Source organism: Ailuropoda melanoleuca, chromosome 3 (assembly GCF_002007445.2).
Source record: "Ailuropoda melanoleuca isolate Jingjing chromosome 3, ASM200744v2, whole genome shotgun sequence".
Taxonomy (NCBI): Eukaryota; Metazoa; Chordata; class Mammalia; order Carnivora; family Ursidae; genus Ailuropoda; species Ailuropoda melanoleuca.
The window spans coordinates 68,321,896-68,447,357 of NC_048220.1; the positions used below are offsets into that span (position 1 = coordinate 68,321,896).

The window sequence follows — 125,462 nt, forward strand, 5'->3', positions numbered from 1 at the left end:
AAAAACTTTTTGCTAAGTAAAAGAGGCCATAAAATTATATTCTATATGATTCTGTTCATAGGAAATTCTGGGAAAGGTAATACTATAGTAACAAAGTGGATCAGTGGTTGCTTGAGGCTAGGAGGGGATCATCTGCAAAGAGGACATTTTTTAGGGTGATTGGAAATATTTTATTTATTTATTTATATATTTTTTAAGATTTTATTTCTTTATTTGTCAGAGAGAGCACAAGCAGGGGAAGCAGCAGGCAGAGGGAGAAGCAGGCTCCCTGCTGAGCAAGGAGCCCGAAGCAGGACTTGATTCCAGGACCCTGGGATCAGGACCTGAGCCGAAAGCAGATGCTTAACTGACCAAGCCACCCAAGCATCCCTAGAAATATTCTGTAACTTGATTGTGGTGATGGCTCCATGACTACATACGATTATGAAAACTTTTAAAGTAAGTGACTTTTATGTTCAACTCAACCAATAGAAATATAAATTGAAAATATAAAATTGAAAAATAAATTGAAAAAAAGAATTTGAGACTTTGGAATTAATAACACACTGCTAAAGGAATAAGAACCAAATAATAAAGGAAAAGTTAATTATATCTAAAAACCAGCTAATAGTAATTATTGAAATTGAGCACTAAATTTAGCTTTGAGTTTCCTGGTAAATAATACAAAAATGAAAACTTCATGTGCTGTGGACTTTTTATTATATCATAAATGGAAGAGTATTTGGTTGTCTGAAGACTGCACATTTTTTTTTCAATCAGTAAAGAATAATTATTTGTGAGAATCTTCACATCAAAACATTAAATACCATATAGTGGACAATATATTCTAAAGGACTGAAAAAAGTTGAAAATATTCTTTATATGATTGTATGGTTGACTCTTACACTGACCATGAATAAACCATTTTTTTTTTTAGGAGCAAAAATAAAGTACATAGTTTCTTGTTACTCTACCCTTTGGAGCAGCTTTTCAGATGTCAGTAATCTGACCAAGAAGAGTTTATGTGAGATCAAGAACAAAGGAGGTATGTTAAAGTTCATGCAGAGAGACTGAGGTATAATCTATGATGCTTGCAGGTGTTGACATTTTTATAAGAATCGAACACTCTAAACCTAGGGGAACTCACCCCGCCCTGTGTGGAGTTTATCTCTTTAAATGTTTAGACAAGCATTCTGTTGAATTCCTAGTTTTTAAATTACAAGCAGAGAAGACAAATTCCACTGATAAGAATCAATACTTAGAACTTCTTCGATAGAACTTTAATAGGGACCATGTGCAATGTTTTGATTTGAGCTGGTCTGCCACCTGATAAGCCTGCCAAATTATCTTCAAGATGTAACCTCAGGTAATGACATTAGTTGACCTATTGAATTATTTGGTATTTTCCATTTGCATGCTGCTGAAATTTGTATGTGGAAAATGAAGAATTGGGTCCTAGCATACTTGATATTGGATTGTTGCTGACTTCTGAAGCAGATGATCAACAGATTCAGTTACTTTCTGTGACCTTTGGTAATTAGGAAAGGGGAGGGTTCTCACATTCCCACTACCTGTGCCAGGACCCAGTTCAGACTATTTAGGTAAGGGTATGGTTAAAGGGGTGGGGGTGGGGGCTTTGGAAACAGTTATAATAAATCCCTTCAAGGGTTATAGTACGCTCTGTGAAGTGCTCATCCCTGCCTCTTTCAAACACCTCTGCAATGGACTGAATGGTTATGTCTCTGCAAAATTCAGATGTTGAAATCCTAATCCCCAAGGTGATGGTATCAGGAAGCAGGGCCTTTGGGAAGTGATTAGGTCATGAGGGCTTATCCTCTTTTGTGCCTATCTTTAAGAGTGATAATTAATTTCATAGTATTTACAATTTTATAGTAGCTTCTTTGGAGACTTTATTCTAAAAGCTCATGTGAAAATTATTGGTACTAAGAATACTATACAAGAGCATTCTGGCACATAATTACCACTGAATCTAATGGAGAAATCTATTTTTCTACTGTATTTTACTTGTTTGTGATGTGAGTGAGTCTTTCTGGGACTCAGCACAATGATTCTTAAACCTCACCGTGCGCAGTCACCCATAGAGCTTGTTAAAATGTATATTCCTGAGCTCTACCCACAGAGATTCTGATTCATTTGGTTTGATGTGGAGCCCAGCAATCTGCAGTTTAGTAGCTTTTCAGGTGATTCAGATGCAGGTAGTCCACAGACCGTACTTCTATAAACATTGGACTATAGTTGAGCTCCTCATACATCTTTTTTCTATATTTACCCTCATTCATCAATGTTTGCCTGGTGTCTGACGCATGGTAGGTACTCCGTAAGTATTTACTTAATGGCGGAATCTTTTTATTGCATGATGAATAATAAAGAACAGAAATATTGAAAATAGTCACACTTTACATATACGTGTTGCTCAAAATCTAAGAATGCTTTGGAACTAAAGAAGCAAATTGAATAATATTTTTCCATACAGTGATTCATCAGATTCTCTCTGGTCAAACTTATGGTTCAGTGGGCTTCCCACTAAAGCCAGGACTGATTTTTAATGGTCAAACATAAGATTCTACATTCTAATTTCTGATTTACATATATATCAGGGGAAATTGTATCCATATGTCTGATATGTTTATAACTAAACAAGGTGTCTTTTTCCAGAGCTCTAATGCTTGAGTTCTAGCAGGACTTTCCCTCCTACTGTTCTTTTAGTCCTCCCCTCTGTGACACTATCTCTGGTGCCAGGAGCTTAAGTTTGAGAAAAACAGCATTTGTGAAATAGTAACTTCTGAGCCACAATTATGTATTGATGATATAGAGATGACAGTCACAGGGCTCAGATGAAACTTCATTTATTTCTTCAGCTTTGGCTCTTTTTCTGCCAAAGTTTGACTAGTTAGGCATGACAAACAAAGCCAATAGCAGGTAAACTTGGTTTGAAAAGAGAAAGATCAGGAACAAAGATCTGTAGCTGAAAGCGCTCAGAATAGGTGTACTCACCACTGGCCCTGGTCATGGAAGTCTTGTACTGCTCATTTCCACTTGTAGGGATTCTGACTGTCATGCATTGTCTCATTCAGATGACCCCTCTTCCGGAAAGATTTTTTTTTTTTTCCCATCTGCATCTAGTAGAACCTCTATTTCATAGTTATTTCTGTGAATCTTCTATCTTTTCCATCAAACTGCTAGCATTCTGAGGGCAAGGTAACTGAACTGAATAAGGACTCCATAAAAATGTGAATGAGCTGCTTGCAAAGGGCCCATGTTTTCTTGCTATGAATGGAAGGACTGGGGCAAATATGCTAAAATGTACTAAGGGCTTTTGAGAGAGTTTTTGCTGGAGAGTCGGGGGGAAGGAAGGTTAAGAATCTTAAAAATAGGGGAGTAGAGAACTTCTGGAAATTGGTGGTGTACCCATTTAATGGAATACTAAACGACAACAGAGAGAAGGATCTTTGCAAGGGGTATAAATGAGGCAATGGTTCATTCACTTTTCCGTTTTAAAAACAACTTGGTGAGATGTATTTTACATATCATTAAATCCATCCATTTCAATTGTACAATTCAATGATTATTAGTAACTTTACTGAGCAGTGCAACCATAACCATAAATTAGTTTTAGAGCATTTTCATTTTCCCAACGAGATCCCTTTTGACCATTTATATAGTTATTCCCATTAATACTCCCAAGCCCACGCAACTACCAATCTGTTTTATGTCTATAAATTTGCCTTTTTTGGGCACTTCATATAAATAGAAGCATGCAATATGTGGTATCCTGTGTCTGGCTTCTTTCTCTTTGCATAATGTTTTTGAGGTTTATGTGTGATGTAGCATGTGTTGGTAGTTCTTCCTTTTTATTGTCAAATAATATTCCATTATATGGATGTACCACACTTAGTATATCCATTTACTGGTTCATTGACATTCAAGTCATTTCCAGTTTGGGACTATTATCAACATTTCTCTATTCTGCAATGAAAATTTCCATACCAGTCATGGTATAGACACATGTTTAAATCTTTCTTATGTCTATATCTAGGAGTAGAATTGCTGGGTCATTTGGTAGTTTTATGTTTAGTTTTTTGAGAAACTTCAGAACTGTTTTTCAAAGTGTCTGCACCATTTTATATTCTCAGTAGCAATGTATGAGGGGTCCCATTTCTTCACATCCTCACCAGCATTTATAATTATCTGCATTATTTCTTACAACCATTCTAATGGGTGTGAAATGGTATCTCATTCCTATTTTAATTTACATTTTCCTAATGACTACAAATGTTGAACATCTTTTCCTGACTTTATTAGCCATTAACCATTTGCATATCTACGTTATAATGAAATAACAACTCATATATTTTACCCATTTTTAAATTGGGCTGTCTTTTGGGGCTCCTGGATGGCTCAGTTGGTTAAGCGTCCAGCTCTTGGTTTCGGCTCAGATCATGATCTAGAGGTCATGAGATTGAGCCCAGCGTAGGGCTCCATGATGAAAGTGGAGTCTGCTTGAAATTCTCTCTCTCCTCTCCCTCTGCCCTTCCCCCACTCCACTTGCATGTACACACTCTCTCTCTTAAAAAAATTTTTGGGTTGTCTTTTTATTATTGAGTTGTAAGAGTTATTTGTATAATTTTGGATATAAATTCTTCATTAGATATGTGTTTTGTAAATATTTTCTCATAGTTTGTTCCTTGTCTTTTTTATTTTCTTAAAGCTGTCTTTTGTAGTGCAGAAATTTTAAAGTTTGTTAATGTCCAATTTGTTAATTTTTTCTTTTATGGAATGTGCTTTTGGTGTCATATCTAAAAAAGTTTTCCCTTACTTAAGGTCTCAGAGATTTCCTCCTATATTTTTTTCTATTTAGCTCTTACATTAAGTCTTACAGACTTAAGTCTGTGATTCATTTGAGTTAAAGGTCTAAGTTCATCATTGGGCATGTGGATATCTTCTTGTCCTTACTTGTCTTATAAACTGACCTCTATTGAGTGCTTGGCTTTAGGGTAGGCCCTTGTGATACAAAAATGAATAATATGATTTTCAATTCCAAGTATAATCTAGGGAGGAATATAACATAACCAAAGAGTATAGAGCAGAGGAACACAACAACTCAAGATCTGGTGAGCTCAACAAAAATGACTCTGAGGTAAAATCACGGAAGTGGCTTCAGTGTTCTCAGGGAAAAGACGTGTACGTATTAGCCCAGTCTAGTGTAACGATTCCAGCTTCTTTGGTCTCTTAACACACTAGTTTGTCACCATCTGTTTTAAGGTATATCCCCTTCAAAATTTATGATTAATGAAGAGTTCGAATACAGATGTGTTTGCTAATTATTTTTTTAAAAAGCACTTGCTATTCTTAGAGTGGGGGCTATAGTGAGTAATATCTTAGAATTCATCACATCTCAGGTTATACCCTGAAAACATGTCTCTCATGTGGACATTACTTTAAAAAATGTTCAAAAACTCTGGTTTAGTGGATGAACATTAGATTAGGAATCAAGAGAGTTAGTCTGGGACTAACACTAATGGCTTTGTGTTGTTGGATCATCACCTAACTTCTGAGACCTTCAGTTTGCTCCCAGTTTAAAGTAGCAGTTCATTTTCAAGCCCTTTACCTTGGAATGTTCTATTTTTTCATTTAATTAACATTTACTGAGTACTCACTTTATGCCAGGCACTGTGAGGCACTATTAAGAAAAGGTAAGATGTCGGCCACAGCAACCTTTTTCATGACACATCCCCAAAGGCAAGAGAAACAAAAGATAAAATGAACTTGTGGGACTTCATCAAGATAAAAAGCTTCTGCACAGCCAAGGAAACAGTCAAAAAAACTAAGAGGCAGCCCACGGAATGGGAGAAGATATTTGCAAATGACACTACAGATAAAAGACTGGTATCCAAGATCTACAAAGAACTTCTCAAACTCAATACACAAGAAACAAATAAACAAATCATAAAATGGGCAGAAGATATGAACAGACACTTTTCCAATGAAGACATACAAATGGCTAACAGACACATGAAAAAATGTTCAAAATCATTAGCCATCAGGGAAATTCAAATCAAAACCACACTGAGATACCACCTTACGCCAGTTAGAATGGCAAAGATAGACAAGGCAAGAAACAACAATTGTTGGAGAGGATGTGGAGAAAGGGGATCCCTCCTACATTGTTGGTGGGAATGCAAGTTGGTACAGCCACTCTGGAAAACAGTGTGGAGGTCCCTTAAAAAGTTAAAAATTGAACTACCCTATGACCCAGCCATTGCACTACTGGGTGTTTACCCCAAAGATACAGACGTAGTGAAGAGAAGGGCCATATGCACCCCAATGTTCATAGCAGCATTGTCCACAATAGCTAAATCGTGGAAGGAGCCGAGATGCCCTTCAACAGATGACTGGATTAAGAAGATGTGGTCCATATCTACAATGGAATATTACTCAGCTATCAAAAAGAACGATTTCTCAACATTTGCTGCAACATGGACAGCACTGGAGGAGATAATGCTAAGAAATAAGTCAAGCAGAGAAAGACAATTATCATATGATTTCTGTCATCTATGGAACATAAGAACTAGGAAGATCGGTAGGAGAAGAAAGGGATAAAGAAAGGTGGGGTAATCAGAAGGGGGAGTGAAGCATGAGAAACTATGGACTCTCAGAAACAAACTGAGAGCTTCAGAGGGGAGGGGGGTGGGGGAATGGGATAGGCTGGTGATGGGTATTAAGGAGGACACGTATTGCATGGTGCACTGGGTGTTATATGCAACTAACGAATCATCGAACTTTACATCAAAAACCAGGGATGTACTGTATGGTGACTAACATAATATAATAAAATATGATTATAAAAAAAAAAAAGAAAAGGTAAGACAAAGAAGCCAGATGCTTTTATAATAAGAAATGAGAAAAAAAATCATTAGAAGATAATGCTGCACATTTAATGTTACCTCTATGATTTCCCTGGTCTAGAATTGCATATCTCTTCTGATCTGGGAGTTAACTGGGAAAGATAAAACAAGAAGGAAAATGACTCCAAAGATCAGCTTATAGAATGTGCTCTGTAAGAGAGAATTCACATGTTAGACGTGTGACAGAGGAGTTCCAGCCTATATAACTGCAACCTACCTTTGGACAATGAGATTTCTTCACATTGTGGTAAAAAAGTATATTTATTTCTCTAAGAGAAGTAGAAGGGAAAGGTATATAAACCTTGGGACTATATAAAGAACTTGGTAGAAATTGGGTATATAATTCTCATTATTGTATTGAAGATTATAATTGATACTTCTTATATTTCAGGTTTTCCTAAAGAGCAAACCTATAGTATGAGACATTTTGTTAAGAAGTATTTTAATGTAGGAGCGCCTGGGTGGCACAGCGGTTAAGCGTCTGCCTTCGGCTCAGGGCGTGATCCCGGCGTTCTGGGATTGAGCCCCACATCAGGCTCCTCCGCTGTGAGCCTGCTTCTTCCTCTCCCACTCCCCCTGCTTGTGTTCCCTCTCTCGCTGGCTGTCTCTATCTCTGTCGAATAAATAGATAATACTTAAAAAAAAAAAAAGAAGTATTTTAATGTAATGCAAGAACATGAATGTGATATAAATGAACTTCATGCCCCTGTTTTCAAGACTTGTCTTTCAGCTTCTGAGTTACATTCTTCAGTACATTTTCTGAACTTCCTTTTATAACTACAGTACCTTCAAACTTGAACCTAAATTATCTAATAGCCTTTTGTGTAATGTACAGACATGAAACCTCTGACTTTTGAAAAGTTTTTTAGGTTAGGGGTGTCTATGTTCCTCTGGCTTGAATTTATCATCCTGTTCTCCCGTTTACCTCCACACGCATGTATTTTCTCTTTTTGACAGTAGATTGTCTGGGGCTGCTTGTATTTGAGTACTGGAACTGTTTGCAAAGTTATAAAAAAAACCCTAACGTTCCATTCCATTCATATAACTTTATAATCTTTTCTTGGCAGATGTACCATTTAGGGGCAACCATAGCTCAAGTGTACTTAGTTATGCCCTAACTATACGTTGTGTTTTGAAAAGGCCTTGCCGATCGGTCAGGATGCTTTGTTGCAACAGACAGAAATTCAACTCAAACTAACCCAAGCAAAAAGAGAATTTATTAGGCTCTTTTACCTAGAAAGTCCCAGTGTGGAAGTGGCCTTAGCACAGCTGAATCCAGGGAGTCAACAGACTTCTAGGCTCTCTTGACTCTGTCACTCAATTCAGTATTCCTCAGGGTATTGACATCATTCTCTAGCAGATTCTCTGTGTGTGGTAATCAGTGATGGCCACTCACACTGGCACCTCCAGACTCCTCTGGTCTTCTATAAGTCAAGGTCAGAGGAAGAGAGACTCTTTGGGGTCCATATACTGCCACTCATCAGGGGACTCTGGTTTTGCTTGGGTCATATGTTTATCTCCATGTACTAATCTGTGACGAGCAGAAGGTATAAAGATTGACTAGCCCAGGAGCTGTCCCAGCTCCTGAAGTCAGGTCAGAGTAAGGCCTCCTGATTTGACAAATTCTCCAGAGCCACATGGAGTGAAAGAAGAGCAGGTTCCTAGTGGATGCCAGGAAGACACAAACAACAGATGTCCACTACATTTGGTAAGGTGTTAGTAAACACTTTTAAGTGCAAGGAGCACTGGCTTTCATTTGCCACAAAACCCCAAAGCTGCTACTAATCATGTTGCAATATGTACTTATCTTTGAAACCATCCCAAATATTCTAGAGATCTATTTAACTCAAGAGAGAACTTGATCTTACTTACAGATTCCTTTTTACTGAATTGGCATTCAGTGTCAATTCTTAAAATTAATTTTCAAACCTTATCAAATTTTTATAAATATTCTCATTGTGATTACTTGGACAAACTATGTTTATTTCACAATAAAAATCACAGGCATTTTACTTGAGAGAGATTATTTAAAAGGCAATTCTTCTTAGGTAATTTGGGTGTGTTGATGGTGTTTGGTTACTTAGAGTTAAAAAAATTTTTTTGGATAGAATTTATTTCAAATCCTTACTTAAAGACTAGAAAAGAGTTTTTAAGTGACCACAGTTATAACCTTCCAGTAAACCACATTTCCTTTCCTTTTATTTCTCAGATCTTGACACTGATAAGCTTTTTGATAGGGGAAAATTCCAAAGCACACATGAAGGAGGGAATTACATTGAGGCGTTTTAAATAGCTAGTCCAAATACAGTAGCCGTTTTTTTCTTTTTCATACTCACAAATTAGGACAGCTCCAGCTTTTAAAATAGAGTAAGAAGAAGGGGTGGCACACATACAGAGCAAACCAGCATCTAAATATAGCATATTAGAATTCTTTGCATATCAAAGATGAGTTATAAAATGTAAGTTGATTTGGGCTCTTAAAATGTTCTGGATGTTGGCCGTGTTGCCATGCTCTAGAGCTTTATGGGGTCTGCATCATAGGATGAAAGAATATTACCAAAAGGCCCTGCCTTATTGTTACATTAAACCTTTTCAGACTATGTCCGGTGTAGATATATTATATACAGAATTTCTATGTATGTGCTTAATTTTAGCAAGAGCATATCTTGTTCTTGCAATCTACTGCTCATAAAATTAGAAGCATCATGTGAATGACTTGTTCCTAGGAAATACACACTGAAATATTTAGTGGTAATAAAAGGCATAATGTCTCCCACTTATTCTCAAATGGTTTAGAACAACAGTAATAATCACATGACATTCTATTATACAAATGTTTCATTATTTATTCAGTCAGTCCTATCTTGGTGATTATATGTGGAGGGAGAGGAGAAAACTGGGTAACTTCAACCCAGGTAATTGGGTTTTCTTTAAGTAGTTTTATTATTTGGCCTGAAATGCTATACATTCCAAAGTTTTAGACCATGTTCCAAAGTCAATATACATGCCATTAGACTTAATAATTGAGTTGACTATGCATTTAAAATATTACTTCAAAGGATTTCTGGTAAAATGTGGGAATGGAGTTATGAGTAGATGAGAGATTCAACACCATTTCAACAGATAGAAAGCAAAGACTAAGATGCTAGAACATGAGTCTCCAGTTTGAAAGGGCCCACTGAGTGCCTAGCATTATGCCTAACACGGTGAATGAAAAGGGACACTTGTAAAGCAAATCTTCATAAAATTACAGCACCATTGGATTAAAGAGGAAATGCTGGGAAACCATGTCACATGCAATAGCTAATAGAATGGCATAATACATCTCAGCAGAAATTTTGGAAAGTAGAAGACAATAAAGTAATGCCACTAAGATTCTGAGAAAAACTGCCTTTCAACCTAGAATTCTATATTCAGCCAATCAATCAATTGTGAGGGTAGAAGAGAGAAAGTTTTGATAAACAAAGTTTTGAAAAATTACCTCCTTGGAGTCTTTCCTTAGGAGGTGACTGAAAGATCTATTCCAAGAAATTGAGGTTGCAACCCAAGAAAGACAAAAAAGTCCCAAGGCCCAAGAAACAGGGTATCCAACTTAGGCGATAGGCAAAGGAAGTTTCAGCTTTGCATTGAGCCTAGGAAGCTACCAGCTGCAGACTGTAGCAAGAGGATGCAAGTTCCATAATGGAAACTGGGGGAAGAAATGAAACGGATGGATTATTTGATTATACTAAACTGCTCAGCAGTTAATTTTCATGGGTCTGTGATCAATATGATGGAGCATTTGGGAAAAAAATATCAAAATTTCTAATATTGATAATTTAAGGAATTTAGGTATAAATATTTAGAAACATGGAAGTTAAATAACTAGAAGAAATAGTTAAAGGGATAAAAGTGGTTATTCATGGGGAAGAATGCAGCTAGATCTGATAAAGTTGATTATCAGCTTTTTAGTACTATTTGATCATATTATCAAGTATTTCAGTTATGTTGATTAAAAATAAGAATCAAGTGGAAATAAAAGTAGTTCGTACTAAAATAAACCATGTAAAGGTGTTAATAATAGGGGAGGGGCGCCTGGGTGGCACAGCGGTTAAGCGTCTGCCTTCGGCTCAGGGCGTGATCCCAGCGTTCTGGGATCCGAGCCCCACATCAGGCTCCTCTGCTATGAGCCTGCTTCTTCCTCTCCCACTCCCCCTGCTTGTGTTCCCTCTCTCGCTGGCTGTCTCTATCTCTGTCAAATAAATAAATAAAATCTTTAAAAAAAAAAAATAATAATAATAGGGGAAACTGGGTGTATGGCATATGGGAACTCTTCTTCACAATTTTTATGTAAATCTAAAACTGTTATTCCAAAAGATAAAGTCTTAAAAATTGAACCACAGAAACATAAAAGATGAAAGAAAGAAAACAGTACACTATAATGCATAATGTATCATATAGTAAGTGTAGTATAATAAAATTAATGAATATCAAAATATATAAAAATAAAATTTATTTCATTACTGATTTTCAAAAAATTTATGAAAAATAAAATATTGCATTATTGTTAATAAATCTTGTCTATACATATTTGTCTTACATTTTGAATTATTCAGTATTACCAGTCACTTTGTTCTTTTTCATGGAAACTTTTGATTTTTTATATAGTGAATAAATATCCCTGTTTAAGATTAGGTGGGTAACATATGTTTCAATCAGTGGACTAATTAGTTTTAGATTATGATTATTCAAGTTAACCTCTTCATCCCCACTTAAGCATCCCAAACGAGTGAAAGCAGACAGATTAGAAGTTGTGCAGGACTAGTTGAGGTTCATGTAATGAATGAGTATATCTGGCTAGGCCACTTCTTCAAAATGATGCACTATTTATTTTCGGGCATTATTGCTTCCCTTTTCCTCTCCACCAGTTTGGTTAAATGGTAGTTCAGTTTCATAGGGATTAAGTGATTTATCTGTTGATCTAGTGGTAGACCGAGACTTAGAAATCAAACCCTCTATTGCCAGGGGTAGGGGTATAAGTTTATCCTGGGACACCAGAGATATTGGTATCTCCTGTTGACGTCATCATAATAGGCACTAGACTTGAAAGTGTAAACTCCAGGTTTGTGAGATTGACCCTGAAGCAAAACCATGTTGGGCATATAATGCTTGGACTAGGGTCAGTAGCATGTTTTAGGGCAGTTTTACTAATTTCCTTATCACTTTCTGTACTTTTAAAATCTCTTTTTATATTCCAAGAACCAGACATCATAGGAAACTCCTCTCGTACCTTGTTTTCTCTCAGTAGATTGAGCGAATGAAAATGACAGCCCTGCAATAGCTAAATATCTAAGCTAAAACATATTTTAAAAGCTCTAATTGGTATAATAACCTGTCATTTTCTTTTCTTTTTTGACATCACCCATTTGTATCTTGCATTTCCAGTTTCCCTCAATCACATAATTATCTGATATTCTTGTGGATTTTAAGAGGTGGTTTCGGTGTCACATTCTTCAATTAATTGACTATTTGCTTGCATTAAATGTAATCTTTTGTGCTTTGACTTCCTGCCTATGGGACATTTGAGTTTAGTAGAACCTTTGGAGGCTTTTATCCTGATTTGTTGACTTCAATACTGGTTCCTGGTCCAAGTGAGAAACGTTGGAGGCGGTACAGAGAATATTCGTCTGTGTACTTGCAGATTAAGCTTCCCTAAGAGTAATACTATTTCTGGGTGCAAGATTGGATTGACTACCTTGGTTCTGTTTATTTTCATTGTGTGAATAATGGCTAGATAAACTTATTTTCTTTGGTCATTCCGTTGACTTTTGAACTTGGTTATAGCTCTTTTGTGGACTGTTAGAAACTGAATGTTTGTGACCTGTCAAGATTCTTATGTTGAAGCACTACTCCCACCAATGTGATAGTATTTGAAGGTGAGGCTTTTGGGAGGTATTTAGGTTTAGATGAGGTTGTAAGTGTGGTACTCCCATGATGGAATTAATACTCTTATAAAAGGAGGAAAAGACATGAGAGCTCTCTCTCTCTCTCCATGAGCACACAGTAAAGAAAGGCCATGTGGACACACTTCTAAGCCAGGGAGAGCACTCACCAAGAATCAATTCTGCTGGCACCTTGATCTTGGACTTCCCAGTTTCCAGAACTGTGAGAAATAAATATCTGTTGTTTAAGGCACAGACCGGTTTATGGATTTTGTTGTAGCAGCAGCCTGGCTGTCTAAGATATAGCCCTTTCCAGTTTTTGGATTCAGTGTAAATAGAATAGGGCAATTAAACCTTAACCAGTATTGAGCATTTGCAGGTTATATTAATTCTACTTCCTTTAGACCTAATAACACCCATTTATTTCTCCTAGCACCATACTTTAAAATCAAATATAAAAATAGATATATTTTGGAGACAATATCTTTTTGTTTGTAAGCATTTTAGTTATCCTTTCATTTGGCCATGTCCAGCATTTTTTTTTGTCAGCAATCTAGATGAATACTGTAATGTAAATATCTTATTTTTCCTTTCTATGGTGTCCATCCCCCTACAACCTGATTATAGTGCCTTGTTTTCCCTGGGAAATCACCTTTCCCCATTTTCACTCCCCAGTCCATGCGATTGAAGGGAGGTTTACTTCATCCATGGCTCCAGGAGTGCATGTGATACTGAGATGAGGACAATCAGAGAACTACATCTCCTGACTACAGTGGTTGGTTCTGAGATGGACATATGAGTCATTTCAGGCCAATGAGAGATAGGCTTAAGTCTTTTGCTGAAACATTGGGACAAAGCTGAAGTCCATGAAGAGGAAAATGATGCTGAGAGAGGAGGAGTACTCAGGTGGTATTATTTGATTACCTGGATTCTGTTGTATCTGAATCTACCCTGGACTTTTTGATTGTAAAGCCAATACATTTCCTCTTTGGGTTAGTCAGTTTTAATTGAATCTTTACTAATTATAACCAAAAGAGTGCTAAAAAACGTGATTACCAAATTCATAGACAATAAGAAGCATGAAGGGATAGAGAATATATTAGAATATATTACAGAGTGAAAATCCAGAAAGATCTTAGCTAAAAAGAAGAGCAGCAACTAATAAGATACAATGTGGTAGGGGTGCCTGGGTGGCTCAGTCATTAAGCGTCTGCCTTCAGCTCAGGGCGTGATCCCAGGGTCCTGGGATCAAGCCCGGCATCGGGCTCCCTGCTCCTCTTCCTCTCCCACTCCCCCTGCTTGTGTTCCCTCTCTCACTGGCTCTCTCTCTCTCTCTGTCAAATAAATAAATAAAATCTTTAAAAAAAAGATACAATGTAGTAGTGATAAATGTAAAGTCCAATATTTGCTCCAGATCATCAGCTGAGCAAAGTGAGGGTGAAGCTGACATGGATAAATATGAAAAAGATTAAGTCATTTTAGAGAATTGTCAGCTCAATCACAATTATTAATGTGAGAAAACTATCAAAAATATGTGTGTTCTGTTCCATTATTCACCTATTGTTTTGCCCATGCCACACTGTACCATATTGTCTTAATGACTATATACTGTAAGTCTCAAAAATTAGGTAGTGTGACTCTGCCAACTTTGTTCTTCTAGACTGTTGGCTATTCTATGTCCTTTGCATTTCCATGTAAATAAAATATTGTGAGTTTCCCCAAATTAAAAAGAATTAGTTAAGAGTTGTGTAATTTTTCAAGCTAATAGGACTAGTGAATTATAAATCGTTTTTAATGCCATTGTCACTTGAACTGGAAAAAAAATAGTACTCATTATACTTTAACAGTCCTTTGGGAAAATATGTATTGAATTATGCCAGGTCTTCAGAAATACATAGTTAAGATGCAAATGCCCTGTATTTTTATCTTTATAAACATAGTACATTTATGTAGAAATACGTAAGAAACTACTAACAGTATTTTGCTCTGGGGGGCAGGTGGATCAGGTGTCTGGTAAAAGACAGAGATTTATTTTTTTGTATACACTTGAAATCCTTTAAGTTAAAAAAATCTAATAAAAATTTTCAAAATAAAAAATGTAATATACACTTTTATTATTTATGTATGTTTGAGAGCTGTCTCTAAATCATAATTCCTTTGTATGCATGAAATCTGTTCTGATTTATGATTGTGGGTGCTATTTGTAGTTAATGTTACTGTGATTTTCCCTCTTTGTTTCCTGGCTCAGCCCGTCGCCTGGACTCTAAGGAACTTCAGTCAATCTAGTAGGTCCTGCATTTAACAAATTCTTTGATGTACCACTTAATATTTTTATAATTGTTCTTTACCCCAAATAAATAGTAGTTATATTTTAGGGCTTACAGCTCTTTTTTAGTGCTTCTTGTTTTTGCTCAACTTTTTTTTTTTTTATGTGTTTGCTCAACTTAACTTACAGTTTCTTATATATCCTAACTGTACTTAATTTTTCTAGGTCTCAATTGCCTAATGTGTAAAATGTGTTGGTTAAAGTGTGGTCCAAAGTCTCTTCTGGTCCTGTGAGTTCATAAGTTTGTCTTCCATTTCATTTAATTTGATTCCATTAATGATCCAGATGGACGGTGATGACATAATTGTCAAGACAAGACATGACATTCATAGAGTATTCAAACTTCAGGAAAGTTATGCCTGCTTTTTGCTACTCCTTAGACCTGTGATTCACAGTTCTAGTTTTAGAATATTCAGGATGTCTGTAGTTACTAACAGGTGTGATAGATTGAATCATGGGCCTCTCCCTGCTTCTGCACTCCTGCCATGGCTTCCTTGTGGGCATAGGATGCGTCCTCAGTCCTTAACTTGCTCTGGCTAATGACATATGAACAGCAGTTGTGTCATTTTTCAGCCTAAGATTTAAGAGGGCTTATATGCTTCCACTAGTCATCTGTGCTTCTGTTTGTGCTGGTTCAAGGAGAATGAGAACCACGGGGAGCAGACCTACAGATGTTAATGAGAAGCAGAGCCTGTTGATAGAGCCCAGCTTGGATCAGCTGAGTTTCAGCTGACCTGTAGATCTTGAAGAAGAAATAATTATTAAGTCTTGATGTTGTCTGTGACACAGCATTTTTGTGATACAACAGGTACCACTGACTTTTATCAAAATGTATTTTTAAATAGGAAACACATTCACATGGTTCAAAAATAAAAATATAAAAAGGCATATAGTGAAATGTTTTGCTCCATGCCCTGTTTCCTGTTCACCTGGGTCCTATCCAATGTCCTACCACCACAAGGTGCCCACTTGAGGGACACCTGGGTGGCTCAGTCAGTTAAGTATCTGCCTTCGGTTTTGGTCATGATCCTGGGGTTCCTGGGATGGAGCCCCATGCCCGGCTCCCTGCTCAGCAGGAAGCCTGCTTCTCCCTCTCCCTTTGCCCATCCCCCTGCTTGTGTTCTGTCTCTCTAACAAATAAATAAATAAAATATTTAATTGAAAAAAAAATGCCCACTTGATTGATTTCTTTTGTATCCTTCTAGAGTTTCTTTATGTAAATACGAACAGACAAGAATACATAATCTTGGCTCCCATTTCCACCATTTTACACAGTTTTATGCTTTGCTTTTTTTCATTTGCTATCTTAGATATATTTGTGTATCAGTATATAGAAAGCTTCTTTATTCCTTTCTACAGCTGTGTTGTATACCATGGTAAAAGAGAATACAGTCTCTTATTGATGGTCACTTGTTTTCTCTCTTTTGCTGCAATGTAAATATATCTGTGGGATAAATTCTCAAGAAAAGGAAGATGTATACAGATGGAATAGCTACTATCAAAGTGTCTTTCTTAGGGGAACACATGAATTTTAATTGGTAAGAGATATTGTAAATATCTAACAGCATTTTCCTTTAATCTGCAGGACCAGTGTAATATTTCACACAGGAAGCCATCCTACTGACATTCCAGGAGGACATGAAGTGATATTTTCAGAGAGCTGACGCCTGTATACCAGGAAGTTCCCAGCACTTTATAGGTATCAGCTTCTTAAATCCTCACAACATCCTGTGAAGTACTGTTACTACCCTCATCTTAAGGATGAGGAGATTGATGTGGCGGGAAGCTGAGTGACTTGCCTGATTTCATTCAGCTAGAAAGCAGTGGAGCTGGGATTCTAACTTAAATAGACTTACTCCAGGCTAAGACCGCTAAACCATAACTTCTCTAAAATTACTTTTAAAATAAAGGTATAATTAAATTAATACTAGTATAATATCCTAAAATATTTTTCCTGACATCTCCTGTTTTGATAGCTTTCATAAAAAATAATCTATAAATTGTGTGTGGGGGGGTGGGTTGGTGTATATTTGACTGTACCTGTGGGAGTCAGGTGAATTTCCACTTATCAACCTGAAGATGTATTAAGATATATAAGAAACCATTATGAATTCAACTCGCTTTTGAACTTCTGTGGTTATAACTGTTGGTTGAATTTTTAGAAGATGTGTTTTTTAAAATGGGTTTTGGAAAATATGTGTAAGTGTCTATAATTTGCTAAGCAGATAACATACCTTTGGCACAATTAAAAATATCACCTCTAATATACATTCATTAATATTCATGTCACTCCTGTGAATTATAGGTAATAATACAGATGAGGAAACTGAAGCTTAGAGAAAGGGGTTGACTTGCTCAATATCACCCAGATATATCGTGAGGTTGATGATGATAATGAGTAACATTTATTGAGTACTTACTATATACCAGGCACATCGCTAGGCCCACTTTACATGGACCCATTATCTTCACAACAATTCTATGAACAGTTGCTCTTGCAGCTTTAAAGTAGGATTTAAAGAAATTTAGAAACTTTCTTAAGGCCATATAGCTAGGAAGTAATAGAGGTGGGCACTTAATCCAGGTTTGTTATTATGGTCAGTTTGATGTGTCGACTTGGGTAGGCTTCAGTTCTCACTGTAACATTCAGTGAAACACTAGCCCTGGCGTTGCTGGAAGGTATTTTGTAGATGTGATTAAAGTCCCTAATCAGATGACTTTAAGTAAAGGAGATTATCCTAGATAATCTACATGGGCCTAACTCAGTCAGTTGAAAGGACAGAAGAGCAGAGCTGAAGCTTCCCTGAAGAAGAAATTCTGCCTGAGGACTGTAGCGTCAGCTGCCTGAGAGTTGCAGCCTGCCCTTCCTGATGTTCTGCCCTATGGATTTCAGACTTGCCTCGCCATCTCCCATAATCACACAAGCCAGTTCTTTGTAATAAATCTCTTAATATAAATCTACTAGTTCTCTTTCTCTGATTGAACCCTGATGCATTTGTCTAAATCCACAGCTCAAGCACTTACCAGAATGCTATACTCATTCTTTGTATACAGCAAGTTAGAAATTTGAAACCAAGTCCAGAGCTCTATGCTGCATATACATCTGAACCACACATTACACTTATTATTCACTGCCTCAGTATAATGAGGTAATGAGCTTTTATATTTTGTACCCTCCAACTTTTGAAGGCAGACACCAGGTTTTACTTATCTTATTTTTCTTGTACTGTATATCATGCACACAGGACACACAGCTCTGTTGTCAAAACAGTGTCTGTCACACCTATTCACAGGCATGTCACTTGCCTTCTTGGTTTTGTACTCTCAATTTGGAGGCCATCATTATTTTTTTTCCAACTTTTCTTTAAGTTTTCTGTTTTAATTCTTTTTTTTTATTAAATTGTTTTTTTTTAAAAGATTTTATTTATTTATTTGACAGAGATAGAGACAGCCAGCGAGAGAGGGAACACAAGCAGGGGGAGTGGGAGAGGAAGAAGCAGGCTCATAGCAGAGGAGCCTGATGTGGGGCTCGATCCCATAACGCCGGGATCACGCCCTGAGCCGAAGGCAGACGCTTAACCGCTGTGCCACCCAGGCGCCCCTCTGTTTTAATTCTTAACTTACAAGCTTTTAGGAGCTTAGAATTTTAGTCAATGATGCTGTCCCCTTTTTTATCAATTATATATACCACATCTTCTTTATCTGTTCATCCGTCAATGGACATCAGGGCTCCTTCCATAGTTTGGCTATTGTGGACATTGCTGCTATAAACACTGGGGTGCAGGTGCCCCTTCGGGTCACTACATTTGTATCTTTGGGGTAAATACCTAGTAGTGCAGTTGCTGGGTTGTAGGGTAGCTCTATTTTCAACTTTTTGAGGAACCTCCATACTGTTTTCCAGAGTGGATGCACANGAGTGGCTGCACCAGCTTGTGTTCCCACAAACAGTGTAAGACGGTTTCCCTTTCTCCACAACCTTTCCTGACTTGTTAATTCTAACCATTCTGACTGGTGTGAGGTGGTATCTCATTGTGGTTTTGATTTGTATTTCCCTGAAGCCGAATGATGTGGAGCATTTTTTCATGTGTCTGTTGGCCATTTGGATGTCTTCTTTGGAGAAATATCTGTTCATGTCTTCTGCCCATTTCTTGATTGGATTATTTGTTCTCTGGGTGTTGAGTTTGAGAAGTTCTTCATAGATTTTGGATACTAGCCCTTTATCTGATAAGTCATTTGCAAATATCCTCTTTCATTCTGTCAGTTGTCTTTTGGTTTTGTCGACTGTTTCCTTTGCTGTGCAAAAGTTTTTTTTATCTTGATGAAGTCCCCATAGTTCATTTTTTACATTTGTTTCCCTGCCTTTGGAAGCATATCTAGCAAGAAGTTGCTGTGGCCGAGGTCGAAGAGGCTGCTGCCTGTGTTCTCCTCTAGGAATTTGATGAATTCCTGCCTCACATTGAGGTCCTTCATCCATTTTGAGTCTATTTTTGTGTATGGTGTCAGAAAATGGTCCAGTTCATTTTTCTGCATGTGGCTGTCCAATTTTCCCAACACCATTTGTTGAAGAGACTGTCTTTTTTCCATTGGATGTCCTTTCCTGCTTTGTCAAAGATTAGTTGACCATAGTGTTGAGGGTCCATTTCTGGGTTCTCTGTTCTGTTCCTTTGACCTATGTGTCTGTTTTTGTGCCAGTACCATACTGTCTTGATGATCACAGCTTTGTATTAGAGCTTGAAGTCCGTAATTGTGATGCTACCAGTTTTGGTTTTCTTTTTCAACATTCCTTTGGCTATTTGGGGTCTTTTCTGGTTCCATACCAATTTTACAATGATTTGTTCCAGCTCTGTGAAAAAAGTTGATGGTATTTTGATGGGGATTGCATTGAATGTATAGATTGCTTTAGGTAGCCTGGACATTTTAACAATATTTGTTCTTCCAATCCATGAGCATGGAATGTTTTTCCATTTCTTTGTGTCTTCCTCAGTTTCTTTCCTGAGTGTTCTATAGTGTTCTGAGTACAGATCCTTTGCCTCTTTGGTTAAGTTTATTCCTAGATATCTTATGTTTTTTGGTGCTATTCTAAATGGAATTGACTCCTTAATTTCTCTTTCTTCTGTCTCATTGTTGTGTGTAGAAATACAACTGATTTCTGTGCATTGATTTTATATCCTGCCACTTTACTGAATTGCTGTGTGAGTTCTAGCAATTTTGGGTGGAGTCTTTTGGGTTTTCCACATAGAGTATGTCATCTGCAAAGAGTGAGAGTCTGACTTCTTCTTTGGCAATTTGCATGTCTTTTATTTCTTTTTGTTTTCTGATTGCTGAGGCTAGGACTTCTAATACTATGTTGAACAGCAGTGGAGAGAGTGGACATCCCTGCCGTGTTCCTGACCCTAGGGGAAAAGCTCTCAGTTTTTCTCCATTGAGAATGATATTCACTGTGGGCTTTTCATATATGAATATTATGGTATTGTTTTATGATTCGTGATTATGGCCTTTCTTGATATTGGTATGGTTTTCATAGATGGCCTTTATGATATTCACACTATGAAGAGTCTTAATCAAGAAAGGATGGTGTACTTTGTCAAATGCTTTTTCTGCATCTATTGAGAGGATCATATGGTTCTTGTCCTTTCTTTTATTTATGTAGTTTATCACATTATTTGATATGCAGATGTTGAACTACTCCTGCAGCCCAGGATTAAATCCTACTTGGTCGTGATGGGAATAATTCTTTTAATGTCCAGTTGGATCCTATTTGTCAGTATCTTGGTGAGCATTTTTGCATCCATATTCATCAGGAATTTTGGTCTCTAATTCTCCTTTCTGTTGGGGTCTTTGTCTGGTTTGGGGATCAAGGTAATGCTGGCCTCATAGAAAGAGTTTGGAAGTTTTCCTTCCATTTCTATTTTTTCAAACAGCTTCCAAAGAATAGGTATTCATTCTTCTTTAAATGTTTGGCAGAATTCCCCTGGGAAGCCATCCAGCCCTGGGCTCTTGTTTGTTGGGAGATTTTGATTACTCCTTCAATTTCCTTGCTGGTTATGGGTCTGTTCAGGTTTTCTATTTCTTCCTCTTTCAGTTTTGGTAGTTTATACATCTCTGGGAATACATCCATTTCTTCCAGGTTGCCTAATTTGTTAGCACATAGTTGCTCATAATATGTTCTTACAACTGTTTGTATTTCTTCAATGTTGGTTGTGATCGCTCCTCTTTAATTCATGATTTTATTATTTGGGTCCTTTCTCTTTTCTTTTGATAAGTCTGGCCAGGGGGTTATCAATCTTATTAATTCTTTCAAAGAACCAGCTCCTAGTTCCGTTGATCTGTTCTACTGTCTTTTGGTTTCTATTGCATTGATTTCTGCTCTAATCCTTATTATTCCTCTTCTCCTGCTGGGTTTAGGCTTTATTGGCTGTTCTCTCTCCAGCTCCTTTAGGCGTAGGGTTAGGTTGTGTATTTGAGACCTTTCTGGTTTCTTGAGAGAGGCTTGTAGTGCTACGTACTTCCCTCTTAGAACCGCCTTTGCTGCATCCCACCGATTTTGAACAGTTGTGTTTTCATTTTCATTTGTTTCCATGAATTTTTTAAATTCTTCTTTAATTTCCCGGTTGACCCATTCATTCTTTAGTAGGATGCTCTTTAGACTCCATGTATTTGAGTTCTCTCCAACTTTCCTCTTGAGATTGAGTTCCAGTTTCAAAGCATTGTGCTCTGAAAATATGCAGGGAATGATCCCAATCTTTTGGTACCAGTTGAGACCTGATTTGTGACTTGGGATGTGATCTATTCTGGAGAACATTCCATGTGCACTTGAGAAGAATGTGTATTCTGTTGCTTCAGGACAGAATGCTCTGAATATATCTGTGAAGTCCATCTGGTCCAATGTGTCACTGAAAGCCCTTGTTTCCTTGTTGACCTTCTGCTTTGATGATCTGTTTGTTGCAATGAGGGAGGTGTTAAAATCCCGTCCAATGATTGTATTATTATGGATGTGTTTCTTTAATTTTGTTATTAATTGGTTTATATAATTGGCTGCTCCCATGTTAGGGGCATAAATATTTACAATTGTTAAATCTTCTTATTGGATAGACCCTTTAATTATAATAAAGTGTCCTTCCTCGTCTCTTCTTACAGTCTTTGGTTTAAAATCTAATTTATCTGATATAAGGATTGCCACCCCAACTTTCTTTTGATTTCCATTAGCATGAGAAATGATTTTCCATCCCCTCACTTTCAATCTGGAGGTGTCTTTGGTTCTAAAATGAGTCTCTTGCAGAGAGCATATGGATAGGTCCTGCTTTTTAATCCAATCTGATACCCTGTATGTTTTGATTGGGGTATGTAGCCCATTTACATTCAGAGTAAGTATTGAAAGATATGCATTTAGTGCCATTGCATTGCCTGTAAAGTGACTGTTGCTGTATATTTGTATTTTGTTTCTTAAGTAAAGTGAGATCTCTCTTTAACATTTTCTCATCTCATGTCAATTAGACTCAAAGTACATGATACATCCCTTTCTCAGAGAATAAGAGGTCCTCCTCAGACTTTGTTATAACTTAGCAGACTCCTTTCAGCTATATAACATTTTTTATTAGTATCATAAATCAGTAAGTCTTTGTTTTGGGGCACCATGTATTCCTGTTGCCATTATACAGACTAAGAAAACAAGATGTAAAAATAGTAGGCCCCCTTTAAGCACTTACTTCAGTCACAATCAGAATTAAGACTAGAACTTAAATTTTTTGGCTCTGGTTAGAGATTGAGAAATTTTGTTTAGATGGATCATCTATGTGAGCTAAGCCACAAAATGTGGAATGTGTCTCACTTTACTAAGGTTACAAAAATTTATATTAAGGTTTATATAGGATAAATTAATTTTATATGGAAAATAAAACCACATGCATCTTATTTTGAAAAATCCTAAGGCCAATATAAAAACGAAGATAGTTATTTAAATTTACTCCAAGTGATTTAGCTGCTGGTACTGTGTTGTTTTGCTTACTTTGTCCTGTGGAAAATATAGATACCTATGTACTTAATCTCCTTGTTATTCCTTCTTCCTTCTTCTCTTCTGCAAGACTCTTGTAAGGAATAATTCCCTATATTGAAGTCATGCAGAAAATATGTAAACATTCAACACACTCTTGCAAATCTGTTAAGTATAAATTTGAACATATTTGACTTTTCCCAATATAGGCTACCAAGGAAAATGTGCAGAAATAGTATTTTGAGATATAAACCAGTAAAGCCTAATGTGAAATATGAAAAGAACAAAGTAGGAATCAGCCTTCTTTTGTTTACTTCCAGGTACAAATTACTTGATAAGGAAGCTTGTTTAGGTTAAATAAGCATAGATATGGTGCCAGGGATGTCAGTGGTTACTATTGTTGAACATACAATTCTGGTCTTAAAGGAATTCTATTTGTGTTATCCCTAGACAATGCAAAAGGGGCATTTGACACCCGGAAAGTAAATAAAAATGACTATTCTGCATTGCTCCCATTGCGTGTTTTTTTTTTTTAAGATTTTATTTATTATTTGAGAGTTTGAGAGCAAGAGTCAGTGATAGAGAGTACAAAGTGGGGAGGGGCAGAGGGAGAGGAAAGAGCAGACTCCCCCATGAGCAGGGAGCCCGATCTGGGACTTGATCCCAGGACCCTGGGATCATGACCTGAGCTGAAGGTGGACACTTAACCAACTGAGCTGCCCAGGCATTCACTCCCATTGGTGTTAAACATATCTGTTAATCTCATGATTTGAACAAAGGGCAAGTTTGCCTTGAAACTATGATTTCCCCAACATGACAACATTTAAGCAAGATCTGTTAAAGATCACTTTTGCAAGGAGAGCAAAAGCTCTCTAAAGGATGTCTTCCCCTAATCACTCTCCTTGGTAGGTACACACAACTTAGAGACCTTTCTAGTCTTTATTCTAAACTCATTTTTAGGATGCCTGAGTTTGAACTCTCCTCCCCTACTTTCTAGTTACATGATTGTGCCCAACAGTCAGTAGGGCTGTTCACCAATATTTTGGTTTCCTCTTTTTAGCACATGGTAGGCTTGTACTTCTCTTCCTTGAAATAGGTTATGGCCACATGACCTCTAGGAAGGAGTCAGGGCATCAATCACCATCTTTCTCTTCCCCCTGCATGGCAGCCAGCTTCATATCCGACAACAGATGCTCCACTGGTGGAGCTGTTGTCTTAAACTACTGAGATTTTGGGGTTGTGTTATTGTAATCTCACCTATCCTTGCTAACAAAGTGGCTTTGAATAAGTACATAACTCTGTTAGTTTTCTTATGTGTAATATAGGGATATTAATAGTAACTCTCTTGGGGCTGGTGTGAGGACTAAATGAGATTATCCAGTTAAAGCACCTGGCATATGATACATCCTCAGTCAGTGTTGGCTGCTATTGTTACCCACATTATCCAGAGTCTTGGGAGCTAAATATTATATATATATTTTAAATGTTTTATATTTTATAAATTCCCCAAATATACCCCCTTTATATCCAGCCTTTTTAAAAGAATTTTTTTCTTGCACATCTTTCTAAAATGTATCACATTCTTTTTACCTTAAATAGAATTCTTAAGGGCTTAGGGTCATTATTATAAATGTCAATTATTATACTATAATGCAATATAGTTCAGGAGGACACTTTGAAGTGTGCAGGGCACCTGCTCTGATGTTTCAGTGTATTTTTATAGCAGTTTTTGTTCTTTGTAACTTCTTTGCTGTTCTTAGTGTAACTTTGACAATTTTTACAAAAAAATTCATTGACCTAATATACTGGTTTCATTCTGCTGCAAATTTTGGGAAGATGTTAACCTTTTTTTTTTTTGTTTTTTGGTTTTTTTTAGAATTATACATAACTTAAAAGAAATTAGCCTGAAGTAAGTCACCACTTGGTAAGTATACATTGCTATAATTCCTTGTAGTAGCCTACTGATGTTTTTTCAAAGAAGAAAGAATTCTAATTATCTGTTACTACTGGAAACATTTCCACTTCACTGTAATTGAGAAGTTAAACAGAGTCTAAATTACATAGTATTTGTATTCCATCATTTTACCATCCATCAGAAGTATAAAGTAGATTAGAATCACTAGTATACTTCCAGTGTCAACAGATGAGCTTGGGTGCCCGTGGAGGTTCAGGGTGCCTCTAATTCTTTACCTCCAAAGCCCATCTTGTGCCTGTACTGGAAGATACTGCTCCCATTCCTGCCACTCTCAGAAACCAAAGTGGCAAAGACTAGTAAAGGTGGAAAAAGGGAGTAAGGCAGGAGAGCAGATTTTCCCAATGCACTCCTAATGTACAAGTGGAGATGGAAATTTGTCATTACCACTTCCAGGTGATGTCAGCTTTCTGCATGGTTACTCACAATCCTAGGTTCTCTACTATTATCGTTAGTGTGTGTGTGTGTGGGGGGACACTAAAGAATTCACAAAGTTCCTGACCCTTATAATTTATCCAATGTATGTATTATGGTGAGTTACCAGAGCTTATGATTTCTGAAGAACAATAAAAGACAATACCTCTGTACCTATAGGGTATCAGTTTTTTCATTGGCATTGGTTTCTCCTTCCTCTGTAATAGCCTTTGGACTTTGCTTTGGCAGGCAAAGCCCAGTGGAACTATACCTAAAGATCTACTTTTTCTCAACAGATCTAGACCAATTAGATGTTATCTATTGTCTAGTGACAAAATGCCTGAAATAATTGGAATGGAATCATTGTAGTAGCAAAATCCTGAAAGGGGAAGAAAAGTCATTAGCTTCTGCTGTTTAGACCCCCAGAACTGCCTGACTCCTGATCTTTTCCAAGGCTTCTGGGGCTATATCATACCCAGAAATTCATTTTCTCCTTCAGTCCATTTCTGTTGCTTATCACTAAAAAACTACACAATAAACTTTTATGTTTTATTTCATAGTGAGCATTAATGTAAATAGATATTTTAAATGCTAATTAGATTTTAAATATATTGAAAAAGAAGATCCTTTTTTTAAGGATAGAATTTTAATGATTTTGAGTAAAGGCAATTTCTAAAATAGGATATTGTGTACCATTTATAGAGCGTGTGCTACTTGTCAAGTGTCCTGCTAAGTGCCTGTGTGTGTGTGTACAGTTATTTTAAAATATATATGTATAAAACTTTGTCATTACAATGACTTTGTGAGTAAGCTTACTATCCCTGTTTTACATATGAAGAAACTGAAGCCTAGAATGGTTAATTTGGCAGTCACACAGCGGGAAAATGGTGGAGGTAGGGTTTATAACCAGATCTGGTTGACTTAACCACTATGACATATTGGTTCCCATATCCGAAATAATATTATTTTTTTGATTCAATTATAAGCTAGTACCTGCTTGGAAATTAGGTATATCCTCTTTTTTTTTACTAGGGCTCTGAGAACATAGAATGAATGTTGATAAAAATAAGCAGCAGATTTATAACACATCTCCAAAGTGGAAATGGTTGTAAATATCAGTCCTCTAGTCAACTACCATTACTGTATTTGTTTCACATTCTGTTTTCAAAAGAGAGATATTTAAGGTGCCTGGGTGGCTCAGTTGGTTAAGTGTCTGCCTTCCACTCAGGTCATGATTCCAGGGTCCTGGGATCGAGTCCCACATCAGGTCCTTGCTCAGTGGGGAGTCTGCTTCTCCCTCTCCCTCTGCTGTGTGTACACGTTCTCTCTCTCTGTCAAATATTAAATAAAATCTTTAAAAAGAGAGAGATTTAATTCAATTACCCTAGATAATACTAAGCTTAGTCAGAAGTATATATTTAAAAATTTGTGATATAGATTTTAATTGAATTAGGATTTTATTGCCTATTTTGTTATAATCTAATATTTTTTCCTGTTTTTTTAATATAAACTAATACAAATCTAGAAAGTGTATAACCTACTATAGAGCAGGGAAGTGAGATTGTTCAACTAAGAATCATTACTAACTTTCATCTCACAGAATGAATGGAGAGAGCTTGGTCAATATAACTGCATGCTTTCTGAAATTTCTAAACACTCTATGATGAAAAATTAGTTGACATGATGGAACTTTTCCTACACAAAAGAATAATTTAAAAAATTATAGATGCCTTTCAGTATTTAGGATTCTAAAAGCATGCCACAAGAAACCAGCTTTATGCCTAAAGAGCCCTCTTGTTCAGTTGTTTCAAGCTAGTATTATTTACAAGTCCTTCTTGGTCAGCATTTTCCATTTTTCACAATTCAGAAGTTTTTAAAGTTTGTGCAAAATTTTCTGGGAAATGTTTTCTGCATCTTTAAAGAATTACTGATTTTCAATTACCTTGAATGATCTAATTAAGTGTAACTATATCAATACATCCAAACCTAAACACTGTTGAAATGAAATACCCAAGTGCCAAGATGTATGTCATATTGTCAAAGATTGTGGATTCATATAACAAAAAAATCTTATTCTACCATAAATATTTATTTGTGAAAACACTGAGGCAGAATTGTGAGACCTTGCCTGTAGTACAAATACAATAACATATTTAAAATGAGGCAAAAATAAAGGTATAGAAAAGGCATCTAGTGCAGTGGTCCCCATGTATACATAGCCAGACGTGGTAGACAGCTATGTTCTGGTTTTCTCCAGGAATCCTCCCAAGTTTAAGGGTAGTTCTTAGAACTGTACTTCAACATGAATGGGCGTATCTATTCATTACTCCTCCTCTTAATACACAGTATATAATTTCATTAGGAAGGAGCAGGAATGGAATTAGGCTCTGTTTCAGTCAGGGTTCTGCAGAGAAACAGAACCAATATGTATAATAACTAACTAACTAACTAACAACTAACTAACTAAATTTGTTTTCAGACATTTGGCTTATGAGATTGTGGGGACTGACAAGCGTCCTACAGGCTGGACACTCAGATAGTTGCTGAAGTTTCAGTCTTGAGGCAAATTCCTTCTTCTCCAGGAAGCCTCAGTTTTTGCTCTTAAGGCCTTCAATTGATTGATGAGGCCCATTCACCTTATTGATGGTAATCTCCTTTACTTAAAGTCAACTGATTGTAGATATTAAGCACATTTACAAAAATACTTTCACAGCAACATCTAGATCAGTGTTTGATTAAAAAATTGGGTACTATAGCATAGCCAAGTTGACACACACACTAATCATCCCTCAGTCTCTATGAGGCAACCATGCTGGTAGAAGGAAGTCTCTGGAAAATTTTCAGACATAGCCCAACTTTTGCTTCAGGGTGGCTGGGAAAAGGAAGTAGAACAGGTGTGACCTCTTGCCCCTTCTTCCCTCAAGACATCGCCCACACTACTTCCCCAGTGATCGTGCAGTCATGGTGGTGGAGCAGAAAGGTAGCTGTGCTCTAGATAAGCTAGGAAATGATGGTTTAATCATCTCTGGGAAACTTGGGTTGAAGAGGTCAAGATGTAGATGATTTTAGGATGGCTTTTGATAAATAACTCTTGTGGGGTTAGGGTGAAGGCCTTCATTTCCTGCTGAAAATGATAGCCGAGGTTTCACTTTGCTGATGAGAGTCTAAATAAGATTTTACTTTGAAATGCCACTTATGGAAGCTCTTTGGGCCTCTCCTCTATCTTGACACAAAATTGTAATATTCGATAATAAATTAATACTGTTAGACGAGCAGCTAGGCTCAAGACTAGTGAGGATTTGAGGTTTCCAAATCTCTTTTGCTTTCAGAACCTCTGAAATAGCTTTTCTTCTTGTGGCTGCTTTATGCTAAAAAACCTGTGGACTGGGACAGAGAAAAGAAACAGTAATGGAAAGATTGGATCCTGGATAAGCATAAAATTATTCACTATTTAGAATTCTTGAAGGTATAATCCAAAATATGGGTCATGGAAAATTTTAAGACATAGCAATGTTATGAGACATTGCTATGCTATTTAAATAGTCCTGTTTTGTATAACAGGCCAGTTAAATAATGAAGGGTAGAAATAAAAAATAAGACTTATGCAATATGATAAGGGAGTGAAATTTTGCTTCCAACTTTACCTTTGGAAACATGGATAGCTAATAAAATCCTGAAGAAATTACTTTCATGTCTTTACTCAATAAAATTTGACCAATGAGAAAATGTAACTTATAACCTGCTAATGAAATAGTTACAAAATAAACACACACTTTCCTTTATTTTGTAGTAATTTCAGCCAAGAATGAAATAGCTAACAAAAGCCACAGAATTATTATCATCCAATGCAGGCAAATCATTTATTAAACCCATAATCCCTCAAATAGATAGAAACTGAAAATTGTGCAGAAATATTGTGCAGTATTTGCCTCAAGTAGCTTTATGGCAGTCTCTACCTCTAGAACACCATCCAAGTTTATTTCATTATTTTGAAAGAAAAGATTTCAATTTACTCATATTATGTCAGGATCAACACTTAGCAAGTTCAGTCATTTTTAAAATTTACCTATGGTTAAAAAATAACTGAAAAACAAACAATCCAAAGGTGGGAGTGGGGGGAAGAAAAAAAAGCATACTTACATGATGGTTTGTAAAGGCAAAAAGTTAAAACATTTCTGCCCTTGAAAGTAATTGAAAAACTGTAATAATGTTTCACTTCCCAGTTGAGGCTGAGATGAAGCAATGTGCTAGAATGTGGTTTAGAATCCCTAGGGATTGGACAAACCTTCAGTAGGACTCCTTGTTTGGCTCTGTCCTACCACAAGGAAAAGTGCTTTGTTTGCTCCAAAGAGAATTTACACAGAATCTCAGCAGAAACATCTGCTGTTTTATAACAGATAAAACTCCTGATGTATGTCTTTTACAGCTAGAAGTAAGATAATAGACATTTATTAAGACCACTTCCATTTTATTACCTGATAAAAACAGATGAATTAGACTCTCTACTTATATCCTATTACCTTGATTAAAAACAGATTAATGCAATTTTATGTGAAGTAAAGACCTCAAAGCAATTTTAGCATTGTTTTCATATGAGTAGGAAAAAAATGTATATTTCCCCCCTCTGTTTCTAAGTCCACAGAGTCAGGGTGTCTAGTGCTCACTTTCTCAGAACTTGATGGTGCACTTTTTTTGCCAGGTTATTCTCATTGATTCCAAATGGAGGCTGGGCCTTTTGGCATGGTTAAATGTCATGTTCCTGGTCGTATTTTTGCTAATTTCTTAACACATTAAAAAATTATTTTTTCTGCTTCTGAGTCTCACTTAGTAAAGCTTTTCTGATGGATTGAGCCAAAGAACTAGTGCTTGATCATTTGAGTTTGAGTGTAATTAGTCTGATGTTTTTTCACATTTCCCCCAACTGAGTTTAATAAAATCCTTCTTTGCTCATGGGACACTTTAGGTAGAAAGTTCAGTTGTTTGAGACAGAGCCAGCCAGTACCCTCAGGCCACATGGACCCTCAGTAACTCATGAGAATGAGGTGCCCTGTTGAATTGTCTCCAACTTGACTCGCCATTTCCAATTAATTATGCCATTTCTTAAAACAGATGAAGACTCAAATGAGAGAAAAAAAATTATCTACTGAAAAACTTTCACTGCTGATTCAACTTAACAACAGTTATTTTGTGGGTTGTGATGTCAATGTCTATTATAGTTCAATTTTGCTGTCTTTTCTTTTAAAATACAAGAAAAATTGTGCAAAGAGGCATAGACCAGATATCCTGCAAATGTGTGTGGGAAAGCTGAAGAGGCAGGAAGCGAAATTAAAGTTTGGTCCGTGTCCACCAGATATTGAGAGTAATGGGAAAATGTAGAGAGACACTTTATCGTCATTTGTTGGTTCTTCTAGTTTTTCAAGTTCTCAGCAGAACCAGGATGAAAGTCGTTCTATAATAAACAAATGATTTCATGGTAATGGAGTTAAAACTTACAAAAAGGGAGTGAAGAAACTTTCCGGAAATATTTGTTTATGTTTCCCCAGCTGCTTAGTGTTCAGGTAAATCTAAATGCTGAGGGTAAATCCTGAACTACTTCAAAATAATGTGATCATATTAGAAAATGTACTTCCTGGTTCCCATGTCAGTGTTCAAAGTAATTCATTTTGAGAAAATATACCTAATGCTAAAATTGACCATGCTGTGTGGCCACACTTAAGATTTTGCTAAGCCAGTGGAAATATTTCTAAGACTGCTGTAATGCACATGCTCTCCATGAAGACAGTCTGTCCGATATACTGTTTTCCACAACTTGGGGGAGAATTCGCTGGAGCATGGGTGCTCAGGTGTAAACACATGACTTGAAATCACATTAGGAGGCCAAATGAAGTTTTCAGTTTTTTCAAACATAAAAAAATAAGGGGACTTGAATTTGTCAGAGAGGTCTGGGAAAGCTTTCCTAAGAAGACACTATTAAGCTGAGATCTAAAAGGCAAATATCTTTTCTTTAGTAACATGATTTGACCAAGGCCTAAAAGCAAGGAAGAAAAGAGTGTGTAAGATGCAGCTGAATGGCTCCTAATTAATTAAATCTTGAGTGCCTTTGTGTAAAACATAGCCTAAGCTCTGGAGATATAATAGTGAGTCAAGACACACTCAGACACGGTCCTCGTGTTGGTTCCTCTCTATGGAAGGAGACAAACACTAGTCAAATTGCAGAAATAAATACAACATCATCACTCTATTAAATAGACTAAGATGTTAGGGGTACATACACAGAGGAAATGTGAACTAATTGTGGCTCCCAAGGAAGGCTTTGCTATGGAAGTTACAAATGAGCAAAGATCTAAATAAGAGTTAAATAGCTGAAGAGAGGAGAGCACAGTGTTTTAGGCAGAGGGAACAGCATGAACAAAAGTTTGACTGTTCATCCTTACTACAGGGACTTCTGTTTTCCTCACAAATAATGCTTTACAACATGTGAAAGTCTGAACTTTTTCTGTTCAAGTTCTAAATAAATTCAGAGTGGCTGAAGAATAAATTAATCAGGATCTTGAACTGGGCTATGGGGAGGGCAGTGGTTTTTGATGTATACTGAGGCAGTGGACTAAGAAAGGAGTAGAGGAAATATGGAATGAGCTCAGTACCATACTTAGATCTGAGAAAAAGAGGCTCTGGGCTCTGTGCTTCAGAGGGCTCTCAAATCACGAATATATACAACATATAAACAATAAATTATTTAAAAAACCATAAGCTCTTCTTTCACTAAACATTCCTGCTTGTGGACTAACACCCATCAGGCTACAGGCAAATGCTTTCCCACATCTTTTAACTACCTCCTAGGAATAAAAAACAATTACATCTGAATGCTGTGACATATTGTGGGTTATGCTACCTCCAATATGAGAAAAGGAGAATGCTTCGGAGTCCAGGGAGGATTTGAAGGCGGAAACACTTAAATAAGAGAAAGACAAACTAATTAACTTGTCAAATCCTTCTTCTCACAGCATGAATACATTATATATCTGCATAATGAAGTTTTATTTCCCACTAGTGCTGAGCATCCATTTTCTTGCTTCCCTCCATATAAAGCAATTTATGGTTCTGGACTTACTCCAGATATTCTCAGTATTTGCAATTATTGTAAATGCTGGCTGAAGAGTATTTTGCAATATTAAACAATTAATATTGCTCTCTTATATTTGTGTGTATCTATGCCCAGATGTAATATACTTAAAGTGTGATACCAACTCTTAAACATCGGCAACTAGATGGATATTGAATGCTAGAAATGCAAGTAGTTTTATTAAATGTTTAATGAGAGTATTTTAATTTTCAAAAACAAATAAAAATTCAGCATTTAGTCTTGCTTTATAATTCGATATTCATTATAGTTTATATTGTATCTTTTAATTTTAATAATTTTTTATATTTTAGAAGAAAAAGAACTATTAACACATGAAAAGCTTTCATATTTCTGCATTTTAATTTACATTTATGATTAAAATATATTTACATTTTTATACCCTTTTTACAACTACATTTTACTTTCTAATCTTTTAGATCCTTGAGAATGAGGGCTAGTGAAAAATAGAGAATTTTGATAGAAATGAGCAATTCAAAAGTACGGATTAGAAAAGAAAAAAGCTATAAAGAAAAAAGAAATACAGAATTTTCAGAGTGAAGGTCTACTTAAGTTAAAAATAAAAATATGGGAACACTGAAAGTGAGCAGACTTCTATTGAGCATGGCCCTAATAGAGTTTGTTTGCAAGAGATAAGTTCTTTTTTAATGGAGATGTAACCACTGATCAAAACAATGCAAATTAACAATAACCTTATTCTCATCAACCCACAACTTAAGTAGGTCAGATAAAAACCTCTCTCAACTTTACATTCTTTATTAAATGAAGATTTAATTATTAATTAAAACAATGAAAATGAAAAAGAAGATCAGTTTTACATCAATTTCATAACCCAGAAACAAGAAAAGCAACTCTGGCCTGCCAATTACAAGTTGGAGAAATGAATGGTCTTGAAATTAGCAAATAGGGGAAGAATACTCTAAAGCATCTGACTGGATGATGATCTTAGAAATGGCAATGCCATATCCTTCTGACAATGTTCTTAGTAAAACACATTCAGGTTCAAAATGATGATTAGAATTTTCCATTGCATGAACATGGCAGAATTTTTAATATTTCGTTTTATTCCAAAATTCTTTTCAATAGGAGATTGTAGAAACTGGCTTTTTTATTCTTTACTTAGAAACTGCTTTGTTATGATTGGCTTCAGCCAATGAATGTATTTGTGATAAGAAACACTTAAATTCCCAATTAAAATGCCATGAAATGTCATTTGCACACAGAAAGGCTCAGATGTAATTACTAGACCTGAAAAAAAAGTGCCAATTAACAGCAAACAACCAATAATATTCCAGAAATAAAAACGTATGTCAAACTAGTACATGGGCATAATGTTCAGTTACAGAATAATGCTGTATATTCAATATTCATCTAAGCTTAATGATACCTTTCATGGCACAACAGCACAATATTGATAGAACTTAATGGCAGGTATCTAGGATTGGTAGAAATTATCTTGAAATTTGAAGAAAGAATGACCAATAATTTAAGATTGGTAAAAAATGATGACTCTGATATGGAGAAGTAAAAAACAAATGAATGAAGAAAAAAAAGCAGAAGCGGACCTGTAAATAAAGAGAACAAAGTGAGGGGAGAACAGTTGGGGAATGAGGAAAATAGATGAAGGGGAGTGGGAGATACAGGCTTCCATTTATCAAATGAATAAATTATGGGAATAAAGGGCACAGCATAGGGAATGCAGTCAGTGATATTGTAATAGTGTCGTATGGTGGTAGATGGCAGCTACAGTTGTGGTGAGCATAGCATAAGGTACAGAGAAGTTGAATTGCTATGTTGTACACCTGAAACTAATGTAATATTGTGTGTCAGCTCTACTCAAAAAAAAAGAAAAAAGAAAAGAAAAAAAATCTTATCAGAGACTAATAAAAACATTACATTAAAAAAATAAAAGGTTGTTGAGGGCAAAACTGTGATAGTGATGCTAACATGGTTGATAACAACAAAGGTGATTTTGCTGAAAAATTCAGAACAATTCTTTATGCAATTAATAGTACATAGTTTGAACTTATTACTTAGAGAGATTGCCTCAATGTTGCTGATGTTGTTGACATTTTTTTGAACAGCTTAAATGTTAGATACAGTATTTTCAGGATCAGTAGAAAGGTGGAACATCTTGAGATAAACATTGAATTTGACCCTAATACATGTGGATTAGCAATGTTTACTTGCTATTAACATTAGCAAAAGCTTGGAAAAAGCAGATCTAAGTTTGGCTACTTCACTTTGAAAAAGATTAAAAAAACAAAATTTAAAGAAAATAGCTTTTAATAAATAGAAACTACAAGTGCAATATGCAACAAAAGTGACAATTTGAAAAAAATAAAATTAAAATGAAGAAATAAAAATGGTCAAATAACTAGAAAGGAGAAGTTCACATACTACCACGAAAAATCCCCAAACTAATTTCTGTAAAGGCCATTTTCTGGCTATTAGAGACCAAAAAACAATTTGACCAAATTGAGCAACATGCTGCTGTTTTCAATTTTTTTTTAATATTCCAGAATTTAAAAATGTAAAAACAGAAGAATTAGGAAAAACTGTTTGAATCTAGATATTTTTTAAGAGATCCTGAAAAATCATGATGTGATAGCAACGTATACAATGAAATTCAAATTCTTGGTAATATTGTTTTGCAATAACAATGTATCATATGCAAATACATTATAATGTTTGAGCATATGTGAAATAAATGTTCACTTCTGAACTGTAGTTTTAAAAATGTTATTGATGATTCCATTTGTCACTATCTCGGCAGAGCTAAGTTTTTCCAAATGGAATTAGTAAACACTATGTAATAATTTTGACCCAAGAAAGGTTGTCCAGTTTGGCATTTCCTGTCAGTAGAACTCGAATTATGTGAAAATCTTGATTTAACATCATTAGTAATCTTGGTGAACCAAAGGCAAGAAAAATATATTTCACAGAATAAATATATAGTATTTTATGAATTATGGATATCTTGATTGCTCATCCAAATATTATTCAGACAGGTGCAGTAATAATAGTTCAATAGTCTTTGTTATTTTGCTTTTAATTTTATAAAACCCATAGCTTTGCACATATTTAAAAAAATTTGTTGTTATAAAGTTGTCAAGATAGGAAGATAAGAGATATTTTAGCTAAAATTTTGTTAGCCTGATTTATAACTTTTAAGTATGGGCCTTCATTTGTATTCTTGTCCTGATCCTACAAATGTTAGAGGTATAACTGGATGAACTGCTTTTCTCACATGTATAAGATTTTCTAGATAGAAGGCAATATACCTGCTTGTTGGATAGTAGCCTGGAGGTCCACGTTTGGTCAGCCTTCTTTGGTTAATCATTGGTAGGATGGGATTGTGAACAGCTTAGAGGCAGGCCATAAGGATAGACAATAAGCTAATTGCTATCCCATGAAAGATTTAGAGCAGGATGGAAAGAGCTTAAGAATCCCAGATGCCTGAGGATGAGGGGAAGGGGAAGGAGGTTACTTTAAGAGTAGTACTCTTTACCAATTCTTCTCCTCTTCTTCCTCCACCCCAGTTCTGGGATTTGCCACACGAAAGGCAAGTACCCAAGGTCTAGATGATATCACCTGAGCTTATTTCTAGTACTTACAAAAACCTCTTATGCACTTAATCTAGCCTGTCCGAGTTTCCTCATTTAATAATTTTGAGTTAGAGTATTAACTTATTACACCATATTGCTTTGGTGGATAGGAGGTAAAAATAATTATAAAATACATGGCAAAAATAAAGCCAAAATGAGTGTGCCATGATAATATTTACCATCCATATAACACATTGAAAACTTATTTATCATGTTTTTATGGCTTATTTGCTATATTTTTCCTTGGTTGTTAATTACCTGCTTCGCAATATTTTTATATGAATGATCAAAAATTATCAGAGATGTAAATGAACTTTTTTCAGACCTAATTACAATTATAGCCTTCTTTTCCCGGAGCATGACCAAAAAGAAAACAAAAACAAAAGAAAGGAAAAAGAAAAAGGAAAGGAAGGGAAAGGAAGGGAAAAGAAAAAAAAATCTACCTTGGTCAGAGGAAAATTCAGTTCTTTGTATTTCCAGAGTCTGGCATACCACTGAGCTGGTTTTACAAAATAAGTTCTCCTACCCATGTGGTAAATTACTTGATTTTTCAGTCATACTGGTTCAAACATCAAGTTCATGTAGATACTTTCCTTTACTTTTTAGTTGAAGTGACCTTGCCTTGATAGTTTTGTTCTACTTTCACTACCAGGCCTTAATAAAACAAAGTAAAAAAATTAAAAATGTTTGGAAAGTGTAACAAAATTCATTTTATTTATTTAATTTTTTAAATTGAAGCAAAAATCTTGTTGTTTTTTCTTCCCTCAAATGACTATGGTATATGCCAATGTAGATCACAACAGAGGCAAATATCTACTATGTTTTGTTATTCCTGTCCATATCATAGAAACCTGTGCTGGTTATATACTGATGTATAACAGATTACTACAACAGTTAGTTGGTTAAAACAACAAACGTGTATTATCTCACAGTTTCTGTGAGTCAGGAGTTTGGGAGCAGATTAGCTGGGGGGCTCTGACACGGGGTGTCTCATGAAATTGCAATCAAGTAATCAGCTAGAACTGCAGTCATCTGAAGGATGGAACCAAAGGAACTGCTCCTAAAATGGCCATTCCCATGATTGTTGGCAGTTATCACTACAGGGGTCTCACCATAGGGCTGTTCAAGTATCCTCACCACGTGGTAGCTAGATTCTCCCAGAGTGAGTGGCTTAGTTTTTGAAGTCACACATCATTATGTCCGCTCTATTTTCTTGGTCACACAGACCAATCCTGATACAAGGTGGAAGGAAGAATATCAGAGCGCGAATACCAAGAGGTAGGGTCACTGGGGACCAGCTTAGAGACTGGATACCACAAACAGGGTTGTGTTCAGAGCACTCATCAACTAGGGTTGAAGTCAAAATGCATCCTGGAAAAGTTTTGTCATTTTAGTCCTGCTTGAACATTACTTAATTTTTGAGATATGTATTGGCTACCATTTGAGGCATTGGTAAAAAAAAAAAAAAAAAAAAAAAAAAAAAAGTTGGATGTGGGAGCCAGAAATGTCTGTTCAAATTCTAGCTCTTGACTCTACGTTTGGAAGAGGTTTGATGTAAATCTGTCTCAGTTTGTTCTTCTTTGAAATGGAGGAATTAATACACATCTGTCTATGCTTAGTAGATAATGTACAAGATAAAAGCCTTAGTTCTAAGTATAGCATTAGGCATATAAGAGCTAAACAAGTGCTAGTTTCCTTTCTCCTTCTCTTCAAGATACCCTAAAGCAGAATTTCCCAAGCATTGTGCTATGAAATATCACTTTTCACCTTGCCATCCTTCCAAAGTCCCTGGGTTTGTTGCCTCTTGTTGACAGTGTCCTCCTCTAGTGTGCCGAATGTGTATTAATATTTTACATGTTTATCATTGTGAAAAACTTGGGGGAGCACTTCTCTAAAAGAGGATTTCTTTAAAATAGCTATTAGAAAGGACATCTAATAAGGTACTGAGGATCTAATTACAATGACTGATCCCTAAGAGAACTGTTTCAACACAGGCATGAGAATGTATTTAGCAACATCTTAGAACAGTCTTCCTAAACTTTCCTGATCCTAAAAGCAGAGATTCAGACCTAGATGTGAATGTCCAGGGGAATGGGGCTGGGAATCTGGTTTTAACAAGGACTCTTAAAATTCTTGAGATTACACAAGTCTAGGAAATGCTACATCTGGCGAATTCACCTCTGGAAAGTGTAAGGGAGTTGGGCGCCTAGAGGAAAGGGAAAGAAATTATGAGATTTTCTCATATAGGAATTCTGGCATTGTCACTGATTTAGCATTTTCAGGTCTGTGTGTGTGTGTGTGTGTGTGTGTGTGTGTGTGTGTGTGTGTAAGGTGTGGAGTGGGGTAGCTAACCATCTGTGGATGCTGTATTTGCAATTCATTCAGTGTAACTAATATGTAGGATGTGCCCACTATGTGTAAGAAACTTAGCATGTAGTGGCCTCCCCATCCCTGCTCAGCTTCTTTGGTGTGATAAAGCAAGGTAAAACATGTGTCTGTTCCCACTCTGCTTTTGATATTTTTACTCTAGCTATAACTCAAATGCCTGCCATGGCTGGGCATGAAATGCAGTGAGTAAAACTAACTGGTTTATAGCAATAGAAAAAGATCTCCAAGTGTAATTTTTGTGAAAAAAGCATGATAAAAGGCAGTGTGTATAATTCTACTTTTGTATAAAAAAGGTAATAATAAGACTCTGTGCATATTTTCTTGTAATCTGCCTCAAGAGACTCTAGAAGCATACACAAAAACTAATAAGAGATTACCTTGAGAGAAGTTGGGGTTATGTGGTTAGATAAGATACAGAGGTGGGACTGAGACTTTTCACTATATACCATTTTTAAGAGATTTTATTTATTTATTTGAGAGAGAGAGAGAGCACATGATTAGGGGGAGGGGCAGAGGGAGGGGGAGAAGCAGATTCCCTGTTGAGCAAGGAGCCCAACATGGGCCTTGATCCCAGAATCCTGAGATCATGACCTGAGCTGAACGCAGACACTTAACTGAATGAGCCACCCAGGCACCCCACATTATATACCATTTTTATTTTTATTGTTTTTTAAAGATTTTATTTATTTATTTGAGAGAGAGCAAGAGAGAGAGAGAGCACAAGCAAGGGGAGTGGCAGAGGGCAATGGAGAAGCAGTCTCCCTATAGAACAGGGAGCCTGATGTGGGGCTCGATCCCAGGACCCCGAGATCATGACCTGAGCCAAAGGCAGATGCTTAATAGACTGAGCCACCCAGGTGCCCCTGTATGCTATTTTTTAAAAAGATTTTATTTATTTATTTGACAGAGAGATAGCCAGCGAGAGAGGGAACACAAGCAGGGGGAGTGGGAGAGGAAGAAGCAGGCTCCAAGCAGAGGAGCCTGATGCAGGGCTCGATCCCAGAACTCCAGGATCACGCCCTGAGCTGAAGGCAGAAGCTTAATGACCGAGCCACCCAGGCGCCCCCCCTATATGCTATTTTTAAAAAAGATTTTGAACCAAATGAATTTAGTACCTTTTTTAAGGAAAGAAAAAAAATAGAACAATATGCAGGCTATACCTGTACAAGACTGTGGACTAAATTTGGCCCATGAATTGCCATTTGAAGCCTCCCTATTAAACAAATCCCTAAACTTAAATCATTGAAGTCTGAATCATTGATTCATTCATTCAGCAAACATTTATTGAATGCCTCCTAAGGTCCAGTCTTCATGTTCAGGAGCCAGACCCTATTTCTAACCTCAAGGAGCCTTCAATCGCTAGACTCTAGTGGCCCCTCTTGGTGAATATTTAAAAAGAAACATCTTTGCATTGTTTTGGCAACTTAAACTAATTAGTAAGTGTTTCCAAGTTGAATCTCCAGTGAGTAGGTAAGACTTGCTTGCAGACTAGCAAGTACATGTTCATATACTCACAATTAATGTTTAAGACCATAAAAATATTTTGATCTTAACTATTTTAAAATAAATTCTCTTAGCTTTGTTTATTCTATTAATTTATTAGGCAAATATCTCAAGATAAACTTAAACTCAAGCCAAGTAAATTATTTCAAGTTCTAGAAAAAATGAATATGTATTAATGAAACTATTTGCAAATAAAATTTCTGAGAGCAAACTGTTTCAGTGAGAGACAGGAAATAGGAATAAGGAAAGGAAGGGGAACCAGGAGTAAAATACAAGTGCAATCTATCTTCCTTTGTAGAAAAAAAAAAAAAAAGATGTGACATAGCCTCCTTGAATCTGTTAATCTAATCTTGATGCTAATAATCTTATCTTTCCTGGAGGTGTGTTTTGGCTTTTTTCCCCACCTAACCCTTCCCACCCCCATAAACTCTTGGAAATGTGCAGTTCATGTAGAAAAGCAACATGTTTGCCCTCTGGTAGAATGGAGTCTTACATTCCCCAGGCTCTTGTAGAGGCCAACAAAAGTTTAGATTGGCTTAAATGTAGAAATCTATTTCCCATCGTGACAGTGGAAGACATTTCAGGTTTCTGGATTCTTAAATATTCTGCTGCCTGCAAATCCTATTCAGAAGTTTACTTTGCTGTGACTAATTGTTAGGAAGACAGCAGAGTTACTCGAGACTAATATTACTAGCTTTGAACTGACATTAATGTCTTTAGAAAGCCTAACTATCTGTATGGAGCAATGTTTCTGATCACAACGTTACCCTGAGATCCCCAGAGGTTAAGTGACTTTATTTGAGAAGAAAAAGATTCATTAACATTTTGTCATGTAAATAATTTGATTTGAATAAATTATTTCTTCTGGGTGATAAAACAAGGGAGTCATCACAATATGTTTAATAAAATTTATTCTAGTTTGATAGTTAATACCATACCAGATTTTTGCATCTGTTTTAGTTCTCTTTTGCTATATCACAGAGCACCACAAAATTTAGAGGCTTTAAAAGAACAACACATTGTAATCACTTATGGTTCTGTAAGTTGATTGGGCTCAACTGAACTTGGGCCTCTTGCTTGGGGCCTCTCATCTGGTTGCAGTGAGATGGTGGCTGAGGCTAGAATAATCTGAAGGCTTGACTGGGCTGGACATATAAGATGGCTTCTTGACTTACAAATTTGGTGGCTCAGTTAGAATGGCTGGAAGAGCTAGAAGCTGGTATCTGTCTTTCTCTTTTCACGTGGTTAGTTTGAAATTCCTCACAGCATTATAGTCTTAGGGTTAGTGTTCTTACATGGGGGCTGTTTCCCCCAGAGTAAGGGTTCAAGAGACCCTGGCAGGAGCTGCAAGGCTTTTTGTGACCTAGCTTCAGAAGTCACACAGCATCACTTTTGTTTCATTTTAATGGTCCAAAAGCTAGTCATCCATAGGGGCCAATTGATAGAGCCTCCAATGGCCAAAGCAGGAACAATTTGAGCAATAAAAAAATAAGATTGCATTGGATTATAACCCTTATATAAGATAGGGGTCCATTGAGCCTACACAGATATAAATAAATGATTGAATAAATAATTTTCAAGAAAAAGACAAAGGGAGAAGACAAGAGAGAAGAGACAATTCTCCCTTGAAGAATTCCGAATAATTTGTGCAGATACTCCAGTCTCAAGGAGGGGAAGCATGAATCCTTACTTATTAACTGTAGACTTCTCATAATGACTTTCTTCCAAAACTATAGAATGGAAGGGGGGAAAAGAGTATCTCAGCCCTATGATCAAGGTCAGTATTGACAGTGATAAATCCATTGATAGTATATATCCTTGATATGATGTGATGAGAATGGCACTTTACTTCTGTGATGCTCCTTCCAAAACCCAAAACTCCAGTCTATTTGTGAGAAAAATATCAGACAAGTTCCAATAGAAGGACATCCTATAAAATACTTGATCAGCACTCCTTAAAACTAAGTCATCAAAAACAACGAAAGTCTAAGTAAGTATCAGAGCCAAAAGGAGCCTAAAGAGACAATGACAAGTAAATGTAATGTGGTATCCTGGTGAAGATCCTGGAGCAGAAAAAGACATTAGGCAGAAATGAAGGAAATCTGAATAAATTACTACAGACTTTAGCTAATAAAAATGTATTAATATGTATTCACTAATTATAACAAATATACCATGCAAATATAAGATGTTAATAATAGGAGAAATTGAGTGAGGGGTATATGAGAAGTGTCCATAGTATGGTCTTATTTTTTTCTATAAATCTGAAACTATCCTTAAAAATAAGGTCTATAAAAAAAAAAAACAAAACAACTCATCATAAGGCCCAGATTTGAAGGGAGGGAACTACAAGAGGTATAAATAGTAGGTGTGATTCATTGCAGGGTCATTTACAATAGCATCAATTCCACTGATTTTTTTCTGAGAACTCACCTCTCTACCCTCTAGTCCCAGTTCATATAGCTGGAGCCTCACCTGTTGGCTTCAGAGATAGAACCATTGACTCTGGCCTGAAGTAACCAATGAGTCTCATCTCCTTCACCAGAATCAGGGAAATTTATCTTCTTTGCCACATGGTAGTTTCAGGAGTGTGCAGTGACCTAACCCAGAGCAATCAGAGCAACTCTAGGACTGTTAGCAAACTAACCTCTGGCCTTGAACTTGAGTATATGTGAGGTGGGAGCTGCTGCTTCTTGTCTTGCTGTCAGGAGGGGAGAACTTGAAGGTACCAGATACCATCTAGAGTCTGAGCAAGAGACCAACAGAATAGAGGTGGTAGGCGATAGACTCAAAGATGGGAAAAAACAAGCTGTGGGACATTATGGAGCCCAGAATCCATCCCTGCTAAGAGGAGCTCTGCCTCTGGAAGATCTCAGTTACTCAAGGCATTAGTCTCTTTTTGGCTTAAGTCAGTTTGGTTTGGGATTTTTTTTTTTTAATTCATTTCAATGGATGAGTTTCCCAAATGATACAATGAAATAATGAATTGTCCTCCAATTTATTTCTATGTTAAATATGATCAAAATATTACTTGATTTTAAGATTGCTGATTTTTTGAGGCTGCTTTGTTTATTCCTAAATAATTTATGATTTATTTGAAAAGTAAAGTAGTTAATATTTTTAACCAAGAATAAATTCTTAAACATTCTTAAAACATTTAGAACGATTGCATAGCACACACAGAAAGTGCCCCAAAATGTTAAATGTTACTTATTTATTGTTATTTTTGCTTACATTAAAGGGCTAAATCTTTGTTATGAAACCTTTTATCTGGTCTTAAATGTACATGTAGTTATCATAGTAAAATTAGAGTGGTCATATGGCAAAGTGGCTAAGAATGTGTTTTATAATCTGTTAGGTCTGGGTTCAAATTCCAGCCCACTCCTCAGATGCTGTGTAATCTGCAAGTTACTTAACCTCTCTGAGCTTCATTTTATCCTCCTAAAAATTAGACTAAAGGTAGCTTGTAGGAGTGAGATTAAATAATGCTTGCAAAGGCCCAGATGCAATGCCTAACACAAAATAGATGTCCCATCAAGTGTGATTATATTATTTTTATGCTGTGTGGTTATTTTATTAGCCCATAAAAGACTGGTCAAATAAATCAAGAATCCATGTAAAGGACAATGTATTTTGTATCAATGTATGTATTACTTATCCAAAAATTAAAATTAAGAAAACAAAATTGCTCTAAAATTTATGAAATATGTTTATTATAGAAGACATGATTACTTGTATATTTGAAAATTTGGGGCTACCATACTTTTTTCTAAGGTCCAAGATTAAAACACTAACTCAAAATATATTGTGATATCCTTTAGTTTGCAGATCATATTTGTTCAAAATCAACTATGTTCTTCTAAAATTACAAACCAACAAATTGCCCAATGCTGAGCAGTAAGTTAAAAGATATACTTACTTGTTAGAAGATCAGTGTCATAAAATTAACCTCAAAGTCAATGAAGGGCGTCAAATAGACATTATTTAAAACAGAGTAAAGGAACTGAGAAATAGTGTTACATGAATCCATTTAAATATAGTATATTTTAAAGAATAACCCAATATAATGTTTTAATTATTATAATGGGATCCTTTTGGTTGCAAGAGAGAAAAATCCAACTAAAATAATTTTCTCATATAACAGGTCGGGAGGTAGGGTGGCTGGTGGCTTCATGCTATTGTTTTTCATCTTTCTTCCAGCTCCCTCCCTGGTCACAATATGGCTGCAGCAGTTCCAGCTATCATGATCTCACACCAATGTCCAGAGGTAAGAAAAGAGGACCTCTTCCTTGTGTTTCTGTAGAAAAGCTAAAAAACCTTTTGAAGGAACCTCCCCACTGTTCCATCCTACTCAGACTTCTCTTCAAGTTTTGTTGGCCATAATAGGGTCATAATGGAAGTGAAAGTACCATGATTGGCTGGATGACATAAGTGTCACTTCGGGGGTGGGGGTGGGGGTGGGGCTAGAGCACACGGCCAATTGGATGAACACAACTAATTGTCAGGATGGAAAAAGAGGGGAATGTGTGTTGAGAAGACAAAGACCCTGCTACACTGACAAGCACCATTCCAAAAAAAATGGGAAAAAAGAATTCAACTGATGAAAGCATGTTATTAAATAATATGCAGTGGCTAGAGGGAATATGTGTACAACAACATATATAGATCATAAAAGCATAGTATTCAGTGAAAACAGTGGGAAAGAGAACAAAATCTATCCTACAATATTTATGGTACTTCAAAATATATGAACACTGGAACTTTCACATATTGCTGTCAGGGGCATAAACTGGTACAGCCACTTGGGAAAACTGTCAGGCAGGATCTACTAATGGTAAACAAATCATGCCCTACTTCCCAGTAAATTGGTTTTCTAGCTGTATACATGTGTGTGTTTGTGTGTACCAGATATGTCTGGGAATATTCAGAGCAGCACCATTCATAGCAGTCCCAAACTGGAAACCAGCCACCCAAATGTCCATCAGCCAGAGAGAATGGATTAATCTATGGTGGTGTAGTTCCACACTCGAATACTGTAATGGAATACAGTATTCACTGGAATACTATGCAGTGACGAGAGCGAATGAACTACTGTTACACACCACAACTAGTGAAATGAGTCAGTTACTCAAGAGTTTTAACTGTATGATTCCACTTATATAAATTTCAAAAATAGGTAAAATTAATCTATAACAATAGGAGTCAAGATAGTGATTACCTGTTCGGGGAGGGTCATAGCTATTGGGACAGGACTCCTGGTGGGCTGGTAATATTTTATTTCTTAACATGTTTTGTTCTCATGGATTTATTTGTGAAAATTCACTGAGGTGTGCAGGTATGATGGGCATTTTTCTACATGTATGCTATACTTAAAATTTTTTCCTTAAAAAATCATGCATATATAAAATAGCACTCATTTGGGGTGCCTGGGTGGCACAGTTGGTGGAGTGTCTGACTCTTGGTCTTGGCTCAGGTCATGATCTCAGGGTCGTGGGATTGAGCCCCATGTCGGGCTCTGCACTTAGTACCAAATCCGCTCAAGATTCTCTCTCTCTCTGCACATCGTCCCACCAAGCGTGCATGCTCTCTTTCCCTCTCAAATAAATAAATAAGTCTTAAAAAAAAAGAAAGAAAGATCTCAAAATAGCATTCGTTTAATTAATAGTAACTATTGCTAGGCACTGTCTGGGCACTGAGAATACAAAGAGAACTCAGTCCCTGCATCCTTGGAGCTTAATCCTAATAATAAAAATAAATGTAATAATGATAACCGCAGATAATACTTAAATAGTATAGATTATTTGTTGGATAAAATTGTGGTGGTTTGAGGTAGATGCTGTCATCATCCCCATTTTAGAGCTGAGGAAATTGAGGCACAAAGCTACCTGCTGAAGATCACAGAGTGAGTCGTAGAGTGAAAATGCAAGCCTAATAATTCGAATTCTGGAGTCTGGCTTCTAGTCATGATGCCATATTGCCTCTCATTCTAGTGAGGGGAGACAGACAAAAAACAAGGTAGATATGTGAAGAATTGAAGCTGGCAAATACTACAATTGAGAAAAACCACGGTATAGCGCAGGAAGTGACAAGGGGGATTGCTGTTCTAAACAGGATGCTTAGGGAAGGTTTTTAAAAATAAAGTGACATTTTAAAACAGACATAAAGAAAGTGAGTGAGCCATTGGATAGCTGAGTAGTAAGTGTTTCAGGCAAAAGAAACAGCAAGGCCCTGAGGAGTGCTTAGTAAGTTCTAGAAATAGCTAGGAGGCCATGATGGCTAAAATAAAATGATATGGACAGAAGTGGGAGGGGATGATCTAATGGGCACCAGATCATGCATGGCCTTATACGCCAGGACTTGTTCTTTATATACCTATCCAATGACAGATACAGTATGCTTATTAGAGTGAATACTAAACATAGGGAATGGGTGAGGGGATCTTGAATAAAAGAAATAAATGCACAATTAGTACCAACCTATTAGGCTTGTATTATTATTTTTTATAATAATTTTTATTATGTTATGTTAGTCACCACACAGTATATCCTTAGTTTTTTATGTAATGTTCCATGATTCATTATTTGCGTATAACACCCAGTGCACCATGCAATATGTGCCCTCCTTAATATTCATCATCAGCCTATCCCAGTCCCCCACCCCGTCCCCTCTGAAGCCCTCAGTTTGTTTCCCAGAGTCAGTAGTCTCTCATGGTTCATTCCCCCTTNTCCTAGTTCTTATGTTCCATAGATGAGAGAAATCATATGATAATTGTCTTTCTCTGCTTGACTTATTTCACTTAGCATAATCTCCTCCAGTCCTGTCCATGTTGCAGCAAATGTTGAGAAACCATTCTTTTTGATAGCTGAGTAATATTCCATTGTAGATATGGANTGAGTAATATTCCATTGTATATATGGACCACAGCTTCTTAATCCAGTCATCTGTTGAAGGGCATCTCGGCTCCTTCCATGATTTGGCTATTGTGGACAATGCAGCTATGAACATTGGGGTGCATATGGCCCTTCTCTTTACTACGTCTGTATCTTTGGGGTAAACACCCAGTAGTGCAATGGCTGGGTCATAGGGTAGTTCAATTTTTAACTTTTTAAGGGACCTCCACACTGTTTTCCAGAGTGGCTGTACCAACTTGCATTCCCACCAACAATGTAGGAGGGATCCCCTTTCTCCACATCCTCTCCAATATTTGTTGTTTCTTATCTTGTCAATTTTTGCCGTTCTAACTGGTGTAAGGTCGTATCTCAGTGTGGTTTTGATTTGAATTTCCCTGATGGCTAATGATTTTGAACATTTTTTCATGTGTCTGTTAGCCATTTGTATGTCTTCATTGGAAAAGTGTCTGTTCATATCTTCTGCCCATTTTATGATTTGTTTATTTGTTTCTCGTGTATTGAGTTTGAGAAGTTCTTTGTAGATCTTGGATACCAGTCCTTTATCTGTGGTGTCCTTTGCAAATATATTCTCCCATTCCGTGGGCTGTCTCTTAGTNAAGTCCCACAAGTTCATTTTATCTTTTGTTTCTCTTGCCTTTGGAGATGTGTCACGAAAAAAGTTGCTCTGGCCGATGTCATAGAAGTTGTTGCCTATGTTCTCCTCTAGAATTTTGATGGATTCCTGTCTCACATTGAGGTCTTTCATCCATTTGGAGTTTATTTTTGTGTATGGTGTGAGAGAGTGGTCAAGTTTCATTCTTTTGCATGTAGCTGTCCAATTTTCCCAGCACCATTTATTGAAGAGACTGTCTTTTTTCCACCGGATGTTTTTTCCTGCTTTATCAAAGATTAGTTGCCCAAAGAGCCGAGGGTCCATTTCTGGGTTCTCTATTCTGTTCCATTGGTCGATGTGTCTGTTTTTGTGCCAGTACCATGCTGTCTTTGTGATCACAGCTTTGTAGTACAGCTCGAAATCCGGCATTGTGATGCCCCCAGCTTTGTTTTTCCTTTTCAACAGTTCCTTGGAGATTCGGGGCCTTTTCTGGTTCCATACAAATTTAAGGACTATTTGTTCCAGTTCTTTGAAAAATGTCCTCGGTATTTTGATCGGGATGACATTGAAAGTATAGATTGCTCTGGGTAGCATAGACATTTTAACTATGTTAATTCTTCCGATCCATGAGCACGGAATATTTTTGCATCTTTTTATGTCTTCCTCAATATCTTTCAAAAGTGATCTATAGTTTCTAGCATATAGGTCCTTTACGTCTCTGGTTAAGTTAATTCCAAGGTAACGCATGGTTTTTGGTGTTATTGTAAATGGGATGGATTCCCTAATTTCTCTTTCTTCAGTCTCGTTATTCGTGTATAGAAATGCAACTGATTTCTGGGCATTGATTTTGTATCCTGCCACCTTACTGAATTGTTCTATAACTTCTAATAGTTTGGGAGTGGATTCCTTTGGGTTTTCCATATAGAGTATCATGTCATCTGCAAAGAGAGACAGTTTGACTTCTTCTTTGCCAATTTGGATATCTTTTATCCCTTTTTGTCTTCTGATTGCTGTTGCAAGGACTTCTAGTACTATGTTGAATAATAGTGGCGAGAGTGGGCATCCTTGTCGTGTTCCTGATCTTAAGGGAAAGGCTTCCAGCTTTTCCCCATTGAGAATAATGCTTGCAGTAGGCTTTTCATAGATGGTTTTTATGAAATTGAGGAATGTACTCTCTATCCCTACACTCTGAAGGGTTTTAATCAGGAAAAGATGCTGTATTTTGTCAAATGATTTTTCTGCATCAATTGAGAGGATCATATGGTTCTTGACTGTTTTCTTGTTGATATGATTTATCACACTGATCGATTTGCGAATGTTGAACCACCCTTGCATCCCAGGGATGAATCCCACTTGGTCATGATGGATAATCCTTTTAATGTACTGTTGGATCCTATTAGCTAGGATCTTGTTGAGACTTTTGGCGTCCATATTCATCAGGGATATTGGTCTGTAATTCTCCTTTTTGTTCGTGTCTTTGCCTGGCTTGGGGATCAAGGTAATACTGGCCTCATAGAATGAGTTTGGTAGTTTTCCTATTGTTTCTATTTTTTGAAACAGCTTCAGGAGAACAGGTATTATTTCTTCTTTGAATGTTTGGTAGAATTCCCCAGGGAATCCGTCATCAGGCCCTGGACTCTTGTTTTTGGGGAGGTTTTTGATCACTGCTTCAATCTCTTCATAAATAATTGGTCTGTTTAAATAATCAATTTCTTCCTGTTTCAGTCTTGGTAGTTTATAGGTTTCCAGGAAGGCATCCATTTCTTTCAGGTTGTTTAATTTATTGGCATAAAGCTGTTGATAAAAGTTTCTAATGATCCTTCCTATTTCATTGCTGTTGGTCATGATCTCGCCCCTTTCATTCATAATTATATTAATTTGGGTCCTTTCTCTATTCTTTTGGATAAGTCTGGCCAGTGGCTTATCGATCTTATTTATTCTTTCAAAGAACCAGCTTCTAGTTCTGTTGATCTGCTCTACTGTGTTCCTGGTTTCTAATCCATTGATCTTTTCTCTAATCTTGATCACTTGCCTTCTCGTGCGAGGGTTAGGGCTGTTCTTCTGTTCCAGCTCCAGCTTCTTGAGGTGAGAATATAAAAAATGCATCTTAGATTTTTCTATTCTTTTGAGTGTGGCTTGGATGGCTATGTATTTTCCCCTTAGGACTGCCTTTGCCATGTCCCATAGATTTTGGACCAATGTGTTTTCATTTTCTACAAAAATTGTTTAATCTCCTTCTTAATTACCTGGTTTACCCAATCGTTCTTGAGCAGGATTGTTCTTAGTTTCCAAGTGTTTGAGTTTCTTCCAAATTTTTCCTTGTGATTGAATTCCAGTTTCAAAGCACTGTGGTCTGAGAATATGCAGGGAATAATCTCAGTCTTTTGGTATTGGTTGAGACCTGTTTTGTGACCCAGTATATGGTCTATTCTGGAGAAAGTTCCATGTGCATTTGAAAAGAATGGGTATTCTGTTGTTCTGGGGTGTAGTGTTCTGTATATATCTATGAGGTCCATCTGGTCCAGTATGTCATTCAAAGCTCTTGTTTCTTTGTTGATTTTCTGCTTAGGTGATCTATTGCTGACAGCAGAGTGTTGAGGTCCCCTACTATTAACGTATTATTATCTATATGTCTTTTTATTCTGGTTAAGAGTTGGCTTGTGTATCTAGCTGCTCTCCTGTTGGGGGCATAGATATTTATAATTGTCATATCAAATTGTTGGATACATCCTTTAAGAATAATATAGTGTCCTTCTGTATCTCTAACTACAGACTTTAGTTTAAAATCTAATCTGACTGATATGAGAATTGTTACCCCAGCTTTCATTTGAGGTCCATTGGCATGAAAAATGGTTTTCCATCCCTTCACTTTCAGTCTGGATGTATCTTTAGGTTCAAAATGAGTCTCTTGTAGACAGCAAATGGATGGGTCATGTCTTTTTATCGAAACTGCAACCCTGTGGTGTTTTATGGGAGCATTTAGGCCGTTCACATTGAGAGTGATTATTGAGAGATATGATTTTAATGATGTCATGTTGCCTGTGAAGTCTTTGTTTCTATAGATTGTAAATTTCTCTTCTGTATCACTCTTGAGGCCTTTTTACTTTTATAGAACCCCCCTTAATATTTCTGTTAGGGCTGGCTTGGTGGTCACAAATTCCTTCAGTTTCTGCTGGTCTTGGAAGGTCCTTATCTCTCCATCAATTCTGAATGACAGCCTTGCGGGATAAAGGATCCTTGGCTGCATGTTCCATTCAGTTACAGCTTTAAAAATACCTTGCCAACCCTTCCTGGCCTGCCAGGTCTCTGTAGACAGGTCTGACGTTATTCTGATATTCTTCCCTCTGTACGTAAGGATTTTCTTCCCCCTGGCCTCTTTCAAGACTGTATCCTTAGATCTAATATTTGCGAATTGCACTATGATGTGACGTAGTGTAGGTCTGTTCTCATTGATCTTGGGAGGGGCCCTCTTTGCCTCTTGGACAGGAATGCTTGTTTCTTTTGCCAGGTTAGGGAAGTTCTCAGCTACAATTTGTTCAAATATCTCTTCTAGACCTCTCTTTTTCTCCACCCCCTTGGGGATGCCAATGATTCTGACATTGGAATGTTTCATTGAGTCAGTAATCTCCCATAATCTACATTCTTGAGATTGGATTTTTTTGAGCCAAGTTTCTGTTTAACTTTCTCTCCTACCATCCCATCCTCCAATTCACTAATTCGGTCTTCTGCCTCATTTACCCTGGCCATCAGAGCGTCTAGTTTAGACTGCATTTGATTCATAGCATTTTTAATTTCTGCCAGATTCGCTCTCATTTCTGCCTTTAGAGATTCTATATTCTGATTAATATTTTTGTTAATCTTTTTTCAAGCCTATACATCATCTTGACCATTGTTACTCTGAACTCCATTTCTGACAATTTGGTTATATCCATATCCATCAGTTCTGTGGCAGAGGCCACAGTCTCTGTGTCCTATCTTTGCTGAGGGTTTCTCCTCCTCATCATTCTGATGAGGAGAGGTTGCCGGGATGCACAGATCCCAAATTATTGACCAGGACCCAGGCAGTGTGCACTTGTTTTATAGGGACCTTAGGGATGTGAGCTTCTTGATTTTTCAGCCTGCCTTCTGGGGGAGGGGCCTGCCGCACTGATACTCAGGCAAACCTGTTTGGGTAGAGTTGCCCCGTCCCCTGCGAGGGGGGATGGGGATGGGCACAATGTGAGCTGGTATTTCTGGGCTTTTGTTCTCTGGCGTTTTTCCCTGGTGGTTTTCTTTGACTCTTCTGAGAGTCAGAGCAGCAGCAGTGGCCGTATCCTAGCCTCTGTCTCAGAACAGAGAGATCGCAATCCACTCTCCACTGAGCTCTCCTGGCCACTTTAAGTCTGTTTCTGTCCGTGCTGCCAAAAACCCTGCAGTGTCCCAGGATGTGTGCCACACAGCCACTGTCCCAGCCCTCACTCCCAGGGCCAGCATGTCTCTGTCTTTTGTGCTTCTAACACTGCCAGCCACCCCCGGTTCCCACGTGTGCGCTCCTGAGCTCCCTGTTTCAGTGTGGTTTGCGCGCACTCCAGAGCGCCGGTTTTCTGTCTGGTTGAGCACACGCTCCCGAGCTCCCGGTTTCAGTCTAGTTCGAGTGAGCGCTCTGGAGCTCCGGTTTTCAGTCTGGTCATGCTCATGTTCCCAGGCTCAACCTCTCAGCCTGCTTTCTCACAGGTGCCGGTCCTCGAGTCTGGCCTGCTCCCCAGTGCAGGTGAGCGCGACGGCTCCCTCCCCCTTCCATTTATCTTCCGATATCTGTGTGCAGATTCACGGCTCTCTGCTTCATACCTCAATACTCAGTGCTGGAGATGTTCGTTTGTAGAGATCCAGATGTATCTTCCTACGTCTCCTATAATCTTGTATTATTAGTCATTAGTATTATTAGTATTTTTAACTCAGTTTTTTTTATTTTTATTTTTTAAAACTTCTTTCTTTTTTTCCCCTGAACTTTATTTTATTTATTTATTTATTTAAAGATTTTATTTATTTTTTTTGGCAGAGAAAGAGATAGCCAGCGAGAGAGGGAACAGAAACAGGGGGAATGGGAGAGGAAGAACCAGGCTCCCAGCGGAGGAGCCTGATGTGGGGCTTGATCCCAGAATACTGGGATCATGCCCTGAATTGAAGGCAGACACTTAACGACTGAGCCACCCAGGTGCCCCTAAAACTTCTTTCTTTTTTAAACAGTGTTATATTAGTTTCAGGTATGCACTATAGTGATTCAACAATTGCATACATCATCCGATGCTCATCACAACACCCCCTGTTTCTCCTGTCCCCCCACCCACCTCTCCTCTGCTAAACCATCAGTTTGTTCCCCATAATTAAGAGTCTGTTTCTTGATTTCTCTCTTACTCTCCCTCTTCCTTTGCTCATTTGTTTTTTTTCTTAAATTCCACATGAGTGAAATCATATGGTATTTGCTGTCTCTGACTTATTCACTTAACATTATATTCTAGCTCCAGATCCATTGTCATTGCAAATGACAAGATTTCGTTCTTTTTTAAGGCTGAATAATATTCATTGTGTGTGTGTATACACACATATACAAAATTATGTGTGTGTGTGTATACACACACACACACACACACACCACATCTTTATATACCACATCATTATCCATTGGTTAATTGATGGACACTTAGGCTACTTTCATAATTTGGCTACTGTAAAAAATGCTGCCATCAACAAGGGGTGCATGTGTCCCTTTGAATTAGTGACTCTGTATTCCTTGGATAAATACCCTGTAAGGCCATTGCTTGATTGTAGGGTAGTTCTATTTTTAACTTTTGGTGGAACCTGCATAATATATATCTGAATTGTGGGGTAGAGGTGGAAACAACTCTGGCATAGTCTTTAACCGAAGAGGACTGTATACTCCATCTTCACAACACCATAAATTATCCAAAAATTAAGGGGCGCCGGGTGGCTCAGTTGGTTAAGCATCTGCTTTCGGCTCAGGTCATGATCCTAGGGTCCTGGGATCGAGCCCCGCATTGGGCTCCCTGCTCGGTGGAAAACCTGTTTTTCCCTCTCCCTCTGCCTGCCATTCCTCCTGTTCGTGCTCTTTCTCTCTGTCAAATAAGTAAGTAAAATCTTTTTAAAAAATAGCGTTTTAGAGAAACCCCAAAATTAAAATGATTTCATCAAATTTCCACTTCAGAAAAGAAAGGTATGCCCTAAGTGTATTAGGACTTCTTTATTACTTACACAGGTGGCATTATCTACAGTGGGTGACACTGCCTCTGGCCTGCAGTGTGGCAAGAGTCCTCTTTTCATTTTACAAAGAGTCTTACCAAAAGAGTGACAAGACATACTTCTTAAAAAAATTAAAATCAGTCCTTTACAAAGTGTATAACTTATGGTTTGATTTTTTTCTGGGAATGTCAGACGCATTGACCAACTACATGTATTGATGTTTAAAACATTGTGATTTCTTCAAAACATCCTGCATGTATACCAATATACCCCAAGAAGCATCAAGCCATATTATTTGTGTTTAAAATTAGTTTATTTTTTGTCCAGAGAAAAAGTATGCACTTTGTTGGTAGTGTGAGATCTTGCTTTAGGTTAGAAAGGTTTTGATTTTATTCAGGGCTTATTATTGCAAATTCTGCCTACTTCTTTAGTTTTGGGTTTTCAAAATCCAGAAAAGTATCTTTTAAAAAATGACAATTGTCCTGTAACATTTCAGATGAAATAATATTTAAAAGCATTGTATTTTAGGAGTTCAGAAATTATGTGTCAGGCTTCATCAAGAACTTTCAAAGAAAAAAGAAGAGTAGAAAGAGAACCATCTTCTGTGATTTGACTCTCAAGTGAACTTCTAGGTTTCAGGCCTGTATTAAAATGGAAATATAAAAAGATAGGCACTCGGTATATTAATTTATAATGCATTCATTAGTCTGTTCACTATTTATTGAATGTCTCCTGAATGTCAAACCCTATACTAAGTACCTGAGATATATTGATGAGGGAAAAGAGACATAATCCTGCCTTCATAGTGCTACAAGCTAACAGGGCAGTGGACATCACTAATTACACAAGCATATAAAACTGTAAGCGTGACAAGCATGTGGAGAAGAGGCTCGTGGTACAGTGAGAGCCTGTAAGGAAGACTTGGGACTATTGAGGCTGGTTAGAGGAAGCTGTTCTGGAAACATGATGATTACATTCTGATCTGAAGGAAGAAGGTAGGAATTAACTTGTTAGGAAGGAAGGAAGAAAGGAAGCAGGTACAGAACAGAGGGAAAAGCCAAGTAATTAGAGGGAATGTAGAACTGAAAGAAAGTTGAGAGGGCTAGAATTCTCAGAGAACAGAGGAGTATAAATGAAAGTCATACTCATTTATTCATGTAATCCAAATTATTATGTGCTTACTGTTGCCAAATTTTGTTGTAGGTGCTGAAAATATTAGTGTTGACTTTGTCACAAAAGTAAAGACAGGACATTAAAAAGTTTTAACCATGCAGAGATGGGGGTGGGATGTTGATATGATCATATTTGTGTTTTGCAGAGATAAGTAGCTCCAATATGGAGAATGGGTGAGAAGAGGCCAGAGTGTATTATGTGGATCAGTGAAGGGGCTATTACAGTAGTCTAGCTGGGAGACAATAACAGCTTGGATGAGGAGAATGATGCTGGAGATGCCTAGAAATTGGGGGCTTCAGGAGATAATTTAGAAAGCAAAATAGGAAGTTGTATGTAGTAGGTTGAGGGGCAGGGAGGAAAATGTCAAGGATGTGTTTGAGGTTTCTAGCTTGCACAGCTAGATGGGTTAGCTAAAATAATGGCAGTAATAATGTCATCAGCCACTTTGACCTGAGTTTTGGTGTGGTAAGGGACTGTGAGTGGGAATTACTGAAGTATAGTCTTTTTTTTTTTTTTTAAGATTTTAGTTATTTATTTGACAGAGAGAGACAGCCAGCGAGAGAGGGAACACAAGCAGGGGGAGTGGGAGAGGAAGAAGCAGGCTCCCAGCGGAGGAGCTTGATGCGGGGCTCGATCCCAGAACGCTGGGATCACGCCCTGAGCCGAAGGCAAACGCTTAACGACTGAGCCACCCAGGCGCCCCTGAAGTATAGTCTTTAATCAAAGTAGAGCACTTCCTCCAAATCATTGTAAATAACCAAAAATGATTGCCTCAAGTCTCTACTTTTTTTTTTTTTAAAGATTTTATTTATTTATTCGACAGAGATAGAGACAGCCAGGGAGAACGGGAACACAAGCAGGGGGAGTGGGAGAGGAAGAAGCAGGCTCATAGGGGAAGAGCCTGATGTGGGGATCGATCCCATAACACCGGGATCACGCCCTGAGCCGAAGGCAGACGCTTAACTGCTGTGCCACCCAGGCGCCCCAAGTCTCTACTTTTTTGGTGGTGGTGTTTTTGTTTTTTTCTGGACAGAGTAGACATGTTCTACATAATGTAGAACTTCACTGGTTCTGATGTTCCATGTGAACAGTGAGGCCTTTTAAGAACTATACTACTGTGGCCATGCGTGTTGCCAAGAGCCTCTTTTTCACTTAGACACAGCATCTTCTGAAAAGAGCAGTAAGATGTCATTCCCGAAGGTCAAAGTGAGAATGCGATGGAGGAGGTAAGATTGAGGAGGGGAGGACACACTCCAGATTCTCATTTGGGAGCCAGGTAAGATCAAAGCCCAGAGCTGGGAGATAGAGTCCATGAGGCTAGAGTGTGCGGTGAACCATCTGGCCTGGTGGGAGATGGGAGTGAAGGAGTGGGCTGAGGTCACTTCCCAGAAGGCTCTCTGTGCTTTGCTAAGCTTTGACTTAACCGGAAGGGCAGTGAGGGGTGGACTTTGAAAAGGTTAGGAAAATGTCAGGAACAAGGTTAGATTTGCATTTTACAAAGATGACTTTATAATAATTTAAACTGCTCTTATTGTATGTACTTTTTCTGAATGTGTGCTGTTTTCATAATAAAATAATTTTTTAAAAAACGAAAGCTGATTTTGTCTGTGATGTAGATTGAATAAGACTTGGAATGTGAGATGAGATACAGGGAGATCAATCAGGAAGCTATTGCAACAGGAGCTTGCTAAAATGAGGGAAAGAATGTAACCTTTGGAGCCAGGAAGACTTAAATTTGGATGGACCTTGGCTTTGCCACTTCTGGATTCTGTGCGCTTGGACAACTATTTTTCTTCTCTAGGTCTCAGTTTTTTCATCTGTAAAAATATAGGGAACAATACCTCCTTACATTATTTTCTCTTGTGAGAATTATGTATGTTAAGTTCTAGCATGTAGTACTGTCTGTAAATGTAGTTCTAATTTTTTTTTAAAGATTTTATTTATTTATTTGACAGAGATAGAGACAGCCAGTGAGAGAGGGAACACAAGCAGGAGGAGTGGGAGAGGAAGAAGCAGGCTCATAGCAGAGGAGCCTGATGTGGGGCTCCATCCCACAACGTCAGGATCACACCCTGAGCAGAAGGCAGACGCTTAACCGCTGTGCTACCCAGGCGCCCCAATGTAGTTCTAATTTTAACACTGTGAAGAGTGTGAATTAAGAGACAAACAATGGGAATGGAGAAGGGGGAATAGATGGCAGTGATGTTAAGGAGGTGGATTGTACAAGCCTCAGGGACTGATGTAATGATGTTGGGGAGCTGCCATACTTCCTGAGAATCCCACTTGGATGGGATTAGGCAGATGGTTATTCCATTCACTTAGAGAAAATAGGAAGAAGGTCAGGGTTATTGGTTGAAGGCGCGGGACAAGGTTGGGAATGAGGGGAATTATGAACTCAGAGTGGGACTTGTTACATTTGAGATGCTCTGAAGTCAGTTGGCTCTTTGGGTCTATAGCTCTATGGGAGAGTGGGGGCTCCATGATGGATATTGGGGAGGTGGTATTTTATAATGAAAATGTGCTCAGAGTAATGAGTAGAGTAGGCCATAGGGAGCACGAATGTTTTAAGAGGAAGGCAACAGAACAGGAGGCAAAAAGAGCAAGGGTGGGGAGATTAGGAAAGAAAATGGTCATATATGTAAAGAAGGCAAACAGTTTTTAAGCCAAGAGAGAAGAAGATTTCAAGAGAGAGGAAGTGATTAATATTGTCAACTGGCTCAGAGAGGTCAGCTAAGATTGACACTAAAAAAATGCATTGGATTTAGCAACTGGGGGTGGGTGAGGCTCGTGTCACAGTTTGGCTAGAGATTCTTGTGTAGAGTGCTAGGGCTGGGATCCAGATTGCAGTATGCGGAAGAGTGGACAGGAGGTAAGAAATGGGCATGGGGTGGAACTGTCCTCTGTTCTTTTTTGTGAGGGGAAAGAGAAAAATAGGGATGGTGGCATTTTGTTTGTTGGTTTTAAGAAGTGAATGCTTGTGTGTGTGAAGTAGCCAAACTAGAGAGAGAAAGAGTAAGAGTGATTCTGAACTCTGTGGCAGGGGGTGGAATTTGCCCGCACAGGTGAAGGAATTAGCCAGAAACCAGAAAAGGGAGGTCACTTCCTCTAGGATGAGGAGAAAGCTGGCATCAATGGGTATAGTAAAAATAGATAAAAGCGTGGGCGGGGGAGGTGTAAGATATTGAGGAAATTCATGCTGATGATCTCAGTAGTCTTTGTGAAGAGGTGTGTGGAGAGAATGGCACCTGTCACAAGGCATGAGGATAAGGAAGAAAGACTTGATTTTATTAAGCTGTTTGGGGGGCCGCAACAGTTGCTCACAAGTGGGCTCTGGAATGGATTGTTGAGTATTGCTCTAGAATGTGATGGAGCTGAAAGTAGTTCACTGGCTGGGTGTCCGCCACCAGTGTTTCCCATTGTACTGGCAAGACTCAGGCAGGGGCGACCGAAGCAAAGGGGCTGACCGAAGCAAAGGGGCAGTACTCGTGTATGGAGGTGCTGACTGGAGGTGAAGGTTGAAAAGAGCTCCTGGATCCCGAGGATGTAGGCTGTGGTGGATAGCGGGACTGGTGAGTGTGTGTTTAGGAATAGAGGGGTCAAGTGGCCTCTCTTCCTCCTCCCCCAAACACCTGAAATCTGAACAGGAAGCACGGGGTGGGGCACTGGATTATCTACAAGGCTATTTTTAGTTGGCCCCTTTGGTGATTCCTGTTGTTTTCTCTTTCTTGGGAGGAGGCAGCAGCTTTTAAAAAACGGAATTTAAAGGAAATAATTTATGTAATTTGAAGTCTTTAGACAATGGGAACAGAGCAAAGATTTCAAACCCTGGTGAGACAAAAGCAGTATCTACAGAGGTATTACAAAAAGCTACAAGCCCTATTCTTAATTAAGTGAAAAAAAATCATTACAAGACAATGCATGGATTATTCTCTTCCTTTTTCTTCCTTCCTTCCTTCCATCCTTCCTTCCTTCCTTCCTTCTTTCTCTTTTCTTTCTTTTCTTTCTTTCTTTTTCACTAAGTTGTCCTAAGTCTTTTATGTCTTACTTTGATAAGAGGAAATACAAGAGGTTATAAGTAGCTGTTGATACTGGATGTTTCATTCAGGCTCGTGTGTGTGTGAGTGTGTGTGTGTGTGTGTGTGTGTGTGTGTTTGTGTTTGTGTGTGAAGGAGTCCTCTTTGGATTTTGTGGTATTAGATGTCAAGTATGAGTGCTAAACAAGAATATCTGTGGGAGTTATTATCAGTAGCTAAAATTCTCTTTGCAGTTAATTTTTTTAAATGATAGGAATAAAGTATTGAAATCAAAGTGTTCAAGAATTTGTATTTCAAGTAAAAGATCTTTAAAATTCTGGCAGGAGATGGGCAAGGAAGCAGTCAGTCTGGGTTTGGAGATAGCAGGCTAGTTCTGGAAGGAGCCAGTTATGCCAAATGCTCGCTCCCAAGTGCTGCCTTTTTATAGGTGTGCTTGCCCTTTTTACAGGTTCACTCCCTACATTGCCTTGAATTAGTATGGTCGGGGGAGGTAGTGAGGAGAGAAATTCAGCCTTGTAGGGGAGCCCATTGATGACTCTTGTGGGTGATGGGGTTAGTGTGATGGCAGTCAGATTTCCTGCCAGAAGTCACCCTGGTGCTATGAAAATGTCAGGAAATGTTCATAGTACCACTGTTGTTAATAGCCCCAAAATGGAAACACAAAAATGCTGACCACAGGAGAAAAAGGTAAATAATTATGGCTAATTCTCACAATGGAAGATTTACTTGCAATGAGTGAAAGTACAGATAACAGCAAGATGAATCTGTCACGAAATGCTGAGTGAAAAAGAAAATCCCAGAAAACTATGTATAGTACAATACCATTTTTGTAACATTCAAAAACAAGCAAAGGAAAAATAAACACAAAGTTAGGGATAGTGGTTACTCCTGAGGTGGCGAGGGTGGAGGGTAGACAGAGGATGGCATGGGGAGAGCGTATAAATAGATATAGTTATTGTTAATATCATTGTTTGGGTTAAATGGTCTATTCATAGGTGTTAATATGTTATTGAAATAAGATAAATAAAGGGAGCCATAAATGGATTAATGGAAATAGTCCACGAGAAACCAAGTAAGTATATATTTCAAGCCTCATGACATTGTAAGCAGAAAATATGTCCATAACATGGGCCCTGTTGGCAAGCGTAGCCCTTCTCACCTGGGAAGCAAGACTCAAGAGACTCTTTCCACATAGGTTTACCTTCTAGTCTTGATGGACTGCAAACAAAGGATTTCAGAAAGTTGTTAAGTACCATGAAAACAAAAGCAAAAACATAGCAATAGTTGGCATGTGTAGGTATGTCTCTAGGATAGGTACCCAGAAATAGGTTAATTGAATGGAAGAGTACGTACATTTAAATTTTTGATAGATACTGCCAAATTACTCTCCAAAAATTTGCTAATTTACATTACCACAATCTTCTCTTTTTTTAATTTTAATCTTTGCCGATGCTGGCAATTATCGATGATCCTCAATCTTCTGGCTTAGCTGACTGGAAAAATATGCTATCTCATTTTTGCTTCAAACAACCAATTTTTAGGTGAGCTTTTGGTGTGGGAGTTATTAGTGAATTGAAGACTCTGTGCATATTTTTGTTCCATTATTGGAGAAAGAATGGCTGTAGTTGTATTTGCCTAAAAATTCTCTGAGAAGAGTTTTGACCTGTGATTAGATCTATTACTCTTTAATCCATTTGGGCAGGAAGTAGTACTTACCTGAAACACTTGGGGGGTTGGAAGGGGAGGAAAGGGAGATTTATTTCATGCTTTTATGAGTCAAGTAGTGGGCTACAGGCTTTTGCATGTTCTCTCATTTAGTGTCTTCTTCATGGCAGCCCTCTGAGAAAGTCTAGAGACTCAGAGAAGTGAAGACTTGCCTTAGTCATACAGTTAGGAAGTGGTTCAGCTAGCTCTCACTTAATTTTTCATACTTTTCTTCCTTTAAGCCTAACAAAAGATAGCACCATTTTAAGGATCTAGTCTTTTAATGGTTCTATTCCAGTGGTTCTCAACCTTGGCTGTGCATTGAAATCTCCTGGGGAACCAGAAAAAATATTCATGCCTAGGTCTTACTCCTGGAGATTCTGATGTTATTGGTCTGCGGTGTAGTCTGGACATTAGGATTTTAAAAAAACTCACATTCTTTCAGCCAAGGTTGAGAGCCACTGGTCTAATTCAGTGATCTCTAGATTTCTTTTTAGACTTGCATTACCTATAATTAGATTTTGTGACACTCTTTTGCCATCTTATCTCCTAAAAGTTTTGCAGTTTTTTTTCTTTAGTTTATTTTGAGGCTTGGAAAAATTCCATGATAGACTTTGGAGTAATTACAGCTATCCTGGTGTGAGATGGGTAGAAAGACTGCATTACTAAATTGAGGTCATTATTGCTGAGCTAATTATTTTTCAGATCTTTATTTTGCAGTTTTTAAAATCATGCAGCATGACATAAGCAATCTTCTTGAAGAAGAGTATTAGCAAAATATTAGTATCACGATTTCTTGCAAATACATTTTAATCTGTTACTGAACATCAAATAGGGCAGGTCAGGGACCTCGAAAAAGGAAATAATGTCATCTGTAATAAATGAAATCTTATTCAAATTTTATTCAGTTTTTCTGGGAATATTTACTCACTGCCCTTTAAAAGTAAAATACCTTCTGATTGTCTTCCACATACACATGATGAGCTTAGTTGGTAAAAACAGTTTCCCCATCTGTAATATCAAGACGCCTTCCCCAACCTTCAGTGCTGCTTTAGAAAAACTGGCATCATTATTTTTGCAGCTCAGATGGGGTTCATAATGCCTCTTACTCATTCATTTGTTGTAGCTTATTATTTTAACTGAATTGTAGTTAACACACAGTGTTGCATTAGTTTCAGGTGTACAACACGGTGATGCCACAGCCTGTACATTGTGCTGTGCTCACTGCAGGTGTAGCTCCCATCTGTCACTGTACAACACCACTACAATACCACTGACTATATTCTCTGTCCTGTGCCCTTCATCCCCATGACTTATTCATCCCATAACTGGAAGCCTGTTGTGGTTCATTCTTACTGTATGTTGATCTTGAATATTGCATTTCTTTGTGGTGCAGACGGCAGTCATAGGAGAGCCATGTGGTGATTCTTGCAGAGGCCTTGTTCTTTCCTTTCCAAAGCACTTATGGTTGCTAATATTTTAACTTGAAGGCTTTTTCAGACCAGTTTAATGTAAGTCTGTTTATGGGATCCTATTCGATTTCTGTGTAAACTAGGAGATTTTCCTTTTTCCTTCCAGTCTTCTTTTCTGTAAGTCTCATTCATCATGGCCTAGTCCTAAGATCAGCTTTGCAAAAACCTTGCACCAGAAAAAGGACTAAGTCTGGTGGCATGGGAAAAGCCAGAGTTGGTGGACTTTGCTTTTAATTCCACCTCAGTAAGTTCCTATAGAATTTTGAGTTATTCTGTGCCATCGTTTCCTTAATCTATAAAATGGAAATAATAGTTCCTGAGGAGCAAACAGTAGACTGTGTGTGAAAGCACTTTGAAATACATAAAATGTAGTGTAGTTCAGTATGATTTATTTTTTACTAGTCTGTTTTCTTCCTAATATCTGCCAAGTCGGTAAAATAAACCAGAAGCCATCTTGAAGCTGCACTGTGGTGTGTGCTGAGTGTGTGAGATTGGAGGTCGAAGGCCTGGTGTGAATCGGAGCAAATCTTTCATCTCAGCCTTAGTTTCCATCTTTAAAAATGAGGATACTAGATAGACACCATCTGAGAGGGTGGATGGATTAAATGCTATCAAGAATGTGAAAGTACTTTGTAAATAGGAGAGCACCTCACAAACATTAGCTAGTTCTTTAAGTTTGGGTGCATGACCCATCCTTGAAGTCATTAAGATTTATCCTTCAAGTGAGTCCCCAAGGTGCGGAATCTCAATGCTACTCCCAGAACTCCCACTTTTCCCCATTTTGCTGCTCCTTTACTAGATGCTCCCATGTGGACATCTCTACCTTCTGACCTTTCTCTCTTTCACCTTCTTTACTCACAGCCCTCTCCCAAATTATATTGACATTTTCCTTCCCTGGCTTATATTTTCTTTATTATGAAATTACACTTTTATTCGTATTCACTTCTATTCATAGCTATTCATATAGTTTTTTAGCAGCTGATTTACAGCTGTTTGTGGCTAGCATTTTACGTGAATAGTTAATCTGTTGAATTAATCCAAAATAAATGTTTAGATTATGTTGTTCCTTCAGAGAGTTTATTGTATTTTATCAGTGATCAGAGTACCAGAACTCACAATAATAACAAATGTATGTATTTCAGGTCTGTGTTAGATTTGAAGTAAATGTTTAAGGAAGAATGTGCCTTTTGTTACCAAAGTACCCATTTTAATCAGCTCCTCACTGTATTAAACCATAGTGCTGCTCTTAGATGGGGGAAAAAATCACACACTTTTCCCTTTTTTTGGGTTCAGATGAAAAGTTATTTAATAATACCTTCACTATATCTTCAACAATTTTATTAACATCATATAATAATCTATATTTAATTCTTTCGTGGAACTTTGATTCAAGTACAAGATGATAAACTTTTAAAATATTACACAAATACTGAACACATATAGAACATGACATCCCTGTCTTTTTTTTTTTTTTTTAAAGATTTTATTTATTTATGCGACAGAGATAGAGACAGCCAGCGAGAGAGAACACAAGCAGGGGGAGTGGGAGAGGAAGAAGCAGGCTCATAGCGGAGGAGCCTGATATGGGGCTCGATCCCATAATGCTGGGATCACGCCCCGAGCCGAAGGCAGACGCTTAACCGCAGTGCCACCCAGGCGCCCCATGACATCCCTGTCTTAAAAAAAAAAAAGCCTCAGTCAATTATGTTCTGATTTTTATAGTATTGCAAAATGTTTTCTTCCAAAAAATGAAAAAAACTCAGTATCTTCTTTTTTAAAAAAAGCATCATTTCTAAGGAGGATGTTCTTCTAAGAGTTCCTAAAATCAACTGACTTCCTGCTAGTCATGAATACCTAATATTGAGTAGCAGATTTTTGAAACATTTCTGTGAACTCACAGGAACAAATAAAAAGTGAAAAACCAAACCAAATAAATATCTCTGATTATCCTAGAGATTTTTCTTCTTGCGAGTTCTTTATTTCTTGCTTTCTTCCGGGTGTTTTGCTAAGTCATAAATTTCAACAACAAATCTTCCACAACTACTTTTGTATAGCCAAAAAAAACAATGCTGCTTCTCCTGGATAACTAATGATTTCCAAGGCATTCTTAAAAACAATACCTTCTTTCCTTGGGCTATGAGACTGTTCAGTCTGAGAGAGACTGAGGGATTATTTTGCTCCAGCTCCTGTATTTATTCCCAGATGTGGGGACTGGGCCCACAAGGCCCACAAGGAGGTGACAATTTACTTGAGTTCACACAGATAACTCATTTTATTGCAGAATTCTTGAGAAAGAATATGAATGGACACATCTAGATAGGAGATAAGAAATATCTGAGTTGTATTGGTTTATTAATGAGCTGTTTGTCATTTTATCATTTATTCATTCATTCACTCACTCATTCACCATGCTTCTGTTTTCTTGGGAAAGTGAAATAATAGCAGGATTCCTGCCCTATTGCTGAACTCGGGAGAGTTTTATATATAGTAGAGATGTTCATGGAAAAGTAAAGGAAAAAATAGCCTCTTTTTGAAATGTATTCCTTCTCTGGCCTGGTGTGGTTTTAGTTCTCAACCCCTGGTCTTAGAAAAATAAAATTTTTAAGTGTGTGTGAGGGCCGGGGGGGGGGTGTGGGTAACCCCCAGTATCCCTGAGAAGAGCTTTGGCTTAGGTGCGTTGAGGGCAGAGCCATTACTACTAGCTCCATTGTCAGGCAGCTCTAATTGTTTGAAAGTTGTTCATTATATTGAGTTGAGATCTGTTCCCTGTAATTTCTACCCACAAATCCTAGCCCTTCTTTCTGGAGAAACCCAGACCCAATATATTCAATTGACTCCCTTCTTCCCCCATGAAGGCCTTTTCTTTCTGGAGTAACCATCCCTTACCCTTCAGCTTTTCTCCGTAGGGCATTATTTTCAGACCTCTGATTGCTACTGTTGGGACTCAGTCTGGTTTTGAATGGTGTTTTTAAAACATGAAACTGGGAGCTGAGTATTTCTCCAGATGTTGTTGTCCATTATGAGATATATGGCAGAACCATAACATTTGCTGGTAATACTATATTAATAGAGACTAAATGCACTTGCTTTCTTGGTAGTTGCTTTTATACTCTTGAAACCTATTAAGCTTGGAAGCGCCTAACCCCCCTGCATATTTTCTGCATGAAATGTTATCATATCAAGTCTCTTCTAGTCTATGTTTGTGCTATTAAATAATTTGCACTGACTTTTATCTGTATTAAATATTATGTTTTGGTTTCATTGTGGCAAGAATATTTAAATTCTTGATCCTGTCCTTGATTGAAATCATTGAGTATTTTTCTTGTGGTAGAAGAACAGTTTTCAGCATTTTGAAGGATGGGGTGCCTTATTTTTCTTAGAAAAATCTATCAAAAGAAGCATTGTTTCTAGACTTTATTCTCAGTCTCATTTAAAAAAAAAGTGTGTGTGTAGTGTGAGTTTATACTACCTAGTGGATACTGTAGGCTACTATCCAGATCTCCCCTTTTGAACCAAGTCACTAACTTCCCCAGTAACTGAGAAGGTGGGAAACTGAGGGCCTTAAGCTAAGTGCCTCCCTGGGGATTGTCCCCAGCCAAAGGGTTGTCTTACGCTAGATCACATCACTTTCCTAAGGATAGCCTATATACAATGATTGGTCAGGCATGGGAACAAAGACTTAACTCATTGCTTTGAGGAAGGGCCCCCCCAGCTCCAGAGATTTCCAGTGTGACAGCTGAATCCTTTGTTGTGACTGCATTGAAGTTCAGTTCTCCTTTCTGTCCACACCTACTTCCTTTACTCCCCACAGGTGTTGATTTAAAGGACTCTCCTCAATAAACTTTATGCACTCAGAACTCCTTCAGAATATTTCCTAGGGAAATTGACCTCTAAGTGATTTGGTACCAGAAGTGCTCTAAGGAAGCTGACTCTAAAATAGGATTTTGGAGATGGGTTACTGCAGTTGCCTGGCAATGGCATTTAATCCCTACCATGAAGTAGTCATTCATTTGTTTACACTTGTCACTGGTGATGAACTGGATGGGGTACCCATGGAAGAGAATGAACTGGATGGTGCAACATCTCAGACTTTTGAGAGGTGAGAGTACTAATTATAAGGATAATGGAATTCTGTGCCTATCCTGAGTTTCTTTAAGGCATAAGAGAAAGACAATGATTAATTACCAATCGAAGAAGGAGTATGGAAGTTGGGATCTCCTTAGCCGCAAATAAAGAGACTCATCTGCAGCTTCCGGGCAGAAAGCACCGAGGATGACAACCAAGATAAAATTTTAAGAATGGCACATTTTGAGGCTCCTGGGTAGTACAGTCAGTTAAGTGTCAGACTCTTGGCTTTGGCTCAGCTGGTGATCTCAGGGTTGTGAGATTGAGCCCCACGTTGGGCTCTGTGCTCAGTGTGGTGTCTACTTGAGATTCTTTCTTCCTCTTCCTCTGCCCCTCCCACTCATGCTCTTTCTCTCTTTCTCTAAAATAAATAAATAAATCTTAAAAAAAAATAGCACATTTACAGAAAAGGTTAAATATTCAGCCCCAGCAAATTTCTATGCCAAGGACATATGACAAATTTTGCTATGCCAAATTTTCCTAGTTTTGGAAAAGAATAAGACCCTAAAACTTGAGATGGGAACATCAGCGTCAAGGAACTTAATTAACTCTCCCTTAACTTTTTAGGCTTGCAAAAGTAGCCTTTTCTTTGTTAGAGACTCTACGCCCTACCTGAGGGTAATGTAGCCTTTGCCTTGCAAAACCACATAGGCCACCCCCTCAGATCCTGACCAATAAATAGCTAGTTTCAAGTCAAATTTAATGTGAGCTTGCTAAGGAAGGGAAAAAAGGAACTAAACCCAAAAGGAGATGCAGAACTTAGCAGGATGGGTAATCAGGAAGCTGAGGGCAATTGCCTTAATAAAATGCCACAATTCTTTGCCCAGGTTTTAGACCTGAGCCAGTTTTTAGAGTTAGAAGCCATAAATTGAAGGAAAGGCTAGGTTTTTAGGAAGAAACACCCTGCAACAGCATGTCAAATGTATATGGTAATGGTTCTTCCAGTACTTCCCCAAAGGAACTAAGGCCATGTACTTAGATAACTGTATACTGGGAAAAAGGGAATACTTAAACATTTTGAGGACAGTTGGATACAGGGTACTAGTTGATGTTGATGCCTAGAGACCTATGGGGCCCTTCTGTGGGAGGGTGGGTAAGGTGTATGAAGGCCAGTAGTAAATGGAATTCTGACTCAGGTCTGCCTGAGGGTGAGTCTAGTGGGTCCACAGACCCACTCTGTGGTCACTTTACTGGGCTCAGAATGTGTAATTGGAATGTGTATATAGGTAGTTGGCAGAATTTCCACTTCCGTTCTTTGGCTTAGGGGGTAAGTATTATCGTATTGTGGAAGGCCCAGTGGAAGCTTCTGAAGTTACCCTTCAGCCCTAGCCCAGAGAGTAAATCAATAATAATATATCCTGGAGGGAATGGGTAGAGATTAGTGCCACCATTAAAGACCTAAAGGATATAGGCAGTTCCTATCATATCTGAGTTTCATTACAGATCCTGGAGAATTAGAGAAGACTACTGCAAATTCTACCAGGCAATAGCCCGTTTGCAACTGCTGTGCCAGATGTGGTATCTGTGCTAGAACAGATTAACACAGCCTCTGGTACACGGTATAAAGCATTAGTCTGGTGTTTGTGTTCTTTTCCATTCCTAACAGGAAGGGAGATCAGAAACAGTTTGCATTCACTCAAATGATAATCATTCTAGGATTAGTTTTCTCACCCTCTACCATAATATAGTCCAAAGGAATATTCACTGTCTGGACATGCTGTAGTATATCACTTTCATCCTGTATATTAATAATACCACATTCATCAGACTGGATGAAAAAACATGGCAAGCATATTGGAAATGTTGGTAGATACATGTGCTTTAGAGGATTGAACATAAACCCTATGAAGATTCAGATGCTTACCACAATAGCAACTTTCTTGGAGTACATTGATTTGGGGGCACACTGGAATATCTGTCCAAAATAAAGAGCAAATTGTTGCGTTTCAAACCTCCCAGCACTAAGAAGTAAGTACAATATTTGCTAGGCCTCTTAAGTTATAGAGGCAATATATTCTATACTTGGGAACATTTCTTCAACATATTTTCTTGATGATACAAAAGACCGCCATCCTTGAGTAGGGCCCACAGTAAGAAAGTGTTCTGCACTAGTTCTAAGTTGTGGTGCAGGTGGCCTTCCTGCTTAGGCCATATGACCAAGCAGACTTTATGATAGGAGGAGTATTGGTGGTGAGAAAAGACACTGTGTGAAGTTTGTGGAAATCCCCCTGTATTAGTCTGCTCGGGCTGCTATAGCAAAATACCAGAGACTGGGTGGCTTAACAGAAATTTCTCATAGTTCCGAAGGCTGGAAGTTCCAGACCAGCAGAATTGGTTTCTGGTAAGAGCTCTTTTCTTGGCTTACAGATGCCTGCCTTCTCACCACATAAAGCCTCCCTTCAGTGCATGGGCAGAGAGAGATTGAGATAGATAGATAAAGATATAGATAGATAGCAAGCAAGCTCTCTGGTTTCTCTTTTTATGAGTACATTAATCCTGTTAGATCGGGGATCCAACCTCATAACCTCATTTAACTTTAATTACTTTCTTAAAGGGCCCATCTCCAAATATAGTCCCACTGGGGGTTAGGGCCTCAACATATAAATTTTGAGGAACACAAACATTCAGTCTTTAACAACCACCTAAGGAGAATCACAAAGCAGACCCCTAGCACATACCATCTAGAGAACTGTACACCATTCAATGAACAGCTCCTGAGGTGCTATCTACTGGGCTCTAGACTATGGGATACCAAATGACCATGCAGCCAGAATTGCCTATCATTAACTGGGTTGGATCATACAACCACGTCTAAAATCTGGTGAGACCAGGAATTGTCAATAAAAGTTGTATATTAATGAAGCTATGCCATTCACTATTGTTGTACTGAGGCTTCTTTCTCAGTTCACACAGAGGGCTGCTGGGACAAAGGGCCCTTATGACAAGCTAACAGAGGAAAAAATATCAAGCCCTCGATTTTTTGTTTAAAGTTAACGCTGTATGAAAATAGATACATAAGAATATTATTTTGAATCTCAAATAATCTCATTCTTAAGATTATATTTTTTATTTACTTCTAATTTTCCTTTTATAATTCAACCTGATATGTCCTATTGGCCATAAGAATAAGAAAGAAAATGATAGCAAAGGACAGTAGGTTTTTTTTCTGTTTTGATTCCACTATTTCTTGACACTATTGGTTACATGGTAGTTGGAAGCTAGGCTTAGTTCTCTTACCTCTTGTTGCCATGGGAAAGAGTGAACATTGAATAGAGATTATGTCAGGGAGTGGAGAAAATTAGAGACCCTCCTAAACCCAGGGTCTCAAGCTTTTATATAAGTTGCTTTGCTCAAAGCTAGCTTTGGTCATATGGTGCATGTTCCAAATAACATTGCCATTACAGTACCATAGGTAGCTGTTGAGTGATGAGCAAAAGTATATAATTGCAGCTCTCATAAATTTCATCTTTGTATTTTCAGTAAATTGATGATGATTAAATTTAAGGACTTCAGCCTTTGCTAATTGCAGAATGTGCTTCAAACACTGACCATAGAGGTAGTTATTGTGGCGAGGTCTCTCGGTACTATCTGTCTATAGTTTGTTGCATTTGTGAAACTTCTCTTCATTCTGCCTGATTTTCACAAGTGATATTTATTGTCTGTGGTTTGTGTTATGTGGCCTACAGGAAAAAAAAAACACACACACCACTTGCTTAACTATTTAAATAGTCATAAGTCTATAGTTTCCTGAAATAACCCAGTCTAACTTTCTCAGAAAAGTGTGAAATTCCCTTTTCTGGGAATTGTTTCTTGCTTCTGATTCTTGCCCTCAGTGACATCTATGCTGGTCTCCTATTTCCATGCTAAACATGATAAAAGTTAAAAGCATAAAAATTAACAAAACAAAACAAAACAAAAAAAAGAAAAGAAAAAGAGCCAGGCCAGCTAGCTATCCCCATTGCTCAATTTCCTTTATCCTCTTTCTGCTGACCTCATATGTTGGTAATGGCTATATTGTGGGGTATATTCCTGGGTTAAATTTTTTAAAAGGCTAATAATTGTCTTCTGGTACTTGTTTTTCCTGTTATCAGCATTTCTTAGATATGATTTTCTTCTAAAAGTATTTAAAAGAAATTCCTATTGAGTGAACTCAAAAGGCTGAGGTTTGATGAGAGGGGTAGTACATTTTTTCCTGGGGAAACCATGAACACAGGTAATTTTTTTTTTTTGCTGTTTTCCACTACTTCTTGAAACTCTGAAAACATATCACTACTCCTTAAAACTTTGAAATTTTGAAATAAGCTTCCGCAAACATCAGTGGATTGAGATAGCTGAGAGTTATTGCCTCTAATTTTAATTTTTATTTTAAAAAAAGTTTCAGTTCTGTGAGGAAAAAATTATTGAGGGGAGGACTACAAGAGAGTCTTTGGGGTGCTGGACATGCTTTATATCTTGATTTGAAGTGGTGCTTACATAGGACTGTGTGTGTGTTTGTATTTATACGTACGAATTCACTGAGTTGTATGTATAAGATTTGTGGTTTATACTGTATATATGCTATACCACAATAAAGCAAATTAATATTTTCTAGTTTTTAAGGATATTTTATTTTAAAGCATTTAAAACACGAGACAAGATAAGGGAAATAATTTTTAAAGTGTGTAGTGTTATGCAAATGAAAGATACCACGACCTAGAACTATAACTGGGATATTTGGTATGCAGAGTGTATTATCTTCCACCCTCTAGCCCTGGATCTTTTAAACTTTGCTTCATTCCATCAGCCAGGTGCCAGAGAGAGTTCTTTGGTGCCAGGATAACTCTTACCTCTGACCCTGCTGTGGAAATTAATGGTTTATTTTTAGGGCAATAAACCTGCAGTTCTTGCTCAAAATTTGCCATCTTACTATGACTTAGTGAAATAGCACATATTATCTCTTGGATGATCATGGGCAAAGTTTCCAACAGTTGGAGGGGAATTCAATGGAGTCGGGACTGCATTAAGGAAATCTGTCCCAGAGGTAGAGAGAACACATCATGAGTGCAATGAGCATGAGAACAAGACAGATCATTTACATTTCTGTTAACACTTTGTTAAGCATTTTGTGATAGAACTGTTAGTGCTGGCAAATTAATGGAGAAGAAAAACTGTTTAGAGTTTCAAACAAGGTCCATCATAAATAGGTTTAAATGTTACTTGGACACTGTCAAGGTACAGTAGAGTTGACTTTTGAACAACATGGTTTTGAACTGCTTCGGTCCACTTATACAAATTCTTAAAAATAAATACAGCACAGTATATAAATGTATTTTCTCATGATTTTCTTATTAACATTTTCTCTTCTTTATTATAAGAATACAGTATATAAGGCATGTCACATACAAAATATGTGATAATCCGGGGCACCTGGGTGGTTTAGTCGTTAAGCGTCTGCCTTCCGCTCAGGTCATGATCCCAGCGTTCTGGGATGGAGCCCTGCATCCGGCTCCCTGCTCAGCGGGAAGCCTGCTTCTCCCTCTCCCACTCCCCCTACTTGTGTTCCCTCTCTGGCTGCCTTTCTCTCTGTCAAATAAATAAATAAATAAATCTTTTAAAAAAATGTGATAATCGACTATTTATGTTTTCTGTAAGGCTTCCAGTCAACAGCATGCTATTAGTAGTTACATTTTGGGGGAGTCAAAGTTATACATAAGTTTCCAACTACATGGGGGTCATGCACCCCTAACTTCTAAGTTGTTGAAGGGTCAACTGTATATTCTTTTAGCGTGAATCCTGTGGATAGAATCAGCCTGAACAATAGGGCCCTGAGAGCCAGTCTGGCTGCCTTTTGCTATTGTGGAATTTGATCTCTTATGATTATGATCCCTCTTACTCTGTACTGTTCCATTTGTTTCCATTGCTTGCTATTTGATGTTAGCTTCTCTAGCTAGTTCCATTTCTTTTCTCCTATCTCTGTACTTTCCCCCCTTTTTTCTCCCATTTTTAAGTTTTTCCTTGGACTTGTTCTAAGCCTGCTTAGGTGCAAATTCTTGCTGTTCTTCCTCTCATCTGTCTCTTATTCAACAGCAAGCTCAAGTTTCATATCTCTTCCCACTTCAGCCCATCCTGATCTCCCCTTTCCTGTTGTACTTTCCATCTGTAACTCTCTACATGGCACTGTATGATTTCTGACCTCATTTCTTAAGTGGTTCATATGAATGGTTTGTTTCTCCAACTTTCTTGGAGGGATAACATCACCTTCATCTTGTATCCACTTTAGGGCATAGCACAGTGCTTTAGAGGAACCAGGGAATCAAAGTACACCTGAGGAATGAACAAATTCTGTATTCAAGACTTCTGTAATATCAAGCACTCAATTTTTTTTTAAAGATTTTATTTATTTATTTGACAGAGATAGAGACAGCCAGTGAGAGAGAGAACACAAGCAGGGGGAGCGGGAAAGGAAGAAGCAGGCTCACAGCAGAGGAACCTGATGTGGGGCTCGATCCCATAACGCCGGGATCACGCCCTGAGCCGAAGGCAGACGCTTAACCGCTGTGCCACCCAGGCGCCCCAAGCACTCAATTTTTGTTTAAAATCAATGCTGTGTGAAAATGGGTACATAGGAATATTATTTTGAACCTCAATCTCATTCCTAAATTATATTTTTATTTGCTTTTAATTTTCTTTTTGTCATTCAATCTGACAAAAGGGGCCATTTGTGTATGTGTAGGAAATCTTTTGCCCAATATAGGCTTCTAGTAAAAACATGTTTTAAATAATGCAATATGGATACAGCTCATTATAGTCTCTAAATAATTACCGGGTCCCTTCAATAAGGGAAATACTTTTTCGATGGATCATTAGAAACACATTTGTGGTAGACTTTTAAACCATTAATAATCATAGAGACTGTCTTAATTGCTTTTGGAGAAGAGAATTCTTTCATAGTATGGAGAACCACTTGCTAATTCATCTGTTTTGCTAGACTGGATTTTCTTAAATTGGCTTGCTTTAAAATGGACATACTTGCACTTTAAAAAGCTCCAGAGACCTTCCATCTATATACAAATACAAAAATAGCAGTAACGACTGACAGTTACCCCCCTTTCCCTCCGTCAGTTATGGGGACTATTTAAGGTTCTATATTTTTCATGCTGTAGAAGTAATGTGAGGTTTACATTCAACTCCCTTTAATCTAAAACACTGACTGAGCTCCAAACCACTTAGTAGACTGCCATTTTTCAATGGGAGGGGAAAGCAGCAATGTAATTTACTGTCCACATTTTATAGTTTTCCTTTTAAAAAACCTGCTTATACAGTTCCTGTATTTGCAGAAACTAGAGAGCGATAGGGCTTTTAAATGTGACCCAGTCTGGGCAATGCTGGGAAACCCAAAGCAGCTGAAAGCGCCCCGTAGTTGGTGTCCGGTGGTGAGCGATAAGGGGCTCTCAGTATAAAGGTGTCAGGGAGAGTGTGAAGGAAGATGTGTGCAACACAACAGGTTTGATGTGCCAAAAGGGCAGCAGAGTACGGGAAGGACAGAGGGTCGGGGCTGGCCTGTGCTACTGAATTTGGTGTACAACTAGGTAACAATCATGTGATCATTTTAGGCAGGCTGCAGCATTTACTGGGCACTGACTTACTGCTTGGGAGTTTCTTCACCACTACCCTGTCTGAATCCTGGTCTCTTAAAGATCAGCCAAAAGAACTTCTGAATTCACATACTGTCTTTATTACCAAACAGGCACTGTCTGCCCTGGGCCTTGTCTAGGAAAACTGGATAAGAGGTAGGACCCCTGAGGCCTTACCTTCAGGGTGCTCTTCACCCCACCAAGACTTTCCCTGCTCTCTTTGTCCCCATACTTAATTGCCTCACATTCTTCAGCAGTTTTCGTCTCCTATTCACTTCATCCATTCATTCACTTCCAGCTCCATCCACTCATGAAGTCGTTACTGAACCTCTCGCAGTGGAGAGCACATACTGGAGGGATACTATATTAGCTAGGGTTCTCAGAGAAACAGAATCAATGGGAGATATACACACACACACACGCACACATTTATATCTATATATACATATATGTATATATATACATATCTATATATATATATCTCTCCCATTGATATATATATCTCCCATATATCCCATCTATATCTATATATATCTCCCATTGATATATATATATATATCTACATGTATATTTACATATACATATATGTATATAGATACACATATATATCTACGTATATACACACATTCGCCCCCACCAGCTTTAAGATTGATCAGTCTATCTATCGATTGATCGATCTATCTATCTATTTATCATCTATCTAGGTTTATTTTAAAGAATTAGATTGAGGGGGTGCCTGGGTGGCTCAGTTGGTTAAGCGTCTGACTCTTGATTTCAGCTCAGGTCATGATCTCAGGGTTGTGAGATAGAGCCCCGCATCAGGCTCTGTGCTGAGTGTGGAGCTTGCTTAAGAGTCTCTCTCTCCTTCTCCCTCTCCCCCTCCCCCACCTCTCTCCCTCTCTAAAAAAAGAAAAAAAAAGAAAAAAAAAGAAAAAAAAAGAAAAAAATTCAGCCTGTCTGGAGAGCCAAGGAAGAGTTGATGTTGCAGCTTGAATCTGAAGGTGGCCTGTAGGCTGCTTTCCCTCTTGCTTGTGGGGAGGTCAATCCTTTTTCTATTAAGGCCTTCAACAATTGGATGATACCCATCCACATTATGAAGAGTAATCTGCTTTGCTCAAAATATCCTGATTTAAATGTTAATCTCATCTAAAGCATACCTTCACAGCAATATCTAGACTAGTGTTTGACCAAATGCCTCGGTACTATGGTCTATCCATTGACACATAAAATCAACTGTCACAGGTACTGTGAATCTTACAAAAGAGAGTAATGTAGGTCATTGTCCTCAATCAATATGTTTAATTAGAGAGATACATCAATCCATCAGTCAGTCAATAACTATAAATCAAGTCATGAGCCTTCTGATGAGTTCGGTATCACCTATAAACAAAGAGCTTGGGGAATCTAGAGGAAAAATTGAGTAGTCCTCACTTGGGGTAGTGAGAAAGGCTTTGTAACAGGGGTGCAATTTGTAGTGGATGTTGAAAGCTAGGTAGAATTCCGCTAAATGAAAAACTTAGTAACTGATTATAGGAAACTGGGGCAACTTAGGTGTTAAGGTGCTAGTTGCTAGCAAAGGAGCACCATCAGCTAATGAAGTAGAAGGATTATGGAAGGGTATTTTCCAGGTCACAGATTTCCAGGAAATCTGTAGAGTTAGGTCTGGGAGCCATGCAGCCAGGAACTACGCTCACACCATACCCTGGGGCTTCTGTGATGAAGAGTCCACTGTTGCACCACTGGACACTGCATATCATACCACAGGTGACCATTGATGCTGGACATGGGATACCAGAACCTCTACCACGGCTTGCCCCAAACTGTACACCTCTATGTGTGACCTCATGAAAGTGCATACTGTACAGCTCTGGCTTCCTCGCTGTACCCTAGCTGCGAGAGAAGCTAGGAAAGAGAGGTTCTAGCTTCCATTTTGGACAGTTTGAGGAATTTCTCAAACATAGAATAGATATTCACAAGAATTCTGGTGACCACAAACATGCCTACTCCATATGTGAAGGAAAAGAAGTAATCAAAACTGATTCCAAGGTTTCTCATTTAGCAAATGGATGATTGGAGATGTTATGACCAATAATAGGAAAATGGAAGGATGAATAGATTTGTGGGGCTAAAAAAATTAGTTTGTTTCTGAATACATTAAATTTAAGATATCTGCAGCACACCAGTGTGAAGTCAGTTGTACAAAATGCAGTTAGTAATTTGCATCCTGGGCTCAAGATGGCAGATAGGGCTAGAGGCGTAGACTTGGGAACCAATATGGAGATGAGAATAGATAAGATTGATCAGGATATATGTAACCCTGATGAATGTTGCCTCAGAGGGGCAGATAGAAGAGGAGGATGAGCCACCTAAGGATCTTAAGGGGAACAAGTTGAGAGTAGAATGCGAATCCAAAGTTGGAAAACTAGAGTATCATGAAATTCAAAGGTGCAGTGGAAAGAGATGGTGATCAAGACAGTGAAATGCTGCAGAGAAATGTGTGTGAGGGCTAAGGGTCACTGAGTTTCTCAGAAAGGAAATCACTGGTGGTGTTCAGAAGTCATTTTGCCTGAGGCCAAGATCATGACCCATTTACGGTAGACAGTCACATACTCTATACCTCTCCTGAGCCCTCAACCAATATACAGCCTTTATTTCTTTGTCCCCACCCAGTCCTCAGTTTCCCCTCTTTTAAAATACCCAGTGTCCCTCCCTCCTCAAGACCACCTTACCCTACATTCCTAACAAACTCTTTCCAAATTAGCACCCCATTTTGATCTGTCTGTAGCTGTGCCTTTCCCAGTCTCACTGTTCCCTCAGCTCCTACTTTCTTTTCTTTCTCAACCCTACTCCTCCAGTTCTCTTTGGTGTTTCTTGAATTGCAGGGTCACTTATCTAGCACCCAATATCAGTTCCTAGGTCTGAACCAGTTCCCTAATTTCCATTCTTTCCATCCCTATTCATGGATGTACTTCCCATCCACCAGTGGCACTCCCATTTTCCCCAAAGTTCCACCATACTTCATGTATCAGAACCTTTACTTGTACCCAGCATTTTCCTGGCATTGGCTCTGTTGTTCTCAGTCCTTGGAGACTTGACTTGCAAACATTTGTCCTACTTTTCTCTGCCTATCTCATTTCTAGTTCCTTCTTTCACTGTGAATACTGTTATTTTCTCTGGAATATGGTCCTTCCTTACTCTGTACCTGTCCTTTTTCCTTACTTGCTAATTTAAGAACAACAGTATGTCTAAAAAGTTGTTACCTTTTCAGAGACACATACTGAAGTATTTTTTTTGATGCAATGATATGACGACTAGGATTATTTTCAAAATATTTGTGATGGGGACAGGTAAGTGCGTATAAATGGAGAAATGACTGGTTATGAGTTGATAATTTTTGAAGTTGAAGAGTACATAGGGCTTTTTATTTTCTATTTTTGTGTATGTTTAAAATTTTTCATAACATTGTTTTAATGAATGTATGTAAGTAAATAAAATGAATTGATGAAAACTATTAAGTAATACTAGTACTGATATGGCAAAAATATGATATGGAAAAAACCATGAAGGTGATATTTGAGTAGCTGAAAGGGGAAAACAATAAGATAATAGAGAAGGAGCTCAGAGTGAGTGGGGATACGGAGCAATAGAGCAAGCTTGAGGAAAGAGGAAAAAAGTCTAAGCAATTGCATTATTTAGGCCTGCTGTCTTGGGGAAGAAGTCCATATGCTCTCCAGGGAGTAAAGGAGTAGGGAGCAGGTAGGACTTAATGAAGAATTTTGAGATAGTCATTGTGGGGAAGGGGAAGGAAGCCAGCTAGAGGTAAGCTGCAACTGAGATTGGAGAACGGGAATCTATAGAAGGATTGCTCTCCATTATCTTAGCAGTCTAGTCTTCTAAGTAACTCTAGCGACCCTCATGGGTGCTTGGGGTTTTCTGCAAAACATGTCTTTTCTGTAAATCAATGAAAATGTAAACTACCAGTAGAACCTATTTGTCTAGAAAATCTGTTTTATATACTTGGCTTCAGATTTTTATGGAAAAAAGTTCCACTGCTAAAATGTTGGACGAAATAAGCACTATCCCTGGCGTAGGTATTTACTTTGTGGTGTGTTATGCCCTTGCTGCTACTTTTGTTGTAGATGTGATGGGGTATACTGTACAAAGATGGATATCAAGTCTGTCTCAAAGGAGGACAATTTTGAAAGTGGCTGTTGCTCTTTGGAGTAGCTCACAGGGTTTTATCTGTTCCCCATTGGTTAGGCAGTGGTTTTCAACCTCTGTGCGTGTGCATGTGTGTGTGTGTGCACACACACACGCACATACATACACAATTTCGCATAAAATTTCAAGGAGTTCAAAGATCAAAGATCCCAGTTAAATTCCAGATCCAAGCCGTGTGCAGAAGACCTTAATGAGGAACATGTCCATTTATGTTTAGCAAACAGAAGGTTTATTTTTGGCTTTTAGAAATGATGAGCAGTATTGTTACCAAGATTGTATATTCTCTGGGCCTCTAATGTCAAAACTTGACCTTCTCACCTTAGTCCAGGAAGATTTATCAAAAGTTAAATATTTAAGCCTGACTCAAACCCTGTTATCCCTTTGCTGTCAGATAATTGCCTAATATATAAAATATTTATAATAGTATAACATGTCCACATAGTACAAGTTGTATTTTATTTTATATATTTTTAAAAGATTTTATTTGACAGAAAGGGAGAGAGAGAGCACACAAGCAGGCAGAGTGGCAGGCAAAGGGAGAGGGAGAAGCAGACTCCACATTGAACAGAGAGCCCAGGACTTTGGGATCATGACCTGAGCTGAAGGCAGACACTCAACTGACTGAACCACCCAGGCGCCCCTATTTTGTATTTTAAAAGTAAACTCTATATACAGACTTAATATTGCAAATCAGCAGGAGGAAACTAACATTTATGGAGCATCTAGGACTCATTTGCTGCTCTGTAATGTAACTTGTTTAGTCAGCACAGTATTGCCATTAGACAGATATTACTTTTCTATTTGAATGATGCAAAAACTGAGGTGCAGAAAGTCTGATATATTCAGACAAGTTGATGAGTAAATGAGTGGCTGAGCCAGCATTGAAATGTTGGTCTCTTCTATCTTTGCTTAACAGAGAACTCTGGATATTTGTTGTGGGTGTTTTGTTTTGTTTTGTTTTGTCTTGGCTATCTTGTATCCATTTCTCTCTTTTTTGGAGAATTACTCCCCCTGTTGCCCACCTTCCCCAACCCCATTCTATTATGCGCTCTTAAAATTATTAATCAAGGTACCCTGCCTTATGTCTCAAGCTAGGATAACCCCATTCTCTGTGAGTTTTTTGACTCCTGCTACCTAGCCCCACTGATCTACCCTGCTGGTTCCTTAGATTTCTCTTTGATTCTGTGAGCTACTCAATATCCTTAATAAACTCATTTCTTTTGTAGGTTATGTAGAGCTGTAGACTGAACTGTGCCCTCCATCCCCACCCACTCACCACAAATTCATATGTTGATGCTCTAACCTGCAATTTGATAGTGTTTGGAGATAGGGCCTTTGGGAGGTAATTTGGTTTCAATGAAGTCATAAAGGTGAAGCCCTCATGATGAGATTAATGTTCTTACAAGGAGAGGCATCAGAGACCTTGCTTCCTCTTTTCTCTGCCATGCAAGGGCCTGGTGAGAAGGCAGCTATCTGCAGGCCAGGAAGAGAGCCCTCATCAGGGAACTGAACTGGCCAGCACCTTGTTCTTGGACTTCTCAGACTCCAGAACTGTGAGAGATAAATTCCTGTTGTTGAAGCCACAGGGTCTATGGTATTTTGTTCTGACAGTCTGAGCTGACTAATACAAACAGTTTTTGTTGCCTTCTGTCAAAGAATTGACTACTGTACAAGATGAGTAGTAAAAAGATATATTTAGCTTTTAGTACCTTGGTTCTGGCAGGAGGAAGAAAGAAGGACAAAGATTAAACAAGCGAGTTTACTGACTTACTATCATCTCTTGGGGAAAAAATTTGTGAATAAGGAGAAAATTGAACCTATTTCACAGAGTTGGATTTGGGAATTATTTATGGATGATACTTATTCTGACTTTCCTTATATCTTGTTTGCATAGTCCTCATTCCTAACTTGGTTGTGATTTAGGCTACATTGTGATAAGCCAGTGGTGAGTTAGAAAATAAATTGTCCCTGGATAACTTCTCTTTCAGGCTACAGAGCTGGTGTAATGAAAGCCAATCCCTAGAAACTGGTCTGCCAGGAAGAAAAGCTGTACTGAAGTGGACACCTAATTTTTTGCTTTGGTCTTAAAGAATGTAAGAAATTCCTACTGCAGGAATTTATTCACTGGCTCCCAGTCACCTCTTCCTAACATAGGTTCATCTTTTATTTTTAGAGCTTTGTTTTGATCTATATGTCTTTTGGCTCTGAGTAGTGCATTCCATGAGATGATTCAGTTCTGAGAAATCAAGCCAGGTGAAGATGAAATATAAGGTTTTACCACCTTTTCAATACTTTTCATCTTCTTTTAAGGATGTATACCGTTCCACCAGTATTTCTTGGCACCATCTATATTTTTTCCTATCCATTACAGAGCATTTTGAGTTTGATGGCATCTTAGCAATCATGCAGTTCACCCTTCTTATCTAACAAATGAGGAAGCAGAGACTTATAGAAGTAACTGGCTTGTCAATGATTATGTAGTTAGTAACTGAATAGCAACTTGAACACACTTTTTTTCAGATTCCCAGTTCATCGTGCATTCTACTTCCATAAGCTGCCAACTAATTGACTAACCAAAGATAACGAAAGCAATTCCCATTTAACCTGAACTAAAGAAAAATGTGGACAAGAAGAAAAAATAGAAAGTTTTCAGAGTATTGAATTTCACCATGCAGAGGGGGAAGACTTTGAGCCATGCGGAGAAAAGAGGCAGAGAGGTAGTGCTTTTAGGAAGGATTGTTTTTAAGCCTAATGTCAAATTGCTTTATTCTCTGGGCAAGTGTCTGCATGTTTATTTTCATGGGTTAAATGATTCCTTTAAGATGAATTAAACACCATCTCATTTCCTTGTGAATTGAAGTTTTTAAAACATTTTTTTTCCCTTGGGAATTTGTCACATTAAATCCACTTGGTTTGTGCATCTATGTCGAAAACAGACTAAGGGGAACTGGGACTTCATCTTATTTCTCTAATTGGCTTCCGTACCTTCCTGTCTTGTGAGAATTGAATGTTGTTTGGATACCCCTCTCCTTTTTCAGCTCTAGAGCGAATATCCAGTGTCTGCTTGGTAATTTTTCTCTTTTGGGACAACCACACCCTAGGTCAGGATAGCTTGTTTTCAGTATAGGGCCAGCTGTTCAGGATTACTTTTTCAGGGTTGGAAACCTCCAGTTTGGACCTTGAAGCAAAAGGCTGAGAATAAAAATGTAAAGAAAAAGGTCAAATAATATTCTGTCAGATTGTTGAGTTTCTGTTTGGAACCGAATCTGTCTCTAGTATCCCTGCTCTAGACATATTGCTCTAAAGAACATATGATGACAAGTCATCAATATTAAGTGAAAACACACCCCTCTCCTTTCCTCTAGGCAACAAAAGCAAATACTAAAAAAGGACTAGAATAGTGAAATTTATAATTTGCCACCTGAATAAAAAAGTATTTCTTGATAACTCTAAGGGCTTGGAATCTAGGCCTGCACTCCCAAGTCCCTCTGTGTATAAATAAAAGGCAGTGATCAAAGCAGACATTTTAGTGAGGCAAACAACTTGAGAGCCATCTTTACCATAATGGGCTACTGAAGTTGAGTAATTAGTAGCTACAGAATTTAGAGCGCAGTTTAAGGAAGTTAGTCTCTGTAGCTGAAAGCATATGCCATGTCATAAGAATTTGTTATGTCACAAGAATATTCACTGTATTCTTTGAAACAAAGAAAAAAGAAAATAATAAATATCAAGTTCAATAATTAAAATTTGTATTTCATAAAGTTGGCTATTTTTTCTCTTGTATTTAGATTGCACTTATAAACCTCTAAATCCTAAATCCCTGTGATTTTATTTAATAAAGGTCAACAACAATATAAATAAACATTTAAAAACAATTCATAATCATATTTCCCATACAATGATACATATTTTTTCATAGCAATTTCTAGTTCTTTTCATAAGTCTACATGTTCTATATTTATAATCATACTATTTTATTTTATTTTTTAAGATTTTATTTATTTATTTGACAGAGAGAGAGACAGCCAGCGAGAGAGGGAACACAAGCAGGGGGAGTGGGAGAGGAAGAAGCAGGATCCCAGCAGAGCAGGGAGCCTGATGCGGGGCTCGATCCTAGAACCCTGGGATCACACCCTGAGCCGAAAGCAGATGCTTAACGACTGAGCCACCCAGGTGCCCCATATAATCATACTAGTTTAGATTACACTTTTTTCATGAAACATTCTACATGTCTGTCAACATTAAAAATTCCCATGTTTTTGTTTTTTAAAAAGATTTATTTATTTATCTTAGAATGAGAGAGAGAGAGAGAGATTGAGAAGCAGAGGGAGAGGGTGAGAATCCCAAGCAGAGACTCCCTGCTGAGCGTGGGGCCTGATGTGAGGCTTGACCTCATGACCCTGAGTTCATAACCTGAGTCAAAACCGAGTGTAGGATGCTTAACCTAGGAGCCCCAAAATTTCCCATGTTTGTATATTGTATTAACAGTTGCTATTTTAAATGATTACATAACATTTCATATTATTTATCTTAATATGCTAACTTCTATTGGCCACTTAGTTTTCAACTCTTATTAAATTATATTACAGAAATGTAGATGTATATTATAGATAACATTATATTGAGCATCTTCGTGTCTATAACTCTTTATTATAATTCAGTTGAATTATTTTCTCATAATTAAATTTCCCCAAATGGTATGAAAGTTAAAGATTATGGACATCTTTATGGTTCTTGCTGTATATCTACATGTCACTTTCTGAAGTGTTTATGTAATATGATCACATGACTTCTGCATTGTTAACGTCTATTCTACGTTGTTAACGTCTATTGGGTATTATCATTTGCTTGTTTTGATTTGTGTTTCTTTGAATATAACTGGAAGGAGCATTTTCCATTGTGGACTTTATTTATTCTACTAGTTGTATTTATTTGAATATTAATTGTCTACAGCAGTTTAACAACTTATTTTTTCCTGATTAATTGTTTCTCTGAGGAACAGTACACTTTGACTTCTGGACACTTGTCTGTCTAAAGTGATCTTTGGGCCAAGAACATTAAGATAGTTTTTTCTTAGTTGAGATTTGTGTGAAACCAACTCACTACATTTTAGTTAAAATAAATATTTGTACCATGAGGAGACTATCCCACCTTGTCACTGTGTCCTCAGGTGGCAGAGAGAGATCAAGGGAGCTCTCTGATGTCTTTCCTTGTAAGGGCATTAATCCCATCATAGGGCACTACCCTTATGACCTCTTTTAATCCTCATAACCTCCAAAAACCCCATCGCTGAATACCATCACATTGGAGGTTAGGGCTTCAACATATGAATGGGGGCGGGGAACACAAGCAATCAGTCTCTAACACTGCCCATCTCCCTCAAGTCACTCCAGCTTCTATCCAAGTACACACCCTCCTAATTAAGAGGCACTTGGTAAGTGTTAAAGACAGAGGTAAAATTTCAGAACAATTGATTGAACTTTTAAAAAATCTAATTGATAGATAAGGAACAAAATGAAACAAAGTGTGGGAGGAAAGTAGTTGGACAGTTTGTTAGGGCCATTCACTAAGTATGAGTTGTCTTGTGGGTATTTATGGGGGCATATGGTATGTGTTGAGATTTAAGAAGCCATTGGGAAAAGTATTTTTATGTCTTGTAACTCATGAATTCTGAATTTTGAGTCCCTGTCTTGAATGATAGGGATGGAGCTTCTTAATTCAGGGATCTTAGCAGCACTGGGAATTACGTTTGCTACCTTCTCTGCCCCTCCCCCACTCACCATTCCCTTCCTTTCATTCCCTACCCACATCTCTCCACCTAAGTTCCCACATACCAACTGGCATCAGGCTAGTTACATATCTGGCTAGTTCTTTATTTTTCTTTTGTGAGTCACAAATGAATCAATATCCTGGCAAGGAGTTAAGAAGGTTGGTTTCTTCAAAGTGCATTTTGTAGATAAATACAAATAGGATAACTTGACTGTTTAAAAACACTTTTAAGTAACTGTGTTCTTTAATTATATGATTCTTAAGCTTGAATATTTATTTTAGGATTTAAATAAATCCCATTAGTTGATAATTCAAAAAACTCAACCACTTTGTAGAATCTGAGTAAGTCTTATTTGTACATGTTAAAAAATGCAAACATTACGAAAAGGTGTGCAGTGAAAAATAAATTTTTTTCCCACCCCACATTCCCAGTTCCTTTTTCTCTTTTTCCTCAGAGGTGACCACTACCATTTCTTGCTAGTGCCCTATAGAAACACTCCCTAGCTAATCAAACTTAAATACTATTTATACAACCCCCTTGTAAAAAACCCACATATGAAATACAACATACACTTTGTTTTTATTATTATTATTTTTTACTTTTAAATTAACTGTGTCTTCTTCTTAGAGACTGGTCCATATCAGCATATATAACTTTATCCCATTCTTTTTACTGCCTGTATGATGAAGATATGTGATAATTTATTAATTTAGCCCCCTATTAATAAGTATTTAGGTTATTTCTAGTCTTTCAAAAAACAAAGCCCACTCAATGAGAAGCTTTGTATATATGCATTTGTGCGTTCGTGCCAGTATATTTGTAATATATTTGTAGACTGAATAACAGCATGAAGAAAAATGTGGTGTTATAAAGGTTAAAAGAATGGATATTAGGGGTGCCTGAGTGGCTCAGTCGTTAAGCGTCTGCCTTCGGTTCGGGTCATGATCCTAGGGTCCTGGGATCGAGCCCCACATTGGGCTCCCTGCTCAGCAGGAAGCCTGCTTTTCCCTCTCTCAGTCCCCCTGCTTGTGTTCCCTCTCTCGCTGTGTTTTTCTCTGTCAAATAAATAAAATCTTTAAAAAGAAAAAAGCATGGCTATTAGAGTTTGATATCTACTACCTGCCTACCACTTAGTAGACATATAACCAAGGACAAGTTACTTAACTTTCTTTGCATTGGTTTCCTGATTTGTGAAATAAGTATAAATGATAGTATAAACCTTGGAGAAATATTATAAATATTAAGGGAGCTAATAGAAGTACAGCATTATTAGAGGGTTATTGGAGAGTAACCTTTTTTCCCCCAACCTTGATGAGGAACTCACTGCTGAGGTTGTTACAAGTATTGATAAACTTGATAACTAATTTTGGCCAAAGGAGATATTTGAGAGGGTAAATTGAGAGTAGGAGTTCCTGCTGCAGGTAGAAGTGGGAGGCTAACTGTAGTCTCATTTGTGTTTGAACTGTGGATTAAAAAAGTCAGCATTTGGGGCCTGAATGTCCTTGTCTCTGATATGCAGGGATTAGATTAGATAATCCCTAAAGTAACTTCTAACTCGAATAATTATGTCTGTGCTTATTCCATTCTCAAAATAAGATGTGATTTATATGGTTTAGATCATTGAGAGAGATAAATTTAAGTACTTATTCATGTAACACTGTCACTTTGCACTTATTCTTCCCTTTGTGTAGAATGACCTTCCCTTTGTCTAACTGTGTAGCTGAGCTCTGACTCATCCTCAGAGACTTAGATCTGACTGGGCTTTCACTGTGAAGCCTTCCCTGAGTGCCTCAGTTGAGTTAGACACTTTCTCCCTTTGAGTTGCCTCTGTGGTCTGTGGTGAGAGAAGAGTTTTCAAATATTAACTGATAGCTTTTATTTGTCACCCCAGACTCAGTTTTGGTATTGCACTTCTTTTTGCATCGAGGGAGGGGTGACATAGTCTTTTCTTGCATTTTAAGTCTCAAAAGTCTTGGCCCTTCAGGGAATGAAAAAGGCAAGGTGCATAGATAAACTAATTGCCAGGAAAAGACATGCTGAGCAAGTAGAGTTTCCATGCTGCAGAAGAAAGACAGTACCCCAGCCAGGGGAACACAAGCAGTGAGTAGACAAGGTGAGCCTCTGACAAAGCGGTCAGGCTCCCTGGTCTTTTCCTGAGCTCAGTGCAGGGATAATGAGAGTGACAGAAATCCCCCAGAGGTATGCAGAATCTGAGCACAGACGAGCCTAGATTTTCATTCCTGGATAGAGCTCAAAGAAGTGAGAAGAATCCAGAGTGCAAATGGCTGCACAGGGCACCCAGGTGGACTTGCCCGAGGAGGCTTGCATAGGTTCCACAGAACCTGCCAAGGCATGGAGACAGGGACAATGTTCCCATGCTCTGAAAGGAGCATGGAAATGGTAAAGGACTGAGAATGGTCCTGCTGACTTTCCTGGGTCCTGGTGTGCTGTGGGAGCCATAGAATGGACCCCTCTACCTTAAAGGGGCAAGGGAGTTAAGGAGAGTTGGGCTCCAAGGTACTGCTGATAGGGAACATCAACAGAATCAGCAGAGAACCACAGGGACCAACTACTGAAGGACAGATGGAGGACATGTTAGCTACCCACTCCCGGCCTGCCCCAGAGAAATGCACAAATCCCCTTTCAACTGAGATCCAGTTCCTGGAGAAATAGGAACTCCTTGGTAGAACTTAAGTTTGTTAGATTTCTTGAAAAATGCGGAAGGATTTTTAGCACCTCTAATATTTCTCTGCTGCATCATAAATATTTAATTCCTTATCTGCTTCTCTGGATCACAAGCTCTTTGAGGGCGAGCACTAAATCTTTCTTTTCTATTTTATTTGTTCCTGTACCTTGTAAGCACTCATGCAGAGAAGGGGTGCAGTAAGCTTTCTGAATGAGTAGATGGACATTTATCTGATGGCTGTTCTGTGCCACAACCTATCCCAGGTGCTTTCGCAGCCCTGTGAACTAGGCACTATTATTGCCATTTTGCAGTTGAGATTTACTAAACCACAGGGAACCAAGAGAACCCATTCGTGGGCAGTAGGAGGCAGACCTGCATCTAGACTCTAGGTCCTCTGACACCAGATTGCCTTCATAGGTAAAAGTGATTCCTCGTAGAAAATACATAAAATCAGAAAGTATAAGAAGTTAAAATTTACTTATAATTCCTCTTCCTACAGATATCCACTATTAACTTTCAGTTATATTTCACCCTTATTTAAGAAAATTAGAAAACTGATATCAATACTTTGCTCGTTAGTCATTATATCATGAGTATTCTGTCTAGTACAGGGTGTTTGGTGTTCATGGAACCAAATCTATGTAGATCATAGTGTTTACTGGGAGAAGTTATTGGAGATAGGACTTCACAGGTAAAATGAGACGCTCAGTATACAAATTCTTCTTTAAACAGTCTTCCTGAAAACTTTTAAAGATTTAAGGAGAGTAAAAAAATATATATAATCCAATAAGACTATCATACAATAAGCTTTAACTACAGTTTGAAATACCAAGAAGACAATAAAAATCGCCTTAAGTGTGGTTTATGAATGGCCATACAATCCTGCTGGAGAGAGGAGGGGCCTCATATCCAGGAGGGATTTGACTACTTGACCCCAGTGGAGCCTTTATATGCGTGGACAGATTTGTCACTTCATCTGTTTTCTTGAACTAAAGAGAGAGGTTAGGAAGTCAGCCAGAGCACAACAGTGACTGAGCAAGTATAGCAGCATCCTCCCTCACACTGCAGAGGCGGTAAACCCTGGGCTACAATAAGGAGTAAGAGGTTAACACTAGATTTACTTTTCAAACTTTCTAGAAAATTAACGTGTCTGTTTCAGGTCAATTAAAGAAGAAAGGCACTTCCCATCCAAAGTATTCGAATCTCCTCAATGGGAATGGAAACTAGGGTAGAATTGTTCTGGCTTGTTTCCATGATATTTAAGAAAGGAGGCCTGGAGGGCACTCTAAATTGACTTGGTGTTTTTAGGTTTTTGACATGTGGGGACTAATCTTGTTTCCATGTCAACGTACCCTGTCAGCTGCTGCAGATTAAAATATGATTAGTCCTTCCCTTTAATTAGCCATGTAATAAACTCATCATCTCAAAACCATGGTTTGTGGTTCAAAGCACAGACTTGGAGCCACACTACTTGCTTTTGAATCCTGATTCTGCTCTTTATGGGCTTTGAGACTTCGGGCAAACTATTAAAAATCTTTATGCCTCATTTTTTTTTCATATGTTCTTATCTCAGGGGGTTTTATAAAGGATTGAATGAGTTAGCATATGTAAAGCACCTCAAATAATGCCTGATGCAGAGTAAGAACTATAAAGGTGTTAAATAAGAAGTAGTGTAATTAGGTTCTTCCTTTGTGTTTGCTGGGGAACCAGAGGTAAACAACTAATTGGGAGTGGGCTAATAATATATGGCTGACTTGGAAATCTTTTAATAATAAGAAGGTGCCAATGTTTTTGTCACAGAGTGGGTGGGCGGTTAAGCAAGAAACAGGGAGATTAGGGCTGACTACTGCAAGGGCCTTTAAGCTCACTGGGTTGCTTTACTAAGCAGGATATGTTGGGGCTGGTCTGGAGAATGAATGCGAAAACTGGGTTATTTTATGAACAGGTGGGATATTTGAAGGGGGATTGAGATTTCTCAGATACTTATCTGGACTATGAGTGAGTTTGTTAAAAGAAGTAAACTGAGCTTATGAATAGGTTGAAGATATCTGGAGTTATTCCTTCTTGCTAGGCTTTTGGATAAATCAGATGGAGTCTACAATTCACTGTTTCTGTTACTATTTGTTCGTTGCTAGTACATAAACCACTTTTGGCTAATTGAATCAGAGAAGTAATTTATTGGAAGTGGGGAAGCTCAAACAACCAAGCAGAAAGGCAAGGCAAAAGGTGTAGAATGATCAGGAAGTGCAGCCCTTGGGGGGTTGGGAAGCAGGGACTGCAAGATGTTCATTTCAGGGTCAGTTAGTCTCTTGTTTCTTGTTCATACTCCAGAGAAAGGAATCTGATCAGCCTAGCTTGGGTCAGGTGCCCACGCCTTGGCTAGAGGAGGGCAGGGCATCTAAATTGGCAACCACACCTGACCGTATCTGATGCAAGAGTTTCTCCAAAACAAAATCAGGGTGCTATTACCAGAAGAAGGAAGAAAGGAAGCAGATGGCAAAAACAACAAATGTCCACTACTCTATATTGCTTCAAGCAACCAATGAGGAAGACAAAAGGCATAAGGAATTAAGGAGACCCTGAAAACTTTGATTTTTAATCTTTCTCCCCAGTTGCCTTCTCCACTGAGCTTGAAGCTAGATTCCAAAGCCTGGTTTTATACCAGAAGGAATCATACTTTGATGGAATTTTCTTCTGACCCTACCACAATCTGATTTAAATAGTTTGAAATACTATAGAGATTTTTATGAAAATGGTATTTTTCCATTATATACTTATTGGGTGTCTACTGTCTATCAGTAAAAGACAAGCCCCGAATCCTGCCTTGCAGAAATGTATAGTTAAGGAGGTAAAACAGACATATAAACATATATGACATGATTATGAGGTAGTGTGGAGAATTGAATGGCAGAGAAATAAATAAGGCAGTTAAATCTGCCTAGGGGTTTCAGTGGAGGTGGTATTTCAACTAAGTCTTGAAAAATGAACGAGCATTTATAATTTTAAATTGAGACATTTAGTATAAGGACAAAATTGTGACCCCAAATTATAAACATTATTCACATCTCTGTCAGTGGCACCAATTTAATCTATTCGCAGCATAAATATTGTTCTTTGGTCTTCTAAGGCTAAGGAGTGAGCTCATAAATAATGCCTTGAAAGTAAAAAAACTGAAAAACAGATTAACTGTTGCATTCCTAAATTACAGCTGTTTGTAAACACAGCCCCATTCTTAATAACTAGTTTCAGGAACTTAACTAGATGTGAAATGTGCCATGTCCCTCTAGGAGTTCTGGAACCCCTCAGGAGCTGTCACTTATTGGCTAGGCAGTTTGAGGGTCAGAGCCTCTCCTCTACAAGGGTCTTGGGTCAGCTAATGACATTTTAGTACAGGGACTATTTATGCATTTAACATTCATATCTTGGCTAGAACTCATAGTATGCCTTTGGGTCTGGATCTCAATCTTGTCAAAAAACTGTAAAATGAGAGTTAGGAATATAGTAGTAACAAAGAAGTCAAAATTAGTATGGACAGGAAGAATCTCATCACAAAATAGGATGATAAAGCCTCACCAATTAGCAGATTATTCTCAATTAGTAAAAGTATTGTCAGAATTTATTATAATGGAAGTGTATTTTTCTGTGGCAAATGAATATTTCTGAAGTGTTGGAAAATATTTTTTCCTCTTATGTTGATATGCATGCTTTACCTTGTTTCATGGCACAGATCTCTGAAAACTACTTCAGATCACCTTTTAGATCAAGGTGGGAAGCAAAGAAGAAATGAATCAATACATGAATAAATAAATAAGCTCTAAAAAATAAGGTCTACTTAAAAATTGCATGAATTATCTAATTTGAGTTAATGAAAACTGCCCAGAGTCCCAAAAAATGCTTCTGTTGGCCCTGTTAGTTTGCCAAAAATAAACCATGAGTTACAAGACCCGAGTTGTGCCTTGGCTCTGCTTCTATCTACCTGTGTGAGCCTAGGTAAAATACTAGGATAGCCCCAATGGATTAATTGACCTCTGAGGGAATTCTGCATGAGTTGTTAGCGCTACCCTTCTGAAATCCTTTCAAGTCACTTATCAATTTACCTTAAGGCAAATCGGCTCAAACCGTATGATTTGTGATATTTGTACAAATTTTCATTTTAGTAAACATTCCTATTGTTTTGGCTAAAACCTCTCCTTAAGCATAACTTTTCAATAGATTTGATTTATGTATTAGATTATTTTATTATCAGAGGTTTCATTTGCATTTTCCCAGTCGTCTCAAGGTATGTAACACAGAAGAGCTAAGAGTATACATGCATTTATTTATTTATTTATTTTTAAACATATTCCACCTAAAACTTGGAACACCAAGTTTCTTAGGTAAAATTTGAACTTCAATTTAATTATTTCCTTTTTTAAAGATTATAAATTTTCTTCATCTTTCTATTTTTTTGTAGATTCTTGTTCATTCTTGCTCATGAAACCTTTTTTGATACCGGAAGTACATAATAGAGGGAGGGCTCAGTGGAACAGACGAAGAGAGATACTCATAGAAACTCACATTGAGCTAAATGGTCCCTGAAATACAATTTGAAGATGAGTGTTCCAAATTATTTTTTCTCTTTCAGATGACAGGCTAATAAGAGAATCGATCAATTAGTCAATCAAACTCAATAAGAAGGGAGCAAAGCTCATCTGAGTGATGATAGATGGTACTTGAAAGTGAATTAGTGACTGATTTGAAGAGATTTCAGGAGTAGAGCTAACAATGGCAAATTAGGTTAACATGTATATATCGCTGACAGGATGTGGGCTGGGCAACAGCAAATTCTATCCAACAGCAACTGCCTGTGAGGCTGACCGAGAGGCTGCCTCAGATCTGATGGATTGAAACAAGTCCATCGGAAATCATTTTTTCAGCCCTGTAATTTTTGTAATGATATGTATCAAGCCTAGAAACCTACATTTAAGCACCTGAATACATCCAAACAGAGGCAAACAATTCCCAACAATGCCTCCACAGCAATATGCTGTTGGTTGTTAATTGGAAAAAAGTACGAGTTGTAATTAGAAGGCATTCTGTTGCTTGCTGGGAGGCTCCTCCCCTAAATGGTTAAAATATTCAGCTCTATAGGGCAACCACCTGGTTTAAATTTTTGGCAGATGGTGTTAGCAATGCATATTTACTTTTTTTTTTTTTTTTTTAGTAATGTAATGTTTGTGCACCAGCTTAAAAATCAGGCCATGCTACAAATGTTTATTAATATGACCACTGCTGGGCCCTCCTCACCCCCTTTAGAGACAGAGTCCCTCTCACGTCAATTCACCTCAATGCCTACCTAAGCCACTGCCCTTCCTCCCAGTCCTCTCCAGGCCGTGGTGCCAGCAGGCTCTTTTCCCCAGGTGTTGACAATCAATCCTTCAAGAAAGGTGATTGCCAAACATAAGAGGAACATTTTGAAATGCATCCTGAAAGAATGTCAAATGCAGACATTTAGTAGATTCAAGTAAATAAAACTAAGACAAAGAGAAAGTGTGTGCTTCAAATTCTGTCAGCCTTTGAAGCTCAGGATTCCTGCCCGGATCCTATGGTTTTGATTGGACTGCACCACTGGATGAAGATATGAGTGTTGCAAATCCAATAGGTATTTATTCACTCTAGAAAGGTTTTATACTGGAAAGTGTAACTCCAACGGTGTTTTTATTTTTGGATAGATCCTTTTTCTCCTCATTTTATTACAGTTAGGAAATAGTATTCTATACTCCGCAGTCTGTCTTTAGTCTTGTTTCTAATGTTCCTCCCCCACACTCTTTTTCCCCAAGAAGCGGAGGCAGACAGTAGCTTTTGAATGTTTCTGTTTCTGGCAGGTATCCTTTTCCTAGCTCACAGCCTGCTCTGGCCTTGTTATGCAGCAGGCTGGTGGAGTTACCAGGATACCCAGAAGTGACCACTTCTGTGTCTTTGACAGTACCCTGATGGATGAAGCTGATTAGTCAAAGCCAACTGCTTATTTTCAGGGACTTATTCTCTTTTCCTATTTTGCCAATATCACCTAATTGAGAACCAGATGCTTTTAGCCAACATCTTCTGTAGTTCAAGGAACTCCAAAAATCTTCCCCTACTCCAGGAATCTAATGCCCAGTCTTGAATAAATCAGTTCCCCCTACTCACTCTAAAGGAAGCATGCAGTTTTTAAAGGAGCAGGTGAACATATGGGTGCTTTTCTTTTCAATAGAGCATGGAAATGTCTGGAGACACAGAATATTTTGGAGACAGTGGGGGAAGCAGGCATGAATATATATTTTAAGGATTGTAATTTGTTGCATAATTTCCTGGAGGCAATTTAGTTCTATCAAGTTTTAAATGCACATACTCTTGACCAAGGAATTTCACTTTTAATCATTGCATCTCCAAACTCTACTAGCATATATGTCCAAGGAAGACTGTATGGGGATATTAATATGGTACTGTTTACAATAGCAAAAGGTTAGAAGCAGTCTAAATGTCCATTTAATAGGGGACTAATTCAATAAATTATCAGACAGCCATACAATAGATTCTTTAACAATTGTAAAAATTGTTTGAAGAATGAAGCAGATCTATAGGTACCGATATGGAAAATTTCCAAGATATATGAGGTGTTGAAGAAGGGACAGACAATGCTGCCATTTATGTAAATAAAGGGTCTTTATGGGGTGCCTGCGTGGCTCTGTCAGTTAGGTGTCTGCCCTTTTCTCAAGTCATAATCTCCTGGTCCTGTGATCAAGCCCTGCATCTGTCAGGCTCCCTGCTCAGCAGGCAGTCCTCTTCTCCCTCTCCCTCTGTCCCCCCCCCCAACTTGTGCTCTGTCTCTCAAATAAATAAATAGTATCTTTTAAAAAAAGCGGGGGCTTTATGTATACATGTGTATGTTTGTGTATGTGTAGCCTATCTGGACGCATTGTTATCAGCAGTCGCCTCTGGTGAAGGGAACTGGGGAGCTAAAAGAGAAGGGTGGAAAGAGTCTTATTTCACCATATGCCTTTTTATAAAGCTTAAAATGTTTTCCTTGTGTATTTAATTCCTACTCATATAAGCAGGTAATTAAACAAACAGTAGATGTTAATTTTTCATCTTCCCATTAAGATTTCCTCTTACTATTTGCTTTCCACAGAAAGGATTCTCTTCCTGGTCCTTGGGGTCAGATAGACCTTTAGTTCTGGCCCCCACTGACTAGCTGTGTGATACTCAGCAAATGATTTAGAATTGTCCAGAGCCTCACTTTTTTTTTTCTCCTGTAAATGAGATTAATAATATCTCAAGACTTACTGGGAGACCTAAATAAGACAAGGTCCCTCCCATAATGCTTAGCCCAAAATCCTTAATGGGACGTGATAAACAATCTTTCCCCCTTCAGGAGGTGATGCTGGCAGTATAGACATTTCTAACACCTTGCTGCAGCCAAAAATCTTTCCTTTACCCTTCTTTGAAGGGAAGTCTTCCCCTTATAGCCCGCTGAAGGTTTTACGGCTTACTAGGTTAAAACAAACAAAAAGACAAGAAGGTACCATAACACAAATAAACAAAACTTCTTCCACACTGGTGTTAATATTCAAAACAGGACTCTGATGAGGACCACAGACTGGCATTAGAACAGGTGGAGCCGCCATCCCACTGTGCTTGCACCGTCCTCCCCAGGGCCCCTGAAAGTTTAATGTTTTTTTTGCAGCTGTGACCCTTAGGCCCCTCTGGAATCCACTTAGTTCTAGCAGCTACTCAGCCCAGGAGGACCAAACAGCCTCTGAGCTACCCAGAGTCATTTTCCCCCAGTCTCCTGGGGGCTTTACTTTCAGAAAGAAGGTTTTTGTTTGTTTTTTTTTTTTTCATTAGGTTTTAAACACGTATAAAAAAATTGTTTCCGTTTTGATGGGGAAAGAGGGTACTTTTGAATAAACTACTTAGCTCTCTAGGGGAACTGCTGTGGCAATGGAGTGTTTGTGCCTGTATGTGTGCACATACACTCTTCTATTCAGAGATTTGCAAAGAAGCTGAAGCAAGTGAAGTGTTTTGCTTTGATTCCCCTTGTGGCCTTGGTCTAGTTGTAGTATACCACATCCTGGGTAGTTTTACGCACACCGACTGCAATTGCTGCTGAAGCCAGAGGTCGCGGACTCGAATTCACAGAGAAGGCCTGCGTTCTTTTGAGCTCTGGGGAGAGTTGCAGAGACCCTAGTACTTTGCACCTGTCTCCATCACCATTTACCACATTGCACTGCCTGTATCAGTTTTATAGTGTGGGGTTGAAGCGGAGGGTGAAAGCACTGAAGCCAGTCAGATCTGGTGTGAAAGCCAGCGCTGCTGCTTTCTATCTAGGGAGACTTCATGTCTTAGTTTGTTTCAGCTGCTATCACAGAATAACTTGGGCAGCTTATAAACAATAGACATTTACTTTTCACAATTTGGGAGGTTGAGAAGTCCAAGATCAAGGCATCTGCAGATTCAATGTCTGGTGAGAGCCCTCTTCTTCATAGACAGAGTGCCTTCTTGCATGCAACCTCAAATGGCCAAGGAAGGGATAAAGGATTTCTCTGGGACCTTTTTATAAGGGCACTAATCTGATAGCTTCTGTCCTCGTGACCCAATCATAGACCCCACTTCCCAATATCATCACACTGGGGGTTAGGATTTCAACATATACTTTTTGGGTGGGTCTGGGAGCAGGGACACATTCAGATCAGAGTGCTTGGGTAAATAAAGAAATCTCCCAAAGCTTTAGTTTCTTCATCAGTGATACAGGGATAATAATGGTACCTGCCTCATGGCGCTGGTGTGCCTAGCATAGTGCTTGGCATGCAGTGAGCCTTCAGTCAGGGGCACTGCTAACTCAGACCCTGGTTGTCTTTCTGCTTGATAGTGAGTTCTTACAGGGCAGATGCTATGTCTTTCCCTTTATTTATTTTTTTCAGAGAAACCAGCCATTATTTATCTCAAATATAAATTTGACATATTTGACGAAGAAATATAACCTTTTGATGTTTCCATTGAGTTAAGACAGTGTTCAGAATATTTCAGCAAGAAAAACATTTTTTTTATAATGTTCAGTTAGCCACTGTATAGTATCCCAAGTGCCCAGCATATTGCTTAAGCATTTGATGAAAAAACGAGATCCCCAGAAGAGCATCACAACGTGACCGATTTTGTGACACATTTGCCATTTTTATTTGACTGGCATCCTTGGAAGACCCCCTCTTAACATCATTTTTTTCTGGACTACTCCTCTGCCCTTGGCAAACTCTTCTTCTTCTATGTATTATTTTATAAATTATCTTTCACAGGTGCATTATTATAACTTGTCATCTGTTTTTTTGTCTTCAAGAAATTCTCTCATCAAGTCCAATAGAAAAAGAAAAAAAAAGAAAAAGATTTCATAGATTTATGACAAATTTTGTTAGTATTTCTTGTTACTTAAAATATGTGTTTGGCTAGAAAGTAGGAAAGGTAATTGCTTTTCAGAATTTTGCTACAATTCTCTTAGGTCTATACTATGGCATACAGTATGTATCTTAAGACTCTTTCCCATCCAAATTTGGATTGGGCCTCTTTTAAATTTTCATGCAACTTCATGATGTAGCTTCATGATACCCAAATTCAAAAGAAGCCACTACAGAGTTGGTTCAAAATATATATGACTTTCAAAAAGTGAAAACTAACCAGCTGCCTCTTTTGTATTTGACATAGAATATTATTATAACATACTATGTAATAAATGAGCACAATTTGATACCAACTTTCCCCGAAAATATTAATATTGTGATTATAAAAGAGAAGGCACTTGAGCTTTTCTATTTCCTGGAGAGAAAACTCTTCACTTATGCTTTTCAGACATGACCAACTAGGCTCTGATGCCTTTGTTGTCAGCTTTAAAGTCACAGAATGAAAGAGCTGGAAAACTATAGAGGTCACCCAGTCCAACCCCTTCATTTTGCAGAAACTACATAGCTTAACCAGGATCACAGGGCTAGTTAATAGCAGGATGATACTTAGAAGCCAGATCTCCTAAATCATTGTTCAATGATTTTTCTAATCCACCTAATGCCTTTTCTCCTACATTCAAGATTTAGAGGTTTTAGTGATGCATATTCTAATATTGTTACTCTTAATTTAAATAATTTGAGGAATGATTTCCTTAAGGAAATTCTGTAGGCAGTTAAGAATGTGCCTATTTGTTTAACTGAAAGTAAACAAAAATGAGATAATAAATAGAATGTATTTGGGATCATATTTGTCACAAAAACCAGTATTTTGTGACCGAATTTATTACCTAGTCATGGAAATGAGTCTAGTGCACATGAAATGCGTGATATGCAGATGTTTTGAAGTGACAGATTATATGTATAGAGAAAATGTTTACTGAGGACTGCAGGAGTGAGAGAAGGGTTCATGGAGGAGATGAGACTAAATCTAGGCCCTGAAGAATGAGCAGGAATTGGATATGCAGCTGGAGAAGCAGAGCATTCCACACAAGAGCACGAAGCATGTGAGAAGCAGTGGAAGTGACAATGGAGCAGTGTGGGTGTGTGTCTTGTGTATTCATGAGAGAATGGTGAGGAAGCCAGTCTGACTGGAAAGGAAGGATAGGCTGGTAGGGTGGAGTCATATTATGAAGGACTTTGAAAGTCGGGTAGAAAAGGTCAGACTTGTAGACCACACTGAACTTACTTGGCATTTTGAGCTAAAGCTTGACTCTGTAGTGGCTTTTTGAGACTGTTACTTGGGCAGTTTGGTTTGGAGAGTCTGGGTGACTAGTCATGAGGCATTTCAGTATCTAGGCAGGAGATGGTAAGATGCAGAGACAAGTGGAGATGGAAAAAAAGAAGAAAATATAAAGACATTTCAAAGGAATAATCACTAAATCTAGTGATTATTTTAGATTTGGTAGATCTGTTAGATTTGGTAGATCAAGAGAAGAAATTGTTCCAAGTTGGGTCCAAAGGTTTTTACCAAGCTCAAAGAAGTTTGTTTGAACTTTATTTCCTGCCAAGATTAGAATTTGAGCTGATTGTTCTAATAGGACCTATTCCTAGTCAGCAATCTTTCTCTCCCCACATCTGTTCTCTTCTTGTTTTGGGTTACAGAGTTCTTTTATTAAAGGTGTGTCTTATTTCCCTTAAGGAAAAACAATATTTGTAAAAAAGTTGTTTGGTTCCTTGGACCTGCCTTCTGATTATTGTTGACTTTGCCACTTAATTATCTCATTGTTAAATATATAGAGAACGATCTCTGGAGCCCATTAGTCTCTGCAGGTGAGAATGTATTTAATCTATGGGACAAAACAAAATTACTTACCTGGACTGTTTGTTCTCTGACTAATAATGTGGTCACATTGATCCACCCTCAATGCTAAATGAATTCCTGAAGGTTTTTGTATGGGGGGAGGCATTAGAAATGGCTTAATTTCCATATATAGCTAAGGGAGCCAGTGAGGGACCTTGGATACATTTAGTAGGTGACTGACTAAATTTTAAAAGATTGTAGGGTACAGAAACCTGCAGATTTGTACAGAGAGTGACATTTTTTTTTTCTGGTTTAAGGGACATTCCATTCTTACTGCCATGTCTCCTTCATCCTGAGAGAGGCTGAGAAGGTGAGCTAGAAGAGCACTGTGCTGCAAGTTTTCCTAATACCGGCAAACATTTATGTAGTAAAATGTTATTGTTATCACTATTCTTACTTAATCTTCACAGTAGTCTTGTGAGGTAGATTGATTGATTTAGAGAGCTCGTGCATATGCATGCAAATGAGCAGAGGAGGGACATAGGGAGAGGATCTTTTTTTTTAATTTTTACAATTTAAATTTAATTAATTAACATATAATGTACTATTATTTCAGGTGTAGAGGTAAGTGATTTATCAGTCTTATATAATACCCAGTGCTCATTACATCACATGCCCTCCTTCATGTCCATCACCCAGTTACTCCATCCAGAAACCCTCAGTTTATTTCCTAGAGTTAAGAGACTCTTATGGTTTATCTCCCTCTCTGATTTCGCCTTGTTTTATTTTTCCTCTCTTCCCCTATGATCCTCTGTCCTATTTCTTAAATTCCATATATGAGTGAGATCAAATGATAATTGTTGTTCTCTGATTAACTTATTTCACTTAGGAAAATACCCTCTAGTTGCATCCATGTTGTCGCAAATGGCAAGATTTTTTTTGATGGCTGAATAGTATTCTAGTGTGTGTGTGTGTGTGTGTGTGTGTATAGCCACTTTTTTATCCATTCATCTGTCGATGGACATCTGGGCTCTTTCCATAGTTTGGCTATTGTGGACATTGCTTCTATAAACATTGGGGTGCAGGTGCCCCTTCAGATCACTACATTTATATCTTTGGGGTAAATTCCCAGTTGTGCAATTGCTGGGTCTTAGGGTAGCTCTATTTTCAACTTTTTGAGGAACCTCCATACTGTTTTCCAGAGTGGCTGCACCAGCTTGCATTCCCATCAACAGTGTAAGAGGGTTCCCCTTTTTCTGCATCCTCACCAAAATCTGTTTTTCCTGACTTGTTAATTTTAGCCATTCTGACTGGTTTGAGGTGGTATCTCATTGTGGTTTTGATTTGTATTTCCCTGAAGCTGAATGATGTGGAGCATTTTTTCATGTGTCTGTTAGCTATTTGTATGTCTTCTTTGAAGAAAGATCTGTTCATGTCTTCTGCCCATTTATGGTTGGATTATTTGTTCTTTGGGTGTTGAGTTTGAGAAGTTCTTTATAGATTTTGGGTACTAGCACTTTATCTGAAATGTCATTTGCAAATATCTTCTCCCATTCTCTCAGTTGTCTTTTGGTTTCATCGACTGTTTCCTTTGCTGTGCAAAAGCTTTTTTATTTTGATGAAGTCCCAATAGTTCATCTTTGCCTTTGTTTCCTTTGCCTTTGGAGATATGTCTAGAAGAAGGTGCTCCAGCCGAGGACACAGAGGTTCCTGCCTGTGTTCTCCTCTAGGATTTTGATGGATTCTTATCTCACATTTAGATCGTTCATCCCTTTTGAGTGTATTTTTGTGTATGGTGTAAGAAAATGGAACAGTTTCTTTCTTCTGCATGTGGCTGTCCATTTTTCCCAATACATTTGGTTGAAGAGACTGCCTTTTTTCCCATGGGATATTCTTTTTTTTTAAAGATTTTTTTGTTTATTTGACAGAGATAGAGACAGCCAGCGAGAGAGGGAACACAAGCAGGGGGAGTGGGAGAGGAAGAAGCAGGCTCATAGCAGAGGAGCCTGATGTGGGGCTCGACCCCATAACGCCGGGATCACGCCCTGAGCCGAAGGCAGACGCTTAACCGCTGTGCCACCCAGGCGCCCCCCCATGGGATATTCTATTCTGCTTTGTCAAAGATCAGTTGACCACAGAGTTGAGGGTCCATTTCTGGTTTCCATTGATCTGATCCATTGATCTGTATGTCTGTTTTTGTGCCAGTACCATACCGTCTTGATGATTACGACATTGTAATAAACCTTGAAGTCCGGAATTGTGATGCCACCAGTTTTGGTTTTCTTTTTCAACATTCCTTTGGCTATTTGGGGTCTTTTCTGGTTCCATACAAATTTGGGATGATTTATTCAGTTCTGTGAAATAAGTTGATGGTATTTTGATAGGGATTGCATTGAATGTGTCGATTGCTGTAGATAGCAAAGACGTTTTAACAATATTTGTTCTACCAGTCCATGAGCATGGAATGTTTTTCAATTTCTTCGTGTCTTCCTCAATTTCTTTCATGAGTGTCATAGAGTTTGCTGAATACTGATCCTTTGCCTCTTTTGTTAGGTTTATTTCTAGGTATCTTATGCTTTTGGGTGCAATTGTAAATGGGATCGACTCCTTAATTTCTCTTTCTTCTGTCTCATTATTAGTGTATAGAAATGCAACTGATTTCTGTGCATTGATTTTATATCCTGCCACTTTGCTGAATTCCTTTATGAGTTCTAGAAATTTTCAGGTGGAGTCTTTCGGGCTTTCCATAGGGAGAATCATGTCATCTATAAAGAGTGAGAGTCTGACTTCTTTGCCAATTCAGATGCCTTTTATTTCTTTTTGTGGTCTGATTGCTGAGGCTAGGACTTCTAGTACTATGTTGAACAACAGTGGTCAGAGTTGACATCCCTGCCGTGTTCCTGACCCTAGGGGAAAACTCTCAGTTTTTCCCCATTAAGAATGATATTCGCTGTGGGTTTTCATAGATGGCTTTTATGATATTGAGGTATGCACCCTCTATCCCTACACTGTGAATAGTTTTAATCAAGAAAGGATGGTGCTTTTTCTGAATCTATTGAGAGGGTAATATGGCTCTTGTCTTTTCTATTAATATAGTGTATCACATTGTTTGATATGTGGGTGTTGAACCACCCTTGCAGCCCAGGAGTAAATCCCACTTGGTCATGGTGAATAATCCTTTTAATGTACTGTTGCATGCTATTGGCCAGCATCTTGGTGAGAATTTTTGCATACATGTTCATCAGGAATATTGGTCTGTAATTCTCCTTTTTGTGGGGTCTTTTTCTGGTTTTGGAATCAAGGTAATGCTAGCCTCATAGAAAGAGTTTGGAAGTTTTCCTTCCATTTATATTTTTTCAAACAGCTTCCAAAGAATAGGTATTCATTCTTCTTTAAATGTTTGGCAGAATTCCCCTGGAAAGCCATCCAACCCTGGGCTCTTGTTTGTTGGGAGATTTTTGATTACTGCTTCAATTTCCTTGCTGATCATGGGTCTGTTCAGGTTTTCCATTTCTTCCTGTTTCAGTGTTGGTAGTTTAGACTACTCTGGGAATGCGGAGTATCCCTTTCTTCCAGGTTGCCTAATTTGTTGGCATATATTTGCTCATAATATGTTCTTATAACTGTTTGTATTTCTTCAGTGTTGGCTGTGATCTATTCTTTTCCATTCACTATTTTATTTATTTGGGTCCTTTCTCTTTTGTTTTGATAAGTTTGGCCAGGGGGTTATCAATCTTATTAATTCTTTCAAAGAACCAGCTCCTAGTTCTGTTGATCTGTTCTACTGTTCTTTTGGTTTCTATTGCATTGATTTCTGCCCTAATCCTTATTATTCCTCTTCTCCTGCTGGGTTTAGGTTTTATTGGCTGTTCTTTCTCCAGCTTCTTTCGGTGTAGGGTTAGGTTGCATATTTGAGACCTTTCTTGTTTCTTGAGAAAGGCTTCTTTGCTATAAACTTCCCTCTTAGAACCGCCTTTGCTGCATCCCACAGATTTTGAACAGTTGTGTTTTCATTTTCATTTGTTTCCATGAATTTTTTAAATTCTTCTTTAATTTCCCGGTTGACCCATTCATTCTTTAGTAGGATGCTCTTTAGACTCCATGTATTTGAGTTCTCTCCAACTTTCCTCTTGAGATTGAGTTCCAGTTTCAAAGCATTGTGCTCTAAAAATATGCAGGGAATGATCCCAATGTTTTGGTACCAGTTGAGACCTGATTTGTGACTTGGGATGTGATCTATTCTGGAGAACATTCCATGTGCACTCGAGAAGAATGTGTATTCTGTTGCTTCAGGACAGAATGCTCTGAATATATCTGTGAAGTCCATCTGGTCCAATGTGTCACTGAAAGCCCTTGTTTCCTTGTTGACCTTCTGCTTTGATGATCTGTTTGTTGCAATGAGGGAGGTGTTAAAATCCCGTCCAATGATTGTATTATTATGGATGTGTTTCTTTAATTTTGTTATTAATTGGTTTATATAATTGGCTGCTCCCATGTTAGGGGCATAAATATTTACAATTGTTAGATCTTCTTATTGGATAGACCCTTTAATTATAATATAGTGTCCCTCCTCATCTCTTCTTACAGTCTTTGGTTTAAGATCTAATTTGTCTGATATAAGGATTGCCACCCCTGCTTTCTTTTGATGTCTATTAGCATGATACATGGTTTTCCACCCCTCACTTTCAATCTGGAGGTGTCTTTGGTTCTAAAAGGAGTCTCTTGCAGACAGCATATTGATGGGTCTTGCATCATTATCCAATCTCATACCCTGTGTCTTTTCATTGGGGCATTTAGCCCATATGCATTCAGAGTAACTATGGAAAGATATCAATTTAGTGCCATTGTATTACCTGTAAAGTCACTGTTTCTGTATATCGTCTCTGGTCCTTTCTGGTCTGTTACTTTTGAGCTCTCTCTTTGCTGAAAGGATCCTTTTTACTATTTCTTTCAAGGCCAGTTTAGTGATCACAAATTCTTTTAGGTTCTGTTTGTCCTGAACGCTTTTTCTCTCTCCTTCTATTTTGACTGACAGCCTTGCTGGAGAAAGTATTCTTGGCTGCATATTTTTCTCTTCTAGCACCCTGAATATAACATGCCAGTCCTTTCTGGCCTGCCAGATCTCTGTGGCTAGGTCTTTTTCCAGTTTAATGTTTTTACCCTTGTATATTAAGGACCTCTTGTCCTGAGCTGCTTTCAGGATTTTCTCTTTGTCTCTGAAATTTGCATGCTTCACTATTATATATCAAGGTATTGACCTGTTTTTACTGATTGTGAGGTGGGTTCTCTGTGCCTCCTGGACTTGAACACCTGTTTCCTTCTCCAGATTATGGAAGTTCTCCACTGTAATTAGCTCCAATGTACCTTTTGCCCGTCTCTCTTTATCCTCTTCCTCTGGGATTCCAATTATTCTAATATTGTTTTGCTTTATGGTATCACTTATTTCTCTAATTCCTCCCACATGATCTATTAGTTGTGTATCTCTTTTTTCTCAGATTCTTTATTGTCCATCATCTTATCTTCCGTGTCACTAATTCTGTCTTCTGCCTCATTTATCCCAGCAGTTAGAACCTCTGTTTTTATTGCATTTCATTGATAGCCTTTTTGATTTCACCTTGATTAGTTTTTAGTTATTTTATTTCTCCAGAAAGGGGTTCTCTATTGTCATGTATGCTTTTTTTTTGAAGCCCAGCTGGTATCTTTATAATTGTTATCCTCAGCTCTACTTCTGACATCTTACTTATATCTATAGTGATTAGGTCCCTGGCAGTCAGTAATGCCTCTTGTTCTCTTTTTTGAGATGCGTTTTTCCTTCTTGTCATCCTGTCCAGATTAGAGTAGATGAATAAGAGAACAAAATACTAAAATAGCAACAACCATCCAGAGAAATATACACTAAACAAATCAGAAGGGACCCGAAACTGAAAAAAAAATTGAAAAAGAAAAGAGAGAATATAATCAGACAGTTGCACAGAACAGAGCAATACACTGGATCCTGTGTGTATTTTGGTCTGTTTGTTAGAAAAATAGATCCCAAAACTGTAAAGAAACGAAAACTTAAATATGTACAAAAATAAAATTAAATACAATGAAAAGATAGATGTAACTATAAAGATGAAAATTCAAAGAGAAAAAAGTAAAAGAAAAAGAAGGAATATAAACAAACAGGATGAACAGAACAAAACAATACAGTATATTCTGAGTGTTTTTTGGTCAGTTTTTTAGAATAAACTAAATCTCGGGGCGCCTGGGCGGCACAGCGGTTAAGCGTCTGCCTTCGGCTCAGGGCGTGATCTGGCGTTATGGGATCGAGCCCCACGTCAGGCTCCTCTGCTATGAGCCTGCTTCTTCCTCTCCCACTCCCCCTGCTTGTGTTCCCTCTCTCGCTGGCTGTCTCTATCTCTGTAGAATAAACTAAATCTCAAAATTATAAAGTAAGAAGTTTTATGTGTACATTTTATGTATATATGTACACATATATGTACAAAAATAAAAGTAAATACATTGAAAGGATAGAATGTGTCTGTAAAGATGAAATTTTAAAAAGGCTGTAAGGAAAAAAGAAGAAGAAGAAGGAGAAGGAGAAGGAGAAGGAGAAGGGCTCGCCGATTGCAGCTGTCTTCCCCACTCTGATGCCTGGGAACTCTGTGGCACTCAGGCACTCCTGGGGAGTGACCTTGGGGATCCTGAGACCACACTGTCTCACCTAGGATTCTGCCCTGCTTCACCACCTGAGTGCCTTTTAGGCAGGGGCATTCCTCACCGGAACCAACTTGTGAAAATTCTGATTTTGTGCTCCGCTGCTATTTCGCTTTCCAGTAGCTGGCTTATGGAGGCTCCCTTCCCGCATGGTTTGTCTTCCAATATATCACCTTGGATTCACTTCTCTGCACCTCCTACTTTGCAGAAAGTGGTTACTTTTCTATTTGTACAGTTTCAGCTATTTTTTTCTTAGATATCTGTTTGAGTTTGCAGTGTTCAGAATGATTTGATAGCTATCTAGCTGAATTCCTGGGACCAGATGAAATTATGGTCTCCTACTCCTCCATCATCTTGGATTCAGAGCCTGAGAAAGAAAATTTTAAGCAGGCTCCATGCCCAGAGTGGAGCCCCATTCAGGGCTCAATCTTGTGAGGTAGATTTAATTATCATCCTCATTTTGCAGATAATGTCACTGAGAAAGTCTGAGACAGGTAAAATGAATTGGGTTTTAAACCAGCCATCTGACTCATCTGACTTTAAATCCTGAATTTTTCTCATAGTAATGTGGAGAGCATGGGCAAGAAGTCAGGCTCCTAGAACCTGCCAACTTGTTTACATGTTTTATTTTTCAATTATGTGACATTGGTTCTTTATGGATTGTTTGGACTTGTCTATTACAATAAATAATTCATAGAGTTGTATATTTTTTTTCCATTGGCTATTTGTTCCTGTGAACTAATTATGGTACATAAAGTCATCCTTACAGCTGTTTAAATTATCCAACCAATCCAAATTCTTGTTTAGCTTCTTACAAGGTCCTGCTTGACTTGGAAAAAATGGGTGTTCCATTTCTTTCACTATATTTAGCTGCCTGGAATGGTAACTTCTACCTGCACTTTGGGACTTTGGCTCAAAGCCAATGTGGTTACACAAGGGAAGGGTAAAGTGGCTGGATCAAGGTTGTATTTTGTGTCAGCCATTTTTATAAGGGCAGTGTTTGGAGAAGAATGTTGCAACATGGCTGGAGGAAATGTTGGGTTGCGAGCATACTTGGCGTGGTTTGCTATGATTTTACTCATTTTCTCCCCATTAGGCTGTCTTTATCAGCTTGTCTTTTGGATACTTGCAGCTCTAAAATAGAGTTCTGTGAAAGGTAGCATGTTCTGTGCTTAAACTTGTGGCAAATTATCAACACTGCTCCTCTTTTTAAATTCCAAGAAAATATACTAGGCACCAAGGAAAAACTGGCTGGCATTTCTTCTGCTTGTGATATGATCATTGTATTCCTTGATTGGAAGAGATTTTGAGAGATCAGCTTGTTCTTTCTATCTTGCCCTCATCTTCTTGAAGTGGATCCATTAAAAACATCCTCAGAAAAGGCATCACATTTTATTAAACCCCTAAAGAGAGTCCAACTTCTTTTTATTATTAATTCTAGTGTTTATCAATTTAGACTGTGTTTAAATAACAGGAAAAAAGCTGATGATGACAAGGTTGACTAACTCTGTAGTCCTCTTCCTATTTGTTTTGGCCCAATACGTAGCCAGTTGAACTATGTAAACATGAGCGATGCACATCGATGAAAATACTGGACTGGATTATGTGACACTCAGGTGAAAAACATAACCATATTATCAGCACATTCATCCTTTACCTAATTTCAATCCCTGAGAGATTGAAGTAAACCTCTTCTGAAACTGCCGTAAATGGAGGTTTTGCTATTTGCTGTGTAAGAAACCTCCATATGTACTGGAAAATAAGAGAAAGAAATTCTGGACCCTTAGAATAAATCATCAGAGAATTTTTTGCTGCTCAAGTCATCCTAGGGATCTAAGTTGTTCGCTAAATATGAAATTGCTTATAAACAATTTAGGACAAAACCCAACAGTTCTAAGAATTTGGTAAAAATTAGCTATTATTTAGAGAAAGCAGCCCCAGGGTTTAAAATGAGCCCTCCACACAGAGGAGGACAAAGGAAGGTAATAGATGAGACAAAGTGATAGGAGCAGAACCAAGCCATTAGTCTGATCATTTCTGCTGAACAATTGTCATAACTTTAGGGAAGAGACATCCTCAGTCACTACCCAAACATACCTCTGTGTAATACTGCAGTGTTGTTTCTATTTCATTTAAACACCTACTAATATGTTTCTGATTTATCCACAGTTGACCTTGTCACTCTCAAATCCTCTGTGGAAGGCTTAAGATCCTACTCCATTACCATGGGAAGCCGAAGTGTCTGAATCAGAATGCCTCTACCATCTGAGTGAAGGGCTATTCCTGGCTGGGGAATAGCAGATGCCTAAAGTATCTGACCAGATCAAATGAGGTGAGAACCCCATGCTAGCACTCTGAGCAGGGCAGTGGCATTGATCCCATTAGAACTGGCAAAAGGATGCAGCTCTTGGGGAACATTCCCACCAGTGGACTCCTTTGGCAGTCTTTTACGTGTCTTCAAGCAGATGAGTCAAACAGATTACCAAAATTATCCAGGATACTTAAAAAAATACAATATCCTATGCCCTATTATCTGATATTCTGATCTTGTAAGTTTGAGATATGACCCCTGACAATGTTTTATAAGCTTTGTAGATGATTCTTGGAGACTTTCCTTCAAGTAATTGAGCTTTTCCAAAGGGATCATTTATCCTGAATAAATGGGGGAAACTCTTTGAGCTTTAACAGTTTGCTCACCTATCTAAAAATGTAATATTTTACAGGGCTTTGGACAGATCTGATTTAGTTCTATAATTAGCCCTTATTGAATTAGTTATATCTGCAGCAAAGTTCATGGAGGACACCGAGGTCTTCATTGGGATTTCCAAGTAGGACAGGCTCTTCTTAAATCACCCTGTTTCTGAGATGTGAGCTGGTGGTCTGTGTGAGGGGTTAAAGTGCCTGATTAGCCCATCTTCCCAGTCCCCCCACTGCAGAATCAGCTTTTTTTTTTTTTTTTCCAAAGTCCTACCCTGGCCTGGAAGTAGATCATTGGCTTACTCTTTATTCTCATGAGCCTGGCATGAGTCCTACCACACACAGGTTGTATTTGGTGTGCTAGATGTGAGTGCTGTGTGACCTCTCTTTTGGAGTCTCTTCTTCTCCTTACATGCTGACTTCTGCCTTATTTACCAGTGTAACTTTCCACTTCTTCACTTGATCTGCAGCCTACCTTGAGTCTTTGCCCACTACTCCAGCCCCCTGCCTTACTGCCTGGCTCTTGCCTCTTTTTTCCTGTGGCCTGTTCTCTGGACCCTGCTGCCTAATCCTGCAGTGCACGAAGTAGCATATCTTGTGGAGCCAACAGTGACTCCCCAGACTTAAACTGCCTTGGTTGGAAGCTGGCTCCAGCACCTTCTAGCTGGGTGAGTTTGCACAAATTACCTAACTACTCCTTAGTTTCTTTACCTTATTTTCTTCATCTTTCTTCTCTTAGTTTCTTCATCTGTAAAACAGAAATAATAGTACCTACCTCATAGAATTGTAAGAATTAAGGCAACACATGTAAAATACTTAGAAAGTATTTAATAAGTGGAAGCTACTCTCATGATTTTTACTGGCTCACTTGGAGCCATGAAACCATTGCCTGCTTGGTTTCAAATTTTGTCTGCTACATGAAGTTTAGTTCACCACATCCTTTGGACATTGCCTCTTGTGCTGCCTGGTACATGAGTTCCCAGCTGCTTATCCCTCCCCTGCCCCTGCAGTGTCAGTGGTGTTTCTGGGGATCCTGTGCAACACTTGCCCAGCCAGCCTCATTTATGACAATTCATTCTCTTCAATTTTCTTGCCTTTTTGTTGACTGAACTGACCAAGTTCCTCAACTTCATATAGGCTTTAATTTCTGATCACTTGGTCATCTTCCTGCCCCCACTTCAAACATTTTCCAAATTCTTTTCTCATTTAGTTGATTAAACCCAATATGGTTTACAAAGGTTTAGAAACTAGGCTGAGGATTCAAAGATTATCTTGGGGTCCCTATATGCTCTCCCTGAGTCTCCATTCAGGATCATACTAAAGTGTTGAACCTCAGAATGCAGCTGTTCTCTGGCTGCTGACATGCTCTCACTCACACTGAAAATTTTATTTGTCTTGTTATACTATTTTGCAAAAACTAATAAGATCTCAAGAAACTGCTGATCTATTATCATGGAGGGCTTAGTGGTGGGTTGCCTCTTTTTTGGTGGTGAAGATAAGGAAATGATGATGGGACAAGAAGAGAAAGAATATTGCTATTTATTCAGTAAATATTTAATTAGTACCTATTTTGTGCCAGGCATTGCTCTAGGTGCTTAGGAGACTATGAATGAATAAAACAGACACAGATCTGTCATGGAAATTTTCCATCAAAGGTGGACACAAAATCAATAGTTGTATTTTAATAAAAAATATTTTGATTAAAATTTAGAGGTGGGGGCGCCTGGGTGGCACAGCGGTTAAGCGTCTGCCTTTGGCTCAGGGCATGATCCTGGCGTTATGGGATCAAGCCCCACATCAGGCTCCTCCGCTATGAGCCTGCTTCTTTCTCTCCCACTCCCTCCTTGTGTTCCCTCTCTCGCTGGCTGTCTCTATCTCTGTCGAATAAATAAATAAAATCTTAAAAAAAAAATTTAGAGGGATGTATTAGAGTTTAAACAGATATCAAAGTTTTGGAATTATGACATTTTATAACATGCTTAGCAAAATACAGATGTTGTTAGTGATATTTCAATTAATAAACAATAAATATAATAAATAAAGGTAATTAGCCTTTACCTTGATATTTTTCACATTTTCAAAAGCTAAACTGGATAATGAAAGGCATGCAATTTTATCCTGGTGATCTAGAATCTTCTAGAAAATGTTGATGAGGCTGTGAGGCTCTAAGGTAAATTGTGTATGGCAAAATTAACAAATACTGTTCTGCAGTGATCAGTCACCCTCTAAAAGGGATTGGCAGTCTTCTGGATTAAAAAATCAGATCTTCATTTATTACAATTTTCTGTGTAGTAGCAGGGGTGATGTCCCTGTATGGAAAGAGGTAAAGGTGCTGGCGGTGAGAACGGTGAGAGGGCAGGCATGACAGTGGCTTAAAGATCATGTTCTCCACACGTCTACGTGAGGCTGACTGGTGGGCATAAGGGTTATTTCAGGACATTCTGGGGGCAGCAAAACTGACAGAAGATACGGAAAAGGGAGGGTAGTTTTCCCCCAGCCTTTAAAAATAGAAATCACATGGGGAAGAGTCACATCTTAATTCTTTATAAACTAACATTTTAATATCATGGAAAAGAAAATTACATAAAACCGTGTTTTAAAATGGTTCTGATATTTTAGTATATTTAAATTACATGTTAAAATATTTAAAAAATAAAGCACAGCTCTTAAAAGAATTAGAGTGGAAATTTAGAAATTCGGAGCTAATTCAACAAACTGTATTTGAAAATCCAGACTGTATTTAGCATTTTTTCAAAGCTCTGGGAGTGCAATAGTTGCTAAGATACATCTCTAGTTCTCAAAGAACTCACAATATAGTAGAGGGTGAGGGTGACACACACAACACCAAATGAACACTATTCATTGTTGTAGATGGTATCAGATTAGATCCCCTCAAGTTACTGTGGAGGAGGGTGGGCTGGTTCTGGGAAATTTTATTATCAAGTTTTCTTTCTTTCTCTTTTCACCCTTGTGCTTCTGTGATTTTATGGTTTAATTATAAGTGTGGCTTTGTTTGCAAATCATCTCAAATCCTTTTGAGAAGTAAAAAAAATGTCCTTAATCAGTAAAGATAATCCTCTGATAAAGTAAAATTTGGATAAAAAAAGGAGACAAGACATCAAAGTTAGAGTAATCTTAAACCATTATGTATAAAACACCCCTCAAACAAATAGGCTGTTTGGAAGAAAATCTCAGAGTGAATTTGCTGGATGGCTTGTCAAAGGTCCTGTTTCCTGATTCAAAGTGATTATCACTGGGGGATTTCCTTACATTCAGCAGTCTCCTGTTCTTTTTACTCTAGTTGAGTAAAGGATCACAAAGAATCTGTCAGGATTGGGAAGAGAGGAAAACTATGAAGAAGGAGGATTCTCCAGATGGAAACACTGGCAAAATTCTAGTTCTGGGGGATTATAAGAGGGGAGAGATGGGGCCTGCCTAGGTAATTAGGAAGAAGGTGGTTAAAACTTGGATCCTACATCTGATCCCAGTATTAGGTTGAAGAGGCAAGCTTTCACTCAGTAGCTCCAAAATACGATCAGATGAGTATAGCCTAAATGTTTCCAATTCTAAGAGTCAAGATAGGGCGAAATTTTGTTTGGGCTGAAGAAGCAACACCGCATTAAATTAAACAAGTAGTGACAGAAATTAAAGAGTCATATGGTTGAAGGCACCACTTTATTTGCATGGGTTTGCATTTCTTTAAATCTTATTTTATGCAGTTTTAAAACTATATTTTGTATCGTTTATAATTAGCAATGTTGAGTAATTTTCTATTTGTACTGTTACATTAGTAAAAGCTTCTTTTATACAAAAAAGAAGAACCAACTCAGTTGTAAACTAAATAATCTGAGAGATGTGTCTGGTGAAAACTAGCTGGAATTCATAACATAACTGAGGACTCCATTGTGTCTTCCAGTGTCAAGGACACAAATTGCAAGCATAGCAATCCCGTTCAAGAAGATTTAACCAGCCTTGTAAATCCAAACCTACTGAGGAATTGTAAACAGCAAATCATGGCAGGGATTGGCTGGCAGCCACTGTAAATCAAGAATGGAGCATACTACATTGTCATTGCTTACTCCCATTTGGTGATAAATTTTTTTGTGTAGGGACTGTATTTGACTTAGCATTGAATCCCTGGAGCTCAAAAGTATGGGATGCATAGTTGGTATTTGAGGACAATTATGAAATGAATTAGAAACTAGGGTGAGGAGTGAGGAGGGAAGCCAAAAAGGGATGTATGAGAATCTCAAAATTGAACTGAATTTGTTTTCCAAATTTGCCTATAATCTTCCTTGGCTTTTCCTATGAGCCGTAGATAGTTTACTTCATCTAAAAGGGCTTATTAGGTGCCAAAGAGAATCTTAATTTTAGTTTTCAAACTGTAGATTTGTCTTTCCATTGACAGCATGTTTCTTAACAACAATGGTAGTAATTTTGTAGATTCTTTGCAGTCTTAGAATTAAGACTTAAGGGCCACTATGTGAGATCTCCAACCAAAATATATTTTCTATGACCTCAAATGCACCTAATCAAGTAAGACTGTTGTCTTCAGGGAATCCTTGACATTCAGGCCCATCTATTTAATAGAGAGTGGGTAACAATAGCCCCTTTATAAAATTGCCTATTTAATTCACCTCAATTAAGTGAGAATAACAAACACAAGAGTTTTAACCCCAGAGATAAAGTAACTGAATTGCAAACCCAAGGATGAGTGCAAGTTAATGGATTTGCTTTGGGAAAGGCTTGGGAAGACCCACTAGAACAGGCAACTGCAAAAATACAAAGTGGGATTTTGTAAAGAATCTTCTCCTTAAGGATTAAGGATTAGTGCTTTGAAAATATGATAGCACACAGAAAAATAGCATTAGGAACTGAAAAAAAGAAAAAGAAAAAAAGCATTTTCTAAAACAGCCATTCTCAGCCAGAGTGCAAAAGACACCTTTCAGCTGGAGTGGCTTTTATCATTGCCTGGTGCCAGGTTGCTGTAGCATTGGCAGGCAGCTTCACACAGCTTCTTTCCTTCAGGAGTGCCAGCAGGGAGAAGCTTGCAGAGCATGTCTGCACAGGCGACCAGAAAACTCAGGTTCTAAGGGCTAAATAAGGAGATTGATTCTAAGATTCCTTCTTAGTCCTTGATGACTCTAGAGATGGTGGTAGCCCTGTTGGTTTCATTAGGTGATTTAAAAGAATGTATTGAAGAACATCCTAATAGGACCACATGACTGACTATACACATTATACTGCAAGATAAAGTCAGTTTTTCTCGCGCTTGGTCATCATCAGTCTATTTCATGTAATACTGCTAGTCAGACTTCTTAGGTCCTCCTAGAATTTCAGTGAACAATTCTAGACATCCAAGAAACATTTTTTTTATAAAGGTACTATTTTTTAATAGCAAGCATATGAAAATAAAAGCAGCTTGACCATCACATCTTGGTGGCAAAGTTACAACATTTTTAGACAGTAAATAAACAGAAGGTTGTTTTAAGGAGCCGTAAACCTAGGCAAGAAGACAGTCTGGAGATAAATGCAAGAGCAGGAGGGATGGTAGAAAGGGAGGAGAATATCCTCCTGGGTGGGATATCCTCCAACCCTGTGACTCCAAGCATAGTCTTTTGTATTTATGAGAAACACCAAGGGAAGGTGTTAAAAAGGCAAGTTCAAAGCCCAGAACAAAGAGGTTCTGATTCTGTAGGCTTGTGTGGTACCTAGAAAATCTGTATTTCTAAAAAATTTCCCTGGGATTCCAGCACAGATGGTCACTGGACTACACTTTCAGGCACCTCTGCCACTGATATGAAGATCTGGCAAAGGAAGGCTCTGTTTACTGAATAAAATCTATTGAAACATATGGGAAGGGAAGGAAAAATAAAATAAGATTAAAACAGAGAGGGAGGGAAACCATAAGGACTCTTAACTATCGGAAACAAACTGAGGGTTGCTGGAGGGGAGGTGGTTGGGGGGATGGGGTAACTGGGTGATGGGCATTAAGGAGGGCACGTGATGTGATGAGCACTGGGTGTTATATGCAACTGATGAATCACTAAATTCTACCTCTGAAACTAATAATACACTATTAATTAATTGAATTTAAAATAATCTATTGAAGAAGTGGGTCATGAAAGGCTTCCTGTTTGGGTCTAGCTCCTTGCTTTTTCCCCAAACTCACTGGGCACTTCACCACTTCAGTCTTTGCTATGCTCTTTTTCTCTGTACAGGTTTCAGAGTCTGAAAGGCTGTGTTTGAATTCTAGCTTCAGGCGTGTGCTAGTTTGGTGACCTCAGGCAAGTGATTCACAGTCTGGCACTCAGTGTCCTCGCGTGTATAAGGGGTAATGTAGTACCTGTCTTCTGGGGTTACTGTGACAATTATAAGAGAAATGGCCTGTATAAAATATATGGCACAGGGGCAGAATTTAGCAGACATTTAGTACATTATCACAACTACTGTTGTTACTTTTTTTTGGGGGGGGGGCAGGACTGAAGCACTCCCTTTTCTCTTCCAAAACTTAGTTACTCTTTGTAGCATTCCTTGATGAGCCTTCCTTAATACCATCATGAATTACTCACCAATCTGCACTCTCATAGTACTTAAACATATCTCTTTGTGTCCCTTTTGACATTTGTTTTTAGTTTGTTCCCTGTCTCTCGAGTGAACTGTAAACTCAAAAACAAACAAATAACAAAAACAAACTTGTCTTTTCCCCCTTCTGTGGTTTTAGCGTCTTACACATAATTCTAGTTAAGGCAAGGTGTTTGCTTATGTGTTTGGCACTGTTCTAAGCACTTGTTCTAAGCACTGTTCTAAGCACTTGTTCTAAGGAGCAAGTTAAATCATGGTTCAGTTTCCTGATACATCTTATTAAATTAAAAAAAAATAATACCAAAACAAATCACAGGTATAAAATATTTAGTGTGTTCCTTCTGAAAGGAAACTTCAAATCTATTATGAAATTGTGATAAGTGTTTAGCTTATTTCAAAGAGCAAGATTTTGTAGAATACCATAGTAAAGACTTCCTGACATTGACATTCCTTTTTTTAGCTTTATTGAGGTATAATTTACATATAATAAACTTGCTCATCTAAGTGTACAGTTTGAGAATTTTTGTAATTATGTATAGATGCATAACTTCCAGCATAATCAAGATACAGAAAAATTCCGTCACCCTAGAAAGTACCCATATGCCCCTTGCAGTTAATCCTCAACTCTGACCCCTGGCTTTAGGCAACCATCGTCTGCTTTTTGTCACTATAGCTTTATCTTTTCCAGAGTGTCATGTAAGTGGAATTATACAATACAGTAGTCTTTTGTGTCTGGATCGTTTGCTTAGAATAAAGCTTTTGAAATTTATCTGTGGTGGTGGTGTTTGAATTTTATTTTTATTTAACTTTAAAAAACGAAGTATAATTAACATTGGGTGATATTGGTTTCAGGTGTGTAACATAATGATTCAAAAATTCTATACATTACCCATTGCTCATCTTGATAATTGTACTTTTAAACCCCTTTATCTATTTTACCCATCCTTCAACCCACCTCCCCTCTGGCAACTACTGGTTTGTTCTATGTATTTAAGAGTCTGGTTTTTTTTGTCTCTTGTTTTCTTTGTGTGTTTATTTGGGTTTTTTTCGTTAATTCCACATATGAGTGAAATCATATGGTATTTGTCTTTCTCTGACTGATGTATTTCATTTAGCATTATACCCTCTAGGTCCACCCATTGTTGTTGCAAATGAAAAATGTCTATTTAGGCCCTCTGTCCATTTTTTATAGGATTATTTGGTTTTTTGGTGTTGAGTCGTGTAAGTTCTTTATGTATTTTGGATATTGGATATATCATTTAAAAATACTTTCTCCCATTCAGTAGGTTGCCTTGTTTTATTGGTGGTTTTCTTTGCTGTGCAAAAGTTTTTATTTTTGTGTAGTGTACGTTGTTTTTAATCAGTTTTTCTTATTGACAAGTAGTATTACATATTGTAGAAATACCATGATTTGTTTATCCATTTACTAGTCGATGGGCATTTGTATTATGCTCAGTTTTTTTGTTATTATGAGTAATGCTGCTGTCAAAGTCTTTGTGTGAAAATACGCTTTTATTTCTCTCAGGTGAATCCTTGGAATGAGTTTGTTGGGCATGGTAAATCTGTATTTAACTTTAAAGATGCTGGCATATTGTACTAGAGTTCTGGTAGCTTCTATTTTTGACGACACTGGATATTGTCAGTCTTTTAACTTTACCTCTTTTAGAGAATGTTTAGTGGTAGCTCATTGTGATTTTAACTTGCATTTTCTTGATGACTAATGGTGTTGACTATCTTTCCTGGACCTATTAGCCGTTTGCATATCTTCTTCAGTCGTTGTTTATCCAGATCTTGTTCATTTAAAAAATTGGGTTGTTTGTCCTTTTCTTATTGAGTTGTATGTATGTTTTCTAAAAAAAATACTCTGAATATAAACTTTTTGTCAAAGGTAGTTGCAAATATTTTGTCACGGTCTGTGGCTTGCATTTTCATTTTCCTAATTGTGTCTTTTGAAGAGCAAACATTTAAAATTTTGATTAATTTATTTTATCTGTTTTTTCTTTTTTGTGCTTTTTGTTTCTTGGTTAAGAAATCTTTGCCTAACGATGTCACAAAGATATTCTTCTAGAAGTTCCATAGTTTTTTACATTTAGATCTACCTTCATTTCAAGTAAATTTTGAGTTTCACATAGACATTTAAATCCTGCTTTTATTGGAGTTCTCTCTTCTTGCTGATGTGCCAGGTAGCTCATCATGTAACCCTGTCAGGTTACACATGGCCATGTAGAAACTAGCATAAGAGAGTGTGTGGGTGTGAGATTCAGGGAAACCTTTAAAGCTGGTAGCTATTCAGTTCTTAAGTTCCACAATAAATAAATTGTTTAAATTAGGCTGTTGAATTTTTGTGGGGTATGTAGAAATAATGGGAGGGAAATATCTCGTGGTAGATACAGAGTTCGAGTAATTTTTTTTTAAATCCTTAAGCCTCGGGCAGATGGATATGCTCAAATCAAAGTTAACTAGAATAAGGTATGACTGTAATGCCTATTAATGACTCCAAGTTTTGTTGAATCTTCTAAATGTGAGGCCAAGTGATATTATTTTTCTTGGTTTTTAATTTTCTGCCCATTTCCAGGAAGCATAGAGTTCTTATTTGGAGAGAACAAACACTTCGCTCATTGCTGCAAACCTGTCTGAAACAGGGAAGGACCAATCTTGGGAAACTTTTTCAGCCTGATGTCTTTTTTCCTAGCCTGCCTTTTGCCCATAACCACTCCCACATGCCCTGTTCCTAAGATAGTCTGAAGTTTCAAAATGCCAACAAAAAATTCTCTGTATTTAGGTTGTTTTGGATTGTTAATTATTGGTGGCAATGGATGAGTGTTCAGCACCTTGGAACTTTTGCAAAAGAAACTTAATAAGGATACGTTTGCTGTAGTTGGAAAGTATTTGATGAACAGCTGACCTTTCAAATGTTTACATGAGTTGAATCTCTGAACGGCTAATGTTAGGAAGGTCCAAATTCTAATTCAGAGTTAGACACTGAATCCCTTTGTGGGGAAAGCTTTTAAATATCTTCAGTTTTTTCATTTGTTTTTTAAAAAAAAAAGGCTGACTTCACCTACTCATTAATTCATTAATGTTTGTGAATGTTTTGAGAGGATGAAAAGCCTTTTTTTCAGGGCAGTGCCCTATTGTTCCCTGTCATGATTATGGTGTGCCGTTCACCTGAAGTAAGTGGGTAAGTCATGTGCCAAGTTTGCATTGTAGAAAGGAAATGATTCTACAGGTCCTTAACCATGAGGTGGAAAAAGATGTTTCTTTCACGTGGAGCTTGTGAATAAAGCTTCCACTGTTCTAAGGAAAAAAATGTAAAAGGAAACATAGTTGTCTGGATTAGGTCACTTATAAATACCTTTAAAAATATTTACATAAATCTCCATTGACTAACCAATTCTCTGTAGCACGTTTCATAAACATTTCTTCTCAAGTAATTTCTTTTGAAAATTCATATGTTTGGTGTGTTCCCCCCAGCTCCCCCTCTCCATTGTGTGTTGCATGCAGTCTGGTGTTTACATAGTGCTCAGTTGACTTAAAAAAATCAATCCATACATCTCAAAAAACAAGGGAGATAGGCTGAGGAAGAAAGTTAGGGTGGAGGAATTGGGAAGAGCCTTCTTTCTATTGTGGCTTTTTTTTTTTTTCCTGATGTAGTATTCTACAATGGTTTTTGCTTATGTTCAATTGCTTTGTTGCTTGAGTTCCTCTTTTAGATGAGTTTTCCTGCATCCCTCATCAACTGCACCAGTCCACCAAGGCTTGTCTCACCCTAAGCAGTTCCAGAACTGTCCTTATGTGGTTCTGACATTGCACAGGAAGCAGCAAGCCAGGGCATGTCCATATCTTCACTGGAAAAGGCCATTTTGAAATTGTTCTAAAATCAGTAATCATTTTGGTCGCACTTGGTATGAAGGGAATTCTCAGGGAATCACATGCCATAGACATCATCTGATTTCCATGAAGGGAAGATAAGTGCTGTGTTGTTGTTACTGGAAACAGTAAAAAGAAGTCAAGTTATCTGATCGCTTCTGTTGAGGTCTGATCATACCTTGAAGGTGTCTGGAATGGAGAACAGAGGTCATTTTTAGTGTTCAAAAATGGAAACAAAAGACAACAGTTTCCAGCATAGTGTTAAAAACCAACCAAACAAACCCTTCCCCCCCAACAAAGTTTTCAGCACTTAAAATTCAGAGGTTTCACATAAAAATCTGGATTCCCAGCTGTTTTTTGAAAAATTGGGAGATTTGGTGTCTGTATCTTGCTTTCAGATTTGACAAAATTGATTAAATTGGAGCATCAGCTGGCCCTTGGGATATCTGAAGGCTCATATTACCAGCTTGTTCCCTGGAAATATGATCTGCAGGGTTTACATGCTCAGAATAAAGGTCCAAATACATCCTCTTAAATCATTCCCTTCACTCTCTCTTAATAGTTCCTATCCTTTGAACAGGAAATAGACATGGGAAAGCATGATAAGAGAATGAATGACTCTTTATCATGCTTTCCCATGTCTATTTCCTGTTCAAAGGACAGGAGCTTAGAGAGTGAAAAGAGTGTTTTAAGAAGATATATTTGAATCTTTATTCAGCTTTTGATAGTCAGTACTTCACAAGGTTATCCAAATAACTCAAATTTAAATATACTGATTCAAATATACTTCCTTGGGTTTTTGTGAGGGCAATATGTGTAAGTGTTAGGAATTATATAGGCTTAAAAAGAAAATTAAATATTTTTCAAAATGGTTTATCTGATATTTAGGACCTTTTAAGCAAAACTTTGTTAGCATGAACACTTGACAGTGAAACAAACTAATCTCCACTGTAGTGTAGTGACTACCACCAAAATTATATTTATATCTAAAGAGAGATAAAATAACAATCAGACAACAATACCTCTTTACTGGAAAGTATGGATGAATTTCTGAGACCACATTTATTCTAAGATATATTTTGTTTATAATTCTACCTTTTTCCACTAGACATAAATTGCTTCATAGATATTCATCCTTTCTTCCGAATAGCATCCTGATTTTCTTCTGTGGTTTTATCTCTCTCCCATCTATTGCAGTCCCAGGGGTCTAAAGGGTGGTGGTAATAAATCAAGCCACCTTGGATTCCCATTAGAGAAGCCCTTACTCTTACTGCTAGGTATAGGCATGTGACTCAAGTTTGGAAAGCTGGACTCTTGATTATTTGAATCTTGAGCAGAGTGGTACAAAGTCAAAAGCAACAGTTGAAACTCAGGTGTTCCAGGGATGTTGCTTTGATGGTCAGGTGGTTCCTTGTCTTGTTCTTGTCCTCTTCCCAAGTCTGGTTTCTCCAGGCTCCCTCTTGATTTCATGAGATTTCTCAATATTCTGTTTAATTTTCTTTCTTTTTTTCTTGCATATAATCAGATAGCTCTAACTGATATATCTAAGTCCTGACTCTGTCTTGCCGCTTCCCCTACTACTGCCTTGATCCATTCTTCACTGGCTCTTGCCTGGAATACCAAAGTAGCCTTCTTGCCAATCAAAACAGATATATTAATATTATTAATATATATCTGCCAAACATTTATAAGTCAATTTAAAGCCTTCTCCACTCAAAACCTTCGAGTGGCTTCCCAATTCACTCTGAGTTAAGGACAAAATCTTTACCATGTTTACGAAGGTTCACCATGATCTGGCCCCTAATGCCTTTGCGATGTCATCTCCTACTACTCTTTCCCTCCGTGCTACACTGGCCTCATTGCTGGTCCTGTAATGTCAGGCATAATCCAGCCCCAAGCAGTCTGCACTTGCTCTTCCTTCTACCTTGATTACTTTTTCTCCAGACAGCTGCTTTAGCTCATTCTCTCACCTTGGGATTTTGGTCACATATCACCTATGTGATGAGACCGTCCCTGACCACCATATTTACAATGTAAAGACCCTCCCATCGCTGGCATTTCCTACCCATTTCTCAGCTTTTTTTAAAATTTAATTTTTAAATTTTAATTCCAGTATAGTTAACAGACAGTATTATATTAGTTTCAGGTGTACAATACAATGATTCAATAGTTCTAGACATTATTCAATGCTCATCATGATAAGTGTACTCTTAATCCCCTTAACCTATTTCACCTATCCCCTCCAACCCCCCACTCATCTCCTATATGGTAACCATCAGCTTGTTCTGTATACTTAAGAGTCTGGTTTTTTTGTTCTTCTCTTTTTGTTTGCTTTGTTTCTTAAATTCCACATATGAGTGAAATCATATGGTATTTGTCTTTCTCTGACTTATTTCATTTACAGTTATACTGTCTAGATTTATCCATGTTGCAAATGACAAGATTTCATTCTTTTTTAAATGGCTCAGTAATATATGACATCTTCTTTATCCATTCATCAATGGATGGGACACTTAGGTTTCTTCCATGTCTTGGCTATTATAAATAATGCAATAAACATAGGGATGCATATATATTTTCAAATTAGTGTTTTCATTTTCTTTGGGTAAATATTCATTAGTAGAATTACTGGATCATATGGTAATTCTATTTTTAAGTTTTTGAGGAACCTCCATACTGTTCTCCATAGTGGCTACACTAACAGTGTAGCATTCCCAGTAACAGTGCATAAGGGCTCCTTTTTCTCCACATCCTTGCCAATACTTGTTATTTCTTGTCTTTTTGATTCTAGCCACTCTGACAGGTGTAAGGTGATATCTCATTGTCGTTTTGATTTGCATTTTCCTCATGATAAGTGATATTGAACATCTTTTCCTATGTCTGTTGGCTATCTGTATGTTTTCTATGGAAAAATGTCTAGTCAGGTCTTCTGCCCATTTTTAATAGGATTATTTGGGGGGTTTTTGGTGTTAAGTTGTAGAAGTTCCTTACATATTTTGGATATTAACCCCTTATCAGATCTATCATTTGCAAATTTTTTCTGTCATTCGCTAGGTTGCCTTGCCATTTTGTTGACGATTTCCTTCACTGTGCACAAGCTTTTTATATTGGTTTAGACCCAATAGTTTACTTTGGCTTTTGTTTCGCTTGCCTTCAAAAGACATAGCTAGGAAAACGTTGCTATAGCCGATGTTGAGAAATAACTGCCTATTCTCTCTTCTAGGATTTTTATGGTTTCAGGTCTCACATTCAGGTCCTTAATCCATTTTGAGTTAATTTTTGTGTATGGTGTAAGAAAGTGGTCCAGTTTTATTCTTTTGGATATAGCTATCAAGTTTTGCCAACACCATTTGTTGAAGACTTTTTCCCATTGCATATCCTTGCTTCCTTTGTCAAAGATTAATTGACCATATAATCGTGAGTTTATTTCTGAGCTCTCTATACAGTTCCATTGATCTATGTGTCTATTTTTTGCTAGTACCATACTGTTTTGATTGCTATAGCTGTGTAGTATATCTTGAAACCTGGAATCATGATACCTCCAGCTTTGTTCTTCTTTCTCAAGATTGTTGTGGCTGTTTGGTTTTTTTTGTGGTTTCATACAAATTTTAGGATTATTTCTTATAGTTCTGTGAAAAATGCTGTGATATTTTAATAGGGATTGCATTAAATCTGTAGATGATTTTGGATAGTTTGGACATTTTAGTAGTATTGGTTCTCTCAATCCATGAGCATAGTACATCTTTCCATTTATTTGTGTCATCTTGAACTTCTTTCATCAGTGTTTTATAGTTTTCAGAGTACAGGTCTTTCACCTACCTCTTGGTTAAGTTTATTGCTAGGTATTTTATTATTTTTGGTGTAATTGTAATTGGGACTGTTAATTTCTCTTTCTGCTACTTCATTATTAGTGTATATAAATACAATGGATTTCTAAATATTGATTTTGTATCTTGTGGCCTTATTGAATTCATTTATCAGTTCTGGTAGTTTTTTGGTGGAATCTTTAGGATTTTCTATATAGTATTTCATGTCATCTACAAATGCTGAAGGTTTTACTTCTTTCTTACCAATGTGGATGCTTTTATTTCATTTTGTTTTCTGATGGATATAGCTAGGACTTCCAGTACAGTGTTGAATAAAAGTGGTGAGAGTGAACATCCTTGTCCTGTTACTTACCTTAGGGGAAAAGCTCTCAGTTTTCTATATTGAATATTGTGTTTGCTGTGGCTTTTTCATATAAGGCCTTTATTATGTTGAGGTATGTTTCCTGTAACTTTACTTTGTTGAGGGTTTTTATCATGAGTATATGTTGCACTTTGTCAAATGCTTTTTTTGTATCTATTGAAATGATCATATGGTTTCTATCATTTCTCCCATTGATGTGATATATCACATTGATTGGTTTGTGAATATAAAACCACCATTGCATCCCAAGAATACATCCCATGTGATCATGATAAATGATTTTTTAAATGTATTGTTGGATTCAGTTTGCTGATATTTTGTGGAGGATTTTTGCATCTACGTTCATCAGAGATACTGGCCTGCAGTTCTCTTTTTCTTGTAGTAGTTTTATTTGGTTTTGGTATCAGGGTAATGTTAGCCTCCTAGAATGAATTTGGAAGCTTTCCATCCTCTTTTATCATTTTGGAATAGTTTGAGAAGAATAGGTATTAACTCTTCTTTAAATGTTTGGCGGAATTCACCTGTGAAGCCCTCGGTCTTCGACTTTTGTTCATTGGGAGTTTTCTGATTACTGATTCAATTTTATTGCTGGTAATTGGTCTGTTCAAATTTTCTATTTTTTCCTGTTTCAGTTTTAGTAGGTTATATATTTTTAGGAATTTACCCATTTCTTCTAGCTTGTCCAATTTGCTGGCATATAATTTTTCATAATATTCTCTTATAATCTTTTGTATTTCTGTGGTGTCAGTTGTTATTTCTCCTCTTTCATTTTTGATTTTGTTTATTTGAGTCTTCTCTCTCTAATTAAAAAAAAATTTTTATGAGTCTGGCTAAAGGTTTATCAATTTTGTTGATTTTTTTCAAAGAACCAGCTCCTGGTTTCATTGATTTGTTCTATTGTATTTTTTAGTTTCTATTTTGTTTATTTCTGCTCTAATCTTTGTTATTTCCTTCCTTCTCTCGGCTTTGGGATTTGCTTATTCTTCTTTTTCTTGTTCCTTTAGGTGTAAGGTTACAGTGTTTATTTGAGATTTTTCTTGTTTCTTGAGGTGGGCCTGTATTGCTATAAACTTTTCTTTTAGAATAGCTTTTGCTGCACCCCAAAGATTTTGTACTGTGGCGTTTTCATTTTCATTTGTCTCCAGGTATTTTTTTTTTATTTCCTCTTTGATTTCTTTGTTGACCCATTCATTGTATAGTAGCATGTATTTGTGTTCTTTCCAGATTTTTTCTTGTGGTTGATTTCTAGTTTCATAATGTGGTCAGAAAAGATGCATGGTATGACTTTAATCTTTCTGAATTTGTTAAGACTTGTTTGTGGCCCAACATGTGATCTATTCTGGAGAATGTTCCATGTGAACTTTAAAAGAATGTGATTTCTTCTGTTTTAGGATGGAATGTTCTGAGTATATCTGTTCAATCCATCTGGTCCAATGTGTCATTCAAAACCACTGTTTCCTTGTTGATTTTCTGTTTGGACGATCTATCCATTGATTAAGTGGGGTGTTAAAGTCCCCTATCTACAGTATAATTGTACTTCTATCGATTATTTCCTTTATGTTTGTTATTAGCTGCTTTATGTATTTGGGTGCTCCCATGTTGGGTGCATAAATATTTATAATTGTTATATCTTCTTGTTACATTGTTTTCCTTTATGATCATATAGGGTCCTTCTTTGTCTCTTGTTACAGTCTTTGTTTTAAAGTCCGTTTTGTCTGATGTAAGCTTTGTTACTCCAGCTTTCTTTTTACTTCCATTTCCATGATAAATGCTTTTCCATCTTTTCACTTTCAATCTGCATGTGTCTTTATGTCTGAAATGAGTCTCTTATAGGGAGCATATAGATGAGTCTTGCTTTTTTACTCATTCCATCACCTTATGTCTTTTGATTGGCATGTTTAGGCCATTTACATTCAAATTATTAGTAAGTATGTACTTACTGCCATTATATTACTTGTTTTATGGTTTTCTGTAGTTCTTTTTTGTTTCTTCTCTTCCGCTCTTCTCTCCCAGTTTGTTAGCTTTCTTTAGTGATATACTTGGATTCCTTGCTGTTTATTTTTTATATATCTGTTACTGGTTTTTGATTTGTGGTTACTATTAGGTTTATATATTACATCTTATTCATATTGTAGTCCATATTAAGTTGATGGTTGCTTAAGTTTGAACCCATTTTTTACCCCCCCATGTTTTACATATATGTTGCCTATTTATTTATTTATAAGGTTTATTTTAGAGAGAGAGAGTGCACATGCAAGCAGGGGGATGGACAAAGGGAGACGGAGACAAGCAGATTCCCTACTGATGTGGGTCTCAATTCCAGGACTCTGAGATCATGGCCTAAACTGAAACCAAGAGTCAGATGCTTAACTGATTGAGCTACCCAGGCATCCCTCCTTTTATTTTTTTTAATCCCTTGACAATTTTTTTTTTAAAGAGAGGGTGAGAGATAGTGGGGGGTGGGGCAGAGGGAAAGGGAGAGAGAGAATCTTAAATAGGCTCCATGCCCAGTGCAGAGCCTGACGTGGGGCTCAGTCTCACAACCCTGAGATCATGAGCTGAGACAAAATCAAGAGTTGGAAACTTAACTCACTGAGTTGCCCAGGCACTCCCCCTGACTGATTTTTTTTATAGACATACTTAATTTACTGCTTTTGTGCTTCCTACTTTTCACACCCTTTCTCACTGTCTTCCTTTCTACTCAAGGAATCCCTTTTAACATTTCTTGTGGGGCTGATCTAGTGTTCATGAATTCCTTTAACTTTGTCTGGGAAACTCGTGATCTCTCCTTTTATTCTGAATATTAGCCTTGCTAGATAAAGTATTCTTGCCTGCAGGGTTTTTTGTTATCTTTCCTCACTTTGAATATATCATGCCATTTTCTTCTGGCCTCCAGTTTCTGTTGAAAAATCAGCTGATAGACTTATGAGGTTTCCCTTGTATATAACTTTTCTCTTGCTGCTTTTAAAATTCTCTCTTTATAACTACTTTTTGCCATTTTAATTACTATGGGTCTTGGTGTGGACCTCCTTGGGTTGATTTTATTGGAGGCTCTCTATCTCTCCTAGATCTGGATTTCTGTTTCCTTCCCCAGATTTGAGAAGTTTTAAACTATTATTTCTTCAAATACATTTTCTACCCCCTTTTCTCTCTTCGACTTGTGAGATCCCTATAATGTGGTTGTTATTACAGTTGATGATGTTGCTGAGTTTCCTAAGCTGATTTTCATTTTGTGTTTTTTTTTTTTTCTCACTCCTGTTCAGCTTGATTGCCTTCCATGACTGTCCTCCAGGTCGCTGATCTGTTCTGCTTCCTCTGGTGTACTATTTATTCCCTTTAGTGTATTTAGTATATTTTTAATTTCAGTTATTGAGTTTTCCATTTCTGATAGGTTCTTTTTTATGTTTTTTATCTTCTTGTTAAGAGCCTCACTGATGTCCTCCACTCCTTCCTCCAGTCCAGTAAGT

General features: G+C 37.8%; 1 long non-coding RNA gene across 1 annotated transcript; it reads left to right on the top strand.

The window, feature by feature from the left end:
- Positions 1-291: 291 nt before the first annotated feature.
- LOC105240737 lies at positions 292-82,046 on the top strand. The gene is made up of 7 exons (XR_004624153.1): positions 292-438; positions 917-1,024; positions 16,738-16,851; positions 25,019-25,066; positions 44,369-44,435; positions 80,239-80,343; positions 80,771-82,046. It is a non-coding gene; the product is annotated as an uncharacterized LOC105240737 (long non-coding RNA).
- Positions 82,047-125,462: the final 43,416 nt, after the last annotated feature.